Source organism: Parus major, chromosome 4 (genome assembly GCF_001522545.3).
Source record: "Parus major isolate Abel chromosome 4, Parus_major1.1, whole genome shotgun sequence".
Lineage (NCBI taxonomy): Eukaryota > Metazoa > Chordata > Aves > Passeriformes > Paridae > Parus > Parus major.
The window spans coordinates 21,452,897-21,597,075 of NC_031771.1; the positions used below are offsets into that span (position 1 = coordinate 21,452,897).

The following is a 144,179-nucleotide window of genomic DNA, read 5'->3' on the forward strand; positions in this document are numbered from 1 at the left end:
ACTAAGGTGCACCAACAGCAAACTGTGGTGCTCTTCCATGGAGAAAGGTCCAAGTTCTGGTCATCTTCCTAGCACTTTCTCCTCAGAGGAAAGGTGTAAGCAGAGAAACACATGTCTGAGAACTGCAAGTCTTCAGACAAGGGTTAGGATGAATTTCTGAATCAAACACACTTTTAGGATAAAATTGGATTTCCCACCAAGCAACTTTTTGCAAACCTTTGGCAAGCTTGCTTTTTTGGTAAGCCATCTAAAATCAAAATCCTTGGATGAGGAGGAGGGAGGAAGTGATAAATTTTGGTTATAAAGATATCTATTTTAAATCTTTCTCCCAGGAGTCCATCTCATGCTCCCTGGACAGATTTTCCATCAGAAACTGTCCCATGCATCCCACCCAGAGGCGGTGTACCTGCTTAGCAATGCAATGCTGCACTGCCTAAGCACAAGAGCCTGTGGAGAGAGAGAGGTGAACCCCACAGGGTGAACCCTTTAAGGAACCCCAAGTTTCCCAGGCTGCAGCCACCATCTCCTCCTGCCTCCAGCCTCAGCTGCTGAGGAGGAGCATTTCATCATGCACCATGGTCAGGGGGCTGACAGGGAAAAAACATATGGGAAGAAAACGTGAATCCTGATAGCTCTGGAGAGTTTCTAAACAAGTATTTTTGTATTTGTAAGGAAACCAGCTTCTTTCTGCAGCAGCTGTAATGGGTGTTTGGGCCAAGACGTGGCAGAGGTAAACATCTTCATCTTGCCTCTGCATTCTTCCATCCTATGGGCCCCAGCCACTCACCCCTCAGCCTTCTCACCTTGCTTTCTCCAGCCTCACTGCAGTTCCCTACAAAACAAAGCACTGCACTCTCTGAGACAAATAATCAAAATTTAGCTTTTTCTGTTTGGTATTTTTTTTAACAATGCTAAGTTGTATTGTAATTGTATTGTATGTAATTGTATGTAATTGTAATTGTATGGTGAGGGTGCAGTAGGCTGTGAGATGTCTGTGTTTTCCCTTTCAAAAGCAAGTGATACTGAAACTAGCCTCTTCTTAACTTCGTCTATTTTTTGCTAGCTTTGGGGTTTTCTTAATATGCAGTAGGGAGTTTTTTAGGAAATGTGTTCTCTTCATAGCTTTTTTTTTTTGTCCTACAGTAAACCTTTTTAAAATGCTGAGTATATGCTTGCTCAGATAAATGTGTATCTGAACACACAAGCAATTATCCTATTTTCATATAATTAATTTTTTTCAAGCTTCTATATGCATTTCCTGCTCATTTGACCATGCAATAATTAATTAGCATTAATTATCTTAGATTACACCTTCTCCATCTACACACAAATTCAATTAGAAAGGCAGGCTTTTTACAGCCCACTTCAGAGGGAGCACCACAAGGAGTAAAAACATTATCAGTGGTGAGGACATATTTCACACCTGCCAGAGTATTCTGAAAAACTATTACGATTTTTCAAGAAACACTAACATTAAAATCAAAGACAGAAAGCCATGTGGTCTTTGCTGCATCCATGCCAGGGACTGGACCTTCCCCCTTCACTGTCCCTCTTTTCCACATCCCTGGGGATATTTTCTTCCAGGAAGAAAGGGTATTTCCTTCCTCTGGATATATCTGTACTTTGGAAGTTCTCTCGCTGTCTGGACCACTCTCATGGCTCTTTGATGTCCTCTTGTCCATCTCCAGCTGATGCTTGGAAACACCCAATTTAAAGCCCTCATGTCCCCAGTGCTCATTACCTCCAGCAGCTCTTTCTCTCCACTTCAGGAGCCAGCAATTATAACTGAGGACCAATATCTAACATTGCTGGTAGATGAAAGGATTTCACCTCTGCTTTGTTAAAAGCTGAATATGTGTTTTTCCATGCTGGGTGAGCGTTTTGGTTTCCTTCAGGAGGGGCATGCCCACTCAATCCAGGGAGAGGCAGTTGGGGAGATTTTCTGGTAGTGTAAGACATTTTCAGCCAAACCATTTCACCACCTTTAGACCAAGGCCTGCAAGAGTGGGATTGGAGGATATCATGGTAATCACTGTCCTCCCAAACTATTAGGGATGAGGTGGCAGGGAAAATTATCACTCCTGGATAGCTAATGCTATCTGGATGCTACAAAAAGCCAACCATAAGTCAACATGAAAGGAAGGAGCAAAGTGCAAAAATCCAGACGACGCAGCTTAGCACAGAGGAAGGGAAGTGGTAGCAAAGTTTTCTTTAGAAGACCAACCACATAAGACAGTGCCCCAGGGACTGAAGCTTTTGAAGTACCAGCGCAAGGAGATTAATCATCTTGCCATTAAAAAAAAAGCAAAATATAGAAAAAAACACATCTAACCTGAGACTGTGCAGATGAGCATCATACTGATGTGGGAGATGAATCATCTGCCACCTGTGCTGACTCACAGCTGCTCCACGGGAAGCAGCTGGTGCCAAAGGCTGTGCTGCTGAGCCCCTGCACCCACACATGAGAGAAGACCCCCCCTTAAAACCCCCAAGGAGGGAGGGAGGGAGCCAGGGATGGGGGGGAACATGTGCCATGATGCGACATCTCTGTGCCACTGAGTCAGACCCTGTTCATTGATAAAAGCTTTGGGTGCACATGCCATACACATGCATATATGTGTACATATGAATCTTCATATATATGTACATATGCATGTGTCACTATGAATATGCAGTCATACTCACACCCCAAAACAATACACTTAATTTGGAAGCTGTTGGCATTGAGGGATGTTTGTGACTTCTGAGAAACTGAGCATCCTTCAGCCACATGTCATAAACCTGTCACCTGGAAAAGGGAAAGGAGTTTCCCCTCGGGGCATGTAAGCAGCTTCTTATCCTAGCCTTCCCAGCAGGGCTTGGTCCAGTCACCATCTCCTGCCCCGTCTCTGAGTAGGGGATTAGTTCCCTGGACGTGTTTAATGGTGCTCCTGAGATCTCTGCTTCCTTGAAGGGGAGCTGGCAGTGACATAACACCCCTTTGCCCCTTCCTTATGAAGCTCCTTTCTGTGGCAGGAGCCATTTCCTCCCCAACAGATGCTGCAAGGAACAAACTTGGCCTCTAGGTACAGTGGCAGGTGTGCAGTCCCCACACCTGCCCGGGCAGCTGGAGGCTCAGCTGTGGCAGGGAGAGCACCACCAGCACCCTCTTTCCCAACAAAGCCAAGAGGAGATGGGAAAGGAGGTGGGAGAGACGTGCAGTAGCCACCTTTCCAGTGTTTTGGTCTGGTCCCTTGTAGAGCAGGGTGAAGAAGCAAGAGATTTGTAGGCTGCCTAAAAGAGCATGTTGAGCCTATTTTGGAGTCATGAGCCTGCTGTTCAACTGGTAGTCCTAACTTTGTTACCAGAGCACTTCAGAGCATCAACCAAAACACCTTTTGGTTCTCCTAGGCTTCCTACATTTGCCTGAGGATTTTTAGCATGTGTCTCCTCAGCAGTGCAGCCATCAAGCAAGCCTGGTATTCCTTTGTCTCCTCACTTTCCCTTGAGACTGTTTCTGGCAGATGAGATTAAACCAAACTGCCCCAAACCACCCAGCAGTTCTCCCTCCCACCACGTACAAGGGGACCAGCCCCCAGGCCCAGCCTAGCCCTGGTGCAAAGAACTGAAGTAATGAGGGAGGATGGTTTTCACATGTTGATAGAAAGCAGGTCAAAGGATGTGCCATCAGCTGGGATGTAGCTGCACCTTGTGGCTTCCCAGGCCCCTCCAAAAAAGTGTCTTCCATGGAGGAAATATGCTCACCAAACATCCCTCAAGTCCTCAAGCATGGCTTAGGCACATGTGATGGTACTCCTTGACTGGGCACATGTGCAGCCCCCTCTCAGGAGGCAGTCAACAGGACAGCTGTGGTCCATTACAGGCAAAAATGAGGTTGTCAGGTTTTGTTTGCTTATAGAATTTGGTTGTGTAAAGCAGCACCAAGGAGTTAAACTTTGCTGGGCAAATTACTTTCTTCTCACTAGGTTAATGATTTGTATACAGATAGATATGCCAGAACATGGTTACAGTTCATTATCTCATGGAACCACGACCAAAAATCAGAAAATATTCCCTCAGGACAAAGCAGCTGAGCAGATATGTTTGTATGATGGTTGCCAACATCTAAAGATCATTCCCACACAGCAGACCTAAGGATGCAAAAGCTGCCCTCAGGGTTGGCATCCCAGCCAAATCCTACAGGAAACCTCTTGACACCTTCACTGTTGTGCAAATGAGAGACTTACACGTAAGGACTCAGGAGGAGGAATTCATGTCCCTGCACATTTTAAATCCTCTGGAAGTGCCTTGCCCGTAGTTAAATGGAGTAAATGAATTAGTGTTTAATGCCACCACAGGCTGTGTCAGTACCTGGCATCCCCGCTGGTGTCTCACGCCTGTGGATGCTGAAATCTCAGGAGTCAAGCAGTACCGCCGGCAGCAGCAGCTTCTCACCTCTGGCAGCCGGGAGAGTTTGCACAGGGAAATCTTCCACGAGACTGAAAGGCGACTGCAGGGGCCAGCGCTGCCAGGTGTCTCCAGCAAAGAGCCTTTCATCTGGGCAAGGCAGAGGTGATGGGGAGGAGGGTGGGAGGTTCGGGAGGAGCCCTGTTCACTCAGGTGGTGACTCCCGCAGCACTGGGATGTGGCCCCGAGGGCCAGGATTGCCCAAACGGCTGCAGAAGGGTGTGATGGGAAGAGGGGGCTCTCCCTGTTCCCTCGTGTTTTGTGTCAGGAGGAGAAGAAGTGCAATAGTTTGAGGAGGTAGAACCTCTCTGTTCATGTATGAACAACTTCTCTTTCCCTCAGTGTCCCAAGAAGATTTAAGTTTATCCTTGTGCCTAGCCCAAACCCCAGCTCCATGAGACCTAGCTCCCCCCACGTCCCTCATGCTGTCTCCTTGCACCACAAAATCCCGCAAAAATGCTTGTGCCTCTCTGGGCTGCAGGATGCTGGCATCTCATTCTCCTATGTCTCCTTGGAAAATAAATCCATTAAGGGAGAGAGGATGAGGATGGAGGTGGGAGCAGCACACTGATGTCTCCCACACCTAACAAGGCTCGCCCTTCCTCTCAGCTGCCCCTACTGTGGACTATACCAGCCCAAAAGCAAGCTGCTGCTCTTCAGCCCCAAGGGAGACCAAGCCCTTTCCCCATGCTGCCCTCTGGGAACCCATAACTTTTCATCAGAACAAGAAAAAAAAAGCCAGAGAAAAACCCCAAATGTCCCAAACCAAACAGTCTCAGATTTTTCTAAATGAGAATTTAAATGTCTGCCAGCCTATCTGCCGATAGCAGAAAGCAGATTGCATGTGTAACAGGATGCAATCGAGTCAGACAATTCCAGGGAGAGCTTAAAATTAGGACTATTGGCATTCACAGCCTTTGCTAATGCTTAACGATTGTTTGTGCTGATTTGGGTTGGCTTCACAGTGCAGAGAACAACACTTTCTGTTCAAAACTGAGAGAGACCATCAAGGCTTTTACTGGTTATCTTGGTGGTTGCCTTCTTGTAAATATATATTTTCCACACATTAATGTTAAATAAATACATTGACAAAATTAACAAAAAGAAGTCAACTCCCCAGACTCTACTCTCAGATGGACATCTTACAGGCAATTTTCCACCCAACAGCATTTCCTTGGGAGAAAAAGCACACCTGCAGGCCTCAGAGAGATTTAATGCCATTGAAAGCCTGTAAAAAGCACCAAAAGAAGACAAGAAGTTTCTGCTGCCAAGGGCTACCTCTCTCTTCAGGGAAATCCCTCTCTAAATTGCCCCTGTTGCAACTGAGAGCTGTGCTGCTCTCTTCAATTTGGTGTGTGAAAGCCCAGGCAGGCTGGGTCACACTGTCACTCTCTGAGATTGCTCCCCTGACTTTAAAGTGCCTGTGTATTTAAATTAAAAGCACTTCTCCATGCTTTGGAGGTGAGTTTGGCTGCTCACCGAGCTGCACCAGTTGGTGTCCATCCTTCCTCAGGATGCTCTGCAGTTCATCCTGTATCAGCACAGAGGCACTTTGGAAAGAGGTCCCAAGCCCTCACCTCTGGGGAAGGCACACCAAACAGAGCAGGCATTTGGGGATGGCCACCACACACAAGACTCCCAGCCACACATGTGAGACTGATCAGCACTTGCAAGGTAAGTACAGACAGCTCAGTGCCTATTGCTTAGCACCTAACAGAAGGAAGAGTGTCAGCTCCTTTTTGGTGGCTTGGAAATAGATGTTAATCATTAAATCTCATTTAGTGTTTCCCACGGGATGAGGCCTGGCATACTATGAGTGTTTTTTCTAAATCCACTGGAAGAAGGAAAGGCCAACAGTTAAGTGGGGAAAAGTGGGGGGGAAATAATTTTTTTAAACCTGAATAACCTTGAAAGCCACAGGACAACCAATGAATTTATTAGGAGGAACAGCCCCAGACCCTCAGCAGCTTGAAACATCCCACCCAGAGCAAACCAAGGTTTGTTTCTCCCTTCATTGGGCAGGAGCACTGACAGCATCCTGCTTTCCCCACACTCAGGCCAGCCAAAATTTGTGATACCTTAAAACAGGGCCAGTTTTACAGCATGAGGGAAAGGAGATGCATGCAGGCTCCCTGCTTTCTTAACTGCCCTGTGGAGAGGGAGGATGTACCTTGAAAAGAAGCTCTCCATGGCTGCATCCTGTGGATGCTGCTATAGCCGTGGTGACAGGGATGCCAATCAGTTCCCTGCAGAAAGGAAAGGCTGTTGCTTTCCTGTGGGACCACAGGGTGGACTGGAAAGGTGACTGGGAAAAGAGATGAGAAGGAGGAAGGATGAGAGGAAGATGAGCCCAGGACAAGGCCTTTACTTGCCAGGTTTCCTTACACATCACATTTCACACCCAGCTCAGTGCTCTGCTGCAGGGCAGCTCCCTGCCTTCACATACCATACCTAAAGACAGAAAACAAACAAGGAAAGCAAGAGGGGGGGCAGGTAATGAGGGCATTGTTAAAAAATGCAAACTCCCTGCAGCTGCTGGATCAACAGAATATGCACACAAGGTCTCTGCTCTCCCATGCTGCTCTTCTCCACTCTTCCCCACCCACAGATAGCACTGCAGGTGTGCGCGGGCCAAAAGGGCTTGAAGGCATCATTAAAACAGATTGTCACCTCCATGCACAGGTGACACACATCGGGTACAGCAATGCCATGAGGAGGCTTCAGATGAGGATTTTTACCTCCCCATTGCTGCTGATCTGCACATAGCAAAACCACGGAGTTGGGAGAAATGTATCTATAAGTTTAAATGGACTGAAATGCCAAAAACATAAATTCTAGGTGATATTCAGCTCCCAGACCAGATCTTGCCCACTTTGCCTGAGGAAAGTTTGTCCTTAGTGAGACTCAGACTCTGGCCTGCACTGAAGCCTCAATGACAAAATTCATTGTTCAAAAGCTTCACCAGAGAAGAATAGTCTGAATGAGACAGTGCATGGTAGGGGACAGAATAAATGTTATCTGCTGGGAAAATATCATGTTCAAAGTGCAAGAGGAGCAAATGAAAAATTAAGAGCTTGTTTTTCAACATGTAAAGTGTAGGTCTCACCTAGGTTTGGAGTGAAGGGGCATTATATTCATCAAACTTTTAAGCTGTCTTTCCTGAGAGCATTTATGCATACATATGTTTACATCCCTGTCACTAGTCTAGTGCAGACACGTGAACACACGTACAGGCAGTGTCTGCCTTCGCTTGGGATTGGCGTCTTTGCCCTCAGCACAGCTGACCTGGTGAAATCCCCCAGCAGATGTCCAGAGCTGTTACAAACATCAGCCTCAGCAAACATCAGCTCTGCTGCCTGTTCGTTCTCTCTAATGCAATTAGGACAGATTAACATGGGTGACTAGATGTGAAAGATGACTGCACCTCACCATCCCCATCCCACCCACATTTATTAATTTGAGTCCTGCCCTTTTCATAAACTTGTTGCTCTCTTGACCTCCCTCAGATGGAGATTTTTTTCTTGCTCAAAAATTAAGAAGAGTTCTGTCAGGGAAAGACAGCCAGCTGAAACAGTCAAAGCCACAGGAGCCCCACAGAAATAGCCCACTAAGTTTCTTTGAAAACCAGAACTCATGTGGGAGCTTCATGAGCTCCCTAGTGGCCTAGCAGCCATCTCTCTTGACTCCTCTGTCAATCCCTGGCTTCAAAAGCCCTGGAAGGACTGTGAAATTAACACCATTATAATTCTTTTTGCATGGGACATCTTGATTTTATCTGTTCACTTTGGGATGCCAGGCATCTGCTCTCTGCATAGACCTCCAGCAACAGGGCAGACATCTTCAGGTTTGTGTCATGCTTTAGTCACAGTAACAGCACAAATGGCTTAAAAGTGTGATCCACTGACTAAATTGGACCACACAACCATCTTTTCTTCCTTCTCACACAGCACAGCCTTTAGGCAACCAGCTAAAGCACTATGATGTGTCTTTTAGACAAACCCTTTTTGGAAAGGCTCTGGCACTTCCCCTGCTAAATTATTCCACAATTTAAGAAAAAAATGTCACTTGCTCTTAAAAAGGAGAACCTTTCAGGCTTCATCTACTTTAGCCTTCATCTACTGTGTTTCGTTTTGTCTTTGCCTGATTCCAGGTTCAGTCCACTCCCTGGCATCCTAGCAAAGAGCAATGTAAGGTGTGCCCCCTCCTTCACTTACAATGTGGTCTGTAACTCCCTAAGTGTGGACAGCCTAGCAAATGGCACATCTCCACTATTTATCTTACTCCTGTCTCTTATACACATCCTAAGTGTGGACAGCCTAGCAAATGGCACATCTCCACTATTTATCTTACTCCAAGCATACAGATTTTATTTTCTGCATGGTCTCCAAACTAGACACTATTGTTCTTCCTGAGACTCTTAAAAAAAGTCTGTTGTTTTCTTGGCAGGATAGAAACGTGTGTGTAAAGGACTGGAGGTGGTTTCTGGTCCATCTTTGGCCTGTGTGGATATTTCCTGACAGGCCTTACCCTGCTGAGCCTCTGGTATAATATCTTCTCCAGGCAACTTCTTTAAGTGCAGAACAATCTTTACAGTCAGAAATTATTGTCCTGGCAATAGATGTGCATTGCTGCCAATTAGCCCAGGTTTTTCTTGCTTTATTTCCAGAGGATGTGAAGGGCAGTTGATCCTCAGCATTTTAACAGAATTTAACATGGAGCAGATGACTTACCCTGTCCTCACAGCTGCCAAAATCCCAATTCAGCAAACCTTTCTGCTCGGGGGAGAGCTTTGCTGTATAAGCTGTCATTCCTGCAGACCACCTCTGAACTCCCTCATCTAATTTATTACTGGAAGCACAGATCTCCAGCTGGCTGCATTTCTCCATCCAAAGCTTCACCAAGCTGTGAACACCAGAGGATACCTCCCTGTGGAGCACACTTTGCCCTTGGACAGCACCATTGGGCTGCTGGCTCCAGAGCAGCCTGTTCTGCTGATGCCGAGCCTGTGCCCCCCTGCGGACCTGCGGGCAGGGGGCAGGTGCCCTTCACTGCCAGTGGGTGACTGCTCAGCAACTGCTTGTGCAGCACCTTCCTAAACATCTCCCTTCCCACCAAGGGGGATGTAACAATCCTCCTCTTGACACCCTCCTCTCTTTCCTCTTTATCTGTCTCCAAAGTAAAAAAATCCTCCTCTTGCTTCCTCATGAATGTCAGACAAAGAACAACCTTTCCTTGTATTTGTCACAAAATTTAACCCCCATTTTCTCTGCTCAGTTTTTCTAAATCAGCTGTGCCCTTCCATATGTGTCTTTCCAAGCTGTAATCTGTCCCCCAGAGTCTCTGTGGTGCCTGTTAAATCCTGCTCTGCTTCTGTGCTAAGTATCCAAATACTTCCTGTTTATTTTCTGTACTTCTGGCATGATTTCTGAAGGAATTAAAACCAAATCTGTTTATCTTTGCTAAATCCCTCTGCTGATAAGGGTATTAGTGTTTTTATTTACAAATGGAAGAGCAAGACAAAGTAGGACTGGAAGTAAAAATCTCATAAATTGAGTCCCTAATTTGAAATGTCCTGAAAACATTCAGCAGTTTAATTTTCTGAAAATGCCAGATAAATATCCTCTAAAATTCATGCCTCTTAAGGTGCTTCAGTTTAGGGACCTCCTACCAGTGGCATCTCCACTCCCTCGGTACTGAAGAAAATTGAGGATCCTGCCACAGAGGTGGAGAGCTCATCCACAGCTTTTTTGTGGAAGGAAATAAGGTAAGTGCATTGCAGGCTATGTGGTAGAGTCCTTGGTCACAGATAACCTTCTTTTATCAGAGCAATTACTTTTTAATGTGTCTCCTAATTTTTCAGAGATGGAATTAGCAAGGCAGACATCATCCCAACATCTATAATTTTATTTTTTTTTTAACTTTTTACCGACTTCATAAAGTCATTCTTTTTCTTGTCTCTCAACACCTTATCAAGGGAAGCAGAAGACAGGGCAGGTTGTCACCAATAAGGAGCACTACAGCTGTTCTTCATTTTGACAGTGGCATACTACACTGGAGGCAGTGGCTGCATGCAAAGGTGCATGTTGCCAGTTTAAGGCTGACCACTGAACATGAATATCCAGCCCTCAGTCCTGCCCAAAGTACCTGCTGATACTAGTGACCAAAAGCAAATTCCACCTGCATCACCTCGCTGCCATCCAGAAAGGGGCACACTTTGGCACACTTTGATGACAGAAGAAACCTTGTGATAGTGAAAGCTGCCCCAATAAGCCAGGAAGGCAGCTGCCTTTTCCTGAAAGAAGAGAGAATTTGAAGAGTTTTTAAGCTGCTCTGGGTGGCAAGAGCTTCTGCTGGTGCCTCATAGCTGCTGAGCCCTGAGCCTCTTCTCGCTCTTCAAATACTGAGATAAAAATGCACCTTTTAATATAATGCAGTGACAGTGACTCTGATGTATGTTTGCATCTTTCAGCAGAGCTTCTCAACAGCTTTTTGAAGAAGGGCAGAAGGTTAATTGTGTATAACATCCCCACATTCACCCAAAGAAAAATGGCTGAATGTAAAGCTCCTTCCTTGAGCTGCAAAACCCCAGGCTACTGCCAGTTCATGTCCAAATGGGAGATTCTTCAGGTGTCTTGCCCCTGAGGAGATATGTGCTGACTCCCTGCCTAAATCAGCAGCAGACGTGTAAGAAAAAAATCAAAGCAAACTGACAACTCAGCTAGGACCACAGACAAACTGCTCTGCCAGAGAAGGAAATCAAAAGAGACAAAGACAGCTACAACATTTATCTTCTTTATACATTGCTTCTAGATTAGAAAATCCACACTAAAGAGATCACCGGCATACATGCATTTACATTGCTTTTGAACACTATTTAGCGGCTTAAATGCATACTGAAAAGCAGTTATCTTTGAATATAGCTTTAATTTACAGGGTAAAATTGATTTAAGCAGAATTTAACTCAATATAATTGTGCCTGCACTAAGGGTATGAATAAACGTGACGCTTCTGCTCAAGGGCTGAGAATTTCTGAGTCACAGGGCAATGGCAACCCTGTTGTAAGGTTTGGGTTTCTCATCTGGATGCATTGGGAGAAAGGCAACCAACAAGTCCTCCTGAGCTTGTTAAAAAAGATTAATGATTAAAAACAAAAAAGTAAAGCTCTTTGAGTCACACAACCTTGCATTCCCTGCCTTTCCCAGCTCCTGCCCAGGCACACAGCTACGGCTCCTTCCAAAGACTGGCATTTGCTGAATCACATCCCAGGTGTCTATATCAGCCTGTTTAACTGTTTCATCAGTCTCTTCTAGTTTTCCCTTGGCACTTTTCCCTTTGCAAGACTTTCTTAGGAGCTAGCTTTCATTATACGCCAGGAAATCACAGGCTGCACTGCAAAAAGTGGCACATATCCTTGGCTTCTCTCAGTTAACAGCAAAACCTCTTCCTTCCTAATTGAGTGATGAACTGTAGAAAATGACCAAATTCCTGATACCTAAAGCTGCATGTTTAAATATATACATTGGAAAATATCTAACTGAAAGGGATCAGTACTGATTACTGAGACTGTCACTAGTGTCACCAGCAGACATCAAGCTCACCTGGAACAGAGACACCTTTCCTCAGTGCTACAGACATGAGGAACCTGTTTTCAGATACCTAATTTGAAGATGTGGTTTCAGGAGATCAGTGCTCAGTGACTCCTTCATCTTCTATCATGGTGTTCTGAGGAATGTGAAGTTGGTTTCCAGGGAAAAAAGACACTGAGCCCCTCTCAGGGCCCAGCAGCTGTAGGAATTTAGCCTTCCATCCATCCTGTTCAATTTGTAGTTGAGTAAAAGTCATGTTCAGGGACAGAGGAGAGAGAGGCCCTTGAAAACAAGTCACTGTTCAAACTGGGACACTTTTGGGTAAAGGTGAGAAGGCAGAGTGAACACTACTCACTTCCAGCAACAGAAGCACCAAACTACTACAAAAGCCTCCCACTCCCATCCCTGCTTCACACAGGTTCTGCCCACACTGCTACGGAGGGCTCATCATATGCAAGGGATCCATCCCTGTCACCAGCAGAGACCAGGAGGAGCACACAGGAGACTCCACAGCCTCAGCCACCTGCCTGCTCCCTTAGCGCTGCTGCGGAGCTGCAGGGGAAGAGCTGCCAGCAAATGAGGTGATGCCGAGCAGTGCAGCAGACCCCATGGGCTGCACTCAAGGATCCATGCCAGGATGCCACCCACAAGGCTGTGGAAGGCATTGAAGATAAAGAGAAAACCAAACATCAGTTGAGAAGGCAGAGGGGAAAAAAAAAATCAATAAAGGATTTGGCAGCTGTAGCCTGCCTTTCCACTGCCCAGTCCACCCGAGCCCTAAGCTATTCATGCAGCTGCAGGGTTATCAAAGGATTTTAATTACTCCAACAATCAGAGAATAGATGGATACAACTACCAAATGTTGCTCTAGCCCAGAAATTCAGTGAGAGACGCACACTGTCACATACAGAACCTGACACTAGTGCGGCAGTCCTGGTGGCACCTCATTGCTCAGTGATTCTGAGGAGAGTTAAAAGCAGTCTTCCTCCCCAGAGCTGGACTCACTGATGGTGCAGCTTCGAGCCACCTGATGGCTGCATAATGCACTCGACAGAAACACAGCACAGCTCACCACACTGCTGTGACAGGCATTTGCCTGTGGGAGAACATTCAGCCACAGCAAGCCTGACTGATGGAGTGAGACTGGTTTCCCTCTCTGCTCACAGGGAGGTGTTTTGGGGAAGGGCAACCATGCTGCTCCTGTCCCCCTGTGAATGTTGGTCTGTGGTACTGGGTTGATGCACTTGTTTTCCCAGCTTTGCTGCCTTTCCCAAAGGTGCTGCAGTCCAGGAATGAACACAAATGAGCAATGCTGTCAGGATGGGGAGTAGGATGAACAGAGCAGGAAGAATTGATTTTGATCCCAAATGTCACCAACTCAGTTTCATCTAGGATCTATACACACTGCTGAGTGCTCTGCCTTTGCAGGTCAGCTTCTGGCCCTTCCTTGGAAGGTTATTACCAGAAGTCAACAAAGTGCCACTCCTCAGGAGTCACCACAGATCGGGTGTCTATCCCTCATCCCAGATCTTCCCCTACATCCCATGAGTAGAGCTTCTGCTACTCTTGCATGGAGGATTCAAGATTTTACCTTTACAACCAAGAAAAAGCAAGCTTGGGATCCCAAAGAGACGATCTGTACCTTCAGAAAAGGTCCTCCTGCTTCACCTTTGCTTAAGCCTCCCTCACCCCTTCTCCTCTGCCAGGGGCTTCCTTGCTCCAGGGCATTCATCCCAACCATGATCCTGGGGGCAAGAATTGCCTAGCAGGGTGCCAAAATTCAGGTTTTCCAGCCATAAATGCCTGAGCAATCACGAGGCTACAGTCACCTTAGAGCCATAAACACTAAAGAGCAGCACAAAGATATCCACAGCCACTAGGAAAAGCCAAGGGCTTAAAAGTTGAGCCATCTACAGCTCTTAGGAAATACACATCTCCCAGACTGACAGCACTGGGCAGACAACACATCACAGCATTCCTGCAGGCATCCTCAGCCACTGGGCACCTCGCTCCCAAACAGACAAACAAAACTCCTATGTGTTTACTCTGCAACAACTCATTTGTGCAGTCCTGGAAAAGCCCCTTCCTGTCCAGGGTAGGAATGCAAAGACATGACAAATAGTGATCTTTGATGAATTCAGGGGGTAAAAAGTGAGGTGGCATCCTGTCATCAACACGAGTCTGACAGGGCCGCCTCCTGCTGCTTGCCCCAGAATCAGTGTGATCCCTCAGCTCTGAGGTTGGACTCTCAAGCTCATGGATGAGCAGATGTCTCAGGACCTGAAAAAGCCCTGCTGAAAGTATAAAGCAAAGCAAAACAACAGTTCACTGAACTGGTCCTGTTCCCTTTCTCTCACCTTGTCCCTCTAGGGCTTCTGGTGGATGCTGCTGTGATCCAGACATGGGCCCATGAGAAGTCAGGGCCCCTTGTGACAGAGACAAATGTCTTCTGGTTAGAGAAAGGACATGAGGGATTTTCTGCAGGCTCATCACATTGCAGCAGACAGTCCTATGGGCTCCAGAGGTTTGCACAAGAAGGTGAAATGGGGTATCTAACAAATTTCTTCCCTCTCTCCTCACATAGCTGTTCACACTTTATTATGGGGGCAAGACAATATGGATAAAAACAACATGAAAAGTTGAAGTCTCAATAGAAACAATTGAATTATGGCTCTGAACTGGTTATTGCAGAGAAATTCAAAATCAGAGTTCAATTTGTCCCTGCAACCTATGTGAAGTGGGTAGCTAATACAAATCCACCTATTCTGCAACATGGGGTACAGGATGAAATATTATCTGCACTGTACATCTCTCTGGATGTTTCATTTGGGGCTTTGAGGAGGCCAAGTACATTACATTCCTTCAGTAAGTCAGTCAGGTTTGCTCTCTGCAGCTTTAGGAGGAATCTGGCTGCAATCTGGCCACCCTGACATCCTTCACAGTGAGCGAGCTTTCCTCTAGCAGAGGGGGCAGGGTCCACGCTCTTTGAAAACGCTGGATTAATTGTGTGCAATTACACACTGTACACATAAATGCTCTAATTGTAGGATGCTTTTTACCTGATGTTTTGCCCATGAAAAATGGTGTTGCTGGGATAGCTTTAGAAAAAGCTCCAGAACATTGAGTGAAGTGTGTTTTAGCACATTTCCAAAGAAGCTGCATATATGTTTCTTACAGAATATACTTGCTTTGAGGAATGCATACAGCTGAAGTCAGGGAACAGCATATTTGAGAGGTAAACAACTTTTTGCCCCCAACTCTTTAAGGGTGAAAAAAGTGGGGGGGGGTTTTATGTCACTTCTCCCAGTTTGATAGATACAGCAAAGCAAAATGCGTCAAAATATCTCATTCAATAAATACATTGAAGCAAACAGAACTACTCCCAGGGAGAATTTATGTTCATGTCCCACCCATCAGGCTGCTAACAGATACCAAGTAACACACATTATAGAGCATGCTACACTTGACAGGGGTATGCCCAACGGAAAGCCATTGTCTTGGAAGCCAAAAGCTCCTGGTTTGTCAAGATGTTAACAGGATGGCACCGGGTCACTTAGGAGGTTTGTAAATCGAGATAGCTGACCACAAGCTGGTGGTGCAGGGGAGGCTCCAGTAAATGTGCCTTGTGCTCCGGGAGGCAAGATAGTACTGCTGGTTCAGCAGGACTGCCCTGAGTTTATTGAGCCTGGTAATTACAACATGCTGTCATTAGGGCAGTAAAGTTTAAAGAGAGAGAAAGTGAGAGAGAGCAAAGAATAGGGAAGGGAACCACACCTATGTCAGGAAGCATTTAAAAAATGCACGTGTTTCTCACATTCATATATGCAGGTAACACATGCATGAGTGGTCTTATATCTCCAGCACAGGAGCACAGTCAGAAAACAAAAGAATCCCAGCTCAGTTTCAAAGTCCTGCTTGTGGCTTTTGGGTTCGGTGATTGTTGGAGTTCTCTTTTTTTTTTTTTTTTTTTTCCACTTTACCCATCCCGTCTGTTACCCAGGTTTGCAGTTGCTTGCTCATGCAAAGAGAAGATAGGTCTTTGCTCCGATGCAGCAGCGTCCTGTCAAAGCCAGCCACCTGCCTTTTCCAGCCACAAAGGGCTCACGGGCATGGGAGGAATCTGAGCCATGCAAAGGAGGGTCACCTCACCCAGAGCAATGCAAATTGCTGGAGAAAAGCAGAGAGAGAGAGGCAGGCCCTGCCAAACCCTGCCAACGCTGAGCCCTGGTTGGGCAGAACGAGACGGTGCAGAGGATGGAGCTGTCTGCAGTGCCATAAGAGAAGACACAGCACTTTGAACCCAGTGAGAGACTGAGCAAGTTCTTTCCTTGTCATGTCAGCTCGATGTGCCACACCAGGGGATAAAGCAGCCCCAGACTTTAATAAAACAGGCAAACTTAAAGAAGTTTTAAATACTGATTAAAGCCTGCTGGAAATCAAGCAAGTGCTGTGAAAGCACAAAAAAGGGGCAAAAATGAGGCAGACCTTGACCATTTTTTGCATTATTTACTTTTCCAAGAAGAGAGAGACCTGAGTCTATTTGCATAGATTTAGGCTCCACGAAATGCTGCTGAAGTCAGCTCTGCAGAAGTAAACACAAAGGTCTTTGTCAGAAGCCCCATGTGTTTTCTTACAGGATAGGCTAGCCAGCCCAGCACCTTTCCAAGGGCTGGGAAGAATGAGCCGCCTCAAAAAGGTACAGAAGTGACATTCTGCCACCATCACAGAGCTATTTTAGCAAGTTGTAAAGGAAAACGTTTATCTCTAGTGTACTTCTGAAATGTTTCACAGAAATTAAAGTAAAACCAAAACTCAGATAGCAACCTGTGATATGAAAAACAAATTACTCAGTGATGACCTGAACTTCCTAGAAATCACCCTGATCTGCATCAAATGCACATGATTTGTCTTCTTGCTGAAGCCCTTTTTCACCAGCCTGCCTGTGACAGGCAGGGGACAGATGGAGATTGAGCATTTCTTGGGCAGCACCGATGAACGCAGCGCTTGTAAACCTTCTCCTGGCACCCCCTGGGGTGAAGGAGACACCGGAGAGGGAGAGGGGGTCTGGCCGGAAAGCTAAAGCTCTCCTAAAATCCTCCCGGGCTCGTCCCGGGACAGGCCGGAGGAAAGCAGCCTGGAGGCTGCTCAGCTCGGCTCAGCGGGAAGTAGAGGGACCCGCTGGAGGGGAGTCCCCGGGGTCTGTCCGTCGCTCGGGACTCCGGGCGGTGTTTCGCCTGTGTGAAAGCCCAGCGCCGGTTCCCGGAGAGGCGATTTTGCATGCTTTTACTGCTGCTCCCACCAGCTGCCCAGCCGAAAGGGCTCCAGCTCCGCCGGTGAAAGGCGGTGAGCGGCGCACGGAGGGGCGGTGAGCGGGGACCTGTCCCCCGCCAGCGGGGGCTGGCAGCCTCGGGGGCATCACCCACCGCTCCTGGGGCTGCGGGGCTGGCGACGGCAGCCAGACCTCCTTCTGCGGCTCCAGCTGTCGCGGGCACGACACCGTTTCGCCGGCGGCAAGCCACGAGCCGCGAGTTTGGGAACGGTGCCGCTGGCCCCGCTCGTCACGCACCGAGCCGCGGGCTGCGGGCGCTCCCGGGAATGAGTGTCCGGCTCACGCCGCGCTCAGCAATCCCCGCTGGCGGCCCGCTGTCTGCTGGCACAGGGCTTCATTTTGGGGAAGCCTGCGGAGATTTTGTCGATTTTTTTTCCCCCCCACACTTCTCTTTCTTGGCTTTTCATTTACGCTGTCAGCCGACCACCGAGCGCTACCAAGCTGCACCCCCAAGCCTCCCGCCACAGCCCCGGGAGAGCAGCCCGGGCACAGCAGACGGGCTCCCGGGGCCGTGGGAAAGCGCCGCCGGCCCCCGGGGACGGGAGGGATGCGGGACGGGGGTGTCCCAGGGGGGGTGGCGGGGGCTGGCGCTGGAGGGCGGTACCCTCCGCCCCGCCGTGTCCCGCGAACCCACCGGCGACAGCAGAAAAGTCGGGGGGAGGGGGGGCAGGCAAGAGGGCGGGGGTGGGAATCCCCAAAAGGCCGAAAGAGCGTCAGCGGCCGGGAAAAAAAGCCCCGCGCGGTCGGGACCGGGACGGCGCCGGTGACGGTGCTGGGGGCGCCCCCGCGCCGCGCGCTGAGGGGGGCGGGGGTGGGGGGGCCGGGGGGAGCCGCGCCGCGCGCGCGGGGCGGTGCGCGGGGCGGGCGCCGACGTCAGGGCGCCGCGCGCATATTGATGCGGGGGCCCGGCCGCGCTCGCCAAGGAGCAGAAGGAAGCAAGATGGCGGCGCTGTAGGAGCGGGGAGCGCGGCGCCCGGGCTGTGCGTGCTGGATGTCGGCGAGGCTGAGGGACGCGGCAGAGGTCAGAGCGGGATCCCCGCGCCGGCCGCCTTCTCCGCCCGGCACCGCCGGGAGGTGTCGCGGGGCAGCGCCGCGCCGCGCCGCCGGGGGTCGGCGAGGAGGGGGCGCCGCCGTGGGTCCCCCAACATGGCTGATTGACAGGGGCGGCGGGGGCGCCGGCGCCCCCTCCCCACGGGGCCGGACCCGGGCTTCGCCTCGCCGCCCCTCCCCGCGCCTTTGTCTGCGGCCGGGGGACGGCGGCCGGAGGCGCCCCGGCTTTGTGCCGCTCCCCGGCCCCGGGCGGACACAAAGGCGGGCGCAGCCCGGGGAGAGGGGAGAGAGGCGGGGGGCTTGTGGGGCATGGGGAGGGCGAGGGGGTGGCGAGCGGACCGCAGTGCCGGGGGGCTCGGGAGGGAGATGTGCGTGCGGGCGAGGCGGGGGCTCTGAGCGAGGCCTCCCTTTTTCCGTGCGGTGATCCACACGCGTGTTTTGCCCGCGTTGCTAAACCCCGCCGTCGGGGCACAATGTGGCCCCGGGATGAAAAGGAGATTCACTTTCCCGAGCGTGTTCCCCTAAAATAACGCTTTCGGCGAGGTCAGGCTCGTTCCCCGCCAGATGACAGACAAGAGCAACAACCTCACCACGCCTGAGTCGGACGCGCGGCAGTGCGCGCTCGCTCGCTCCGCGGCGTTTATCGGCGTTAAATCACCCCCGTAGACACCAGCACTCCTTCTCGTACCCAGAGTTAAAAGGGGGCTTTTCGGCTCGCTGTCTGAGTGCTGGAAATTCAGCAGCCTCTTTTCTGCTAAGTAATTTTCCTTTTCGGAGTGAGGTGAAGGGAAAAGTGATGTGGTCTAGCGTACTTTCATCGAAACGCTGCAGCCAAAGATCGCATCACAAGATTTGCTTTCCATGATGAGCGGCATGCGAATGTGCAAGCTTTGAGCAATGATCGGCAGCTCTGAATATACGTTCAGCATCATTTTCTTTTCTTCTTCTTCCTTTCAATGTGAAGTTTTAGAGTTTCAGAGATGAGGGGATAACACTGTCCCTAGTGAAAGCAGGTCAGTGGGTGTTGTTTGTCGGCTAATGAGGCCGTTCTATTCGCGTGTTAATGGCAGGTTGACTTACTGCAGCAGGGGGTGAGTGCAGTCGCACATTCACTTGTGTATCTGCATGTGTATTCCACTATGGCACTTTGGAGGTTGTGAAGTGCAAAACAGGACGTGGTTGCCGAAGATACTGAGCAGGGAGATGTAAATGGTCAATAGTCATGTCTAAACTCGATTTATAGGGGAATCTGACGGCTGCTGTTAACGCTCTGAAATAATGTACCCATCTTGGATTTTATCCCTCAGAAAACCACCATTTGGAACCAATGAAAAAAAAAACCTCTGCCGGGCAGTATTTTGTCTCACTCATGGAAAACTTAGTACGAACCCTGCCAATAAAGTCAGAAAACATTTAAATCTAGAAGCCAGGGTGAGGGGAGGAGGGGAAAAGGGGAAGGCAAAGATGTGGAAAACAACAGTGTTTTGGTGGTGGGACTAAACTGCTGTTAACGTGAGATGAAGAACTCAAAAGTCATCTATCAGTGGAAAGAGTTGTTACATTTTGGGAAGTGACATAAAAAACCCTTTGTGAATGCATCCAGGGGACATCAGAATGTGGTTTTGTATTGCCCATTTTGAACAAATCTTCAAAAGAAGACAAGGTTGAACAGGAGACACTGAGGCACCTGAATCTACCAAATTATCGCTGTTGGTAGTGAGGTTTTTAATGAGAACTTTGGCATTGTGGTGATTCACTGTGGTGGCTTTTAGCCAGGAAAACTGGTATTGTTTTGATACAGTGCACATGGTCTTAGACTTTGACATGTCAGCGTTGTTTAAAGAACAAGAAACGTGTGCTTGCTGTGGAGTTATTGAGTTATGATGGACAGATTTCCAAGGTCTCTTGTTGGTCCCAGTGGTGCACTGGGAAGCAGAAAGACGAGGTTGTAAATGTTTTGGCTTTTGCACACAGGATCGGGAGAACCTGTAGTTACTGCTGGAATGGACAGCTGCCAAAGTTGGATGGGACTGTTCTTTCTTGCCCAAGCACTTCAGATGCTGCTGGCCTGTGTCTTCCACAGTGTTATTTTAAATATTAACAACAGCCAGATAGCCCTAAAGAAAAGGGGGGGAAAAAACCTCATCATATTTTGGAAGAAATCTGCTGCAAAAAAAACATGAAGGTGAGGCTAGATTAATGTTACTGACCCTGGTAAGGTTTACAGGGAGTGCTTCACTCCTAAGTTACTTGCATGGACAGTAGTGTTTTTATCAGAGTGTGCCTAAGCAGTGACTTCAAAACCTTTATTCCCTTTTCTTCCAAGAGGAAGATCTATTTCATGTTTCTACAGAAGCCAAGTAAGGTCTTTTTAAAAAGCTCACAATTTGTCAAGGTGGAATTCCAGACGAGCTGTCAAATTTGGCTTGTCACAGCGAGTGACCCCTCTACCTCTCTCACTGGGCTGCTGCACAGTAGCTCTAGGCATGGTAGCAGCATCTGTAAACCAGCTTCACAACTGGAGCTTGGAAGTGGTAGAACAAAGTTGCCAAGTTTCAAGCAGAGTCAGTGGTTATCTTGGAAACTGTGCTGGAGAACACAACCACAAATTATTTTGGCAAATAATATAGAGTATTTATTTAGTCCAGCTCTCTGATTGCTGTTAAGGCAGTCAGCCAGCAGCATTAAGTGTTGTGACATCATTTTGAAAGGCAATGTGCTGGTTCTGAAATGGAGTGGGATGTACTATGATTCACTATTAAAAAAAAAAAAAAAAAAGCTGTAGTCAGAACAGAGATAAAGCATATGACTGCATCATGGCTGAAAGCCAAAAAGAGAATTGTATGAATCAATCACACTTGCAGCATTATTCCCATCCCTTACTTCATAAGGCTGTGAGTACCATCTTACTCATTTAGTGATATTTCTGCAGCAGAAATATGCTTTTGAACACTGAACAAGTAATGACTAACAAGTTGCCATAGTTCCGGTTGTTACTTTATCATCAATGCTTACATGTTCAATTTGCATACCTCGTCCCAATAATCCTAGATAATAAAACCTTACAAATGGAAAGTACTATGAGTAATCACCCTTGCAGTCACCCATTGAAAAGAAATCACTTCTGCTTTACCTTAGGGTAGATAAGTTTGCTTAAAAAACAAAATATATATGTGTGTGTGTATATATATATGTGGAGAATCACTCATTTTGCCAAGGAACTGCTCAGTGGATGGATGCAGAGATGGTTGAGGTTAAGGGATAAAATTCTGACCCTCCAGCATCAGCTGGACTAATCCCAAGGACATCTGATGACTGACCCAAAAAGGTTGTTTGGAATAAAATACTGGGAATGTGCCTTGCATTATGTAGCAGGGAGGAAGAAGGTAGAGAAAAACAAGGTCTGAGAAATAGAAAGAACAGCTAACTAATTTTACCTACATATCTCACACCGTTCTTGAAATGAAGAAAAGAAAAATGTCCTAACTTATAGGTGAATCAGAAAGAGTTTTCTACAGTAAAGAATTTTAAATCTGAGATCACTTAAGAGACAGTTGCTTTGAAAAACACTTTAACAAATAAAAGTCATAAAGATTTAGATTTCTGTCTTTTCAAGCAAGCTTGTTCATGTCTGTAAAACACCTTCTAGAATGCTGAATCATCTTAGTAACCTGAACAAAATTAAGGCTGTCTTTAAAAAGTGAAGTTTCCTGTGGAGGTGGGGATTCCAAGTTGGAGTGCTGTTGCCTTGTAGTATACATATGGCAAGAAATCCCAGAAGGATTATTCTTACAGATAAATAAAGGCTTGCAGTATTTGACCTAATTCCTCGTGTGTGTGTTTTTCCTCTTACGAAAACAAAAATAAAAAAATACAGGAGGCATTTCTCTTGCAGTGTGGAAAGAAATAGGCTTGTTCTATGCTCAAGTTCAGCAAGAAAGGATAATTCAGCATTTTAATCAAGTACAAAGTTTTGTTAAACCACAACAGACAGTTTCAAAGAGGTGAGCAGGTGAGTTTTTAGATAGCTAAGATAACCAGGAATAGCTCAATAACCAAATACCCCTTAGAAGTGTCTTCCCCAGGTACAGGGCAGTACCATCCGCATTATGATTAAATACTATGATGCAATTTAGACAACATAAAATAATCTTCACATGTTCCTACAGCGTTACCTCTAATCTGAAATATATTCCACATGTTTTCCCAGCATATGAATATTGGTTTTACCACATGTATGCACAAGGGAGGGGAAGTTTCCAGGTTTAAGTTGAATTTTTGCAGCTGTGTAAAGAACATCTTCTGGATTCTTTACTCTACATGAGCTACCCTGTCCTTAAACTCACATTTCAGTGACTAAAGTTTAAGCAACTCTTCTGCCTGATCTCCTTTCCAATAACGCATCAGCAGTCCAAGTTTGTGTTCCAGTGTCCTGGCGTGAGCTACTGTAAGTCACATTGCGTTGGGAAAGGATTTGGCTCCATTGCAGCGAAACCCCGGCTTACCAAGTGGGTAGGTTTAGGTCAGGACGATGACTCTCCATGTGGTTGCGTGCACGTGGTTTGAGTGTTTACAAACAGTGTCCCAGCATCCTCGGCAGCTGCCTTGACGCAGCCAGAGCGGACGGAGTTCTAGGAATGTCCCTAGTCCTCATGGACAGCGGAGGAGGGGTGAAGAAATAAAAAAATGCGGAGTTTTAAGAGCACATATCATAGTTTGGGTTTTGGCTGAGATTTCTGCATCCGTGCTGCATTCTAGACCGCTGGATCCTTTGTTGAACGCCGTTGTTTTTTTTCCTCTGTGCTTTAGCGCAGTCTGGGCTGTGTTGACGGGTTTGTCTGGAACAGACTGACCCGAAGTATGAGATGGGGGTTAAGGGAATTGTTGCAAACGTTTCAAATGATTTTTGTGCCCCTCCTCCCCTTTTAAAATATATATAATTAATTCAAGTCCCAAAAGCTTTTATGACAAAACAGCTCTTTACAATATAAGAATCCCACTGGAAATGGTTATATATTTTTTTCTTAATTAAGCATGATTCACTGCCTGTTAGGATACTAGAACAATTCTCTTTTTTAAAAAATTAAAGAATTTATGAATCCTACTAACTTTATGAGTAAAATCAAATAGCTGAAAGTCTTTATTACTTAATGAGACATGTTGACACAAAGAGGTGTTGCTGTTACAGAAGCTTTTACCACTGCAAGGCAAGTTTTGGATCTCCATTAGATGTAAGAAGCTTGGTGGAACTTTCTGCATTTACCCAATCAAGTAAATAATGTCACCAGTCTGTTGCTCAAAAAAAAAAAAAACCAACAAAAAACCAAAAACCAAACCCCCCAAAAAAGAGGGGGGAGAAATGGTGTTCATTATTGGGTTTGCCTTGCAGAGATGAAAATTCTGATTCTGTGGAAATGCACTGTAGCTGGTCACAAGCACCCAACTGACAATGTGTTTCATGCTCTCCCCTGTGGACTGAAACCAAACCTGTCAGGCCAGTTCTGGTCTTCAGAGATACCTGAAGCCTATGCCCTGCATGTGCTGTAGGACCTTATTATCAGAGGTTCTAATGCTCCTTATCCAGTCCCATGCACATTTTTCAGATTTTCTTGGGCAGTTTTGCAGGAAGCACTCAGAACATTGTGCAAAGCACAGTACTTGCTTTACAAAATGAATCCTAAGATCTGTTTTCTCCTCACAGGGAGGAAGCAGTTGGTACAAATACCTCTCCCATGTTCTGAATTTGTCTGGATGAGTCATGGTATTCACTGTCATGCAACAGTAGGAAGGCTGATCACAGAACTTGTTCTACACACAGCTTCTGCTAGTAGTTCTATGTTCACATTGGTTGCTCCCATTTCATGTTGATGTCTATTAAAACACTGTAATTTTGTAATTACACTGCAGTGGTGTCTTCTCATTTGCAGAACAAAATTATTTGTGTCATATCCATAATCTGCTTCTGTTTCAGTAAGCTCTTTAACATCTTTAATTTTCTTTTCTGGTCTTTTTTTTTGACCTACAGTTCCCATTACTCTTGCAGTAGTGGGTAGCAGAAGGTAGCAAGCAAGAGTAAAGCATGTGAAAGAATATGTGACAAAGGTATTCCCGAGTTTGTGCTGACTATTTGTTCCTTCTCTTGCCACTTCTAGCACTGTTAGAGAGACCAAAGGGTAAACATTAACCCTGGGCCTGATTCTGGCAGTAGAGTTTTGCCCTCATCTTCTTTGCCCTTTAGTATCTTTCCAGATTTGTCCCTTCAAATGAAAGACAACAACTGTTCATGCAACACTCACCCCCATTTCATGCCCCTGATGCTTTTTTTTCATCTTTGTTTAATCTGTTTGTTCTTTCAGTGCTACTTCACTTGTGTTTGAAGTCACATTCTTTGAAGTTATAAAATTTTTATACTTGCCAAAGGACACAAAACTCTTTCAGTTCTTATGTAAGCAAAAAGGAGAAAAGAATGATTGCATATTTTCTCTTGTGTGCAAGTAGCATTACTCTCCTGCTCACGGTAAAAATGAGGAAAAGGAATTGTTACAGTAAAACAAGAATTTCTACTGTCTTCCCAAAGTCAAAGACCATAGAAGTGAGGTATTTCCATGAAGCTTCAAGTGCATCTACAACTTAATAAAAGGAATCCCATTTATCCCTAAAAGAGAATATATGAAAGCTGGCAAATACATGGGACTCGCCTCTTCCTGGGATATGAAGCAGTGGTGGTATGTGTGTGCACATATTACAGACTTTAACATACTTTATTTTCAGAAAGTATGCTTCCTCTGCACTCTTTGCTTGCTTTTCTATTTCATTTCAAGTTTATAGGCCCAAAAAAGCTCTGAAGTATTACCTAAATGACAATACTAAAAATCAAAAACATGAAAGCTGAACAACTGGAAAGGGTCAGATTTAACACATTTAATTTTGTGTATCTAGTAGGTATTTTGTGGGAAGGAAAATGTATGCTAGCATGTTTCCCATTCCATGCAAAGGTAGTTGCAAATATACACATCACATACCTAGGAGCAAGTGAAAATACAGACCAAATGGGGAAAAACACTCTTGATATTCATAACGATGAAAACTGTACAAAGCGGAAAAATACAGCCTTTTCGTTTTCTATGGTGCTTTCCATAGTTTACATGGAACATTTGTTTTCCTTAAATAAGTTTAGGCCTGTACTTTTCTGCTTCCCTGTAATCCTTAATGCAGAGAAGCTTCTGTAGGTGTGAGAAAGCAGTAAGAAAACCAAGAACCATGCTGATCTCTTTTCTTTCTCTCTTTTACTGCATATAGTGTCTGGGAAGTGAGAAATCAGGCAGGAAAATACATATTTCTATCTCTTTTTTCCACTGTGTCTATGTTGTACAGTTGACAATACATTAAGTATAGGTGGCTTTTTTTTTTTCCCCAATGTCAGCTGACTTGTGATCCTGCAAACTGCCGTTTTCACAAAGCCCTATTCATTTTTCTTGGGCTCGCCAAGATATACCAGAAACACTTGGAGAAGTGAGGCACCTAGTCAGTCATATCGTTTGTATTACTGAAAAAAGAAAAAGAAAAGTAGTTTTGGGGCGCTTTTTTTTGTTGTTTTTTTGAGGGTACAGGGAGAAGAAATGAATGGAAAGACTACAGGTGTAGAAGCTAAAATAATTTTTAGTTAGAAATGCCAGCTTTTCAAAGCAGTTGCAAGTTAACGTGTATTTTTGCTATCGAATGTAGACTTTGGCTGATGAATAAGAAGTTATGCTTCTGGAAGAGTGGTTCTAACTACAAACAGAATAGCTGCTTTTTCTTGAAACAACAAGCTGGTTGGAGATACTTTGTTGGACAAGCTGGAGCGTGAGTCTAATTCAGGATGGCAACTCTGATGCTTCTAAATATAAGGAGAGTGGATAGAGTGAAATTAATTATTGCACATTAGGAGGCACCTCATATCCCAGCCACGAAACAGAATCCCACTGTGCTTGGGGCTGTACAAACGTAAGCCATTTTTGTTCTGTCTTACTATTTAATTCAGTAAAAGAGGCAGAGAAAAGGGGTCTGGCAGCACACAAGGGGCCAGAGTGTTAGTAACTCTTGTTTATAGCAGAGGCAGGCAGCTCCCTTTGAAAAAACCAAATATTTGCAGTAAATAAAGCAAAGCTGCTATTAGTGCCTGGTCTCTCTCTGTGTGTGTGTGTGTGTGTGTGTGTGTGTGTGTGTGTGTGTGTCAGAGGAGTTCCTAAGCAGCACTGCTGCAGCCTTTTCCCCAGGGTGCTGATGTTAATGAGCAGGCAAAACATGCAAAGAAGGAGAGAAAGGGTATAAAATTAATAAGCAACAACTGAGAGCCAAAGCACACAGTGGTACAAACCCTGCTGTAGTCATTCATTTCTGTGCCTTTTTTTCATAACCCTAGAAGACCTACAGGAAAGCTGTGGTATAGCTGGGAACTGAACCCGTATCTGCTAAACCCCAGTGCTTTACCCATGATACCCTCCTTCCTGCTCATTCAGAAGTTTACTGATCGTTTTCTCTGCTTACTAAGATAACAGAAGTATCAATTTTAAGAAACAGAAACTAGACACTTTTCACTTTTTTTTTAGAATTTGGTTTTCAGTAGCATTTTCTGTTGATTGACAACATGCTCTGTGTTTGCTGCACAAACGTTCGGACCTCTAAATCAGCAGCACTTACCCAAAACAACTCAGCAAATTAAAATTAAATAAATCTCCTTAGGGAATAGGATGACTTTTTGCTCACTGCCTTGTGGCACTCTTTAAACCATCCACTCCAAGTGAGAAAGGATGCAGGGAAGAATGTTATCTCCATTTTACTGGCACTGTAGGTGTCTCCATGTACCTCCAAACAAATAATTAAAATAATAATTAAAAGTAGTAGGTTGTGTCAGTTAATCACAGTGTGTGAAACAGTTATGACATTTCTATAAGTAGGTACTCCAGTTAACTCCCTTTAATACCCTTGATCCTCCTATTCATTCAGGCAAGATTTCCCACAGTCTGCAAGCCGTTCATGTACATCAGCTTCAATCTACCACATAATTCCCATTTGATCTGTTTTATCAGTTAAAGGTTTGTCAGGGACCATGAATCTTCATGCTGACATCACACTTGGTAGCAGAGCTTAAAGGAGGGGAAAATACCAAAGTAAAACCAATATTAATTTGTTGTCAGAAATCTCTCTGCTGAAGATGGGATGCAAAAACCTGCGTTAACCTGACATTAACCACAGCAGCATTCATAGCCTTCTGTTCAAGAGTCTGCCTTCATCTCCTAGATCTCAATTGGAGATGGTAAGCTTTAATGCCTCTGGCCTTTGAGAATTCCTTTGCTGTGGGTCATAGTCATAGCTCAGCCTGCCTGGTTACATAGTGCATTTAACCAAAATCCCACCCTATATAACTTCAGCACATTCATGGACTTGTGATACAACCCACGATGATCTGCATTTGGAAATAAAATCCAATAGGTAATTTAGCTTGTGCGGCATCTCTGGATGCTGGCAGATGCAGTTGACCGTGAAGGACAGATGGATTTTTCCCTGACATGTTTAGAGATACAATACCACTGCAAACTACTTTGGAAAAAGATGGAGCAGAGCATTCAGACTTGCCTCCCACAGATGCTCCTCTCCCCACAGCAGTTTGGAGGTTCAGCCAGCCGAGCCCCACGTGGCTCATGTGCACATGGCCATGCTGTTTACAAACACCCTCCTAGGCGTCACCAGGCACCACTGGGTGCCACAGGGCAACTTGTGAGAGCTCCTGTTTCTCACCACGGTCTGGTTGCTTGTAGCAGTTGTGGCTAAAGGCAGGGCTGTGATGGGCTCTGGAGCCTGCTAGCTTGTTCAGGTTTGCTCATTTTACAGTGAAGTAATATTCACGCCAGGGGTTTACGGCAAGGTTGTCTACAGTGAGTCAAAAATAGAAACTTCTTTGCTCGATAGCATAGTAGCATTGGAGAGCGCTAGCTGGATGTACACACAACAGTGAGGGTGCTTTTCTGCTTTCCAGAAACACCACTAAGGAATTGAGTAACACTTACAGTAGGGCAGGATTTCAAAAAGCCTATGGAAATGAATGGACACTTTCATTTTTTTCATTTCCCACTAACAAATCAGGGACCACTTCTTGTCCAGGTTTAAGAGATAGGGCTCAACAAAACAAAAGTAGTTCGGAGCAGCTAGTATTTAAAACCAGAGTTGCATTATCACTCAGAGAAGACTGCCTTAGTTCTGCTTTGTTTTAGCAGGCCACTGGCATACAGTGAGAAAGAGGTTTGAACAGCTGTGTCTTGCAGCGTTAAATGGCCTCCCATAGCTGAGGAACAAAAAGACAAAGCCCGTTTCTTTCCAGCTGCTCAGCTAAAATTGTATGCACTTACTTTTGCTACTCTCCTCACCAGTTCAGAGTTCAAGGACTCATATATCTACCATACCTTGAGTTCAGATAACAAGATATAACTACACGGAGGGAATCAAACAGAAAAGTTCCTGTTCTTCAAAGACGAGCGTTTTTTCTGTACTTGTTCCCCTGTTTTGTTTCGGGGTGTGCACAGTTTATTTTTCTCCCTTTGTTTTACTCTCCCTCCCCACTCCCCCTCCCGCTCCCCCTCTGCTGCGTGCACACCCTCTTCCAGCCGCCTCTCTGGCTTGCCGGGCCGAGAAGTGCAGACTCAGCAGTGACTGGTAACACTTTAACTCTTTGTCCTATTCTCAGCTCTCCCAGGAAAGGTCAAAGCAAATGACACTTACAGCTGCGCTTGAAACAGAGCCGCTATAATGGAGAGGGACATTGACCACAGACTGTTCCCCTGTCACATGTTTTAGGTTTTTTTTTCTTGAAGCATATGAAGTGTGTGGCCAGTGTGAGGTGAAACTTTGCATAGGTTTGGGTAGCTGTATCTACTTGTTTCTTGTTAAGAGGAAATGAAAGACTTGTGACTTTTATTTGTACTGGCCATATCATGCAACTTCTACTGATAAACAGAAATAATTTAGGAGCTACTTCCTCTAATGCCTGAAACGTGGTCTTAATTTCATCAGTGCAAAACTATCAGAAAGCTATTACAGACATGAGGTCTCTGTTACGAGTCTTTGAAGTCATTTTGAAAACTTTGGCAATGTGCCCTTAGACAGTTCTTTTCCCTAAGATCCACAGTTTTGCATTGTGTTCTGGTACCATGTGGGCTCCAATTTTAGTGACTTAGGACAGAAAGGAGTTCCATTTTTCTTAAGAATAATTCAGCGTTGCCATTTGCTTACACTGACAGACGAACCTGCGGGGCCACCATCAACACTAGCACACGTCCACGTGTGCCACATACAGGAAAAAGGTTCCCACCTGCCCTTCAAACACCCCGCCGCGGTGTCTCACAGGGCTGCGAGGGCTAAGCGCTGGTTGGCTTAGCGACATCACACTGGCGCCAAGCTTTACCTCTGGGCTTTGGCACTCCAGGTCATGCTGGTGTCTCGCCACGTGCTTACGCGCACATGGCAGCAGTGTTTATAAACATGACCCCAGAACTCTTACGGGTAGTTATGAAAGAGGCAGCGAATGCCATATCCCACGCACCAGGCTGACCTAGATCGCCAGTGCTGGGAACGAATAGCGAGGCGCTCGTACCAACACAGGCTCTGAGAGACGTTCAAAGCAGATGATTTTGCTCCCAAACTGTTTTGAAGTATCGTTGCCACCATGAGAGCGTTTTCCACCGTAAACTAAAAATAACTACTATTAACTAGCAGGAGCGGCGGGGAAGTGATTCAGCAGCTTAGGGATAGGAGTGACTGTATTCTTCATCACTCTAAGTCTGTTTCTGCATTGAACTAATTCAGCACATAGAATTTTCACAACGGGAAGAAAATGCAAAGATAGATTACCTTGCCTAAAAGAAAAGAACGCTGCATGATCTTGTTGCTCCTGATTGACAGTTCCTTTTTTATTGCTTTATTAACACTTGCACTCAGGCACTAATGAATGCTTTGTAGCCAGGCTATGACCATCCATTTAGGAAAAAGATGCCTTAGTAATTTCAAATGAAACACTTCCATCTACAAAACATGAATACCGCTATATGGCTGATTTGTTTTTTTGACATGGGCCTTAAGGAAAAAAGCATAGCTGAAATGCTGCTTCAGTGAACCAAGCACCGAATGCTCAACTATCAAATGTTCATGTTCTGTCTTCACATGTATATTTTTTACAGTACACATCTACTGAAAAATAGAAAGCATCACTTTGTCACCCTTGAAGCTCTTGAAAGAAGTTTGTATTGTATGCCAAAGTGCTCCAAAGCAGCTTGCTTTCTAGAAGTTAGCACTTTATAGTAAAGTGGAGTACATGATCCAACAATTAGTTTTTGACAGATTCTAGCATTCTTGAAGTTGTCTCAGAAATCCATGTATGTGGAGGAAGACAAGTAATATAACTGTGAGTGAATGCTTAAGACAGTCAGAGTTTTCTTGAAAAAGCTGCCAAATGAGCAAAAATAACCCATCCCTATTAAAAATCACCACTTTTCACTTTTGGAACTGAAGAATTTAATCTCAGCTTTACAAAAGCCTCCTAAATGATGAAAAATTCTTTTTCCCTTCCCAAATAGAAAGTTTGACTTTTCAGAAGCAGATGAGATGGTAGAAAGATGGAGGTTCTATTTTATATTAGTTATTGTAATACAACTTAGTGTTTGTAAATATCATAATGATAAAGCCTGTAGGAAAGACACACTATGAGCTTCTTCATGCCTCTTCTGCAATACAGTTCAATCTCACTACTGAATAAAATTTTTCTAAGTATAGATGTCATCTTTTCCAACTATACTCACAGCAGCTGTGCATTAGAGTTGTCAAAATTCCTGCGAAGTTTCTTTGCTATGTAAACAAAATGAAACAAGAGAGGGTGACACATGTTCGCTCTGGCTTGGTCACTAGCTCATTTCACATGGTCTCTGATAGTTCTAACCTGAGCTGGGGAACTGCTCTGCAGGTCAGCCCCTGACCCGCTGCCAGTTTTGTCCAGTCTCCTAACTATTTTTAATCTGGTATTTAGAATGTGAGCAAATGTACTTGGTCAGTTATTGATGTCTTTGCACTGCTTAATGTTCATTACAATGTTCATTACATTGTATATAATAGACTTAGAAATAAGAATGAAGTACTAAAAATAGGTCACTGCTCTGTTCCTATTTTAAGAGCTCTTTGTAGCATTTCTTCTGCCTGAGGAAAGCAAATCCACCTTACTGTGAAACTGTACAAGTATGGGCAGAGTGAGAGAATGGAGAATTAGAGCCTTAGTGTAAAATCATCCCTTAATGTATATAGCTTTCCTCTTGGGTACATCGTTGTGCATCCTCTGGAGTCTTTCTTCAGAAACCCTGAAGCACAGTTTAAATTGTTCTGAATCAGAAAGTATTGAGGTTTACAAGAACTGGATTATTAGTATTTATGATGTCTGTGGGCTTTACCAGTACATTTAACTTAACCAGTGTAATAACTTTACAGATACACAAATTCTGTCTGGTGAATCTTTGACTCAGAGAATGTTCTTATTGTTTATAATATTTTCTTACATATGAAGAGCTTCTTTTAGTCACTCAATGAAGAGAATATAAGGGAAGAATTTATTTTATTCAATGTTTTTAGTTGGGGGCAGGAGGTAAGGGAACAGTTTAAGATTACCTGCTACAGGGTGAATACCGCCATTGTGTCAGTTTAGATGAGTATCTCAAAATAAATACAGACTCTGTCATGGGTTTGTCCTCTAGGTAAAAAAGCAGTGGAAATCTTGTTTAACAAGTTCAGCAAAAGGCACACCTAAAGTTTAATTATGTCTTCAGATGCATGGGTGCAAGTCTTACTAAAGAGTTTTACTCAACTCCCAGAGAACAGACTTAGGACTTTTGATTTTTCTTATACTTAGATGGACTGATCTACAGTCATGACAGTGCAGTTTGGGGAAGAAAATCCCTTGGCATAATAAACAACTATTTCCAGCCACAGCTCTCTGCCATCTAGGTGTGGGGAGAGAGCAAGAGATTAGCAGCACCAGTTCATATTTTTCAGTCAATACTCCTCTTTCCCCACCACTCTGAAAAGCCAGTCTACCAAAACAGCAGGGGAAGATGAAGAGGTGAAACAGCACTTCTGGTATGTACCTGAGAGTTTTCTATTAATGTCCATTACAGCTGGGAATCTTGGATAGGATCTGAATTTCACATCAATTGTGCTCCAAAAGTTGAAGCACTCAATGAGGCAGTGAGAGGACTTCCTGACCTAGGACGTAGACAGACAGGGGTCAAATTGTTCCTCTGTCTCTCTTACTCATTGTTTTCTCAGCAGAAGACAGTTTCTTAACAGACCAACTGCTTATTGGTTTTGTGCACAGAGAATAAAATGTACAGAACACCTGCTGGACAGTACATTAAGTTACACTAACAACTGCCCTCAGCACTCAAAGTGGGAACATACTATGCGCCTCCAAAATACATGTTCAACATAAACCACTGGCAGAAAATATTTCTCCTCACCCTACTTAAAAACATAACAAATCCTGTAAATTCAAGAGTCACAAGAACTATAATATGTAAACAAGAAAACAAAAACAATGAAATGAACAAGGAGCATTTCAGATTTTTTACAGTACTGGAGAAAAATACCCAGAGATGTTCTTAGGAAAGCAAGAAAATCCCACCTTATAGAGTGAGTTTAACAAAACAAAAGATGGCTGAGCCATACCAGCAATGGCTCTTCTTCATATTCACAGGATTAAACCTGTGAGGTGCTGAGTTTCTTCCTACGTCTTTCAGTCCTACAAGAAACACTACTGTGCTTCGCCCACCATCCTGACTTTGGCCATGGCCAGCCTCCAAAGCTTCAAAATATGACAAAAGACCTATTTCTAGTAGTCCAGTTATATATCAATGAAAGAAAGCAGCTGCATATATTCAACAGCCAAGCTGCAGAAACCCTGATTCATGAATTCAACAGAGATACACCAAAAACAGCAAAATCAGACCTTCTCTTCTACTCATGTTTCACTATCCTGGCAGCCTTTTTTCTTTTTTTTCCCTGATTTTTAATCCTTGCTGTAGGTCCACAAATGTAAGCATGGTTGTCTCAAGAATGGCAATTTCCATGAAACTCCATGCAAAAGAATGTCATGCTTCAGTGTAAAGTTTTGATGTGGAAAATTTGGGTTAGTTTAATTTTGAGGGGAAGAGTGGCCGGCATCTTTCCTTTGTAAACTCCTTTGTGGCCTATTCAAACTTTCTTACACCCTTATCCAGGAAAATTCTCATCAGGATATACTAAACATCCTTTCCCTGTACCAGTGTGCAGCAGTGAGAAAGATGGACAACCTGTTCCTAAAAGTTTTATAAAATAGTCATGGAAGAGACCATTAGTTCCACCTCTTGTTCCATCCATTCTCCCAAGTCAGCCAAATCATAAAACTGGCACTTTTGATAAATAGGTGGATAATCTCCTCTAGAAGACCTCTGCTAATAGAGATTCTGTACTCTTCCAAGTCTTCTCATTTTGATGAACATTTCTGCCTTTTGGGCAGATAAAGCATTCCAGCTGAAGCTCTGCCATGGCTTAAGAAGAAAAGTAATTTAAAGCCTGACAAAACCACAAAAAGAGCCTGTGCAAAAATTGCCTTTTTTTTTCTCAAAAAGGTAGACATAACTGCTCAGCTTGATGTTCACTCTAATTCCAGGAACTCCTGTTTCTCATTCAGTGTTTTTGCTCATGATTGTTCCTGACTTGAGACACTGCCTTCAGGCTACCAACACAAGAAACCACCTAAGAACTTTAGGAAGAAAGCAGGTGTGTGAAACAGAGAAGTTGGTGTCATCAAGGAGGAGGAAGTGAATACTGGAGGGATCTTAACTAATTACACATTTTTGTGAGGGTCTGGTGATCCATTAGAATGTGTATTTCTTGGCCAAGCACAATGCCCATGTTATCTGGGCACACGGCTGCTTTTGCACTGCATAGTGCAGTTTTCTGCTGTGGATGAAGATCTGGACAATACAATGAACAACTTCAGTGTAGGCACTTGCTCAATGTGGCAGTAAAGAGAAGCAGGAAAACCAGATCCAACACAGTACTTAATCTTAGCAGTGTGTATGGCTTTGTTAAGCTGTAGTGAATGAAGACAGAAACATGTTTCAGAGAATGCAGAACACTAGAAAATATTTCTCTTGAGCTATAGTGCCAAAGGTGTATGGTTTGTCCATGGGAAGATCTAAACTCTCCTTCTCTTTCTTGTTCCTATTACATTTTCAGATGAAATTTGCAAATTATGAGTGTTTCCTTGTATTCTGACTCCAAATACAATAGGTTGTGCTGGATCAGGGCCTCAAAATGGGCAGCAAAGATTGAGGGAGCAGGAAGTAAAGCACAGTGAAAATATCTCTGGAGTGGGAGCTAGATAACATACACTGAAGACAGAGCAGGGCTCCGAGGAGCTACCTTTGGCTCTCTAGCACAATTTGAAGAAAGAGTAGTATTTAAAGAAGGTAGCAGCCAACATATTTCAAATTGCTGAAAGGAAACAAAGACAGCCGGGTGTGCTTATTCTAAAGACCTTGCCATCACAGCCTGTCACTACTTAAGCAGGTTCCTTTGTAAATAGCAGACATTTCTGTGAATTAGGACCATGTCTAGGCTCCTGCTCCTTAAGGATACAATCTATAGGGGTTTAAGTCTCATGATTTTGGCTATAAGCTGAAGGTTGGCTGAATATATTACTGAGTAATTATACATTTCTCTGAGGCATTTGCCCTTTAGCAGACCATGACAAAAACAGACCGTTTACTTCAGTGTGGCACTTCTCAGCTGCTGCTGGCTGTTTCCCTGTGTGCTCCTTCCTCTAAAGACTTCACCACAGTAGAGACTACTGCTGCTAAAACAGGGTCCAGAAAATCTCTTACCAGGAACATTTACAGACTGCCTGCCTACTCCAATACGCTATTTTCTTAATTTGTTCATTTTTACAACACCGCATAAAGTTGTAGTTTATGCCACCAGCAGCAAGTGTGGCCACTTCCACAGTTCTCTGTGAAGCAGTGGCACAAACTGTTAAATTATCTAAAAAGAACAAACAAGTGTTGGGGTTTTTTCAAAGATTAGATTGAAAGAACAGGGAAAAAGCTCTCTTAGTTCTTTCTTTTTGTTTCTAGTTTTAATATTTAATGAACATGTGATATTGTTTTAAGCTAGTCCTGATGGTCTTGTGAAGTTAGTATTTAAAGCAGATGGCTGCAGTGCTTTAATAAGGTGGTTACTATAGAAACACAGCACTGTGAAAGCAAGAGTTTCTGTAATGCATGGTTCCCTCACTAAACATTTTAAAGACTCCTGATCTACATGTAGCAGGCTCAACGAGTACTAACCAAGAAATGGAAAAGAGAGATAATATGCCTGGAGTATTTACTTCAGCTGGGGTCCACTTAAACCTAGCTGGATAGCTAACATTTTTGTGGCTTACTAAAGAGCTGCTTGAAACAACATGAAACATGAGAAGAGAGATAAGCAAAAATATTGATGGAGGAGATGACTGTAGGCAGGAGACAGATCATTTCAGTTATCTTTTTTTAGAAAGCAAGCTGGACTCAAACATTAACACAAACAAATTTAAAAATGCAAAACACCCCCAAACAGTTAGCTAATACACCCAAATATTTACTTCATAATCCTTGGGCTTTTTGTTTACTTCATCCTTGTATATTTAATGTTGCCTATCAACACACTTGTTGCAGCCTTATGCATGGGGAAGGACACATCATGTACTTTCAAGGATTTGGGCTTTTTATTACTGCCTCTGGTTTTCTTTATTTTGTCAAAACTGTTTTAACCTGAAAGTACCTAAATTCCTCTCCATGTGCCAAAGCATTTTACAGGCTATGACACAGACTTTAGATATCCTTTTAAAATGTTAATTATATATGTGAATTTCATTTGACCTAAATCAGGACATTCAAGGGAATAAATGACAGTCTTTTTTTAAGGGTTATGGGTTCTGTGTGCAGAACTGAGCAGGAAAGTTCTACCTCATCTGATTGTGTCCTTCCCTCCAGGGAATTTAGAAGTGGTTTTCAGCAGTCTCAGAGGGTGAGTACATGGAAATATTGGTTGTAGAACTGTAGAAACTATGGAGCAAAGAAGATTTCAAAGCAACGCTGGATGTAAAGATAGCACTTGTGAGAAATAAACTTCCTTTCATACAATCTGGGCATAATGCAGAAACTCCTGTCTTGCACTACAGTCAGCAACAGCGCTGACCTGGACTAGGTTCAGAGGGAGCAGGAGACAACCAAGGCCTTTTCTTTGTTTTATCCTTTCTTTTGTTTCTTTCTGTTTTCCTAAACTCAGCAGGTGTTTGTGATTGCTTGTCTTTTTCTTTCCTCTGTACCTTAAAACACCTAAACTGGGAAGGTTCAGTTGCAGGGTTTGCCTCTGTTAGGGAGCTGAACACATCATCATTTTAAAAGCAAGAAGGGAAAAAAAAACCTGTGAGAAACACTCAACTAACAGGGTTTTCCTCTACCTCAAGACTTAAATTCTTTCATCAGTTCCTGTTTCTGTATGGTCATATCTGATTCCTTTATGGGCTTTTTCTATGACTTAAAACTTTCAGAGAAGGAAAACCACATGTGATATAAAACACCTCCCACTTTTCTGCTTGTCACTATGACTCTCACCACTGACATCCTCTACACACCAGTCAAGGTACATCTTACCTACTTAGCTCTGTCCTTTCGTGAGGCTTAGCCTGCCTCATTGCTCTTTGTATTTCTCTCATGCCTGTAAAGTATTACTGTGAGCAGCACTGGCCTCAGCTTTGCAAGTTTAGCAAGTCTAGAAGAGGAATTCCCTACTCTGATTTACTTACTGTCTGCTTTGGTTTTGATGTATTTACAGTGCAGCAGTAGAGCTATGAACAGATACTCAGAAATAGGTATCAAACCTTTATCATGATGCTCACTGTTTTAAATAATTCTTCATTACAGCATTCACTCTCTGAGGATGACAGTGACCCTCAGACTATCTCCACATGCACTTACAGGTACATTAAATACACAGGCACAGCACACAGAAACAGACATCTCCATCTCTATTTTCTAAAGGGGAATATTTTTAGGCATGACAGATACTATGAAGGAACTCTGCCTGGCTGCACTCAGGATAGATGGGGCAGGCTATTTTAGGTTATTACATAGCAGTTCTTAAAAAAGAAAGCTTTGTAACTTGCAGGCAAAAGCTGAGGGAAATCTGTCCCTCAGACAGCAACAAAAGGAGCCCTAGGGGAATGGGTAGCCCTGTGGTCTGTATATAGATTTAACCCTGGACCCATTTGGTGGCCTCAGGAGGACCTGTGTGATCCATGAGCACCTCTTTCCAGTGCTGCTGGACTTTGACTGCTGCTCCATGTAGGATTGTAGTGCCTGTACTGAAAAGCTTTTTCCCCTTTTCCTTTCATTAAAAAGAACATGAACATGAGTGCTTTTCCACAGTGGTGATTAATTAATTTCACAAATAATGTCACTGACTGCAGTGAGATCACATGTGAGAATTTACATGCATCCATGGAAGAACTCAGTCTATAACCCTTTGGGAAGAAACATATAATAATGAGGGGAGTCAAAAGGACATTTTACATCCTTCCTGTGTCTAACAGGAGGGCCTCTAGCTCAGCAGATGCCTGAAATCATGCCTGTGGTACATAAATAGCACATAAATATTTTTTCTGTATAATCTGTTAATTACTTTTAAGTGCAAATACTGGGTAAAGATGCAAAGCTTGGAAGCTCATTGAGTGCGATGGTGTAGGGTTGGGAAAATCCTTGCACCCTAAACCTTAAAGTTCTGCTTTTGTGGTAGAATATAAGAGTCAGAAAGCCCTTTGTAGGAAGATAACAACAGAAAAAAAAACCCAAATACCCAAACCCATGCTCAGTATTGGAATAGGAACATTCTGTCACTTGCCTGTTGTGGCACTGGCTTATTCTCTACACAAGCAAAAGTAGAAAAAAAGTCTGGTGATCACAACCTCTGGGAGATTATCTCATAGCACTATCTAGGTTAGTCCTAAAGGGCTGGAAACCTTTCACATTGATGCAGTCATAATTAAATGTGATCCAGTTGCATTTGTGGAATTAACTAATCACTGGTATGAGTAAGGGGCTCACAAGTCAGCCAGAAGTTACTGTGGGAAAACCTCTGTGGGTTAAACTGAAAGCTGCTGAGAAATGTTGATATTTAAATGGCAAACACAGTAGCTCAAGAACACGGGGAATAAGCAACTCTGCTACTAACATTTCCTGGCATATGACAGTTTTGATAAGGGGATTACTCTAAACAAAATTCTCACTCTCACGTATGTTCATAGCTTTAATTAGACCAAGCGTAGATGGAAATTCACAGTCTGCTTAACCTATTTAAATCTCTCTGATAGGTTCCCTTTGCACACCTGTTTGAAATAAAGTGTGAGTGGAAAGAATAACCTCGTGGTGCTCTTTCAGACTTTTATTGTACAAGATAGGTGGCTTTGTCTGCCTTAGTTCCCCTATTCCTTAGCATTTAGAATATTTTTTAGTAACAACTGGGATCTGTGTGTGGAGAATGCTTGTTGGCGTGTGCAGCAGGAAACTGCAAGGAGCAGGCTACAAGAGGATACTGTAACCTAAGTAGCATGAAGAGTCCACTAGCTAAGTCTCATAAATGGCCATGATCGTGTGCAACTAATACATAATCCTGTCCCAGTTCTGCCTGTAACTTATATTTTCTTCCGTAAAACTATACTGTTCACTCTTTCAAAACCACAAATTCGAATGTTACAAGCTAGAGAGGGGGTTACTGCTGGTCAGCAGGAGCTACCCTCATAGGTTGAAGTATGAATACAGAGTCTCTAATATGTGATTTTACATTAGCTTTCCAAAATATTCTGTGTTTGCTATATTGGGTGTTAGGTGTTAGGTCTGTTTAATTTTGAAAATAAAACATATGCAAGAGGCTGAAGATCCTTGCTACAAAATAAAAAATCATTATTGTGTAATAAAATTAATGCAGCAGTTGACTGATGTCAGCATGACAAGGATTACACAGCTGTACCCACCACACCTATCAGCCTTACCTAGGAGACCACAACCCACAAGCTATGCTCTGAATTACAGGGGTTGCATATGTGCTGACACTCTTTTTAAACCAAAATTCTAAAAAGACCTTCTCACAAGAAGATGTAACCACATAAGAAGACTCTTGATTTATTAAGAAAGAAGTATGCTCTGTGAAAGTCCCTGCCACACCCCATTAAAATGATGCTTTTTTTTAACTTTTCTTAACTCACTGAAGTGAGTGAAACAAACCTAATTTCAGTGATCTTGGGATTATATATTTAAGTTTGATTAAGCAAATGCTGACCAAATACCCAGGTATAAGGCTATGAAAAATCACATCAGCTTTCATTAGAAAGCTTTCATTAAATTCCCACCTGGACTGTATTTCTAATGAGCCCACCAACCTTCGGGATCAAAGTTCCTGATGATTTATATTTTAGCAGCAAGCTTGCCTGAACACTTGAGTATTCTGGGTTTTTTGCCTCCTGACTTCTCCCTTTCTCTCTCCCCCTTATTTACTCTGTTCTTTCCCTATCAGTATGTGCCACTGTACTGTACACGGTGCAGTTACATTAGCATTTATCTGATGGAGCTGAAAGCCTAGATCTTTCTCTGTAACTTTTGTGAGCCAAACTTTAAAAGCTTCTCCTTCTCCTCCCCCTCCCAGATCCCTTCAGGGAAGAAGCAATATGAACAAGAGCACGCACAGATCTCTCAAGAATACAAATTATGTTCTGAACAGAAAGTTGGCTCATGCATGTCAATTACTTGTTATAAAGAATAAAACATTCACCTATAGTTAACCTTTAGAGGGAATGGAAAACACAAAAGTTATTGCTTGCTATATGCTTTTTACTGAAGTGGCAACTGGCAGGATGAACTGTGTAGGGGTAAAAAAAGTTGCTCTAAAGGATTCTAGGAGAGTAATTTTGAGCCAGCAGAGAGAAAGTCTTGAAGCAAAGGACAAAATTGATTTGTTGCCAGGGTGTGCAACATGGGAAGAAGAGACATGCTCAGCAGTGGTGCTTAATTGTCCTTTTTATACTCATTGCATACTACTGTGTGTAGTCAGAAAAAAAAAAGCAAAAAAAAAAGCCCAATCCTGAGTCAAATAATGGAAATACAAAGGAGTTTGGCCTGCCTGATTGAATAGTCCTGCTTAAGCTCCTTGCTTATGTGTATTACTAAAACACCTGTGGTTTTGGTCACTAGAAGATGTGCCATTAATTATTTATCATGATTGTTTCTGGTGTATCTATTAGTCAGTGCTTTTTCAAAATGCTTTTGCTTTTTCGTTTTTGTCCTCTATTGCACGCTCTCAAAGCAGTAGTGACTTTGGGAGAAGGCTGTATTGGCCTATAGCGGCACAGTTGTAAGCCTGTCACTCTCATTAGACAGGATCAGCATATTCCATGACTTACTAATGTAAATATATGGGAAAGTACAATTACAAGGGCAGGAAGAATAGAAATTGCTTGACCAGAGTGAAAGCATCAGAGCTGATAGACAAGGTAGTGAAACAACCGATTGAAATCAGATAAACATTTTTTATGAAGATGCAAAAACTCAATTAGAGTGTCTAACTCTTTTTTTGTCCTCCAATATTAATAATAAACTGGACCTCACTCACTTCTACCCTTGCCTCAAGTCCATGCTGCTTCACACTGTTAGGGAGAACAGACTCACACCCTTCACACTGAAGTGTTGTGCTATATAGACTTCTTCATACATTGCAAGGACCAAAATATCCACTACAGTTTAGTGGATAAAATAAACTTCTTAGGGCACTTTAGAAGCTACAGACTATTTTTTTTTTTTCTTCATAATAGAAATATTTCCTTGGTATCTCTCTGGTGCCTGTTTATGGGTATAAAGTCTGGTTTCATAACAGAATCCAAAGGCTTCTCTGTTCATAGTTCAGACGCAAGTGGGAAGTTGACGTGTGAGGTAATTTAGTAGTCTAGACCCTGACCTGATAATGTGTACCTCAAAAGCCACGAGGAGTAGTTCATCTCCTCACTTGCTCCAGACACTCACATTCCTGACAGAGAGAAGCTGGTGCATTACTGTAATACTATCCATGGTGACAGTCAGGTGATGAGGTTGTGGCTGGGGTTGCTCAGGTCTTTATATTACTCTTGACTTATGGTCACCTTCTGAAGGTGAAATCAGAGCACTTGAGCCAGGCAACTAGACCACTGGGACGTAAAGGGGTACAGGAACTACATTAAGTCATTCCTGGTTTGTTTGGGGTGGAAGGTCTTAAACAAGGGCATTTCCTTCTTAGGGAAAGGGGTACTTGCAATAGAAAGTTATTTTTAGTCACTGTGTGCTCCAGGAGTTGATACACAGAGCCTTGACCTGTCTGCTGATAACACATTACCTCATTTGCAGCTTCACTGTTGACATGTGCTCCACTATGTCCTTGCTTGAACCTGGCAGGCACCATGTGGTACAGTTGTCATGGCATTGTCTGAAGGATTAAGCTGCAGCAAGGAGGTTGCTACCTTTCAAACCGATGCAGAAGCCCCAAATAAATTCTCAGTAGCAACATATCTTAACAGGAACGCTTGAGGGACAGGCTGACATCTGTGTTATACCAGAAATATCTGGAATGGTACCATTTTACAGGAGTGTAGTAACAGCCTCACTGTGTAATGCCATTGCTCAGACCTTGAGCCAAAACTCAACCAATATGACTCTGATGAAATCAGGGGAGCTACCCTGACCCACAGCAGTGCAACACCTGCCCTTGTCTCTGCTCTTTCTTGCAAAATTACCAGATATTTTTTGGGCAAAGCTAACAGGGCATCCTGGGCAAGTGTTCAGTCTCCTTATAATGCTTGTCACAAACAGTGAATGGCTACCCAATGGACTCCCTTCCTCCTCTCTGCCAGGTTTTCACTGCTGCCAGCACAACGCCACATCCATCTGGACAGGCAGACAAGTCAGACTCCCTTTGGAGGCAGCCCGGCTGCCTTTCCACAGATTGGCGCAGGGTTGGCATGGCAGCGTGCCGATGGGCTGGAAGCCTTCCGCCGGGAGTACGCGCGTCACCTCTGTGGCACGCTCGACATCCCTTGGCCTGAGGCCCATGGCCTGCAATCCTGAGTCAATGCTCACACTGGGTTTGTCACCCAGCTGACAGTGTAGTGACCTTACTGCAGGACACAGATTTGGTTCCACGTGCCGTAGAAAAGATATCGTATAAGCCATTTGATCATTTCGAACGGGGCATTTTCACAGCACATCTTATGAACTAACTAGATCGGTAAATTCATCCTCCTGTATTTTTGCCACACCAGAGACCTTTTTCTCATCGTGTCCATCACTGTTACCACTTGGTCACACCACACTAGCTCTTAGAAGGAAAGAAAAACTACAACTGACATTCACAGAAACCTGAAGTTCATAATTTTGTTAGATTAGTTTTAAAAGGAAACAGAAAATCCTATTTCTTATCTCATTTCTTGCCTCTATAACCTCTTATTCACCTCTCATTTGCTCTGTTCACTTTCTGCAGGTTGAAAAATATCACTGCTTTATTTCAAAATATGTTTTTGTCAGCTTTTTCTTCCACTATCCAGAACCTCTTTTTTCATATTTAGCCTTCTCCATTTCACATTCTCACTCATGCCTTCTTGCCCTCCTTTAGGATCCTTTCTTTGATCTCACTGTTTTACCCAAAGAAAGCCAGACATCTGAATAATCTAACCAAGGTCTGCATCTGTATCTGGATATACACAGCACTCTCCTTACTCAATTTGGCAGCTGCTTGCTCCCAAGGCACCTACACATTTTCTGCCTGTGTGACTACCCTGCTTCCCTTCATATCCTTCAAACTTCTCTCTTCAGTTCCTGCAACCAAACCTTGCAACTATCTTCTACTGCTTCCAAAACAGTTCCTTCCCAAGAAGGGACTTCTTCTAGCACATTCCCAGCTTTCTGACCATTTTAGTTTGAGCCTCTCCAGCCTTTCACGTGTGCGTCACTTTACCGTGTGTGAAATGTTCTCTGGGAAAACTTGTTGACTGGCACAAAATTCCCACCCTGAAGTTGCATGACTTAGGATGCATTTAAGCAACACAGAACTTTTCTAAACTGTACCACCTGTCTGCCTATCCCCTTCTGAATTATTGCTCTGGGCTTTACTTCTGATTTACCTTCCCCAAAACATTACTTATCAAGCTTCTCTCCAGAGAAGACAAGAAAGCTGTAAATCCATTGTACTGTCCTCTAGATAGTCAAATTACAGTAAGTCTGTTGCTTCAGAAAGGCCTGCTCAGTTTTACTTCTTACCTTCTTACCTCTGTGATCCCAAACAGGGAGTGTCTTCCATGAACCTGCTCCACTTGCTTCCTGAGGAGCTCCTATCATAACCCTCACTGGGGATTGCAAGGTCCAGGACTTGACTACTGTCCAGACTTGTTTAAAATTACCCTTCTCTGTTGTCTCCTCTCTACTCCCAGTTCTTAAAGATAGTGTTCCCTAGTGTCTCTGACTTGTGGTTAAGGTTCTGACAGCTTTCTGCTTTTTGGCTTGAACATATTTCCTTTTTCCATGAATACTGGTGACTATTTTGCTCACTATCACAAACTATTGCAGTCATACACCCCTGCTGTGACTAGAAAAATATATATTAAGCTAGTTTCCCATCAAAAGGAATAATATGGGATGATACTGTGCATTTGTACATGTCCATCCCCCACAAAGGAAGTCTGATTCAACTGTTTGCTTTCAGCCATGTATGACAGATTTAGTGCTCCAACTGTTGTGAAGATCAGAAGCTGAGAAAAGGAAAAAGACCCTATAAACATCCCAGTGAGGGAACAACAAATGCATAACTTCACATGTTATTAAACACCAGAGAACCATCATGGGAGAGAACCCTTAAACATGTTCCAGCCACAGGAAAAGCATCCTGTAAAGCCTGAGAGTTTCACAGCTGAAACTCTCAGTCACCCAAGAAAAGCAAACCCAGCGTAATCTTAGTTTTCCTGAGGCTTGGTGCTCCTGAAATTACCTGCTTGGAAAGCATGCCATGGATCCCAAATCAGGAATAGCTCCCACTCCAGCCAGAATAATTTAGCATTTGCATTTCAGCTCACGAGTACCAAATATTAGTTCACAACATGTGTTCTTCATGCTCAGAATTCCAGTAACAGTACCAAAAAGATCTTACCTCTTAGGTTCACACTTGGTTCTAAAAAGCTCTGTAACTCAGGATAATAATAGGTATATACTGATTCTAGAAGAATTATCAGCCTGTTTGGGTTATTGGTCTACTAATCCTCCTGTTACAGCACTTTTACTTCCTCAACAATGACGTGTCTGTATAACCTGCTCATTGCAGAATGATCTACTTCGAAGGGATAGAGGTACAGCTTTACAGGATCCTATTAGAGGTGTTTATTCAGGGGAAACTTCAAGACAAACCAGGAGGTTTTGAGGAAGTCTCAGACTACATTGTATTTGTACTGAAATAACTACCATAAAAGGCAAGAAAAATTATTTTACATAGTGCTAAAGTGATTTAGAATAATCTATGCAAGGCCATAGGGAAGAAAGAAAGCATATGGCTGAAAACACTCAGCAGTATTCTGGCTTGCACAGTGTCATGCTCACTTATACAGTTATTCACATTTCTATATATAGCTCTGTGTATCCCCAAGATTGTCAAGGTGTTCTGGATAGTTTACATAAATAAAAACCCAACATGTAAAGATCACTCTTTTCAGTTCCTGCCCTTTCCTTACTTCGAACAAAAATGTAGTTAACTATTTCAGAGGAAGACAGATTTTTGTGCCTGTTAATAAGGCTACTTCATCTTTCTGTGCTGAGGATTTGTGGCTAACATAAAGGAAAGGTGGATTTACATGTGGAAATATTAATCCTACTTTCTGTAGCATTTGGCTTTTCCTTCTACCTAAGTTTATTTACCTGCTTAGCAAGGTAGTTCCAGCATCAAGGTGAAATTGCTACTGCACTTTTTTTCTGTTTGTTTGTTTTCATAACACTTTGACCTCACCTTCGTAAGACTGATTCAGGCAACTGTCCACATACTGGTAGGATCTAGTGGAGGTCAGCAGCAGTTCCACAAACTACATATAGCACTGCTAACTGAATGGCATAGGTTGGTGTTATGTAGAGTGGGCTACCAAAGCACCAGCAGTCCACAGCTGAACTCGGGTATCTTGGGGAACAGTTGTGTTCACGAGCATCTGACCTGTGCTCATTCTGTGGTCAGCAAACCTGCATACCTGACTTCTGGTCAATCAAGCCCTAAGGACCATCTCTCCAGCAGCATTCAGATGTTTGGAGAGTCAGACTGGTATTTCTATAATTCCATAGTTTCTATTTATGTTTGTAAACCCACATGACATATCCATCTGCAGGTCTATGAGCTTAAACACCACTGCACAATTTGGCCCATCTTTCATTAATTTCTTCAGTTTTGCACTCAAGTTCTGCTGAGTGCCACGCTGCTATCCCTTCATAGCCTCAGCAGGAATAACCACGGCTTCCCCTCCGTGTCCCTGTGCACTGCGGGCACTCACCCAGCAGTCTGGCTGTGCATGGAGAGCTGCTTCCTCAGCAGCTGGCTCATACCCAGCGAGGAGGCTGCCTCCAAAGCACGTGGATGCACATGCAGCTTTTTCCAGCACAGCAAAGTTGTCCCTTGCCAGGTCTTGAGATCAAGGTCCTCAGAAGGAGCCAACTTGCTTCTCCCTTAGGAGTTTGTCCATTCTGCCTACAGGAAAACTCTTATGTGCTTGAAAGTTTCACAGCAATTATTCCCAAGTTTAGACAACAATGAACACACATGCAGTGGAGTAGCAGTGAAAGCAGTTCTCAGCATTTCATGTACACACAGGGCTGATGTTAGTCACGCACAGCAGCCAGATAAAAATCCAGCCTGTTGCTTCATGATCTCTGATTACTGTGGAAATCATTCTGTTGCCCACTTTGCAGCAGTCACCTCACCACTGCATTCTCCTCCTGAATTTGCTGGTTTTCCCCATTACACAACCCACTTCGCTATTTTTTCCTGAATTAAAGTTATTCCCATTCCTTGCATGTTTCCATGATTACTCTATTATTATCTATGATGTAATTAAGAGCTCTGCCCATTTGGCATGGTGTATACTTTCTGGAGTAATGCAGCACTCTGCACGCCTACTGGTGCCTTCTGGTTTCCAAGCAAGGCCATGGGGGAACAGACGCTCAGCTGAGCAGCAGAACCCAAAGGGTTTCTCACTGAGACCTGACCTTCCTGGATTCATGGAAAATCTGTTTATTCTCCTCATAAATACCCAAAATACTTTTGGAATAACAGAAACAGAATTCTTCAGCTAAAGCATATTTTCTCCTTTTTCCCTATAATTAAGAATTGTCTGGAGTGACTCACCTTTCCCCATACATCCCCTCTTGATGACTTCCTCCTGGACTGTACCCTCCCAGCAAAGCTGGCAGCCATTGGGGTGTGAGAGAAGAAAAGGACAACCACCCTTGATATTTTCTTCAGACAAAACTGTTCCTGAATTGTTCTTTCTTTGGTGTGTTCATTATTGTTGTCCATAAAATAATGAAAGGAAAAACGTGTCTGTTAGCCTGTCAAGGGAAGGAAGCAGGGCAAGAGGCTTGTTTTTAATTAGTCATTTTGTGAACATTTGTGCAAGGACAGAGTCTGCTGCCAAACAGCATCTCAATTAGCATGTCCCTGTGGGCAGACCTTGCTTGGATTGATCTGTGACTTACAAAGGTGACAGAGAGAAGATGCAGAAAGGATTTGTTTGCTTTTTTATTACCTCCCTCTTTTTTGTGTTGCTAGGAGAGGAGACTGGTACAGTGGGTGGTGTATAACTGGGAACAGTGACCCAGTTCAATAAACCTGGCTTGGCTACTGTGGGATTGGAGTGAGACAGTGCAGAAGAGCTGGCTGGGACCACACCAGCCACAGAGCAAGAAGCTGTTTCTAGTGCTTTGTTAGGCAAGAGAGGTGAAACATGAAGCAGTAAGGCAAGGATGAGGAAAGATTTGAGAAAATAAAGACTGAGCAAAGACACAAACCCAGAGAGCAGGTTTTGTCACTGGCTGGAAGTTCTTTGAAAAGCATGTATCAAGTTCTCCAAACTTGGAGAGGATTTTGGGGAGGGCTGGAGAGGAACTGAAGGAAAGGAATACTTTTTTCTTCAGAAAAAGTTAATGAAAAATATTTTTTCCTGCTGAAAACAAGGTGTGCATCCAGGCTTAAAAAACACATGATATTTCACCAGAGATATTTTAAAGATTTTGGTGTTTTTGCCACACAGCAGAGCAGTGTTTTGCATCACTGAAACTCCCTGAGGAGTGCAGTAGCATTTCTCAGCATGTTAATTGTCACATAGTGCAGCGGGTAGCTTCTGCTCAGGAGAAGGGGGTGGCAGTGAAGAGATTAAAATGATGATTCAATCAGGAGACTCTCAGAAATCTGCCTAGTGACAATTTTTTTTTTAAAGACTCAAGCTCTGTGGCATAGTTACAAAGGAGAAGTCTTAATTAAAATTAACAGGCAGATGAAGCATTTGAATGGGCATCTTTCAATTCTTTTTCTCTTTCAGCTCTCAGTAAACCCTCTTCTTCTTTTCTGTCTTTTCTCACAACAGCTTAAGTTTGCTTGAACAGTTTTGCTTGTCCATTTTCTTTCCATCACAAAAAAAAAAACCCTTTAAATTGTACTCTCTCTAGAGTGCCATGCAAATAACTTGCATTTCTATTATTCCTTTCAGCAAGGAACAATTTAGAGGCAGTTCTGCTTATCAGCCTGTGAGTTAGTCGGTATATCACTCCCTATCCCATTGTAGTTTTTGAAACAGGCACACAAATTAACTTAGGGTCTGCATCATGATTAGCTTTTGCTGGGTGTCCATAACAGAAGTTACACATGGTTCATTTGAAAGTTTATCAGATCAGAACAGAAATGTTGTTCAACTCTGGCTCCAGCTGCATCTGTTTCTGACACCTGTTGATAGTTAGGGATAAAATTTTATGCACTAGGACAGACAAGTAGAAATTCCAGCTTTGGAGATCCTAAAGCTAACATGAGCCCTTGATCTTTTATATACATATACATACACATATACATACCATACAAAAATTCACTGCTACTAGCAAAAATCAAGTCATACTACATGAATTCAGATATTGGTGTTATAAATTATGGTAATCAAAAATTAAATTTGCACCTCCTGTTTCACTACCCTTTCATCATGCAGGAAAAGCAGGCAAAGCTCCATTGTGTGCTTTTACCAAAGAAATGAAAACCCAAACCCATTCATATCCTTAAGCCAAATTTTCCTGACTGAGCAGATAGGAAAGAAAGCATGTACTCTTGACTAAGTGACAACATTTAAAGGACGCACACATGAAATCTTTTTGATTATCATCATCATATGCTTAAACAGAGCACAAGGCCAGGTAATTTGGCTTTTAAGTTTGTTACATTCCTAGATTTTGGAAGCTTTCAGTTGAGCAACTTGCTATGTCTGTACTTTGCCACACAGAACAAGCCTGCTTGCTGTATTTCTTGCTAGGGTTTGGAATTAAAATGTAGATTCAAAGCAGATGGGGATGTTTCTGCAGCAGCTGAATAGAAATACACAGAAAATGAGAAAACTCATCCTTCCCCTCCCCCTCTCAAACAAAGTCAGCTATCATCTCCTTCTGACAAAGGCCTATTCTTTTGCAGACCACATAAAATTATCTATCTGGTGAAGATCTGAATTTATGTACTATCAGGGCCCTTTGTGAAGTGCTGGAGAGCCCTTGGGCCAGCAGAGCCTCATTGCTTGTAACGCTGCTCTTCAACAGGAGCAGAGCGACCTCTGTTCAGGAACTCCTTCAACGCTTGTTTTACATACAAAGGGAAGGGAAAACAAAACAACGAGAACCAAAATCAGTGAAACAGAAAATTATTTCCTAGATGGCTGGTACCTCACTGGCATACAGTCTAACCTGTTCTGTATTGGAGCAGCACAACAAAGCCATCCTCCTGGATTAGAGGTTAGTAAGCACAGACAGCTGGTCTCCCCCTGGATCTTTCCCCTACACTGACCTTGCACAGGGAATCCCTCCCTCCTTTATCCTTAGATAAACTCCCATCGTCCCTGAAACTGGAATAACTGTGCCATCTCACAGTCCCATTGCCTCTGCATCTGTCATGCATCATTGTGAATCACATTTGTTTTCAGCAGGGAGTTTCAAGTCATTACCTGCCTAAAATAGGTTTCAATCAATGGTTAGTGACTCTGAGAGTTTTCTTTACATAGGAAGATGTCTTGTACTTGGATTTTTCTTTTCTTGGCTATTAACTAAGCACTGCAGCAGATGATGACTTAAAAAAATTAAATAAGAACAAACCCAAAAAACCCATCCCCCCTCTTTCTTTCTCTAGAAAGTCAGAAAATCAGCTCAGTTTCAAATCTAAAAGCTAATCTCTGCCATTCTACCCTTGGTGGGTGCATTTTACTTCTACAAGCTTTGGATTCCCCTCTTCACTGTTGCGGTTTCTTTTTCTTAGTCTTTTCAGTGTAATTAGTCTCAGCTGTGATACTACGTATTTTCTTCTTCCCCTGGGCAAAATATCCCCTCTAAACAGTTTCTGCCTGTTCTTTCCCTCCCTCTTTAAATAGTAATTTACTATTTAAAAAAACACAACTGCCTCCCTCTGTGATACTGTCCTTATCTCTTCCATGCACAGCAAGAACAAGAATTTCTACTTCTTGAGAAAACACCAATAAGCTCAAACAGAGAAAAGGTCAACTGTGACAAGGATTATGCATTTCTGAAACTCCTTCTCATATCTAAAAAGATTCCTACTTTATGTCTGAACTACAGAGCTAGGGTTTACCCTTGCAAAACCAAAAATCTTGCTATACCACTTGCATCACCTGCTACAAGGTGATGATATTGTTCTTCATTATGATAAAAGCTTGTTTTTCTGAATTGCTAGAATGCCATTTAAAGCTAGGAAATAATAATCCCTTTCTTTCACCCCAAAAGATAGCCAACAAAGTTCTTAACTCTGTTTTACAATTGCAAGGAATAAAAGAAAAAGGAATATAGCACTTTTTATGTGACACAAGAAGTATCAGCACGAGATTTTCCTAGATTTTCTTTCTTCCTCGTCAGCTCTCAAATACAGCTAAAGTTGAAATGAAGACAATAAAAGCAACCAGCTGTGAGGACTGTAGAACTGAGGGAAAAAATATTTCTGCCCATCCAATATGGATTCAGTTTTCCTCTGTAAAGCATTTTTCAATTCTGCTTGGAAGACAGACACTGAACATGGACCCAAGTCAGATAGAGTATGAATAGCTCTCTGGGTACAGGGAATCTTTCAGGAATATCCCTCTTATCTAAGACTTTGTGCTGTCATTTTGACTTTCTGGGGCCCTGCCTCAAATGCTCAGATGCTAAATACGCATTCAGTATCAACATCATACAGGGCAGGAAACTAATGCGTCTACTTCGTGCATTTTAAAATGAACCAAAGATTTTAAGTGAAGAAGCATAGTTTCTCATTTTTCATCTGGGGTGACTTGACTTTAACTAAGCTTTGTGTTGTGAGTAGAGATAACAAGTGAGAGAACTGTGTAAATCTTCCCAGCAGATGATCTATTTGACAGCCTAACTTTGTCAAACGCACTGTCTAACTATAACATTGAAAGAGAAAGCTGATGATCTTTGCTCTTTTGAGGTGTCAGGTACTTAATATTATCTGTCTTCTTCATTCAGATATTCTAGATTCTTTTTTCCCCTTTGAAAAAAGAGAAGAATAGAATGAGATGAAAAGATGAGAAATACAGAAACTAGAGTTAAAAAATAAACTTAGAAGGCTTACAGAAGAGCTTCCCTTCAAGCAAAAAATAGAAAGAATCCAAATAAACATTGGATTAAACACGTGGTATTACAACAGAAGAGCACTGTGGGAGTTACAGGGGCATGACCAATATACAAAATGCCATCACTACTTTTCCTGTAATCTATGGTAGCACCTTTAAGTTACAAGAGTGTAATGTTTCTGTGTAAAAATCTGATCTCTGGCCTATTCAACATTAGTTTTTCCATCCATTGCAGTGGATGCATAAGTTTATGGTCCCTCTTTTCCATGTACAGTCCATGGAAATGAAAGTAATAAAGTAACAAATAATTTTGTAGTTATGTAAGTTGTTGTACCTAAAACTAAATCTAAATGATAATAAGGCCACAAATTAGAACAAAAGTTAAGAACAGTTGTTACAGCTGCTCTTCTTTTCAGTCGGCTTACTGAAAACCCACTAAGTCTCAAGTCAAGCAAGTTCATTTAAAACTTAAAAGGTTAGCTGTTAGTTTTACAATGTCTATGAATACTTCATCCCTTCATCCTTGAGTTTTTGGTTGGAACAAACCATCCTATATCCTGTTCTATGTGCTCAACATTTTGCCATGCCACTCTGTACACAGTTCACAGGCTGTGGCCATTGTTTTATAGTGTCTGGCCACCCTGAATCCTTCAGGGAGAGCTACTCAGTTATGCTTAACATAACATGCACTAGTTACTGTTCATGTCTTCATGCGTGAAGTGTAAATCTACTTCTGAAAGATAATATTGGGAGTATTTGCCTTAATTAACCTGATTCTGTTTATTATAAATACCTATTGGTAGCTTTAGCAGAAAGAGGTAACAATGATGCTTACAAAATGTGTTTCCTGCATTTTGTGCATTGTTATGTATTGGTTACTGCAGTTCCCTGTGAGTCTGTATCTGTGGTTGTGACCTATATGAACAAAATAACTGGCAAATGCTGCTGCCCTGTTCCAGCTGGAGCGTAAAGGAAGTGGTGTCACGTGCAAGCCCAGCATCGTTCAGTAACTCTCTGTGGGGAGTGAGAGGGCTCTCCAGAGACAGCCTCAAAGAAGTGGCTTCACAAATCCTACAGGCAGGATCTCAGGTCAAACAAGTGTGTGTGCTGGTGCCAGGCCAGATGGGAGGAGAGTACTCCAGTATAAGTCTGCAAAACTGGGAAGCCATTTGGAGCTGCTCTGCACTGGAAGGGGGTGAAAAGCTCATATGGACCAGTTCCTATAAAAACTGCTTTGAATCAAAGTTATTGCAGTTACATGGAAACGAGTGCCATAGTTGCAAAGCATGAGCTTAAGCTTTCAAGTAAGTCAGTGCAAATTCTGCAGTAGGTTCCTAGTGAGCCAAATCCAGAGGGACGCCTCCGTAATTAACACCCAACAAAGGTCACTGCCTGCCAATTCTGGGGTTCACAGGCCAATCCCCACAGGTGCTGCAGGGCCATCCCAGCAATGGAGACTTGAAGACTGTTGGTCGGCAGTCCTTGGTAATTTAATCTCTAAAAACTACTATCAGTGTTTTTAGTCATCAAAACTTTTAGCAACAGTCTCCAGCTGCTGCACTGCCTTCCTCCAGCTTCAGCTTCTTGCAGTTCTGTGGAGCACATTCCCTCATCCCCCATCCACTTCCTCTTATTAACCTTGTAATGGAAAATCTCTCTCAAAATCTCTCTCTCTCTCTCTTCCTTGTTGCTATCTGAAGTGCACCAATCTTTCCTCCAACACAATCTGACACAACAAACAGAGGGAGAGTTATTACTGCTGACCACATATTTAATCTTTTATAGCAATTTCTTTTGGAATCCTGATTGAGCTTTTCAGTATTCGGTAGACACAGGCCATTCCCAATGTGTCTCTTGTAAAGGGGACTGCAAATCCTTGAGCTCTGTATTTCCCTCCTTTAATTTAAAGTAACAGCAATGCTTACCAGCATCTAGTTATTTCCATGACAGTTCGCTTGACCAAGGACTTAAAACCAAACATCAAAGAAGCATCTTCCATATCATGCAGATTAGATTCATTTACAAGGCCGTGCACATTTTCACAAAGCAGTTCCTCAGCCATTAACCCACAGTACCAGACTGGTTTTATCACAATCTCAGGATCTTTTGTCTAATTCATTGGCAGCAGCACCACTAGAGTTAAAATATTTTGGTGTTCTGTTTTAGCTCGAACATCTTTTTGCTGATTTCCGAATATCTTGTTTTACAATAGCCTCCTTCAGGCAACAGAGTCCAGAGCAAAATTTAATCTTCAGCGAGCGTAACAAAAGGAATCAGTCTTAGTTACCAAAAGATCATTAAGTAGTACCAGCTGCTTTCAAGACATTGAATTTTTTCAATGAAGACAGAAAAACTGAAGCTCAGACTAAGACTTTTGTGGTGCCTGGTTATATTGCAGTGTATGGGAAAACATCTCCTAACTCTGAAAACATCTCTGCCTCCACAGCTCTAGGAACAAGGGCTGGAGCAGGGAGCTCAGGCAGGGGTAGGCTGGGAGTCCCTGGGATATCCATCAGTTTCCAGGATGGGACTGGGGTCCTGCTGGATGATGCTGACACATAGCCTGCATACACTGCATACTCAGGTAGCCTCTCTGCTTGAAGAGAGGAGCATGGTTTTGTTGGGACCTATCAGTGACAGGACTTTAAAAGTGCTAGAGGGAAAAGGTAGGAAACAGGATGGGCTTGGAGTCATCAGCACCCTGAACATAGAGTCCAAACAGCTTCATGACAAAATTTGTCTCTGTCATGCTACACGCTGGATGCACAGCAGTATGGGGACAGTATTCTGTCTCTAGCATTCACCTGATTTACTTTAGTCCTCCACATGCATTTTTAAAAGTTAACTGCAGATACTCTGGGATTTTTTTCTCCCCCCATCTTGTTTTCAGTTCTAACTTTAGATGCAACTAACTTTTCAGAACATTTGCTTAATCACCAATACCTATCAGACTTTTAAGACAATTTTGGTTTGGGAAGCTGGGGCACACATCTGATTTATTAAACACCATTTCTGCAGAAAGCTTTTGTGAGTTATATGAAACTGTTAGGAAGGTCTGTTTGCTGGGGAATTTAATAAGCAGATAAAACTTTGTCATTCATCCTTGTCCCCCACCCTTCCCATAGTAAAATTATTAGCTCATTTTCTCATAATCAACCTGGCTGACCCTCAAAGGTTGACAAACCAAAGATAAAGTGCCCTTTGCATTTGACAGTGACATGCATATTAGCTTAACTGACTGCATTAGACATTGAGTATCCTGATAGATGTCTGTTCTCTTCTCCCAACTCCCCCTGCATTTTTTGGGTTTTTTTTAAAAAAACTACTATTCATTGCCCCCAGAAACTGTATAGAAGTAACACTACCAATCACAGACTGTGCTGTATTTCTCCTGAGTAAAACCAGTTACATATATCAGAACTTAATGCCTGTCATCCTTGCTTTGCCTCCAAAACTCCCTGATGTGTTTGGAGGGGAGCAAGGGTGACATAGGGACCATAGGTTTGCATTGGCAAGAAAAGCAGGGACTGTGCTGTGCAATCCACTTGGCATACGAGGACACACACACACACTTACGGGAACTCAAGCACACAATGCAGGGTGTTCTTTCCTACACCTGCATTCCTGAGCTCAAGACCACCACAGCTATGAGGCTGCTGGCTGAAAGACCAGCCTGGCAAACACTCTGCATAACCTTGCCAGGTAGGAGCAGTTCTGCGGGGCTTGTGGGATCAAGTCCTCATTGCTGGAGGTGTGGATTTAAAGAATGGAAAGTCACCTGATCCTTTTGAGGAGAGCTCCCCTGCTTAGGTCCTCTTAGGAAGACTAAAGAGAGGCATTTAAAAGGCTTCCATTAACTTTCATCATCTGTAAAAGATGTTTACTTAAGCTGAAAAAAGTCTCAGCTATGATTTATGAGTTTCATTCAAAGTAATCTCATATCTTAGATTTGTCTGTAGTTCCCAGCTTTCTAAATCCAGTTGAGTGTGTACTTTACAATGGTGAGCTTTTCATCCACACTGCTTCTTTGTGCTCTAAGAGCATGGCTGTGTTGTGGACAGACAATAATCAATTAGTGAAATGGTATCTCGTGACTGAGAATATGAAGTGGGCTTTGCAGAGGCTGACAACAGCTCTTTTAACTCACCCGTTTCTGTATGTCTCTTAAATATCCCAAAATATCAAAGGTCTTTCATTAGAGCTTCAAACTCTCTCAAATCCATGCAGGCCACTAGATACCTCAGAAGACTATGAACTGATGTGAGCTGGCAGCAAGTGGCAAGTTGCCAGAACGAAGAACAACCGACTGTTTTCAAAGCTTTGAAAATATTTGAAAAGGAAGGACAGAGAGAGAAGTGTTGCACTTCCCTTCAGGACTGCTCAAATACCACTCTTACAAGTGTCAGCTGTGGGAGTCTAAAAGTCTTAGTGAGAGTTAAATCACAATCTGCCAGTTCCCCTGGCTCCTTTTAGCTTGGCAGCAGTGAATTTTCTGCCTCTTCATGTTGCATCCCGCCACAAAGGGAAAAATTTAAACAGGAGAAACAATGTTCCTTTGAATTACTGGAAATTAAAGGAAAGCAGGAATGCCAGCTCATTCTGGGGTCCCAACTGTCTCTCAGCACAGCAATTCCAAGTTTTTATCCAGTCTTTTAATTTGGTTAAAGGGAGAAACTTTCATGCTAGAGCTGTGTTTTTAAGCAATCATCCCATTCACAAAATCTAGACTTGTTACCAGTTTCCAGTTTCCCTGGAATATTGATATTCCACAGAAAGGAAAAAAGCCTGTATCCTTGTAATAATCTTTTTTCTCTAGTAGTTTTCTTACATGTTTCTTGTAACAAAATACATAGAACTCACCATATACTGCCCATTTATGCTTAAATACTAAGAAATTTTAAATGGCTATGCATAAAACCCACATCCTTTGCAAGTGGGGCTAGAACAAGATAAGAAACTGAGAAATGGCCTCACTTTTGTGGAAACATGAACAGGAGCCTATCACTTGACCCTCAGAACAAGATTAACAGCAGTCTTCTAAAGAAAAACCTAAAAACTCTCTTGGCAAGGGATATAAAACTAAAAAATTAGAAAGGGAAGAAAAATACTGTAGCCAAGATGGTGACTACCAAACAAATGTTTTTCAAGCCAGGCTTCAGAAACTAGGCTAACATGTCGATAAAAGCTGCCATGATGTGAAGCTGGTGTCTCTTGACGGACAATTTGCTTGGGTCCTGAGCCCTTTTTTCTAAGAAGATCAATGATCAAGTTCTTCCCAAGTTTGTATATTGAGTATTCAAAATGAAAATACAGTCCCACTTCTTCATCTCAAACCTGAAGCTGACGGGGATGGCAACAGTACCCATGCCGAGCTCTCTTGTGTTCTTGGAACTGTGGTACAGCAGCACAGACCTGGGCTGTTCTTAGGTCGTCAGCTGTCTCTGGTCATCAAAACCACCTTGTCTTTCATCTCTGGTATATCTGGAGAGGTAACTATAACTTTTCTCACATCTGGATTTCAGCCCAATAATCCATGCCATTGTTCTGTGTAGATTGCAATAACCCACATGAAAACTGCTCCTGAAGACCACACACAAACGCAGAAAAGCTGAATGGCAACCTTAGCTCCAGGGAGCACCTTCTCATAGACCTCTAAAAATGCATTAGATTCTTATCTTCTGTGGTGCCTCAGCAACAGTGAAAGTCAGAAGAGATGTTTGTGTGAGTAGTTTGAAGATTCAAACACAGAAAGGTTTTAAGGAAACAACTTTTTCTATAAAGCTCTGCTAGAAGTAACAAGCCTGCTCTGTTGAGTTCAGTGTGATTTATACAGCGAGGGAATAAAACTGCTTAGTTACTGAGGGGAAATTCAAGGTAATTCATACAGGTTTTTGGAAGATCATACAGATACATGTTATAGCTGCTTGTATATCAAGCATCTGAATTTGGAGAAAATCTAGCAGAGTGTAGCATGAGCATAGTGTCTCCAGAGAACAGACTGTGGGTTTGCCATGTGACCTCGATGCATTTGGTCAGGGAACAAATGGTATGGATATAGATCCACCTAGGGAGGAGACTGGATGTCATGAACTGGGTTGTTTAGTCTGTCTAAGGGGGGAGCATTAATGACAGTTTTCAGTTACATGGGGAGAAAGAAGCCATAGCACAGAAGGAAAAAAAAACCCAGCTCCACATCTGTGGCAGATGGGAAGAGCTGATCTAAGGTTATATTTTAAATGGTAGAAGCTTTCTAATAAGTTAGATTAATTAATTCATGTCACTGTGTGTTATTACGCAACCCTCATCATCAGAGACTTTTAAAAACAGGTTGGAGTGGACAGGTACAGGTCTGGCTGGTGTTGTCCTGAAGCCAAGGAACAGGGCACTGACAAACCCATTTTTCCTATGTGTTCATGAGCAATTGGTCTGTAAGTCACGAAAGGCACAAACTGGGAGAAACAAAACTAAATCACAAGTGGGAATGAAAACACATTTTTAAATTAAATCATGCAACAATTAAAACAGTGTAAGATCTTTCCAAAACAAGTACCTTTGTTTTGGCTCCTCCAGCTCCACTGTGTGGAAGTAAAGCCTCAGCAGGACATGCAGGGGCAGGCATCATCTCTCACAGGGACACAGGACATCTCGTGGCTCACTGCACCTGTCAGGGATCCCCAGAACCTGCCCCTTGGCTCTATCAGCACACACAGTGTACACTGTGTAGTGTGGGAGCTGTCTCTGGCTGCCTCTCATTTCCCAAAATACAGCAGCCAAAAGTTGAGTTCACTACAACATCCCAGCCTAGGTGTGGCAGAGCCATGAGAAAAACAGAGAAGGAATGTGTAGAGTATAAAGGCTACTGTAGTGAGGCCAGAGAAGGGGCTGAAAGCTCTGCTTTACCATCTGGACACGCAGGAGTACCAGAGTAGACCTTGGAGCCATCAACCTTCTCTTTGCATTCTCCCTGCTCTCCTCTCTGTATGATCATCAACTTTAAAAAAAATTTAAGAAAACTGCATTTTGTAAAAAATTCTGTTTTCAACAGAACTGTGAGACCAACAGGATTTCCTATTTAAAGTTCAAAAGATAATGGAAACCAGAGCTGTGTGAACAGGTTTTCTGAGGACGCTGCAGCCCACAAGGTTTTATTCTCTTCTATCAGTTCTTCCGCTCATACGTCTATTTTCTAATGTTTCTGTCCCAACACGATGAAACCTTGAAATTTTTAGCTTTGCCAGTGTTTTTTTTTCCTATCCAGTGGTTTTTCACTCTGCCAAAAGCTGTGATGAAATCATCATGGATAACTGACCTTTGACTAGTGCTAGGAAGTCATCAACCCAAGAAATCCGTGCTATATCCAGGTCTGAAGCCAAATGGACAAAGATCACAGAAACTGGAAGATAATGATGACAGTGACCTCTTGGTAACCCTCCCTAAACAGCAGATTGATAACATCAAGTGTACCTTGAGGAACGGTTCAGCCACCAACGCTTGCTTATCCTGGCGTGCTCACAAGAGGCTGCACTGCAGAGCTTGGCCAGAACGGCAAGAGCAGTCAGCTTTTGCTCTCGGGGAGCTGATTTTAATCAGCAGCCCGTATCACCACTGCCATTTGACACATGGAATAGCTGAATTACTGAGAGGAAAATCATCCCTCAAATCACATCCTTTCTGCAGAAATCAAGAATGGTTCAAAGCACCAGTTGTGCACCTGATTAACACTGCTCAACACACCTAGCCTAGCATATTAGACTGAGATAAGAAAAAGAGGGTTTGTTCTGTTTTCCAACCCAAACATCTTTGCCAGTGTTGAATTCACAGCACCGGGGAATTACTGAATTAGATCCTGTGTGGGTCACAATTTGAAACAATTTTGTTGGTCCAGACTTCACAGAGAAGTTTCTCATTATGTAAACTCATCTCACTCAACACACGCTTATTTGAGCACCACTGAGATTTAAGACTGTAACTCCCATTCCCGCAAGCTTCCTATTGTAATTATCTAAGATTCTCAAAAAACCAACAAAGATGAAAGGGTGTTTTAATTCAGCTTCCCTGTGTTTGTTAAAGACATCTAATAGTCAGGGTGGTGCTCAAGAAATTGAGAAATACTGGTCTTAGAGTATGTTGGCATCCCTGCACCCAAGGTAGTACTAAACAAGGTAACTTGGGGGGAAGTGCAGCTCTGTGGAATGGTGTGTCCATACAAACCAGCTGGATCCACCATACTCCAAACCTAAACTACGGAAAAGAGCTCACAACTGGCAAGAACAGACACAGATGCCAACGTCATCTTGAATGATCTGGTTATTGCAACAGGATGGTCCTTTTAATTCTTAAATTCAACCTGGTTCTGAAGTTTGACCTTTATGAGAAACATTTCAAATCTGGTTATACCATGGTGGCATTTAAAGCAACTACTTTTGGAGCTGAGTTTTGCTAGAAGTGCTACATAGTACAATTAGGTACAAAGTTTGTATGGAACACAAATCACAAAAAATGGGAACTGGAGAGCTGTGTGATGTGACATTATTATTTCTGTTTACTCACATTTTATAATCCTGAATTAATTTCCTTTGCATAATTGTTTTTTTCCACCTGTACTGTAGAGGCATTTAATTTTACTTCCCTTGATTTTATGCAATTGTTAAAATAGTACAGTTTTTCACATCTGGGTAGAAATTACGCAGTATCCAGTCTTGTTGATGAGTAATGTAGGAGGGGAAATCACTGTTTAGCTTTACTATCATGCCCTCTGTATTAAGGTAAAAAATCAAACTGATTCAAGTGCTTTTGCAATTAGACCATTGTATCACTGAAATGCAGGAACTGGTGTCAGTAAATTGAGGGGGGTTTAGCACTAGTTGATTTTAAAAATGCATGAATTTTGAAGCATCTGGCTTGGATAAGATTTAATGAATTATTAATCCTCATATGTCACAAATCCCATGCTCTTCATTCCTGTATGTCTGCTTATATCTATATTCACTAGTCACCATTTTCCCTGTAAATTAAGGATAAATTAGCTATAAATTAGGTAACAAATTTTATCAATCCCACATTTTCTTTTGTTTGACACAGATTATCATAGATCTAAATGCCAGAGAAGACAATTATATTCATGTAATATGACCTTCTGCAGAATGCAGTCACAGTGTCATTGAGGAGTTTCTAGATTAACCCCTTAACTGCTCTTTAAAGTGACAAGAAGAAAGCAATATGTATATTTTAAGAAGAAATATAGCTTTAACTAAAAAACTTCAAAGGACAAGCAAGGTATGATACCCTTATTCAAATTTTTTTCAAAGCATTGTTAATGGCCTAAATAAATAAGCTATCGAAATGAAGAGACAGTTGAATGTAGTGCAAAAGTACCCTATTGGAAGCCATAGAGCCCAGCCAACAACAGTGTCCTTGTCCTTCTGGAGCCTCCTTTCTATCTGCCTTGAAGTTTCACTGTGTTTTCCTCAGCCATCACATATTCAGCGGGGCAACAGTGATGCTGGTAAGGAGCAGAGGAAATCCTTAGGGGATGTTGTGGAGTTCTGAACCTCAGTTCACCTTGGGTATGAATGCAATCTCTCTTGAAGCTGTCCTGGTCTTGCCTCTCCTGTCCTCTAAGGTCATGTTGTTTCTCTGTGTATAAACTACAGTACTTTAAGTGCAAAACATATAGGAAATCCTTAAACTATACCACATGTGTTCAACTTTTTATCCCAGCAATAATGGAAATGTCTCACTAATAAGGAGCTTTGATGTGTTACATCACCCCTTAGCCATCGGAGTTCACTGCACATCTTTTCTCCTCTAGGGACTCTGGCAGTTGCTTACAGGTGTTAACCCAGGGCACAGCTGCAGCAACTGGTCTTCAGCTAGGCCAGGGAATCATATCCCATAATATCAAATCTTGGTGTTAAGTGTCATTGTAACTGCTTACATATCTTGTTCCAATGTTAAAGAAGTTTCTGAATGTTAATCAGAAACAATTTTGCATGTATGCAAGTCCAGAAGATTTAAGGTTTTAGAACAGAAATTGAGCTTTCTGACAATGTCATGCATGAGTGCCCTTACCTAAGTAATAACCACTTGTGCCTCTTCTCAAATTTTCATTCATTAGTGAAATAGGAAAAAACCCAAACCTCTATCTTCAGGAGTTTTTTCACATGTTGCAAGTTCACTATTTATAACTCTTCGCCAGAGGCATGATCTTCAGAGGAGAGATGCAACTACACAACAGCACATATGAATACATAGCTGCAAGTGAAGCCAGCTACTGTACACAGACACAACAGGAGCAGAAAGTACAACTTACCAAACTGGAGTTTGGCAAGACATATGGGCAAATTCACCTCCTGCTGAGAAAGTGCTGGAGGGGTTTCTTGTCTGGGAGCAATTTAGACCTCTGTGTCATCTGGCAGTGGCAGAAGGGTGCCAGCAGGATGGAGGCTGTGGCAACACTCTGGGAACAACCCAGTGAGCATCAAAAAGCTTCTGGGTATCTGACTTCTGCTTTCCTGAGTGTCATACTGATAATCAGTTGAGCACAAGTCAGCTGAGACTTTGATCTGAGGATGTGTATTTCTGCTGGGGAAAAAAACCTCTGAGGAGATAGTCTATCCCAGCTAACCCCAGAAGGGGAAACAACCCATCTGACATCCCACCTTTTGGTCCTTTTAGGTCCACGAGTGCTCTACCACAGCTCTTCCCCCACCTACATTTTCTCCTGGGAATCTTTCCCAGTTTTGCAGAAGATTGTACTCCCCTACAGTGGGTGTATTTATCCATTCATTCATCTGAGCTGCTTTGCATTCACAAACTCCCCAGACACAGGTGCTATAGAAAATAAGCTATGAACCTCCAGAACTGGCTAAAACTGAAGGAAGATTTTCTGTGGAACAAATATGACACAACTTCTGATGCTGCAAAAATGTCTTGTTGTACTTGTAACACCTTCCACAGTATACTGGTAAGAGGTGGCAGGAATATGCCAGACTAGTCCGTAAAACAAACAACAAAAACACTCAGGCTCTTATTCAGTGCCTAGTTTCCAGTTTGTGCCCTGTGTGCAACAAGAAATAAATGTACATACATCGATTGTGTCTGAAAGAGTCAAAGAGTGGCAGTCTGAAATATAACTTGAATGCATATTGATGGGATGAGATGCTGATCCATTTGCACAGTAATGTGCTATATTTAAGTCACGCATCGTGGCATCTTCAAAGAGGCCAGTCATAATTATGATGGATTAGACTGCAGAGTCAGTCCTAGATGCAGTAATTGTTTCACAGATGCTGCTGATGTGACTTGAATTTCTAATGAATTATAGCTGAAAAAAAATATGTGGAGCTTCTAAATGGTCTGGATAAAATACAGCTATGGGAAAGACTAAAAAGAATAACTGCTGCACTTGGGGGAAGGTAGATTTACTTTGAGAGGTAGAGAGTTCACCCCACAATGATTGTAAGGATGACCACAAAGACTTTTTAAGGTGCAAGCAAGTAAGAGTACTACTTCATGGTGTCCCAGTTAAAACCAGTAATAAAGATATTGTGGCCATTTATTTTTTGCCAGTCCTACACCACAAATTACATTATTTTACATTTGCTGTGATTTGTAGTTGCTTGAGGAAGATTTTTATTCAGGTGTGTCTTAAGGATAATGAATAACTTGAGTGTAGATAGAGAGAGAAAGAAGTATAATGCAAAGTCACCCCCATCCTAGATGCATTTCAAATAATGCAAATCTGGCACTTTTAATGCATGAATTAGCTTTGTATTCTGAAGAACCAAATGATTCCCATGTTCTTTGCAACATCTAACACCAGTGCCTTTTTAACTGAAAGTGGTCAAAATTTGAGGGTACATACCATGAGATCTTTAAGAATGCCATGAACAATAATTCATCTCACAAGTTAACTTTGTGGGTTTTGAGGACAGCATGAACCTAAGACTCTGTTCTGACCACTGATGTGCTCCTTTGAGGGGTTTTCAAGCTAAGTTTAGAGAAATCAGGGAGCCCCTACTTCTAAAGGAAATGGTGGGTTTATCTGATAGATAGTAAGGAGTTGAGTAAGAAAGATTGCCTGGGAATTCTCAGAAGGAATTTGGTTGCAACCCACAGGTCACACCAAAAAAAGCTGCAAGGCAGACTTTGAGGGCCAGACAAAGTTTCTCACAGCTTAGTCGCGCAGACTAAAACTTTTTAAATCTTTTAGAAGCAGCTTGACAGCACAGTGTTAATTACTATGGTGCCCTTTATTTCATTTCATACTTGCAAAATGCAGCAGCCTACACACTCATGTCTGTGGTTCACCTGCAGTTTTTAGGAATGAAAGGTGTGAAGGCAAAGAATGGCTTCCAAATTAGTCTGGCATTTTATTTTTGAGACACTCCAGGAGCATCTTCCTGCTGCCTGGCCTAGAATGATACATCAGAGGAATCCTATTCACACAGCTTTCTGCTCAGCATGGAACATTGTCTCCCTGGGAAAGCTACAAAGGCTCATGTCTTGTGATACTATAAAGCTAGGGTGGGAAAGACCTCTAGAAGGGAATAAGCCTACACTACCATGTAAAAAAAAACCCAGGCAAGACTGACAAACATATTTTTCCATCTCCCTGTTCCTAGCTTTCCCTGCAAAATTTCTTTTTTAAAGTACTGTTACTCTTGCAGCAAGAACTTCTCTACTTCTGTTATAAAAAAACATAAAAAATGAAAAACTGAGTAAAGAAAGAAAAAAATCCCAAACTTCAGGAGGTCAAAAGTAAATCTAAAAAAAAGTTTGGCAATCAAAGGAAATTAATACAAGTTATTGTATAGGTGCTTGCTGGTCAAAATGTGCATTTGAATTGTCCTGCTACTGAAATCAGAGGTGCAAGCAGAGAAAATTCTGCTGGATGCAATGTATTTAATGAATTAATATTAGTTATAAAAGCATTTTGGAATGATATTACTAAACTGAGTACAGCAATACTGCACTGAAAGCTATATAAATTACATTTAAATAACATCTAAATTTACATTTTAATAACATAAAAATATTAATGTAGGATAAATACATAAGCAGAGCAACCGTGATGTGAGAATTTTTTCAGTATAGTAGTTCTTCCTATGTAGTGGCAATATCAGCCACATGTAATGCTTCTCCTGACTGCAGTCTAAGCACAGCTTACCTGGTAATGGAAAGCCCTTCAGATTCTCCTTAATGCAAACCAAAAATAAAAGCTTCAGAACAGACATGCATATGTCCAAATTTTCTCTGTGCAACTTCATATCAGTAAGATCCACTGTCAGTCTGCTTTCTGTCATTTGTGACTGGTTGAGAACCATAAACCAACAAAAAATAAATAATGCAGAGTCAAACAAAGGCTTTATGTATGTTAACTGGGTCTGTGAATTCTGGGAAGATGCATATGAACAGGATTAGCTTGTCATTGTATGGAATTTGCTCACTGCACATTGTCAGTACTTTTATCTAGCTAAAAACTTCTCTTTGTAAATAAAGAGTATATGAGAAAATGGGATTTCCCATACCAAAAAAGAAGAAAAAAATCCTAGCTCCACAGCTGAAGAGCTCAATTCAAAACCCAATGCACAGTTTAAGCCATGCTTGATGCCTATATATAAATTTGAAAGGATATTGATACCTGAAAAAAAGCATTTCCATCAAACCTTTCATAAATCACTCTATTTCTGTCAACATTACCGATCTGTTGATGAACTGTATGAGTTCCTGAGGACAGCAGTCAAGCATGACTTTGTCCTGTGTATTGTGCCACTTGCGTGGTCTTTAGGAATTCCAGTTTAAAAAGACCCTGTCAGACAGCTGAGGGCAGAAAAAAAAGGTTTTCCCCTCTAATTGGAAACTTGGTGGCGATACTCCAAGTCAGACAAAAGAGGTTTGGCACACTAAATCAAATTACAGGATTAGGACCAAGTCTAGGAACCATAGTTTCAACATGACTTTCTGCCTTACCAAGAGAAAAATGTGATGACAGAGGAGTCTGTGCAAATCATTCAAAAGCAACGAATATTTTTGCACCACTACGAGAGATTTCTTCTGGTAAAATACCTTCTTGTGTGTCATATGGGGGTAAGGAAGTCACTTGGTATTTTCACTCTCTTTTCACCTTGAAGAACAAACCTTTAAGAAAAAGGGAGACCTGGGGGTGCAAGATGCACTAGGATAGTGAAACACCCCTTGGGTGTGCTTGCAGGTTCATATGTGTTTGGGAGCTGGTCAAGGCAAGGGGTTCTTGAGTGGTGGAGGAATTGTCAGTAACTGTCTGTCCTTCAATGGAAACTAAAACTGACTTAGATTCTTTCCTTGTTCCTTGTCTCTTTCAGATACGTTCAGAGGGTAGCCTTGTGGATGGCCCCGGAGCAGGCCAGATGGAACAGGACAGAACCAACCATGTTGACGGCAATAGATTGAGTCCATTTCTAATACCACAGTCTTCTCACGTTTGCCAGGCAGAGCCTTCTGCAGTGAAGCTACAGAATGGGAGTCCAGCAACAGAGAGGCCTGAAGTAGAAGTAAACGGAGAGCACAAGCCGCTATTCAATAAAAGCAACTTTGGAGTGCCCCACCCGAAGGGAAGTCCAAACAATTGTGTTAGCCCTGACCTTTTACAAGAAAAGAAAGTATATTCCAAATATATGCAAAATGGTGGGATCAAACGCACTTTTAGCGAGCCCTCTCTGTATGGACTTCATGAGAGCAAAAAAGTGAAACAAGACAAAGAGGTAAACAGAGAAAAACCTGAGCCAGAAGACAATTGTGAAAAACCAAGTGTCTCCAATTGTTACAGTGAGAAGAAATCTGAGAGTTTTACAAGACAAGAAAACAAAGCTTCAGATTTGATGCCGTCTACAAGATACAACAGCGTTGGTTCAGAAAACCCTCATGACCTTCCAATTCAGAAGGAGCAGGAGCGGGAAAATATTCATTGCCATAACAGGGACATTGTCTTACTACTTAAGAACAAGGCAGTGCCAATGCCTAATGGTGCTACAGTTTCTGCCTCTTCCATGGAAAGCATGCATGGTGAACTCCTGGAGAAAACACTGTCTCAATATTATCCAGAACATGTTTCCATAGCAATGCAGAAGAACACATCTCATATCGATGCCATTACCAGTCAGGCTACTAACGAGTTGTCCTACGAGACAACACATTCATCCCATACCTCAGGGCAGATCACTTCCCCACAGACCTCAAACTCTGAGCTGCCTCAAGTGCCAGCTGTAGTGGTTACTGAGGTCTACAACACAACAGACTCCAGTAAACCACCTGTATTGCCAGGTAGCTGTTCACTTCAGAAACCAGATCTACAGCTACAACAACAGATTCCAGGCTATGATCCTCACCAGTTACCTGTAGGAAACAGTAATATTCATGGAAGCATAGGGCAGGTTCCCAACCAAGACCTCTCTCTAAGTTCCAGCAGTAACCTGCAAGCTCAGAGCACTGCTCTGGAAAGGTACTCTGAGCAAGCAGAAAATAATGGTGCTTTCTTTACACAGAACTCAATGTTTCACAAAGATTCCTCCACCACTCCTGCTCCAGAAATGAATAGTGCACTGTCTGCCGCGGTGCAAGAAGGACACCATTCCTATGACAACAGATGTGATGAAACTCTTCCTGGGGAGATAAAAAATGAAGGGCAACAGGAGGGACCAATGTCAGAAAGTCCCAGCCTCAGCCAACAACAACTTCACCCTCAGCAGAACCTTCTGCAACAGGCACAAATGTCACAACAAGATGTCAGTGAAAGCAACCCGCAAGCTGCTGTGGCCGCCTCGATTTCGCAGCGCCCCAAAGAAGTGACGCTGGCGTCAGAATCTCCCCTCCAAAACCTGCACGCACACAAAAGTGAGGGTGAGTTGCAACAACACTATCAGCATTTCCCAGGACAGAGAGAACCTGAGACTCCTCCTGACAAAGAGAAGGACCAAGTGAAAGAGCCTGTACAACAAGCTCAACATTATTCAAAACCAGGCTGGATAGAACTGGTTTCCACCCAGTTCCGCCAGGGAGAGCCTCCCCAGAAGCCCAGTGAAGCATTATTGCGGTCAATTCTTCAGTACCAGGCAAGCACAGCCCAAGCAGTCTATACAAAACAGTATGCTGGAAGTCCTGATTCATTAAAGGGGCCTTCAGGACAGGCCCAGAGCCAGAAGATAATGCAACAGGAACAATTTCCTTCACTGTACAAAAGTGAGAGCTCCCAGCTGCAGCCGCATCCCCCAGCTGACCAGCAGCTGCCGTTCCAGAAACACTCACCGCAGCCACAGCTCACAAAAGTAGATTCCCTTCTCAAGTCCCAAGTGCAGCAACACCCTCCACAGCAGCTCCATTTCCAGCCAAGATCAGAACAACAAGCTGAACAGCCTTTAGGGGCCCCCTTGAAACAGCAGCACTTGAATCCCCAGCCAGGGGAAAATGGGCAATTCTTGCATTCACACATCTTGCAACAGATGCTGCAGAAACAGGTACATCCAGTGCAACTGCCATGCAGTCCACAACTAACCCCAAACCAGCAGCAGGCTCTGCAAATGAAAACTAAAGACCTGCCCCAAGCCATATCCCACCCCCAAAGCAATTCTGAGCAGCCTCTAGACAGGACCTCCTTCAATCAACTTAAAGTAGATGAATGTTTCCAAACTGGGAGTAAGTATGCTAAATCAGCTGCATTCCCACTGCCTAACACTCAGCTGGGCCTAGAGCAGGTACAGACCATGAACAATAAAGCTCCCCTTTACACTCAGAAGGCAAATGCCAGTCTCCAGCACCCTTGCCCAAACAACAGGCATCTGATTTCTGAGAAGAAAGGGAATGCCACAAATATGGAACGCTTTGGAGCCAACAAAATGCAGGAATTGCAGCATGTGCAGTATTTTTCAAATAACTTGACCGCAAAGCAAGATGTGAATCATTGTTTTCAAGAACAAGAGCAACAGACACAACAAGCCTCAATTCTGCAGTTGCCACCCCTCCAGCCCTCACAGGGCTATGGTGCTAGTCTGAACCAAGACCTCCCGAGCAAACAAGCTCCACAGATCCCTCAGCAGTACTTACCACACAGCCAAACTGCCCCACATGCCCAAGACCAGAGAGGCTGTCATTTGCAGTCCCAGAACCCTAAGGATTTTCAAAAGCATGCTGCTCTGCGGTGGCATCTTTTGCAAAAACAGGAGCAACAAGCATACCAGCAACCCAAAACTGAGATTGGTCCCAGTGCAGCACGCAAGCCTATAAAAATTGAGGCTGGTACAAAGTCTAATGTCTGCATGCGCCCATCAGCTGGACAGCTGGAAAACAAAATGTGGAAAAAACCAATTAAACAGGAGAATCAGCACTTTGTCTGCGAGAACATGCAACAAAAGAGCATCATTGAGACAATGGAGCAGCAGCTAAAACAGATACAGGTCAAATCACTGTTTGATCATAAGACATTTACTCTCAAATCACCCAAACATGTGAAGGTCGAAACAGCAGGCCCTATTACCATCCTATCACGAAATACCAGTGCTGCAGATTTTGACACTCAAACCCCAATCTTAGATCAGCAAGCAAACTTGTCTGCTGAGAAAACCCCGACCAAAAGAACAGCTGGAACTGTTCTCAATAATTTTTTAGACTCACCTTCCAAGTTATTGGATACTCCTGTAAAAAATTTATTGGACACACCTGCCAAAACCCAGTATGATTTCCCATCTTGCAGCTGTGTTGGTAAGTGCTGAGATGTACTAAAAACATAATAGCTCACAGGAAGGAAATGAGCCTTCAAGTTAGGATCACAGGGTTCGTTAGATGTTTTTGCTAGATTTTTTTGAGGGATTTTTAAGAACAGTTATTAGTGAAGACTTATAAAACTGTGATTTTACACACTTATGCCTACTCCACTTACCAACCCTAGATATGGGCCTTTTTCATTATTTCATAAATCAATTACCTATTTGATTTTTCAGTCAGAATGCTTATGGCCTCATATCCATTCTCCTTGAGCAGCAGACATGTAACAACAACATACTGATAAAAAGTAGATCATAACTTTATGACCTAATTTATTTGTCAAGGTTAGATACAGCTTTTAAAAAAACAATCCCGGTCCAAAACTTTAGAGCCTTATGGGCATTTTTTGCTCTAACAGTGAAATTGTTCCCTTAGTAAAGCCTAAGCGAAAACAGATGTCAGATTATTCCTCACTTATTGCAAGAGTTTATCCTCCTTTTCAGGCATGTGCAAGAGATCCACAGTTTCATAGAGAAGCTACACAAGCAGCACCAAAAAAAAAGTGGGGCGGCACTTCTTGTTGCTTGATGGCAAACCCTATCTCCAAGAGCTGGAAAAATAGAGCAGAGGGAAGCAGAGTTACAGGCATGGTCCCCCAGCCCAAGTTTTCATACAATACTGACATTGCATGTAGCCAAGTGTAACAGGCACTTTCAGACTCTACTGGATATCTACTGGATAAACTATTCAGGCTGAAACAAAAGGTTCACCAAAAGCGAGAAGAAAACAAAAATCCTTGTTACAGTTTCAGTTACTAGGATTTTGTATCAACTATAAAAGAGGAAAGCTGAATCAATGCTCCTCCAAGATACAAAACGGACCTTTTTGCCTTTTTGAATGTTGGGGCTATGTCTCAGAGAAGACATGTGGGAACAAAATCAGGAAGTAGTCTATTTCTAGAGCTCCCAGGAAGAATTCTGGAAGCCAGTTCCTTGCTGTTCCTTGTTTTACAAGAAACAACCTTCAAAATGTAAGGTTTTTTTGATCACATAGTTGTCATTTGTTGGAGTTTTTTAATATTATTTCTTCCATATAGTTAGCATGAGTTTTTCTGGCAGTTATTTCCTTATCCTCACTTATTTTTTATTTTTTTTCATATTGAAACCACTAAGCACACTTAAGAACTTATTCTCCATTTACATTTTAATTCTTCAGTCCTAGCAGACACAAGGAAATACAGGAGTGTGAAACTCTCTGAAGAACACAGTGCCACAGCATAATCTATAGGTTTATTGCTCTTTCTTATCAATATTGTCCTTAAGAAGATTAAATTAAGCCATTCCCCACTGACACGTTCAGATTTATACCATACCTTCATCATACTTCCAGAGGCTGTCTGTCAAGAGCAGCACCACCCATCCAGCCCTTGGAGTTAGCATGGCATCAAATTATGTTAGAAAGCATCAAGTCAGCATTCAGACATCAGCCAGCACAGCTCCACCATCTCCTGAACCCAAGCAGGGCCTGGCCACTTCTTTCACACAGCAGGAGCATGCTTCCTGGTACCAAACCAAACATACAGCATATTGTGACTGCTGATATGGTCCTACCTACACACAGAAAACTGAGGCCACATTCTTGGCATACAAGGGTTTTGACCAGGCCTTGTGCATTAATTTTTCCAGCAAACTTGGGGTTTTTTTTCATTTCACAGTTTTTCTGTGGGCGGCAGGAATCCTCTGTGTAACCTTAGTGGCCAGTTTTTCAAGCTGTAAGTTCCTGCACTGTAACATGTCTGCTGAAAAACAAGTACGGTACAGCTCCCTAATATCAATATTTACCACTGTTATCCCATTATCCTCCTTTCTATATTCTGGGAGAGGAGGAAGTGGGAGAAGGAGAAACAATTGTTTGCTGATAACAGGAAAACGCCAATGTGAACGTCAGCATGGAGCCTGAGATGTGGAATAAGTGTTTGTGCTAGGGAAGGGCACACAGTCCCTATCACGGCTGCCTGCAGGATTAGCCATTGCTTTGCATGTATTGTACAAACTGTGTAGGCAAATACCTTAGACTTAAGTGTTTGAAAACTGACCCCAGGCCCATACAGCAGCCTTCTAACAAGCTAGGTAAGCTTTGCAATGTGACATTTTACATGAAAGGATTAAGCCTCAAAGTAATAACCTTTATTTTTGTTTTAAACAGAGCAAATTATTGAAAAAGATGAAGGTCCCTTCTATACCCATCTAGGAGCCGGTCCTAATGTGGCAGCTATTAGAGAAATCATGGAAGAAAGGTAATTAGCACAAAGGCACAGAGCACATTAACGTTTATCCTTTTGTGGATGTCAGAATTTTTCCAGCTTTTGCACATAAAGAAATAAACAACTGCAAATCAAGTAATTACTTGTAGGCCTAGCTACTCCAGTGTTGCCAACATTACGCACCCTGCTATTCACCAGAGAGTCACAATATTTGACAGGGCTAATAGTCTGCTGGCTGGCACGGGCTGTGCCCTGGGAGACAGATGCCAGCAAACCCAAGCCGGAACAAGTTCTCACCAGCCTGCCAAGCAAGGCGGCTGGCAGTGGCTGCAAAGGCAGGCATGGAGCTGGTGTTCCCTCTAGCTAGGAAAATGCCAGCGGAGAAGGAGGATGAAGAGCATAATACCAAATTTCAACATTAGTTTCCCCTCACCAAGTTACTAAATGTCTAAATCTCATTCGTTCATGTCCAGAGGAGTGCCACAAAATTGCTGGATGGGATTTCAGCCCAAGAATTGATAAGTAGTCTTGTGAGAAAACATTCCCCTGCCTTGGAGTATTGCACAAACCCAGTCTTATCTTGATTATGGACAATCCCTGTTATCATGTTGCATCCTGTGGTGTATCTATTACATCAACACCAACCAAATCAGGAATTTTTAAAGGCACAGAAGAGATACATGATATGTGCTGTTTAAAAATATGTGTAAGCACAAACCCCACCAGCCTAAGATATACAAATTAAAAGCTGTCACAAAAGTGACTTCTGCACTGTGAATTCTGCATTAAATGACTAGATTTTTAGAGGTATCTGGGAATTTAGTTCCCCCCTGAACAAAGAAGCTAACAAAGAACTCTTCAGTTAAGTCAAAGACAGATGGGAATTTGTTAGTACCTTAAAAATCTGGACTCCAGAACAGCAGTGAAGCTCCAGCTAGCTGCAGAACCAAAAGCAAGTGGGCATTATTGCAGTGCTGGGTCTGAGCTAAGGAGCACTACTTCTTAACAAGGTCTATTAGTTTGTGCTCATCACTGCACAACCATGGGGCACTTGTAGCCTATTAAACCCTTCAAACTAAATCCTAAGGTCCTTTCTCTTTCTGAGCACCTCCTTCCCTGTGACTCTTGTGCACGGCTTGCCCCAGTAATTTGCAGCTTTGACAGCAGCTCAAGTGCATGTAAGCTACATAAATCAGCTTCCTTCTGGGAAGAGAGAGTGAACACTGATGCTCTGAAGAAATTCTTTACCATCTGTTATCTCTAGAGCTCTCATCAACTGGTTTTTTAGTATTTACAAATAATAAATATAAGAGGAAAGTCATTCATGATGTAATGTCAATTATAGAGATTATTTTTTTCAGTTTTTTTTAATTTGGAAAGTAATTTTTCATTAACATTGACCTCACCTTTTTTTTTTTTCTTTTTTGAATTTAATTTCATTTCATGTTGGCAGAAGGAAAGCATGAGATATCATAGATAACGTGCAACTAATCAGCCAGTTTCAGCAGAGTATAGCAGCAGCCACTTGAACAATGGCCAGTGTTCAACTGTATGGTATGAACTATGAAATTCTCTGACTAAAAAATTCCAGAACTCATTAGTTAATTTTGTATCCCTAAGTAAAAAAAATCCAAACCCTTTACTATAAAGATACTGTCAAGCATACATGTGCAGTTGGTGACATTAATCACAACTCAAGCACTTTTAACCTGGCTTCCCATCATATGGATTGACTGTTAAGGTATCAGCACTGCTAAAGAAGCCAGGATTTGGATTTAGACTTACAATTAATATTTTAGCTATAGCAGAACTAATTTCTTGCAGAATCCATAGCAGATACAGACATTTTACCTCTTCCTTCTCTCAATTCCTACTTCATGCTCAGGTAAATTAGCTCTAGTTTTTAAGCCAATCAGCTTTGGCCTGAAAGCAAGCATGACAAACATCAGGCACAAATTCCTTTCTGACAGTTGAAAAAATTTGGGATGAAGTCCATTTCATTTCCAGTGTATAATGCACAACATACTTCTACAGAGGCATCCACACAGTTGTCCAGCAATCCAGATTAGAAAACTGATAGAAAATGTTAAGATATGATTTTTTTAATGTGGTTAATTAAAGAAATAAATAAATACTAATATCCAAGCCTAAGCAGGAAAAAGTGACCTAACAGTTGCCTGCAGAACATGTGTAGTACAATTTGATTTTGATGTTGTAGTACAACTTGAATTTGTATGATTTTCTGTGACACTGGAACTTCACAATGAAATCACATCTAAAAATAAGCATTTTTCATTTCCTTTACAGGACAAAAGTTTAAATGCAGATACTGGCCCTTAAACATGTCACCAAGATTTTAGTGCAAAAACAAGAGGACAAAGGGCCAAAAGGTCATAAGGCATCACTAAATGGCTGCATAACAAGAACATACCTTGATTGCTGTGTAGGTAAAAGGCAAAGAACAAGGAGATTGATTCAGTTAGTCCCCACATTTGACTATTAAAAGTTAACACCAATGAGAGTGACAGCATTCCAGAAATGGAGATGGAAGTGCTGTTTGCCCAGCACCCAAGGAGAGCCGGGCAGCCAGGGTGGCTCAGCCTGTAATACTGTGGTTTCTGCCCTGGCAGATCCCTGGCACACCTGCCCTGGTGTGCTCCCAGGATCAGCAGGTGGCCAATCCCAGAGAAATGCCTGGTAACGGCTCAACACATCCAGCACTTCCTACTGAGTCAAGATATCCTTCACGTGGCATTTGCCACATATTTCCACCTGGAAAGTGGATCCTTTTTGCTCTGGCCACAGCACTGCTTGCACATGGAGCTAGAGCCTGCCTTGAGAGCATCATCCCCTTGTTTAAATCCTTCACCCATTGGGTGGGAGCTTGCCCACCTTGGCTGCAAATAGACACACAAATGGTGCTATTTGAGGGCACCTTGTGATCCTAGCTGAAGTACAGAAGTTGAGTATAAGTAAATAAGTAACAATTTATGATGGATGATAAAGTTAAAAAAATAGATATGATACAAATTAATTCTGACTTAACTGATTCACACTAAGACAGAAACAAGCACAGAAAATCAATAGAGTGACTATTACATGCCAGCTGTTCCATGACAACTTAATTATGTACATTTCACAAACAACTTCAACCCAGAAATTAAAAAAAAAATACAAAATTCTTCACCAAAATAAAGAGACTTCTTTCGATTTTTAAAAAAAGTCCACTTTCCAAAATGTCATCTATAACAAATACTCTAATGAAATAGTTAAAATATTTGGTAATATTAATGTGATAGTGATAATTTTTATCCATCCGGGATGTATTAAAGACATTTGCATCTCTTGATATATTATTCCACCACTGTCATAAAATCAAGAAGACAAACCACATTGCACATCTTTCCTTGTAATTCACAGTGTTTATTTTCTAAGATAAGACTGGCAAATATTCTCCATTTCTTCAGTGTTCACACTGAACCAAATGAATCTGCTTATTGTACATATTTTTGTTTTGTTTAAGATTTGGACAGAAGGGTAAAGCTATACGAATTGAGAGGGTTGTCTACACTGGGAAAGAAGGCAAAAGTTCTCAAGGATGTCCAATTGCTAAATGGGTAAGTGATGTAAACAAATTAATCTAGTCTAGTATGATGGTTCATGTAGCTGGCAGCAGTGAAGTGTCCTGTTAACTGACACTAGGAAACTTAAAATAGCTCAACAGCAGCAGAAATACGAGGTGCCTGTAGCCTGCTCCCACCTATCTCTCACTCCATTGACTTGTTACATGGAGAATAGCAAGAATAAAATTTAATTTAAAAGTATGAAAACCTAAGAAGAAGGGCATGTTTGCCTAGATTTAAGTTTTGCACCACCTGGCATTTTCATTGCTGTTTAATTTTAGGCTACAAATAAATCCAGTAAGTTCACTATTGTGATGTCTTTAAAATACCCTCCCAGGTTGAGAGAGGTGTTAGGACACTCTCTTAGCAAACACTGTTGTACTTTGGAACAAATTACTGAGTGATTTGGATTGCTGGGGAAAGACAGGATGAGGAACATTATAATTTAGTTTTCCTAAAAAACTACATTATAGTTTTTATGCATGCCAGACTGCACCCTTTTTAGGAAATGCTTCTCAGTGCTTATGCTACTGGAAGGATACTGTTTTAACTGAAAAACATCTACTGCTTCCAACACTGCAATGTTTGTATGTAGTAAGAGTGGGTCACAAAACTGTGAGGCTGGTTATATCTGCTGAAGTTTGGAAGGGAAGGGGAGAGAGCTCCTATGTCCAGTTATTTAGTCCCTTCCTTACTGCCTACTTTTCCCTGCATGCTTCCTGCCCTAGAAACCCAGCTCTGTTTAGAGAGACACCTCACTGCTCACTTCCTCTTCCTCACCAATCAATCTGGGCCACAACCATAACACAGATTCAGGAGAGGATTTCTGCTGAATCAGAGCATGAAGGATACTTTTACAAAGCTGGTTTCCACCACCATGGCCTTCCATGCCATCAGTCAACCCCTTAGAGTCAGATTCATTGAACACAAAGGGTAGCCCTGGCGTATCACCATGAGAAAAACAGACTGAACTTCCAGAAGCAAAGAGGAGGACACAGGTAGAAGTAATGTCCCCACACACACAGTAACACTGAGGTTTCCTATTCTCTCGCTCTTCACATTAAGAATGGCATCATTTGTGTTGGGGCTCTGGGGTGTGTGTTGCTGTACATGCAGGTAGTCCGCAGAAGCAGTCAGGAGGAGAAGCTGCTCTGCTTGGTGCGCGAGCGAGCAGGACACACATGTGAGACGGCCGTCATCGTGATCCTCATCCTGGTCTGGGAGGGAATCCCAACCAGCCTGGCTGATAAGCTCTACTCTGAACTCACCGACACTCTGAGGAAATACGGCACGCTCACGAACCGGCGCTGCGCCCTGAATGAAGAGTAAGTGGAGCAAAGGCTGTGCTCACCAAACCTGCAGGCCCACCTTCAGACCCAGCACCTCTACTCATGCTGTTACCCTGAAACATCTACAACATTCCCAGCTATTTCAGGTGGTTTGAAAACCCACAAACAAAGTAAACACTCTTATAAATAGGGACAAACATTTTATCAGAGCTGTGCAACATCTCAATATATTTAAAAGAAGAGAACTCAGCAGGGGCCAGGATAGCTGATACTTCAACCTTGAAATAAAAGCTGGGTGCACTAAATCATACTTGTGTAAGCTAACACAGACTAGCCTCAGTCTAAAGAAATTGCATCTTCATTCCATGTCTTTCTGAGAAACAAGAACATTTAGACCAAAATTACCACAGCTATTACTGTATGTTACTTTGACTTCATGGGTAGAGTCATATATCAGGAATTATTGCTTAGCCCCTGTCAGAGGGCTCCCCCATTCTTGCAGTGCTGTCAGCACAAGCCCCTGTGGCACCATGAATATCCATACCTAACAAGGCACCACACAAACATACCCTCACCCAGGCAAGCTGGATTTCTCACACAAGTGTAGAACCCCCAAAGAACCTGCGTTGTAACCATGAAATTATTCACTCTGGTAAATTCTTCTGTTATGATGTGTATGTCTCCCTCTTGCATTTCTTCATTATTTACTGCTGGAAGATGATCCACACCACTGGCTCCCTGGAGCACTGGCAGAATGCTGATAGCTACTGCCTGAGCACCACAGGGGGACCTGCCTGCTTCTAACAGCTGTGTTCTCTTATCTTTTAGACGAACTTGTGCATGCCAAGGGCTGGACCCTGAAACTTGTGGTGCTTCATTTTCCTTTGGTTGCTCCTGGAGCATGTACTACAATGGTTGTAAGTTTGCCAGAAGCAAGATTCCAAGAAAGTTTAAGCTGATGGGGGATGACCCAAAAGAGGTTAGTGTCCACTTCTGAAACAAGCTTCATTTGCAAAGAAATGTTTTCTGTCACTCTGTAAATAGAGATACAGTACAAGAGAGCAGGGCCCGAGGCCTCCCTGAGTGCTGGACAAGTAGTGTAATTAAATAACAGCCAGTCAAAAACAATTGATTCCAGTCACTGAGCCAGCTGAATTGACTGTCCAAATTCTGACAGCTGGTAAAAGCCCTGAGACTTGAAACCATGTTTGCAGGCTTTCACAATTAGAGGAGAGGGCATGGCCTGAATAATTCTGGCTGTATTAGGCCTGCAATTGAGCATTCCCCAGTGGCACAGTGGAAGGTTTACCAGCTAATGGCACATAACACTGCAACTGGGAACCAGAGCAGACTGGTTCAATGGAGGCAACCATGATGAAACTCTGAGATGACAATAGGAAGAAGAGGATAAGAAGACTCATTCTACATACAGTCCTGCCCCACTGAATGTTTCCAGACTGGGCTCTGTGTTACAACTGGCAAGTATTTAAAACAAGCCAGAGTAATAAAGATTGACCTTAGCCTGGACACAAGATATGCTGAAGTTATGACTGAAGTGACTCTTAGACACCTCCGGCAAGTCATGAAGCTCCAGTGGCCCAGTCTGCTTTCTGGCAAGGATGTGCAGATTGAGTCCCTTGCCTGTGTACTGACACATCAGTGCACAGTCTCACTGTATTTTGATGTGTTACACATATCCAAGCTCAAATTACTCTCTCATAATCAGAGAGACAGGTACTTCTGCATCCTACCACCTGTGCTGAAAAAAGTGCACTGTTCAGAATATCATCATAGCTAACATACAGGTTTTCCTGCCCACTGCTCTTCTACAGCACCAAGAACTACAGAATAGCTCTCCTCCAAACATGCTGTGGGAGAAAGCTTTCTTTATCACAGCCTGCAATCCTAAACTACCTACATTACTAAGATGGATACCTGGCCAGAGCACACCAGGGCACTCTTCCAGCCTTCATGCTTGGATTTACTTCATATGGAAGCCAGATTCAGGCAGGAAAGGTGGTTTTACCCTCCAGTCCTGGTCCCAAAGTTGGGGCAGCCAAAATATGCATCCAGACCAGGGACTGGGTTCCACAGACACAGTATACACAGCACAAACAGAATCCTCACCAATAAAAACCAGAAGTTATAGTAACAAATACTAACCTACAGGCCATACAAAAGCTCCACATTCTGACAGCAGGCACGAGGTCACAGCAAGATGTTTTTTGACAATTTCATGTCAAAACCAAACTAGGATATTGTCCTATAGTAGGGAATACAAACTTTCAACACACCAAATGCATTTCTCTCTGAAACCTGTTTTCTCACAGTGCTTCACATCTTCCTTAAATACAAAAGCTCCTAAAAACAAATATGCCACTCCAGTATGCCACCATTCTGTATGCATTTAAAATTAAAGCCTCATACAGCCTAGGTTTTGAATTTGGGATTCTCATCCTTAGATGTTGGGGAGTATGTTATTAGATTATTTTTTAAAACATTTTATTCTGACAGTGTTCAATTTAGAGGAAAAAGAAGGTGTGGTCATTCCCACTCCATATCACCAGGTACTAAATATATCCATGATTCTTCATTGCTTAAGAATTGGGAACTTTTTGAAGGCTGCATTATTTAAATATTTTTAAATTTCTACATGTAAAAATACTTCAGCATGTCAAAGTGTTGTCATTGCAATGTGCAAAACCCTTAAATTAGCCATATTTACTTGAACCATTCTGATGTTATTACTCTCAAGCTTTCTGAAGAGTATTATTTTCCCACAACTCCAGAAAAGGAAAATAATGAGGATTATCACACTTAAGTCTAAAACATACCCAAGTTGAAGAATGTGATTTTTCTCAATATAAAACAAAAGTATAGTATGTGATGTTCTATTGCATGTTTCCCACTACACTGCTGTAACTGCTTCATTCCTTTAAAGGCCTTGGAACAATAAAATTAAAAGGAGATTCATAACAGTCACTGTCTAAACACCAATGATATTGGTTTATGCCTTTACACAACCATCAGTGTAAACATGATGGTGTAAAGACCCTAACTTGCTGGATCTCAAATGTACAGTATGGAAATGTCATTGAACCCTGTTTCGTCTCTAACAGGAGGAAAAACTAGAATCTAATTTGCAGAATCTGTCAACCCTGATGGCACCTACCTACAAGAAGCTTGCACCTGATGCATATAATAACCAGGTATGATGGGGATAAAAAGGAATATGAGCAATCATGGAAATAACCTGATTTTTAACATACTTCCCAATGCTTCAGCCTTGCACCAAACCGTTATATCCATTTCGTGCCAACATTTCTTTGATGTCAGCATGAAGACAAGTAGAAATGAACAATTCCACTTAAAATGCTCTCACAAGTAAAACTAGCAGGATTTGGTCCACTAAATAGAATTAATCTTTTCACCTACATCAACACAATAAAATTATTTTGCTCTTCAGCTCCAAAATACAAATTTCTCAATTTAGCATGACTTACCATCCAAACCAGCAAAGCTGCTGTCATGAACACAGTTTGAGATTGGCAACGGTTTGCACTCAAGTCCTGAAGCCACAGTTTCAGTTCTGCTCTCTCATGAAGCAGATGAATTTAGTTTTTACCAAAACACCCTTTATAAACATGCTTTTAAAGTGAAGTTTATATTTGAGTACACTCAGCTCTGTGTACGTACACAAGTGCCTGCACCAGCCTTCTTGCATGAGGAGATCGTGTGCGCCTGTTTTCCGTGGATCCATGTTCTTGGACACCAGCACGTTCAGAGCTTTGATGCTGTTCTCCCTGTGGCTGTGTCTTGCCTACATTTCATTACAAAATGTTTTTTAGTGAGTTAGACCAAAATGTGACAGCTCACCACCTGCAAACAAGTAACTGTTAACCCTCATTTTTGTTGCTCAGGTATACTACTGTTAGGAATATTCACAGAATTTATAGTCCCCTAACTTTCAGCATCTACTACAAACTGTGACATTATCCTGTTCTCCTATTGACAGAACTGTACAACTAGCACAAGACATATTCTCAGAAACAGTAAACTAACACAAAACTGTCCATTATTATCTGCAGTAAAATTCACTCTTTTACTGCGTACTTAGTAGCAGCTAGACAGGGTGATCAGACTCAGTGCAGACTTACCCAGTTTCACTTACCTGATCAGATAACATTTGGAGACTCATTATGGAGAAAACTGTGGCTATGTGCCCACTAGCTGTGGTTATCTGTTCAAATATCTGAGAGGCATTCTGCAAGAGAAAATAGGAAGAGAAAGAAAACAACAACAAAAAAAAAGAGGTGATGACCAAGAAATCGTTTCTTTGCTTGGGCTGCTTTTCTTTTCCCACAAAAATTCACTAAAGAACTTTTCTCCAAGTAAGCTGTGGTGCTGAAACATTTGCTGAAAATACATGCTTTTACATGTTCCAATTTTTACCTTATGTAATAAGGCATGTGTATAGCTTGGCTTATTTCAGGAGCTTCTTGTAGACCTTATATTTGTAGGGAAACTGTACTCAAGCTACTGTCAGGAGCTTTAAAGAAAGATGATTGAGTTCTAATTTGTATGATATTGTAAAAGGTTCTAAAATCAAAAAAACACTAAAATCACATTTCAAATTCCCAGATTAATTCTAATCCAAAATTTGGACCACTTCTGGATTACAACCCAGAACTGGAAAGAGTCTGTTTCCCAACTGGACTGAACAGATAATTTCAGAGTGCAGCTGCACTGTATAGCTTGATCAGGCAATTATAGTCTGGCTAACATTTCAGATCACTCACATTTAATTCCAAAAAAGTTCACACAGTTTTCAAGTTTTGTTCTGCTTTTATTTTCAGATTCCAGTGAAGTAAATAATCCAGATTTGAAAAATCAATGAGCAATGTGAGCAAACTAGACATATTTTTAGTGATTTTGAATGAAGACTTGGCAAAGCTTCTAATTTGACCTTAACTTAAAAAGGCATCCATTAAATTCCAGTAAGTGTAGATGTTCTGTGCATTCACTTGAAAGGTTCAGTAATTTCAGCAAAGCATTTTATAACTGTGGTTTCATTTTTAATTTTCTAAATAAAATATGAAGCCATAATTTTTCCAAGGCTTTATCTTCCATTACAAAGTCCTTTCTTTTTGTTTAAGGTCTGTTGTTGCATTATGAGTTCTTTGTAAAGCTCCTTAATAATGACTGCATGGGTACAAAACACTGTCTTGACTGCATTCTCTCTTTTTAGACAGGGGTTAGATTTGTACTTAAGCTAATGAAATATATGTTTAGCATGCCAAAATATTACAAATCAAAAAGCAAATTATTATTTTTAATTAAGTCATTCTGAAGTCAATTTTCTAAAGGCATTTTCCCTTAATAGCTTGGTATACTTCCAGTCTACACAAACATATCACTCTCAGAGTGCCAGTCATGGAAATCATGCACTGCATTTGTCATGTAAAAACACAAACCCCTGGCAGAAAATCAGGAGTAATACACAAGGAAAAGTATTATTGACTAATTTCACAATCACACCAGAGACTGAAGGTACCAGGGAACCAAGCAGCAAGGAATGAAGCATGGATACAAATCGGCCATCGAATTTCTGTAGTTTATTTGCTTTCAAGATGTGCTGTCACCTCCAAGATGTGAGGGAGACCTGCCCTTTGTCACAGCAGAGCATTCCTTGTGCACTCAGTGTCCTGCAGCACCCAGTGAAACCTGTCCTGTCTCTCCAGATCGAGTATGAACACAGAGCCCCCGAGTGTCGCCTGGGTTTGAAGGAAGGTCGCCCATTCTCAGGGGTCACTGCCTGCCTCGACTTCTGTGCTCATGCTCACAGAGACTTGCACAATATGCAAAATGGGAGTACTCTGGTAAGTCTGGGATGTGTAACAGCCTCCTCACTCCAGCACTCAGCTCGTGGCTTTGATTCATTATCTCCTCTCTGTTTAAATTTATACTGCATAATGCAGATTAGTCAAAAAAAAAAAAAAAAAAAAAATTAGGCAGTAACTGAGCTAACTTATTACCCCCTACACACATTTTCCTTTCAAATGAATGAAACTTATGGTGTATTAAAGAAAGGTTTAACACAGACCTGGTAAAAGAGGAACAGTGGAGACAATGGAAAGAAGATCCCAGCAGAGCTGAAATGCCCATTTCAGTGTTCTTGGCACTAAACTGTTCATATTTATCCTCTTGAAACTCTTCTTCTTCTAACAACTTTGGATTATACTCCTGCTTTGGATGAGCAGAAAGTCTGCAAGTCCATGTACCCTTTACTCTCCTCAGTTCTGATTTCTGGCAGGTACAGCAGAAGTTCTAAAGAAGATATAAGAAAAGCAAGCTGGTTCTCAATGTATATTGGAATATTTCTGTGACAAAACAGTTGGGCCAAACATAGGAAAGAATACTCTTCAGTTCTGAATAATCATAAAGATTGTGGTTGGAAGCAGCTCCCTAGATTTACAGTGCAGCTCTTACTACAACCAAAGAGACTATCTGCCTTTTCAATTCAAACTGAATTTTTCTTGTTTCCAGAGTCTGACTAAATTCACAAGTTAATCACCACTAATACAATGTAGATTTCCAGCTGAGCTTTCTTCCCAAATCTGGGACAATGATTTTCCTGCAGAATATGTCCCTTTCAGTGTCTTTTTCCAGAGACCCTCCCAATACCTATTCTAGCTAGAACTAATACTACAGGCTTGCTGCATGACAACAGTAACTTCCCTAAATCTTGTTATTAACATTACAGTTACACTGTAAGGGGGTGTGAAGTGTAACACCAGTGTGTTACATTGCACACTCTCTCTAACCAGTAGCTGCCCTATGTATTGTAGTGAAAGAGTCTTCAGGTGAATACAAGGTCCCCAATTCCACTACTTTAGCTTTTCGGCCACAGTACAATGGATCACAGAGTTTATTTCACATGAGGGTAATCCCTAACTATACTGTTTATTTCAGCACAAGAAAAAGAAATAGATATCTGTACACCTTCTGTTTCTTTTAATACTGTCCAACAAAGTAATGGAGGAAATTATATTTGCAGGCTTGTTGTGATATGCAAAAACTGCACAGAAACTTACAGTTTGCAATGAGCTTGCGAGATGCCAGTGCTGACAGTGTCAGGGCAAGGCACAATGCAGAGGTAGAATTTCAGATCTCTAATACACTTTTCTAACAGGTTTGCACACTGACTAGAGAAGACAATCGTGAAATTGGCCAAACACCAGAAGATGAGCAGCTCCATGTGCTCCCATTATACAAAGTCTCTGATGTGGATGAGTTTGGAAGCACTGAGGGCCAGGAGGAGAAGAAGAGGAATGGCAGCATCCAGGTCCTTACTTCCTTTCGACGAAAAGTAAGGATGCTAGCAGAGCCCGTTAAGACCTGTCGGCAAAGGAAGCTAGAAGCAAAGAAAGCAGCTGCAGAAAAGCTTTCCTCCTTGGAGAATGGGTCTAGCAAAGCTGAGAGAGAGAAGTCTGCTGCAGCACGCAACAAGCAAGGCACCTCTGAAGCAGCAGGTCACGCAAAGCAGCTGGCAGGTAAACACAGGAATCTGAGCGGGGTCAGCAGTGGTAAGCATCCCACAAATCAGGGTCAATTATAATCAGCCTCAAGAAAACCATTATTTTCAGCCCAAGAACGTACTAAAATAAAAAGGCAAGAGATTTCTTGAAAGCAAATATCACTATTATATAAATACTAGAGTGCTGAATTTGGTACAACTCCAGAGAAGAAAAAATAAAGAAAAGTTGCAATGAAAAATCTTATACTGTTGGATAGTTAACACATGTAGAAATCTAGAAACAAACTCTGCTTGCCATCCAGTGTATTGTAAAGTATCTTTAAAGCACTGGTAGTGCTAGAAGCCATGAAGAGAAGTATGTAGTGCTACTGCCAAAGAATGACCTACTCGTCACTCAATGCCTGCCACTGTTACAGAGACCCTCCTAATTTCAGGAGATACAAGCACAACCTCTTTACCACTATTTATACTCTCTACCTCCAGACCAAAAGCAAAGCAGGTTTTGCATAGTGGAGTAAGAGTTTATGGCATTTCTCAGCAGCAGATTTGAGAGTCCTGAGCAAAGGAGTTACCAGAACTATTTCATTGTTGCAGCAGTTTTCCCAGAGAGGAAAAAAGCCATACATCCAGGGCCACCCAGAAGGTCACTGAAATACCTAATAAATGAATAGAAGTCAGCTGTCCCATGACCCAGGCAAGGGTTGTGGCCATTAAATTATGCCATTGCACTTTAATGAATGGTATTTTTGGTCTCATGTCTTCAGTTAATGTCACTTATTACTGCACTGTTCTATCAGTGAATGTTGTTTTTAACATACTGCTAGGAACACTTCTTGGAGTCAGTTCTATTCATGTAGATGAGACAAATTATTTATTCTTGGGGAAAAGAAAGTCACTTTGTGCACAGCTGTTTGGGAGCACTTTGATGCTCCATTTCATGGGGTACTTAAAAGATAATTCAACTCTTTGGATTTTGTGCATGTGACTCAGAACAGACTGCACTGTCCTCTTTTCCTCACTGCCACTAGCATCTGATCTTGTTGGATACAAGCCAAAGAGGAAGAGTAGCCTTAGTATTTACTCAGATTCTTAAAGGATGGTGTTTGAGATATGAGAAAGGGAGGGTCTTGTTAATGAATCTACTTATCTTAGAAATTTCATATAATGTATGCAGTTTGTTGGGTGGTTGGTCGGTTGGTTGCTTTGGGGCCTTTTTTTAAAAGCCTATTTGTTGTGTGGTTGTTTTTTTCCTTTTTACATCTACAGATCTTTTACGTCTTTCAGGACCAGCCACACAACAACAGCAGCAGCAGCAGCAGCAGCAGCAACAACATCCACAGCACTCTCTCCCTAACAACCCTCAGTCAAATCCCATTAACTCTTACTCGGGTTCAGGTTCTGCAAATCTCTATGGAAGGTTGCCTAATCCAGCCAGTGCTTATCCAAACTCTTTGTACACTTCAGATCCATATGGAGGGTCCAATCCCATGAACCTCTATACAACCTCATCACAGTCTGCGGGGTCTTATTTGAATTCTTCCAGTCCAATGAACCCTTATTCAGGATCTTTAAGTCAAAATAACCAATATCCCCCCTACCAATGCAATGGAAACATAGCTATGGACAACTGCCCCTCTTACTTGGGCTCCTACTCTTCCCAGCATCAGCACATGGACTTGTATAGTTGCCAGAGCCAAGACCATATGTCTAAACTAAGTCTACCACCCATTCAAACATTATACCAGCATAGGTTTGGGAATAACCAGAGTTTTGGTCCCAAGTACTTGAATTATGGAAACCAAAATATGCAGGTAGACTCCTTCAGTAATTGCACCATTAGACCAAATTTACACCACGTAGGGTCATTTTCCTCTTACTCAACCCATGAGGCCAATGGCCATTTTATGGAGGTTGCCTCAAGGTTAAAATCTAATCTGAGTAATCCAAGCATGGACTATGCCTCCATGAGTAAAACAGGTGAACATCAGCACATTCAACCCCCTCCACATTTATCACACAACTACCATTCTGCTCCAAGTATGTTTAGTGGTCCTCCTAATTCACTGCATCTCCAAAATAAGGATAATGAGATTATTTCACATGCAGTTAATGGTTTGTCTAACATGCTTCCAGGTCAAAATCATGACAGGACTACTCCCCAGGGTGGTTTAGATAAAACTGACGTGCTGAATCCAGAAAAAGCAGAGGATCCCGATGAAGTCTGGTCAGATAGTGAGCAGAACTTTCTGGATCCAGAAATTGGAGGAGTGGCAGTTGCTCCATCTCACGGGTCAATTCTCATAGAGTGTGCAAAACGTGAGCTCCACGCAACGACTCCCTTAAAAAATCCCAACAGGAACCATCCCACCAGAATATCCCTTGTATTTTACCAGCACAAGAGCATGAATGAGCCAAAACATGGTCTGGCTCTGTGGGAGGCAAAGATGGCTGAGAAGGCAAGAGAGAAAGAAGAGGAATGTGAGAAGTATGGCCCAGACTACGTGCCTCAGAAATCCTATGGCAAAAAAGCCAAGCGGGAGCCTGCGGAGTCCCACGAGCCCTCTGAGCCAACGTACCTGCGCTTCATCAAGTCCCTGGCACAAAGGACACTGTCGGTCACCACGGACTCCACCGTAACTACATCTCCATATGCCTTTACACGGGTTACAGGGCCTTACAACCGATATATCTGACTTCACACCTTGGTTGGTTACCTCATTTGAAAAAACACCTTGTCACTAGGGTAGTAGTGCTTTAGGTTTCGTGGACAGAACTCATCGGTTGAAAAAGCCTCGGCACACCAGCAAAAAGAGGTAAATCTCACTAGAGCACGTGTTTTCCACTGATTTTTAAGTGGTCACAGATGGCATGTAGGAAACAAGACCAAAGCATCCTATGCAAAAACAAACAACCAACAATAAAATAGAAGAAGAAAATAAAAGGAAAGAAAAAAGGAGAGAACACAACAAAAAGTATTTCACAAGTTACATTGGAAACACTGGCTCTATTACTGAAAGAGATAATCTGCAAATGGAATTTTTTTTTTTCCTTACAGTTTTGCACATCTGTGGCCACTTTTAATGTCATCAAGTTTGCATAGTCATGGAACAGGAGCAAAAAAAAAAACCCTAAAAAATAATACTGTAGTATTACAACTGCAGGATTCTTAAAATAACATCTGGTGCTGAATCTATGATGTACTGAAATACTGGAATTATGGCTTTTTAACATGCAGTTTTTACTGTAATCTTAATAGACTTTTGATTTTATTTAACAAAGTAGATAAGTATAAGACAAATAGACAGCAAAACACTGAATTTGTTTGAATATTCTAAAACCATGGTGCTATCTAAGAGAATGGTGTCTTTATTTTATCAGTCAAACAGTTAATGCCTTTATAACAAAATGTCAATGATATAGTCAAATGTTCTTCAGCAACTGGGAGGACCTTTTCATTCATGTATGTATTGAAGTTACCTGGTGTTAAAATAAGCTTACTTTTTAACATATGGGAATTACAAAGACCTCTGGATTTTGCTCATCCAGTCAAGTCCTAGAAAAGGACAATAAAAGAGAGAAATATTTTTTTTTAAATAGTGTTTCGAAAGCACTTTGTCTACCTAAGCTTGGCAACTTGAACAATGCTAAGGTACTAAGACATTAAAAAAAAAAAAAAAAAGAAGAAGAGTTTACTTTGATTTTAAAATGCAAAGATAATTTTTTTAAACTAAAAGAGCTTTTAAATACTTTTTGGTTTAGCCATGCATCAGCTAGTGGGCTACATATCCATTTTTAATACAGTCAGTTATGGTAAAAATGGGGCTTACTGGATATAAGGGAATACTTAAGTACACAAAACACATTTTTTCTGGTGCTCATCTCACACAGCTATACTGTAAACTGTTTTCTACAATTATTATGACAAGTTCATTGCTCAAATATGTACAGTTTTAAGGAAATAATTTTATATTAACCACAGGTAATAATTAGCAGCATGCAACAAACTACACCTAGTTAGCTTGGGCTTCTGCTGTTTCTAGAGATCTTTGCGCTCCCACTATGGAATGGCAGAACTGCTTCTGTATTGATAATTATGTACATTGTGGTGCAAGTCATTTCTTGGTGCAAGTGGCCTCTTTTCCAGAAAGACAGAGCAGACCGATGCCTACATAAGATGAATGAAACAGGGTTAGTTCTGTGCGATTCCGTTGATTAATAGAAAAAAAAAAATAGGCAGCTGGCTTGCTGTGGTGGTTTTAAATCAATAATTTCTATTAAAAATAAAAAAAAAAAAAGCAGGAGAGTTGTATAGTAAATTAAATTGTAAACAAAACTTTTTTTAACGCAATGCTTTAGTATTTTAGTACTGTAAAAATATTAAATCTATATATATTTGGGTTTTGAGCTGAATTCACATCATGGTGCTACTCAGCCTGCTACAAATATATCATAATGTGAGCTAAAAATACATTAAAAGGTTTGAGTGATGTTCCTACTTGTCATATACCTCAACACTAGTTTGGCAATAGGATATTGAACTGAGTGTGAAAGTTTATATATTGTATACCATCTTTTTCCCCCAATAGCCTTTGAAAAAAACAAACAAAAAACTAAACAAAAAAAAAAAAACCTCTCGATACTTGACATTTTAGCAAGTATAACTTGAACTTCAACTTTTTTTTTCTTTTTTTTTCCTTTTTTTCTTTTTGGTTCTAAAAATTCAGGGATATTTCAGCTCATGTTCTCCTATGCCAACGTGTCATCTGTGTGTATGTAAAGCTGTTGTAGGTTAAATATATTATTCTTGGGGTTTTTGGTTTTTTTTGTTTTTTCAGGGATTTAATGTTTTTCTTTTGAATCCCTTCTCTTATTTTTCTTGTACATGTATTGTGTAACTAAAACTAATTTTGTAAATTTGTTAGCTCTTTATTGTAACAGAAGTGTTTAAGAGATTTAGAATGTTTTGACTGTTTCAAATGATTAAACAAAAAGAAAGTAGAATGCACTGAGCTGATTAAAGGGAAAAATGTAAGTCAGGGGTTTGGCAAGTGACTGTTTGCTAGAGTTGTTCAAGTCACTCTCTAAACAAGGCTTCTTAAATACTGTAATGAATAAAATAAAATATAAAAAGGTACAGTCTGTACAAGGGCTTCCCTAAACATGCAAACCTCCATGTCCCAGCTATATCTTGTGCAATATACTGTAAGATTAAGTTTGGTCGAAATAAATTCTATCCAACAGAATCACAACCTAACTCAAGTAAATCAAAGGAGGCCTTTGGGTTTAATGGTCAAGTATTTATTACGGCAATTTTGTTTTTTCTCAGTCTGTGACTTTATCCACTCATTGAAACAAAAGTTTTGCCTTTTTGAAAAAAAAAAAAATGATGGTTATATGTCAGATTAAGTAAATCATTATATATCTTTATCTTTTGATGATTTTTTTTTTAATCCTATATAATTCACGTAATCCACAGTAGATGTTTGGTTAATATACCATGCACCGTCATTTGCCAAACTGCTGGCAGCAGGAGCAGGAAGCTTAGTTGGAGAATCAGTTTTGTATTGTAAATACCTGAGCTGTAATTTTTGGTGTACAGAACCCTGCCTCAGTTGGAATGAATGACAAAGCAGACAGAGTTGCTTGTATAGGATTATCAGGTTGACTATAGCCATACTTGAAGATGCTTCTGAGAGTTGTCAACTTTACTTGAATGAATTTTTCATCTTGATTGACGCACAGCAGTAAAAAGTTCACTTCTAAAGCTAGTGGTTAACTTGTGTAGGAAACTTTAGCAGTTTGACACTAAGGTAATGAACTTCTGTGTGCATTTTCTATGCTTATGTTCTACTTTTTTTTTACTTTAGTTTCATTCATTTTCATGAGATGTTTGGTATGTCTATAAAAAGAATCCGAGGATGGTTATAAATACTGTAAGTATTGTAATGTAATGCAGGTTATTTGAAAGCTGTTTATTATTATATCATTCCTGATAACGCTGAGATGTGGGTGTTTTTAATAAAATTTATATTTATTTAATGCACTCTAAGTCTGTCTTGCAGAAACTTGTCTTTCCTTGTCATTTCTACCAGCCAACAACAGAGCAGGCATCATGCTCAAACAAAGTGCATCACTAGGGACTCCAAAACAGGAAGCCTCAGTCTCATATTTATTCCTAATTCTGTTTTGACTCTTACCTCTAAGAGGTTGGGACACAGGCTGCTAAGCCCAGGCTACTGCTCCATAAAATCTGTGTTTACAGGAAAGGAGGGAGGCATTTTTATGGGCAGGAAGAGACAGTAGGTTAAAAATTCTTCTACTTTATTTCAAATCACTCCCAAATGGTGGGATGCTCCAAAAAATAGCATCGTGCCAGGGGAGGGTTAGATTGGATGTTAGGAAAAATTTCATCACCAAGAGGGTTGTAAGATTGGAAAAGGCTGTCCTGGGAAGTGGTTGAGTCACTATCCCTAGAGCTATTCAAAAGACCTGTACATGTGGCACCTGGGGACATGGTTTAGTGGTGGACTTGGCAGTATAGGTTTGCTGTTGGACTTAATGACCTTAAAGTCTCTTTTCCAACCTAAATTATTCTGTGACCAAGAAAAACCCCAAAACTATAAAAGCCAAAAACCACAGGTATAATCTAAATCACTCAGAAGCTAGAGAAAAGCAGAAGCAATAAAAAAGTGTCTGAATAAATACAAGGACATACATTCTTGGTGGCATCACACAAAAGCTTGTTCTGGTCCCTTTGTTTAACTTCAGGGGGGATACCAGGACTAAATTCTGAAACAGCCTATTCTGAGGGAAAAGGCAGAAATGGCTCTCTCCACAGTTGCAAAATGTTTCTGTGACAATTGCAAGAATTCTCAAGCTTCCTTTTTTAAGAGTCCGAGTTTGTGCCAGCACTGGTCACCCCATCCATCAACACTGCACACCTTGCTATGCACATTTAGATCACTCAGTGTCTTGGGAATGTGGCAAAAACTCAGCACTCGGTAATGTTCCTCCCAGCTCTCAGTGTACTCCCAGATGGGAATGTCTTGAGACAGGCTAGCACCCTGCAGCAGCCAAATGTTGCTCTTTTCTGTGCACAGGTGCACTTTCCTGCATCAGACAGCTGAACAGATGGATGCACTGGCTTTAACAGAGCTCTCACAGCCCTTTAGCCTTTCTTGGAAAAGAATCCTGCCATTAATGAACATCCCCACTGGATGCCTTTCAGCATAATTTCTTCAGTGCCTTTCCAGAGATCTCATTCCAGAGGTGCTAACATGGCACAATGTGCTCATAGCCAAGACCACAGAGAAGTCAAACCAGACATTCCCATGGCTCTTCCCGAGACTTGGGAAGTTTGCTCCCATGCCCCAGGGGGCCATGACAAGGCACCGCTCACCATCACCAGCCAAACCACTGGCAGTAGCCCCCATACAGTGGTTACAACAGGGAATGCCCAGCTGAGCACCCAAGTAGCTTCTGCCTCACCTTTTCTCTTCACTTCCCTGTCTGTTCTGTCATTTCCCACCTTCTGATATCTCACAGGACAGCATTTTAATGGGAATGACTGGAAAGCCTGTGGTGGCAAGCCACACCAGGGTGAACAAACGTCAAGCAAAAATTAAGAGCAACAGGCAATGATGCTCAACAGAAGCTATAGAAAAGCACATTCTCTTGCCCGTAGGCTGTTCCCTAGAGCAAGGCCCTGCCAGCAAAGCTCTCCACTACTTCTACACTTGTGTGACAAGTGCCACCCCTAACCTGCAAAGGCTTGCTGGTAATCCAGCAGCGCTGATACTAAAACTGGCACATGTCATCTCAGCAGCAAATTAATACTCTGCTATTTAATTGACACAGTAACATTTCTTTTTCTTTAAAAAGATGCATCTGTCAAGTTTCTGTTGTATTGCTTACCTAATGCAGACACAATTAATAATTTTGAGGCATGTTTTGTCTTAGAGGACTGATGGGTCCACCCCCACCAACCCATGAGCCGCAATGACCACTGTCCTTGCATCACTCTGAGACACTCTGCTTTCCAACTATGCTTATGCACTGTGAGTCCATTTACTATGACCTGTAAATGATACCCTAAATTAATTTAATTAGGGAAAATATTGTGCTAGGAGAAATTATTGCAGAACTTGGGAGATAAAACATAGAGCTGACTTATTTGTCTCAGCTCTAACCAGCAAAGGGAGTACCTGTCATTAGGAGAGAAAGTTCTGGTGATTTAAAGAAACAAAAAATGTTCATTTTTAGAGGGAAGAAAAATCTTGCACTGGGGGCAAGAACATGAGAAAGACAGAAGAGGTCAGTTCAAGATCTACTGTTGTCCTTTCCACTGGGAGAACACTGAAGCTGGAAGCTGCTTACTTGACTTGGATGTTGCAACATGGGGCACTTAAGCCTCAGACAAACACCACTGTCACTACAGCAGAGTGGGGACCAGGGGCCCCATCCATGCAAGGGAATATAAAAGAAGGATCCCCAGATACTAGGCCATGGGGAAGGGAATGGCATACTTCCTACAACATACTGTAAAAACATACCCAAAGATTTTCTATTTACAAATCTCTTTACTCAACTTAAAATCTCCTTCCTAGCAAGTTTGTGAGAATAAGGCACATTCTTTCTTCCTCAAAACCATTTTTGCCATTAGTTCAGGTGTTTGGAATACTCACAACCTTGGCACTCAGGTCCTCCATGTCTGAACAGATTCAGATCATCATCATTCTAAAAGGCTTGAAGTACTCAGGGTACACACAAACACATCCCATCAACCCCCTCCATCCCACATCACAATGAAATACTTCCCACCATTATATGAAGGAGTGAGGAAAGCCTGCTGTTCTGTGTCCTTTTAAGATGGGGTTTAATCCTCAGTGTTAAAACCAGTGCCACCCTCTTGTTTCATGGTCTCTGCAGAAGCAGAACATCACTGCTGGAGGCAGCCACAGTGGAGGGTTTGCAAGGATTTTTCTTTTTACAACCCATTTCTCCCACTCAAGACTTGCTTCAACTACCACATTAAATACTTCATCTTCATAGTATTTTACACAAGGAAAACCCTCCCATGGTAGGTACATTTCCTCCTAACATCATGGCAACACAGCTGTACACTCCTAAATCACAGCAGAAAAGCCCTCCTGGCAGAAACAGCTTGGAATTATGGTTCAGCTTCCTTTTAGTTTCCACTGCATTAGCAACTGGAACCTCATTGCACTTTCAGGCATAATCATCTTCCTCTTATTTTCTGCTCCTGTTGCGATTATTTGTAAAAATGACAGCACCATTATCTTCTTGTATCTAAGGCCTCATACAGACCACTTTGGTAAAGAGATTTAACTGGAGGGGATGGCTTAAAGTGCAGTCTGCTCTGAAAAGGGCTGGGTAAAGTGGCATCCTGGGGCTCCCAGTCTGCATTTCAATTATTGTTGTAGGCCAATGTGCCTGATTTGGATAGGGGGGGGTGGCATCTCCCCCCATCTATCCCTCCCCAAACAGATGTAACAGATCTCCTCTGACTGGCCCTTCTCCCCACCTGTGTAGTCCTGGCTCTGTTAACATTTGCACAGGCACAAAGCTGGTCAGATGGCAGCAATCCAGTTCTAATTAATGGGAGCAAATGGTTTGCTATAAACAGAGGAAGGGCTGGCATTGGGGAAGGTGACAGATGTCAAGCAAAGGGAAAACATCTATTAGCTGTTCAATCCTCCACTGCCACCCCAGTGCATTTGTTTTGCATGACAGCTCTTCAGTTCAGGCTCTGGTTTAATACATCCAGACTCCCATTATTTGATCTGTAGTAGAATATTTGTAGCATCCACACAGCCTTCCTAAGACAGGATACTGGAAGAGATTATATAATGTATAAGGCAGAATTTTAAAACCTCAGGGTTGCCTGCTCTTCAGGAATTTATAGTCTTATAATCAGTAACCCTGGAAAATCTGCACTCTCTTTGTCTCTTCTGTGAACACTCTCCATAACAGAAGCAATCAAGCATTTTTCAGAGGGCTGCAGTTCACAGGCATTTATTTTCCCAGTGCTTAAGATGAAAATAATTGCTCATTTGCATGAAAGAATTCCAGTACCTCTGGAAGGATTCAACCAAGAGCAGCCTGTTTGCCCCTTGCCCCAGCTCCTGCAGGAGCCTTTGGCAAGCTGCAGAAACTCCTCAGCTGAGCGGCTCCAGGGAAAACAGTGACCAAGTCATGGCACAGTGTTCGTGCATCACAGAGGACACTCTGGGCTCTTCTTGCCCACAGAGCCAGGCATTGTGAAGAAATGCTAGGACAGAGGAAAGTTACCTGTATTAAGACAATGCCGCTGTGAGGGGATGCCAGGTGATACCAGCCAAATCAAAGCAGTACAGGGAGGAGAAGGAAGGCTGACAGTTCCTGGAGCACTCAAATTGCCAGGCACAAAGCCCAGCCGTGTAAGGTGACAAGACAAAGGTGAGCCTCTCTCACAGGACTATCGAGACAACATTTAGATCTGTTCTCTTGGTAATTTTCCCAGTAGCAACACACTGGCATTTTACAGAAAGATTTGCATCTCGGGACTCCTAGCCCCAGCACAGGCAGAACATAGTTTCCAAGTTAAATCAAATTGAAAACCAGATGTGCTTTTGACAAGGAAACCAGGTCAAGTGTAGCAATGAAGTTTCAGATCTCCTGCAGCTGTGCCTGTTACATGAAGAAAGCAGTGCTGCCTCCTCCTCTACTACATTCTCTGTTGCTGCACAGCAGCAGCTGCTTCCTTGGGAAAGCCAGGCGAGCAGCTTAGTTACACATTCTCAAACTCTCCCCAGAAAAACACACTTGTTTTTCTGTGTGAGGGAAAGAAGAAAACTTCACAAAGTCTGAAGAGAACAAGTTTCCATGAATCCAGCAAGTATTTCTATGTGCTCTCTTCATGCATTTGCAGCTAGGCACTAAGGAGCTACCCAGATACACAGCTAAGTATACGTATTACAGAGTAACAGAGAATGGGTCAGGCTGGAAGGGACCACAGTGGCTCATCTGAGCCAACCTCCCTGCTCAAGCAGGGTCATCCTAGAGCACATGGCACAGGATTGCTTGAACCAGAGGGTTCTTGAGTATCTCCAGTGAGGGAGACTCCACAGCCTCTCTGGGCAATCTGTTCCAGAGCACAGTAAAGAAGTTCTTCCTCATGTTCAGGTGGAACTTGCTGTGCATCAGTTTCTCTTTTCTGCTGCCTCTTGCCCTATTGCTGGGCATCACTGAGCAGAGCCTGCCTCCATCCCCTTGACACCCTCCCTCCAGGTGTTTATAAACACTGAGTTCCCCTCTCTGGTGTCTCTTCTCGAGGCTGAACAGGCCCAGCTCCCTCAGCCTTTCCTCGTAAGAGATGCTCCAGTCCCCTCATCGCCCTTGTGTTCTCCACTGGACCTGCTCCAGGAGCTCCATGTCCCTCTTGTGCTGAGGAGCCCAGAACTGGGCTCAGCACTCCAGATGTGTCTCACTAGGGCTGAGCAGAGGGGCAGGATCACATCCTGACCTGTGGCACTGATCCTAATGCACCCCAGGATACCAATGGCCTTCTTGGCCACAAGGACACACTGCTGGCTCATGGACAATTTGTTCTCCACCAGGACACCCAGGTCTTTCTCTGCAGAGCTGCTTCCAGCAGGTCAGCCCCAGCCTGTGCTGGTGCCTGGGGTTATTCTTCCCTATGCATAAGGTCAGGTACAGATAACAATTAACTAGCTAGCTAATTAATTAGAAGCCACTTTCTTCCTCCTAAGACAGAAATTTGCTGTCAGTTGATAACCACAAGTTACACATGGCTGTTAAGTTACACTGTGAAGACCTTTCAACAGAGAAAGCTATGGGTTGTCACTCTAGGAAAGCCAGTGCCCTCTTTTAGGGGGTGTTATGTGCTACGCTTGTGCTGATAAACAAACCAAAGGTTTGCTGCATGTGATGCCTGCCTGCTTGCCTCTAAAGCACAGACCAAGCAGTGAGCAGTTTGATCCATGGAAGGCCCTGCTGCTAGCAAGTATTCCCAAACAACTCCTGTAAAAGAGCAAAAAAAAAAAAAAAAAAGAAGTGCTTGTCTGTTCAGTTAACACTGATCAATCAGCTACACTTAAGAAGACAGATTACACATTATACAACCTCTTGCCACAGAGGCTGGAAAGAGATCTCTTGCCTACCACACACACACAAAAATCTTCCAAAATGCAGCTGGGTTCCTGTTAGGAAGCCTGGTCATCATTTTTAAATGACTGCCAGAAGAGATTCAAGCCTTCAGTGCAGGGAAAGTGCATTAGTCCAAGACATGCCTCTCCTCCAGGAAAGGGATTCCTCCTGCCACTCAATCCAAATTATAATAATGCATGTGCTGGGCCAGAGGGAGAGAACTATGCCTAAAGGGAAGCATGACTCTGTAGTATGGGAATGAAGAGCTTTGCTGCCTGTTCTCATTTCTGCTTATGGATGTGATGTTAATATTAAACAGCACATTAAAAGATGGTGCTCAGAAATCGCACTTGACCCCTGCCTTCCTCTCTACAGGCAAGCACCTTCCCCTGTAGGCTCTCTCCTTTCCCAGCTACAATTTAAAAGCAGCCAGAACAGAGGTGTGATGCTTGTCAGGAGCTTGGTTCCCCCGAGCAATGAGTGTACTTTGATCACAACTTAGGCAAAGAAACTCTTCATTTTGGGGTCAGGCCACATTTCCCTATGAACTGTGCTGTGGGATTCCCATTCTAAGCAGTCCTGAGTAGGTACAAAAGAAAAATGCAGCTGGTCATGGATGTCAGGGCAGTTCCTCACCTCCAAGGGTAAGTTGTGACTGAACAGGGAATACACAGACTGCAGTCTGGATTTCGGCATCTAAACTCTGCTTAGAACCTACTTTAGGTATCCAAGCCCCTAAACTCAGTTTCTAGGTCATAGCTCCTTTCCAAAAGGTTCTGCTCCAAACCACGTGGGAATGCTACAGCAATAAACACATTATCAATTTAACTGTTCAGGTACTGTGGTACCAGCACCTGAATTTTGTATGCTTGAACTGAGCGAGCTCAACTGCTTTTTTTCTGTTTATATTAACTTTCTTTTTTCCTGCTTGAAACTTCCACTCTTATGAGGCAAGTCCTATTAAAACACTTACACTTGGTTTTTCCTCATCTTTGCTTTAAAAGTACCTCCTTTCAAGAACTGTTCCACTGTCAAGCAGTTTATTTAAAAAAAAAAAAAAGAAAAAGGGTGGGTGAGGGAGAAAAAAATGAAAAGATGGCCTTCTATAAAATCTTCCAGCTCATCTAGCCCACCTCAAAGCAGGTATAGACAAGAATAGCTGCTCAGTGTGCGGGTAAAATTGTTTTACTAAATGTGGAAGGAAAAGCATTGATTCAGTCTCATAGACATGAGAAGTCAGGATTGCACAGAGTTGCCATTAGTGCTCTTGCTGCTGTGAAATCTGAAAGGAGTGGAACAGCCACTCGCTCAGAGGCCAACATAAAGGCAATGAAGGAAGCCAAAATTACTCTTCTGAATTTCCTCTCACTGCTGCTATAATTGGGCACCCCAAGGTATTTTCTTCTTGTTCACAATGCTGAGCAGTCAAACCCATCACTGCATACATAGTAGGCAGCACAAAACTGACAGCTTTTTTGTTGATTTTTCATAATATGATCAATCAATTATTTCACTATGACCCAAAAAATCCTATGTGCATCATCAAAAGATTGGAAAGATGCTGAACAGAAAAAATCCCAACCCAAAACACTAAAAATCCCCAGAAACAGAGATGCAGATCTACTTACTGCTTTTTCTCCAGTAAAAGTCCATACAAAATGGTTTCCTTTCCAATTCTAATCACATCAAGTTCTGGCATGGAGAAAAAAACAAACCCCATTGGCCAGAATAAACTTTCAGCTGGAGAAGTGCCACACAATTCAATAACCATGCTTGTAGCTGCCTCAACAGCCAGAGCAGTGTAACAGGACTGGCTCTCAGCATTACAGGCACACTATATTCCCTTGCTTGCAAATAACAGCATGAAACAGCCCCCCATGCAAATTTTACCAGCTTGCAGTGAACTGCCCCAAATGTCAAGCTGAAAAGTGCATCTTGCCACTGGCTGACAGCTCTACAGGCAGAAAGGCCCCATCCCAATGCATCATCAGTGACCTCAAAGAGCTGATGGGGATTGCAAATGGCCCTGGGGCAAGAGGTGTTTTGTACTCAAATACATTTTTTGGCCCATTGGGGTAAGATAATTAGAGGTGAAGACACTGAAATTCTCTTCCTCCAGTGTAAATCCATATGTGCAGAAAGGAAACCCCTCCCATCACTGTGGCTGAAGGGCCCCCAACTTTAGAGCTGGACTTGATGATCACTGTGGGTCCCTTCCAATTCAGAACATTCTGCAAAAGAATGAAGTAAATCTTAAAGTCTATAGAAAATGCGTGGCCAAATACACTACAAACTCTTGGAACCTTAAAAGGTTTCAAGCTATGCATGCTGAAATCCTTGGAAAGCCACCTGATTACTGGAATATAAACAGGTACTTCAACTTCTTTTTAACAGCTCACATTAACTAGCCAACACTCAGCTGGCCACTTCGAGAAGTATTTGAGTGCAGACTAAGTGTGCATCAGACTACAGTAACATCCATTTCCATACTTATTGAAACATTTTGCTTTTTCCTCCCCCCTCCCCAATTACAGATTTACAAAGTAAACCTTTTTTTTTATACAATTTTTGATTGCTCACAAAACAGTTCAGCTACACTGCAAAACCTAAGTTTTGGGATGTAAGTAGTATAGATTCTGGGAACTGGTTATGAAACGCGGAGCTTTCTCAGAGCCTTGCTTTACAGGGCTGAGCTCAACCAGTGAGAGCCGTTTCAGACAGTGCTGCTCTGACCCTCTTGCCCTTTTAAGATCCAACAAACTCTCGCAACAGCCTAGTTCTCCAAAGGTCCTTCCCAAAAGGCAATTCATAAAGTTTGAAAGCACTAAGATGCCGGTGGATATAGGACTTGTGGGAAAGTTCAAGGCAAGACAATGCAGCCACTCTGCAGAGTGCTACAGAATGACTGCAGAAGGTGTAAGAACTGACACAGAAACGAGCAAACTGCCCTCACCCTTACCCATTAGTCAGCAGTATAACAACTGGGCAGTGTTTGCACAACACCAGCCAGGCTCACCAGCGTTTTTACTCCAAGATGCACACAAGCAACACTGAACAAGAACCACCATCTGGTAACTGCTACCAGTCACAGTAAGACATGGATTGGGGATTTCTGAGTGGATTGCATGTGACAGAGGAAAGGCTGGCTTGAAAGAGAAAAAAAAGGAAAATACTCCATCTCATTCCATATTCTCCTTAGAGAAAAAGAAAAAAAAAAAACTTGTAACAGAAATAGTGAAAAACAGCACAATTCTGGCATACCACAGAAAGGGGAAGGAGAGGGAGGACAGTCTGAGGGGAGAAACTCTGACTGTTTTTTGCTGTGGATGCGATTTCATCATTGCCTGTTAGAAGCCGCAGGAGTCAGGCTGAGACAAAGAGGATCATTTACACTGCAAAGGCAACCTCCCAAGTGTCCGGTTTCTCCATGGGCCTCATAAGCAGAGACCTGAACACAAACCATGACCAGACAGCACTACCTACAGAGCAACCCCTGGGAACTGAGCTCCATGTAAAGTGTATTCATGGGAATGGCAGAGAAATTGATCCTGGCAGCCAGAATTCAGTTTTCAGAGCTGCAGCATGGGACTACCAGGACATCAATAAAAACCACAAAAACCTCTCAATTCTATACAGGGCTCTGGGAGTTTCTGCAGCTTGCAAATTCCTCCAGGGATCTGAAGATTTCCTTCTTTGCATCCATTTTCAGGTGCTGAAGAGATCTATTTGAACAACAGGTTGGAAACAGATTCCTCCTAACAGAGAAGGAGGGTCATTAGTAAACACCATTTCCCAGGCTGTTACTTCTGCTTGGGACACTCAGACTTTTATGCATCAGTTACAAGACACCTTACATCTTCTAAGAAATCCTGCTTTCCTCATTTCAATAGTCTCAGACATCTAAACTTCACTGCACTGTAACTGCAGCTTCACAGGAGCCTTTCAGAGCTGTCCCCTCTTATGCCAGGCTCACCACTCTGACTCAACAGCATCAGCTGGCAAAGAAATTGAAAGAGCAAAAATAAACAGCCATTCCTAGAACTATTAGGCGAATTCTACTTATCATTGTGCTATTTCTGTTCACAGTGGCATATTTTAATAAATTGTATGCTTGTGCACTACCTTCCATCAGTCAAAAAAAACCCAAACCTGCTGATGCCTTCATGACATTTTCCTGCTGTGGATCTTTAATACTATGGCCATCGATACTAATCCCAGGAAATGAACAAAAGCCTTCAACCATCAACAGGAGCTCACGGAGGACTCTACAAGGGAACATCATACAGGCTTTTGCAGCCACCAAAGTGCTTGTCAGAGTTTCCAGAAGAATCATACCTATGAGCTCTCTTCATTCTCCTCCTCTCGTTTTGTTTAATCCCCTCTACCCCTCTTTACAGAAACTCAATAACCTGTTTACCATGCCTACAGAAAACAGTATTATAAAAAGAATACCTGTCAGAAAATTAATAAAAAAGCTTATCTCACAAACTGTCAAGGAATGGGATTTAAACCAAGATGCTACATAGGACTCAAAATTCATTGATATGCATTGTGACCCTTTCACATCTTCCCTTTTCACAGAAGCAAAAAATATGAAAAAGAGTCCCTCACTTCAGATACTTTGAAAGGAAAGTCAGTGAACAACAATCTCTTCAAGTACTCTCACATGGAAGCCACATCCAAAATTAAAATTTTTGATTTTAAGACATCTTGAAAATGAGAAAGTTAAAATGGACCTGGGGATGACTAATTCCCTTGGGCTGGAAGACGGCATGATGACTGGATAGTTAATAAAAATAAATTATATTCAGAAAGTCTAGGAAAAATATAATATACTCTAATGTAACTAGCAAACAGGAGGAAACCCAAGGAGAAAATTCCAGAACCTCCTCACACATTAGAAGCATGACAGCCCAACTCTTTTTCAATATCTTTCACAAGAAGAAAACACCTACACTTCTGTAGCCAAAACAGACCTCTTGTAAAACAGCCTGACTCATTCTGGATACAGTCAGCAGGCAAGTTTATTTATTTGGTCAACTAGCAGTAGGTTGTGTAAACAGTGTAAGATCAGCAGGTTCCTTCACCTGCTTCGTGCCAGCCTTGCTCACACTGGGCTTGTCCCCTTTGGAACGGGGACATACCATTGCTTATGAGCTCTCCCAAGTCTCCACCCTGCCCAACCAGGAGCTCACTTTGAATAGTTACACTTCTGACACAGAGTGCTCCTTATCAGCTGAAGGGAGAGGTTTCACCCTGCAAAGTAAATGCTTGCAAGCTCCACAGGAACAAGCTATGATTCCTTCTGTAAGGCACAGAGAGCATTAACAGGGTGAGTAAACAGAGAGAAAGGTCAGTAGCAGCCAGTTAATCAACTAATTCTTGCTTCTTAACTGGAACTCAGTCCCAAAGTTAGTAAAGATCTAGCTGAAACCTGAAATGTTTACTCATGCAGGCAGCATCTCAGATTTCTCTTTGGTAACCCAGGATTTAATGGCATCATTCCCCTTGACAGGAGGTTTTACCTGTTTTCTTGGGCCCCAAGACACTAACCTAATTTAAACACACGAGCTCTTGTGCTCAATCACATATTTACTTCCAAAATGTGTTATTACACTAACAAAACAGTCTTACCAATGCTGGATTAAGAAAAAAACCCAAAACAACCCAGACAAACCATTAGCTGTAAGAGCATTTAATCACAGCCCAAAAAAGGTTAAATGCAGGAGCACACTTGTCCTTACATCACAAAAGTCCTTTTCAATTTCCAGGGACAACACAGAGAAGCCTTTCACTTTCTCACAGCCCATCAGATGAGCCTTAATCACAGCCTCACACTCATTCCCTCCCCCATCAAACCAGAACAGATGCCACACCCCTCATCACGGCCCATCCTTGGGTTTGCTCACAGAACACCTCCAGGCAAGGAGCCTGGGAGGATATTATAGACCCTCTCCCAGGCTATTTTATCATATGTGGAGCACAGAAGGAACATGGATAGTTACACCACAGCACAACCCAGAGTTGTTTTATCATTTTCCAGCTGTGTTATGTTTTTATTTAATGGGGTTTTTCTAAATTTCTTTTTTTGGAAGTCATATTGTAAAAACAATCAACCAAAAAGATAAAATACAACTATCCCCTGTCAGTTACCAGGTGCTTTATTACACAAAGTATTTTCACATGTTTCAGCGATTTCTTTTCTTACAGTGCTAACAACAAGGAATTCAGCCACACTGAGACTCTAGCAGCTTCACAGGTAGCACTGCAGGGTCTAACCAAACACTAGGCCTTGAGTGGAATTTGGGACTGTGTCAACAGAATCACTGAGCTTACCCAAAATTCAAAGACAATCAGGTTCCTCAGGACATGCAGAAGTGGCAGAGCCCAGCCTCCCTGGGACCTTCAGGTCTTTATGTAGAAGCAGTATCACTGGCCTATGATGCACATCCTCTGACTAAAAGAAAACACCTCTAGCTCTACTCTAAAGCCAAGAATCATTGCTTTTAAACCATGACTAATTTGGCATTTAGCTGAGATGTGGTAGATTAGGCCTTAAACCCTCTCTAATCAGGAGGGGGATCCAATTTTATAATTCTTAGTTCCCAAGAAAGCATCCTAACACTCAAGCTAACAGTATTCCAGAGCCCGAGATTTCGCTTCTCTTCCAGTGGCTGCTAATACATTTCTCATTATATGGCAAAGAGCATGAAACACTACACCTCTGTTCAGAGAAAGCTTCACTTCACTTCAGATACAGGCACTCAGACTACAAATCTCTCAGGCTGCAAGATCAATAAAAAATTGGATGAAGGCTTCTTCCACTGAACAACCAATTGTTTCCACCTCACTGTAAAACTCCACTGTAAGGCATAAGGCAGAGACCCCAAGCCCTGAGACCAAGGAAGGAGTTAAATTGCTCCCTCCTCACAATTACCTACTACCACAATCTCCTTTCTCCTTCTCCTGAGCTTTGCATGTCAGGCATAGCTGCCAATTCATAATGGGAATTACACTTCCACAGCACCAGAGCAATGATACCCAAGGCCATAAAGAAAAGGTCCTGTTAAATCCTGTCAGAGCAGTCACACTACAAGGAAGAGTAACACATACTCTGAGGTGCAAACATGGTGGGATGGGGAAGAGGCAACAGAAAAGACAGTTGCTACTGCTCTCCAACACACTCTTAAAAACCTTCCAATTTTAAGCTTCAAGATTTCTTGCCAGTTACACTGCTCAATGCCTTCCACACACACCAGTGGTAGGTACTAAACTGAACTCACTTACTTGTTTTCCCCTAAAAGCTGCCATGACCTACCTTGGAAAGAGGCCACCCCTCATTTGCTCTTATTTTGTAACCTCACTTAAGAGGCAGCCCATACACCCTGGGAAGGAAAAACCCTCCCCTCACTGCTGGAGAGCAGCCCCCAGTTCAGTGCTGAACAAGTCCCAGTCACACCCACTCTGCCCAGCTGTAAACCCTCCTGTCAGCTAATGGAGAGCAGGTGAACGCGTTACTAAAAAGCTGTAGTACTGTGTCAAAACCAGAGCAGCTTCAGCTGGGTGCTCTCCTCCAACAATACCTGTCATTTTCACCTAGAAACTGAAATATTGTGCACTTGACTGATTCTGTCTCATAGGTGTGCCGGTTTACCTTTAAAAAAGTGGAAATGACAAAACTTGCTTTTTGCATTCCTCACAGTTAATTGCATTTAACTGGGTGGGGAGGAAGAGAAATCTCTCTACACTGGTTTGGTTACTTTGCATGTAATGGTGTAATTCAGCTTTTCCCTGACGCTACAGAACCCAGCTATGCCTTGCTGAAGAGCAAACTCCCATTCTGGGAGTCCAGACGGTTTCTGTGGCTCCACAGCAGACTGTCTGAGACTGCTGTCTCAGGCACAGAAGCATAATTATTCTAATTATGAGAGAGAAAAGATAATAGATGCAGAAGTTCTTTTCCCTAATCATCCCTAGGTCAAAGCTTTACCTACAGCTAACAAGGAAATAATCTATTAATGAGCCCACGTCAGGAATCGGCATAGTCACAGCACTGCAAACACAGAAAGTCATAATTTGCAACAAATGGGTTAGAGCTACATTTTTTAAAAATTGGAGTCTTGGGCTTATTACTAAAGACATTATTATCTTTTAAACTGCAACTGCCTTGGTGCTTGGTCTTAGCTTAGAAAGAAGGGATCCACATAAAGCAGTGAATACGATATACTGAAATTTCTGAGTTAGGGCTACCAGAACAAATGCTGAAAGTCCAAATCAACCTCTGAAAATGCCAATGCATTACACCAGGTATTTTGAAGACAGTTTTTCTTATTTCTCCTGCTAAGCATGTTGGTTATTCAAGAGAAAGATGCCATTTATTCTTGAATGATGCTAGTGCATGTATCACAGGATTCTGGGTGTTGGACCATCCCAGGTGGCTTAGAGCTTTCTAGAGAAAGAGGACTGTTTTTTTCTTGTATGACTATTTTATTGTGTGCTCTATATACAAATAGTAGACTAAGAAATTGATTGACAAAAACATCAGTGCAGCCTTTGGATATGCTACAGCTGGTATTATTTTTTGTAACAGCTGGTAGATGACCCACCAGCAGCTGAAGTGCAAGGAGATGCAAGGAACTGATTGTCAGTGCTGTGTGTCCTGTGCTTCTAAGAGCATGGTGATGCACACATTAGAAGCTACCCTGGCTATATCTCCTAGCTGTTGCTGTGACTGATAAGCTTTTCAGGGTAGCTGTCTGCAAGCAAGCCTGCTTTTTGTTTTTTCCTTTCAGGGAAGAAACAATTGCACAGATGCAAATCACAGCTGATGGCTGCTCTGCTGGCAGCCTGTGGTGAAGGTGGGACATGGGGTCTGGGCTTTATGGTAGCTCCTCTAATTCTATTTCAACTGTCATAACTGTGTAGTTATTGGGGGAGTTAATGTATATTTAATATGCAGCCTGCTGGGAGGAAGGTTTGGGAAGAAAGCAGTGCCAAATGCTGCTTTTCCTCTGTACAAGCACATATTTCCAGAGTATTGTGGTGTTAATGTCCCCTAAGGAACAAGCTGTTAATCTATTTGTGGACCTAGGTTTTTGGCACAGCAGGGCTGCACAAAAGGACATAAAAGTATTGCAGTCTTCAGATTTTGCAGGAGAAGCAACAGTTGTGATTTCAGCGAGTTCCCCATGCAATGTGCCAGAGAGAGCGCAATCCATGCAAACTGCTCTCTGCAGCACGAGCTGGTTCAGCACCAGGGAGCTCTGAGGAGGGAGATGCTCCTTAAACCTCCCCCTCGTCAGGGGGCTCAGGCTGCTCCTGCAGGGCATCAGGAGGCCCTGCTTTTCATCTGCAGTTCAGCATACTGAGCTCTGCCCTGCCTACCCCTTTGCTCTCATGAGGAAGGGCAACATCTCTACTACACAGCATGAGCAGAGGAAGCAGCAGTTTCCTTGCCCTTCCTTAGCGGTTACAGCACTCATTCAGGATGTGGGAATAAAACATAGTTCCGTGTCTACATGCTGGAACTCAGATCCATCTGTTCAGTTTTGCAAGGGCCGAATTTCCTCAGAAATTGGAGAACTGAACACTCTGAACCATTGTGTAAAATGACTTGTCTGGAAGCTGCTTAGATGGAGCACTGACTGCAGGGAGAGAAGCCTACTTATGGCTCAGGTGACACAGACGTGCCACGGCACTTAGCCATGAAGAAAAAAACAAAGGTATTTCTGACAATGGCAACAGCAGGAATGTCCAAGTCCAAGGATTTATGTATGAAAACCAAGGATCATAGAGTTTCCAAATTTAGATGGCCACAAGCAGCCTGCAATAGAAGCTGTATTAGTTCTTCCTGTGGACCAGTGCTTGTGACTTTCATGCTCCAGATCAGAGGCAGAACAGACAGCATCTCACGTCCATGATAATCAGGCTCACCAGAACAGAGCCCAAGCACAGTGCTTCCCAACAACCCAGACATAAACAAATCATAGGACTATCTCTTCGTTCAGAAAATTAAACAAACAATATCCAAGGCCTTGCTTGCTTCCCTGTTACTTATTAAAATTTCCCAAAAAGAAACAATGCTTAAACTGTGTATCTGCTAATAATTTGCCTGTAACTTCCCTTTTTTTTTGGCCAACCAGCAATCCAGGATTGCAGCCTGAGAACCACCCAAACAATGATGGTTCTTCAAATACTACCATCCTTTTCTAAAAAGATTTCAATTCTGACAATAATGGGGAACAACTATCCAAAGCCAGGCAAGGCAGTATCTCATCTTGCATAAAGGAAAGCCTGACAACCTTATGTCAAAGACAGATATCATACTTTGTTTGTGATCGCAGTTAAGAGTTCAGGGATAAATAAGGAAAGCACTCACTGTAATGGAATTGTTAGGTTCAGCTGGAAGAACTAGCTTACACTCTAAACAGGATAAACCAGCTCCTACCGGTTTACATAAAACACCCGAAATAACAATGCCAGCACCATGTGTCAAATCACTGAACCAACAGAGCACAAGATCAAATTGCTGTTGGATAATCAACAGGGCCTCTGAGCCAGATTGTGCTTATCTTCAAAGAACTGGTATTCACCTACTGATTCGTTAAGGCATCTCATGCTCTTACACCCTAATTCTGTTTATATCATAGAATGCCAAAAAGATGGTAAAGTACAAGCATAGTATGGAAGACATCTTATCTTCTCTGTTCAAATGCACCTTTTGTGGCTATCACAGGACCCTCAACATATACAGGATGGTGCTAAGCAATGCACTCCTCCCAAGTCTCCTCCTTGCAACCCTGTATTTCTCAAATTATCTTCTAGACCCTCATCCAGCTGAAGTGACTTTGGCTGGTGTGCAGAAATTACTTTATATTGCCACATACTTGAATTTGAACCTCTCTGCAGTGCACTGTTTCTGGTCTGTCTGGCTCAGGCAGCTCTGCCTCAGTGCAGTCCTATGCTTTTATTTCTGTAATGCAGCAACCATTCAATCACTGTACCATTCATAAATATGATTCTAGAAATGACATAGCAGAAGTCCATTTTTATTTGTAGCAGCAATTACTGATCACTGCCTGCTTCTCAGCTTTTGGGGTGGTTTGCTTGTTCCCAAGTTTTTGGTGCTTTTTAGAGAAAGGATTCTGTTTTGATTTAAAAACAGGAGAAAGAGAAGGGAAAGTAGTTAACCTTAAAAATCTGTGTACATGAAAGCTGTGTGTTCTTTTTCAAGTAATGCAAGTTATTTCCTGCCTTTTTATTTGTGATTGCAATTATTCTTACGTTGATAATGCAGAAGTCAGAAGCCAATCTGCTTGTTTTTAACTATGCTGACCATACAAAGAAGATTTTAATCTAAACAATGAGCAGATTGAAGCTAGAAATAAATGTTGGTCTCCAAGTAAAGGAAGCCTACAGGATATTCCCAAAATAATATTTTTCAGGATTGGATCAACTGATATTTGTTAAGTGAAATAAGTTGGCAACAGTTCCCTTATTGACAATAACAACAGAAACCACAGTAATTCCAATCATTATTTCCATTTCTTAACATTTATTGAGACCACAAGTTTTTTTTTGCTTTCTGGCTTTTGTTTTGTTTTATTTTTTCCCTAAGTGATTACACAGCATAGATGTAGTTAAACAGAGGATCCAAAATGCGTCTGCCCACCTTTGTCAGTGCTGCATTTAGCCTGACTTATTTAGTAAAAAACAAATTACACTCCAGATTTATGGGGTCTGAAAAAAATCCATTAGTGAGAATTTGATTTGCATAATTAAAGTATCACCATGGAAAGTAAATGTTATTTATTATCACAAAAAAAAAAACAAAATTGAAATTGAACTGGTGTTATTAGGTGTTCACTTGCACTGCAATGGGGAGAAAGGTCAGAAGCATTTAGCATTCCTAATAAAGCAAAAATATCTTCAAAGTTGCTCGCTTCCAAACACCTAATTCATTCCTAACAAATCCCTATAGCTCCCATAATTTATGAATCCCAAGGATGCACTTAAACATCTGCAATTTCATTATTTCATATTTTATACCATTGGCTTAAAATTTTGACAAGTCATTGTGCAGGTAACAAGTCGAGAAGTTGAATATTACTATTGCAGAAGAAGCAATGAACCCAGCTGTTCAGCATCATCTAGAAAGGATTATTTCCTGTGACAGGTCATAGCAGAGGATTTTCTTGCTGTTGTTTAATACCTGCAACAGCTGAAAAAACAGCTGCTTGGTTTGAACATATAAAATTCCCCAATGAGAAAATAACCTTTGTTTTTAATGTCTTTTGTGTTTTGAGGAGGATTGTTGGTGTATGTTTTTCATGAAAAAATGCAGAGCTCACAACCAACTTGTTTGAGATCTTTCAAATTCATAAAATCCTACTGCTCTTTTACCAAAGCATAGGAGTCTTTCACAAGAAACCAGCAGGGTAGATATATCATAATAGCCTCATGAAATAAACAAGGATGCTTTACATATACATTTAGAAAAAAGGTACTGGAAATTTGGAGCATTTCCAGAATGGCAGTGAAATATTATGCAGCCAGTAGTGAAGAGCCTCTCTCTCCTGCCCTTCCACAGAAGTGGCCACAGCCAACGGCAGGGCAATGCGCCTTGAGGATATCCTTTGCCTCACAGGACTTGCCTTTAGCCAGAGTCTAACCCCTTATTCCAGTTTTCTGTCCCCTTGTAATTACAGGAAGTGAAGCCAATGTCTCAACTACTCCATGGCTTTCAAATTCACACACTTTCTCCAGGAGTTGCTCCATCACAACAAGCCATACATGCCTCTCACATCCTTTTCTGAAGTGTTCCATGAAGCCAAAGAATTACAGCAGCAGAACTACATCAGCCACTACCCTGTCTGCTTCTACTGCTCTACCTAATTTCTGCATTTAGTGCTGGACTAAGTTTAGGGAACGCAAATGCTCTGATTCAGCAGATCTGCTAATGCTCACACAAGGAACACCACTACTGGCTTGCTGCACCTAAATGGTAACAACTCCTTTTAGAAGCAGCATTCACTTGTGGCACTGCAGTTTCAAACAGGTTGAGAGCAGTAATTCACTGGCTTGCCTTCATCTAGGTCAGAACTTCCCAAACTGTGGTTTCCACACCATGTGTGATGTGCAAAGCCAGTTGGAAGAGATACGAACTAAAAGCAGACACACCCAGAGTTGTTTCTGTGGAGGAAATAGGGACAGTAAATGCTGCCCATGCAGCTCAGTGCTTCCTCTTGTGCCTGCCAGGAGTCCCAGACCTGCCACCACGTCTCTTTGTGTGAAAAAAGTCAGTGTTGAAGATGGAAGTTAACAATTTTTGAGCGTTTACTCATTTGGACAAGACTTCTTCTGTGCTCTAGGCCTGGGTTTTCACAGAACCAGGCTTTATGCACAAAGGTATTTATTTCACTGTTCACTGCTTTCACTACCCATCATTAAGTATAGCACCAGAGATTCTCCTGTGCCACATGAAGTGGGTCCCAGCAGTCCCTCTGCTTTCCCCTTCCCTGACTTGTCCTTCTGAAGTAACCAGCAAATTACTTGGTAAGGATGTGAATAATGTGACCGTGCAGCCTTGCAGCCGTGCTCAGTCATCTGACTGCCACGTGGCATTATCTTGGAAACTAATCTGGATGAAGCTGTCATTCACTTTCCCTCGCCTCACCTTCCTTCTTTCCATACCTCATGAAAATCACTTATAGGTTCAAATGGCATTTTTCTGCGGCAATCGCAGCATTTGCCACAAACTCATTTCAGCATCAAGAAAACAAACTTCATCAACCGAGTCCTGCATGGGGGTGGGAGAAAGAAAAGGCAATGGCGGTAACTCCCATCTCCACGCACACCTCCATAGGCAGCAGCGTGCTCCCAGAAAAGCAGTCCTCTGAGCCACCAGCCTGCACCACTTCCCCTTTCCTGTCGCCGTCCCCGCGTAGGCAGCGAGGCGGAGAAGCTCTGTGGTTACTGCCTTGGCCCCTTGTGCCAGGGAAGCAGGAGCGAGGCGGGGAGGGCAGCGGGCTGCCCGGGGAGCAGCGGCTGAGCTACCCCTGCTGCTGGCGGGCAGAAGTGCGGGGCTCTGCCCTCGGCCCGGAGCAGCGCCTGCCGTTCCTCGCGGCTCCAGGCCACGCTCCGTGTGCGGGTGTTACACCGGCAGTCACACAAAGGTCACCGAGTGACTCCGTCTGCAATAAAACTTGAAAGTCCTGACGCTATAAATCTGCCACTTGCTGAAACCACTAAATCACGTATAGAAATCAACATCTGTAGTAAGTCTTCAGTTTCACAAAGCATGACCACACATAAATTTGAGATCTGGAACGCAAGAGACAATTTTCCAAGTACTTCAGGAGGGAAAATTACCCAGACTTGAGCCCCCCCCCCGTTTTTTTTTTTGATAGTTTAAAATTTGACTTAATACTTACACAGCTCCCTCCTCCACAACGTTTATTTTCATTTGCCTGCACTGCTGAAATATGCTCTCCGACCAGCTTCCCTAGGTGATCACTTTAATTAAATAAACCATTGTCTGTTCTAACTCGATAGAAGAGATTGGACTGGGTCACTGGACACAGGGCAGTAAAAAAAGGCCATTAGCAAAAATTTGAAAAAAAATGGTGAATGCATGATCTAGGGTTTTTGCACACATGGAAGTACTACTACTTTTGTTCAATCTGGCATTTCCAGCTACCATTTTCTTCCTGGGTCAGTGCCTGCATCCTACTGGATCATTTCTTAAGACACTGTAACAAGGAAAATAACACAAGATAGATGGAGAGCTTGACAGCTTTTAAGAAGTGAATGAATCAACTGTTCCACCCAAGATCATCCTCCTTTCAGAAGTGGTTGGGGCCTAAAATAACTGGGGATGTTGAGGCTACCACCTCTGTAAGCCCTCTCTAACCACAGTCTGACCACGTTCTCATAGTGAGAAACAAGCTGCTGTGGTCAGTGTGTGTCACGGGATTTTGTAAATGATACAGAAAAGATGATGGACTCTGAGACACACACCCAGGCAAAAGGGTCCTCTTTCATTCACTCCCAATCACAAGTACAAAATCAGAACAGTAATGCACAAGGTGGGAAAAAAGATCCTTCACAAAAATATATTTCTTTTAACTTCACAGTCTCTCATTTTCATATATATATCACCTTCTCTCACCTTCAGCACAGACAACTCCCGTTCCAACACTTCCTACAAGTCCATGTTCCCCAAAAAGGAGCACACAAGCTCTCAGCTTGCCTGCTGCACACTCACTATCCCCAGTCTCAGAAGCATCAGCTCAGCAAGGAGAAAACTCTCTAGAGTTCTACTGCTGCCTAATCCACATGGCAGATTGTAAATTCTCTGTGTAAATTCCTCAGCTTTTCATTCTCCACAGCTCCACAGCTGTACAGTTCTTCTGCTGCCTTCTTGTCTCAAAAACAGTCAGAATGCCTCTGAAGGCAGACATGTTTCACATGGGATGCCAAAGGTCCATCTTCTGCAGAAATCACTTGTGGCTGGATCATACTATGATGCTAAGTCCTTGTCAGCCCTCTCAATGAACATCTGAAATGGGCCCAACTAGAATTAACAACTTTGGAAGGGGAAAAGGGAGGGAGAAAAAAAGAAAGAAGAAAAATGGCATAGTATTTGCCAACAAACCATAAAAGTTCCGTTGAACTTCTCCTTTCTGCCTTCCTCAGATGGTTCTCTTTTTCAAATGGAAAGGGGAACTGTAAAAAGAAAGACTTTTCTGATCCTCTTTCCAAAGTGGCTTAATGATCATCCAGGGTTTGAAGCTGTTGTTAGGAGTCGGGTTTTGTTTTTTTTTTAAAGGCTGAGTACTTACTCAAATTCTGCACTTCACAGTCACATCATCCCACCACTAGCTGTGACACCACTAAGTAATGTCCTGTTCCTTACTGTTTAAAACGAAGTACAGAGATTTTATTCCTGCATTGCAGTTTCAGTTCTGACATAATCTATGAACAGACCATTTCCTCTGGCTGCAACAGAGATGTCCATCACTAACTGTTCATGCCATGCTTTGCTCAGTTACCAGTTCCTCAAATCTGCTGACTTTAGTTTGGTTATCCCTCTGACAGATATTTCTATCAAAATGCCCTTGCTTCAGTTATAGAATCTAAGCTATAAAACTTTGAAAGCCTGATCTGAGAGGTGGAAAGCTCATGAGGCATTTGCTACAGTTAGATATTGTGCATCAGCAGCCTTTTGGGGACAGTCTACTCAACTGCCTCAATCTCTCTTCCAGAACTACTGCTTAATTTAACATAGCTAAATTGTGCATTATCAAAAGAAAGACATGTAACATTTTCTAGCCTCCTAACAAGGAGGAGGGAGGATGTAATAAAATTCTGGATATAGTCACCTTCCTATCCCTCCCTCTCAGGAGCTTCAGGTTCAAGCAGAATACCTCTTGGCATTCGCCCTCTACACTGCTGCACAAGGAATTAAAGTAGTGATTAGAGAACAACTTCTAACAAGGATAGATCTGCCCCAGCCCATTAGAAAAATTAGAGAAGAGAAAAATCAAGATATGCTTAACTGATTATCACAGCTGTTTTTTGCTAGTAATATTGTAATTCCGTTAATAAAGTTGCGACTGAGTTTAACTTGGCTCCATATTCTTTAATGTAAATAATCTGCTGCTGGCATTAAACATGTTAACATTTGAGCATATGGTGGAAACACCACAATTCTACCGAAATAAACATCATCAGCTTGAATAAAAAGCCAAATACACAGACTCCTGCACCAGAACATCTTACTAATGGAAAACTATTAACAAATATATTTACTTATTGGGACTGTATGAATAGCTCAGTTTGGATGGCTACAGCCTCATCATACAAATATTTTCAGCCACTCTGCCAAAGGAACTGCCTCCATTTTAACATACAAGATTGGAAGTAAGAAGAAAGGACTACAGCAGATCTGTACTGCATGTAGAAGTTTCTTCACGTATTAGATTTTAACTTCTCACCCCTGCCACCATGTGTGATGTGAGAGTTCTCTGTCAGTGCTGTTGAAATATTTTACAGTAACACAGGTTAGGTAGGTCAGTAATCTCCACACCAGCTCAAAGGGTTTGCAAAAACAATTTAAATTATGCTAGCTTAATCCCTGTAAAGTGACTATTCACTCATGAACTCTTCAGTCTGGTTGCAAGTTAGAGAAATACATGTTGGCAGGTGTCCTTCCTGAAAGCTCCAGGATTCAGTTGATGAAAGGACACAAGAGATGGGGTTTAGTTCCAGAGAAAAGAACTTCCTAAACGTGAGTCACAATTTTACCTCCTCTGTGAGCACAAGGCTCCTTTTCTGGACCTCTGCAACATGTGGTATGTAGGTCAGCAAGATATTAAGATACAACAGCATGCATTTAAGGTCCCAATATCCTACATTTTTACTACTTAGGGTAAGCTAAATTTATGCTGCTTGCGTGCTGTTTTGTGTTACAAGCAGGCAGTGTCCTCCACGTAACACCTGTCAAACAATAGCACCATGACATTGCAGTGTGGAAGCTGAGGGGTCAGGGTCTGCATAGAGCTCACCTCTTCCACACACCAGCCACTGCCCCTCGGTGACCAACTGGTGCTCACTGCTCCTCAAGTTCTCCATGGCACAACAGCAACAGCATTTAATTCTTCTACCTTATCTTACCTTTTTTTTATGCTTATGACTGTTCGCTCTTTGAGGTGCTATGCATATTTTGATGTACCTACTACAATGCCCTCTGATCATGATTACAAGTTCTAATAGATGCAGAAAGTTGTTATGGCTGCAAAATTAGGTTCCTCCATTATTCATATTCTGGAAAATAGCATCTTTAAAATCAGAAAAAACAGCTTCCTAGATGTTATACTGAATGAGAATTTAATTTTTATGGATACTCTGTATTATTTGTAGGGTCAGAATACTTCAGAGCAACATGAAAAATTGAAATTAGTAATTTAAAAATAGGCATTTTTAAATAGGAAAATTTATGATTTAAAAGTCCAGAAAGCAAAACCCAAAGAGAACTGGGAATGAGTCAGCTACATACCCTATTCACTATGCAACTAATCATCATAAAGAAACCATTTCTGCAAAACTTATTTTAATAAACTTATATTTAGAAACAGATTAGGCTTTTAAGTTAAAAGGAAAAAATCCTAAAGTTTTAGGAGTTGCTGCGCAGATATTCAGTAATTGCAACAGCTTGCTTGGTCCCTTCTTGGAAAAGGACATATACCCCATCCCACCCCTCATCCCTATTTCTCCCCCTTCTCTGAAAAAATTTCTTTTACATGAGATCACCAGATCATACATTTAGTGACAAATATCACGTGCTGTGCAACTTGCATACACCACACTTTCGGGCAGACCATAAGGATATTGGTATGATTCAGATTAGCTATACTATGTATGCAACAAAGAACCCGTACGTCACAGAAATATCATTATGATATTTTCAAGAACTGTGTCACTTCTTCCAAGAAGTGTAAATTGAATAGAGACATCTAAGACTAATTTGCATTTCAGTTGGAGATATCTTGAACCATTCCAGCTCAAGATAAAGTGCTAAGTGAATCTGAGAGCAGACTTTACAAAGCAGATTAGTAATTGGGAAAGAACACCTTTACAGGGTCTGTAAAGAAGGGACAAAAATGTTCCAGTGACACTTAGGTCCACAGAAACACATGGCCAATCTCTTCTTTTATTGGGACAGGAGATGCCATTTCCTTTCCCACATCTGAGTCCCCTTGTTCTCTCCTCTCGTTCTCCCCGTTGCATGACTAGCTACAACTTTCTTTTCATACACACTTCACAATAGCACTTATCCTATTTTCTCTTGCAGGATTTCCCTTCTGTGTACACACAGCAATAGAAACTTTGACAGGATCCCAAAACTCTGAACACTTAGGAGCTTTGAGCTGCCAATCTACAGGGTCAGAGAGACATCTGTTAGTAATCAGACTCCTTTGATCTTTAAGGTTTTTAAGCCATAATGCCCACAACACTATTGTAACATAAACAGGTATTATTCCTATTTATAGACACAAAAAGTGAGGGAGAGGTTTGTGTGGTTTGTCAGCCAAAAAGCTCTTGATTCCTTGTATGTTATGAGTTGGAAATCTAGTTAAAGCAATGCAATATGAGGCAAAAGTGAATTTCAGTGAACAGCTGTCAGGGGAATTTTGTCCTCACCTCACTGTACCTTCTGTTTCCTCCCAGCTCTCCAAGGAAAGCAGGTTCCCACTCAGTTAGATGTGATTTTTTTACTACACTGTATATTTTTAAGTACCAGGATATTTTTACTTTGTCTCTTAAACCAGCTTTGTTCCCAGGTATCCTATGATTTAAAGTTAACATGCTCAAAACTCCCAGGTGGTCAGGAGTTATACTTTGAATTTGGCATTTCTGCACTCCAAAATAAACAATGACTAGGCCATTAGGCGACTTAAAGGCCTGCTTAAAAATTAATTCTAGTCTTCTGAAGAACTCACAAGAACAAGATGCTCATTTACACCTTGAACTTTCATCACCACTGATGCTCTTTTCACTCTTAAGACACTTATGCCATCAGACAACCCTTGGACAGATCAGTCTGACTGGCATCTTCAGTCAAATCCTGCAGAAAGCCTGTCAGTATAGCCCAGTACTCACTGTAAACAAAGCTGAATGAATCCTATGTTTTCCAAGACACTGGAAGGAGTTCCCCTCTCAATGCTGGGGCAAGTCTCTATTAAAAATTAGACTGCTCATGAAAGAAATTTTTCTATCCATTTTACAGATAGAATAAAGATGACTTGACCTGCCCAAGCCCACAAGGTATGTCCACGCCCACTATGGAAAAGCAGAATTTAAAGTTAATTCTTTGTACTCCAACATAAAGCTTTTGACTACAGGTACATGTTTATTCTTCAGCAAATTGAAAATGTGAAACACAAAATCCCCAAACTTGTAGCTGGTGTAACAGCAGCAGGCAGATTACATAGCAAACCAATCAGTGGCATAACACTCCAATATCCCTATCCTCATACACACACCAATAAATGAGCACAAGACTAATAATAGCTACAAAGTACAATCATTTCAGTGACTACACTTACTCTCTTCATCCCAAAAGAGAAGACTACAGGACCATCCAGTGTTGTATTAGAACTGGACACTGCACAGGAAACAGTTTTTCAGGTCTGAAAAAGCCCCCCTTAGTTTCCAGTTAATATTACTACATACACAGAAGCAAACCACTAGGTGTTCAACTCAACACACAAATTTTCATATGTGCTGTAACATCTGAGTAATGAAAGTATTTTTCTTCCGTAGATAATGAATGAGAAAGTTAGTATTAAACTTGGTGACATGTGTAAAGAATCTACAAAGTTTATGCAGATGTTCTAAGGGAAAAAGCTAAAGGGCAGCACTGCTCTGGCACATAAGAAATATTCTTCATGCACAGAATAGTGAAATTATTTTTGGCTTCTGCATTTTCCCTTACAAAGAGAAATCCTTTTTTGACCCTTGAAAGTAGAGCAAATCATAAACAAAAATCTTACATACTGGCTTAGCCTTTTGAATCACTGACAAGACTGACTCAGTTATAACTTAGCAGATCTAGAATGAAATTTTTAAAAAAACATACAGCACTACTTGAATTCTGCCTACAGCACCAGAACATTTTAAAACTTCTGCTACAAGAAGTAGTGAAGAACTAATTAGCCAAAGCTGACAAATAATTGCAAAGTGATAGTCTACTGCAGTGAACTTGGCTTTCTTTGGTCTACTCTCTAGACCCCATCTGTAGCTTCAGGAAGAAAACACAGCAGTAGCAGTGAGCTGAGAGAAATCAAAGGCTGTTTGGGTGACTCAGTGAACACTTCTGAGCACCCAGGTCATATCTGCATAACCCAAGAGACTCCCAGGAAGTTAACTCAACAATATATACAGTTGCTGCTTTCCATTATCTTTCCCCACGGGGATGGCCAAAGATTAAAGCACTATTTCTGAGCACTCAGGGGATGCAACTACAACTTTTGTGTGGTAGGTAAATATTCTTCTTCCTTGGCAAGTACATCCTATTGACCTCTCCATTCACATGAAGTCAGCATTGTTATGTATCACCCTTATTTTCAGGTGTGTTTTTAAGCATTTCAGTCACTCCTATTTAGAGTTCTATTCTTTATTTGCTTGAACCTCTTAGATTCTTTCTGTTCTCTGCAAGCAAGCTTTTTCCCTATTTGTTCTCTAAATCCCAGAACTCTTTTCCATCAGGAGTGGAACCTAGGTTGTCAAACCTGATAGGAAATCACCTTACACTTTTTACAGCAGGGGCAGAAAAAAACAACCCTTCGCACCCTACTGATGTGACACTGGGTCTGCCTTTTCACCAGAGAAACTGAACTACAAGGCATCAAAAAGATTCAGTCCCAGCAAAAGCAAAGGGAAGCATGGAATAGTTCAATCAGCTTAATACTGCTTTATGCTGTAGCTCACAAGCGTTAAACAAAGAAAAGTTATGGCAAAGTGTAGTATCTTCTTGCATAGCATCTATGAACTGTTCTCCCAAACATACCTCAGAATGATTTCCCATTCTTCCAGAGGTTTTCCAAGTATATCCATTATTACTAACAGCATGAAAATAAAATCCTAACAGGAACAATACCATCCTATTTTCACAGTCCTTTTATTTTCACACTTTAAAGAATAACGAACATTATTTTTACGTAAGTACAACTCAAACCCTACTTTTGACTGGGGGGATTGATGTGTGAACTCCATGCCAGTGAAAGGTACTACTCTGAGCAGCAGCTAATGATTTATGTAAGTAAAAAGAGCCCTCACTGTCACAAGAGCAAGGGACATAAAAAGGTAACCTCTCCTTTCTCTCCAAAAAGAGGAAATCATGATGAAAATTTATCTTGAGAGAAGTATATACATGTAAGTATTACAGAACAAAATACAGTTAAGATGGATTTATTTCCCGGAGAAAAAAAAAATATGTTTCTCTTCATGTCCTTATTTCCAGGAGGTATTAATATCAGATCTACAAAAGTTCCTTCCATAAAACAATTGAAAAGTGGACACTGCTACACTTACCTTCCTGCTAAAATGAAAACAATTTTAAATAGAACAATATATGCAAATAAACACAAACAGAAGACCTAGCCTGTGAAAAAAAACAAAAATAAAAAAATGCTTATTTCAGACTTCTTTTCCTGCAATCTGAAAAATATATTCTAGTTTCTCTGTCCTATCTCTCTACATCTCCTTCATTATGCTTAATTTCTGAAACATGCATCAGTGGCATTCGGTACATTCTCCCAGCAGGGCTATGTGTAACAGCACACCTTTATATCCCACCTGGGAAAAATCTTCAGAGAATCAGACAATGACCATGAACACTTTCCTTTCCTTCAAACTACTTTCACCATGACAGTCATCTATTTATATATTCAATGTGAAAGAAATACTTAAAGATTTTCAAATTTATGGTAGTATTAGGCATCTCTGATTATTTCAGTTTTCCCAAGTACTATTTGTTATTTCCCTGCACAAAGTCTTAACTGATTTAGAAATTTATTTTTGCTTCTGAGATTCATAACCACATTCCATAAATATACTTAGAAATTAAAGAACACTGACAAAATTTACTTGACATAAAAATGAAGTAACTTATGGTCTACCCTTGACAGTTCAGCACAGGTACAGTTGTAATCAATATTTGGTTTTCACATGGGTACAACTTTTCACTCAATGTCTAAAAAACAAAGGTAAGAAAAAGGACAGCAGTGACTACATAGAAGGAAAATAACTTAATTTCACTCAGTGCCCTTCATTGTTCAGCTGTCTTCAAGTACTTCACAAAACACTCCTAGGTGTACTACCATATGGACAAATACAGCAGCTGTTCTGTGAGCTACAAGAGCCCACGTCTAACCAGAGGAATCTCATCCTGAGAGGCTGCATGCAAACACAAGGCACTCGAGAAACATTTCCCCTGTTTAAGAAAACCTGGGGGTATAATGCTGCATGTACTTAGAATTCTAAAGTATAAAATAAAGCATGGGAAATCAGTGCTATAAGTGTATGTTGGATGCAATGTGTCTCTTGACTACAAAAAATAAAGTAGCCCCTAGTATCTGAAGTTTATGTTGCATTTCCCCTATCACACCTAAACCCTGTGTATGAAACAAAGCAAAACTCTAAACAGATGGAAGAACCCCAGCTCCTCCTAAGTGCTGAGGCCCAGCCTGAGATCTCCAAAGTGGCTGGTGCTTGTACACTAAACAATACACTAGAAGAGTCTGAAGAAGGGAAATTGTGTCTTAAAATCAAGGAGACATTCCCAAAGGTGAAATCTTCCTTACCAAAATCTTAACTCTTTGTAAGGAAAAGTTAATCCTCTGGCAAGCCACAGCCCAACTTTTGCACTTCTTTGTCTCCCATTTCCACCCATACTAACCTTCTGTTTCCGTCCTTGGACAAAGCAGACAATGCTCACCTTTGGTCTCAGTAACAAGCTGGATAAAGCTGTCTGTCTATATTATCATTTCCTCTCTTTCTACTTAATAGCTGCCTTTTTTGTCTTTAATGAATGCTGGGGTACATATAGGCCAGACATAATCCTGCAGTAGGAAAAAATGGCAAATATTTGTATTATGAAAGCACAAAGCTTAGTTCTGTACATTCTATTAAACTTGGCTCATTGAACAAATAATTATCAAAAGCATACACAGTTCTAAAAATGGAAGCTTTCCATAAGGAAAATCCTTCCTGTGTAATGAAACACACAAGTTATCAAAACAGGATGTAGAACAGAGAGCACATGTGCATCCTTACTTCAATTGTTACGACATTAGTCCTTGCTAGTTGAATTAATCTTTGGAGGAATGTTGTGTTTTTTTTTAAAGCAAGCATGCTCTGTTCCTAACTCTATGAAGCCTGCAGAGACAACTGGACATAAAAGTGAATGCAACTCGGGAAACAGCCACCTCTATCAAAGAACATGGTAAACTCCTAAGCCTCTTACATAAAGATTATTGTCGACTTCAAAAGGATTACAGTCAGGGTGGCCAGAAAAGCCCTATGACAGAAATTAACACCCAATGGCTCAATTGTTCCAAAATCTTGAGAACAGGGCTGAAGACAACTTATCTCATTTGGTACACTTCATGAGTGGGTAAGAGCAGTTCTGCGATTCAGAAACAAACAAGCAAGCAAGCCCCTCCTTTTCCCTCTGCTCCACCCTACACAGACACAGAAAGGAAACATTCATTTTATTATGGCAGTGTTTATTTACATTTTAGAGAAGGTTTACACAAGCTGAATAGTTGTTTCAACATGAATTCAGCAATCAGTGCTTTTGCTCATCTTCAAAGAAAGGGATGATTTTTAACATTTGATGATGCACCTTCATCACCTTGATCACTTGGGAAAAAAGTACCAGGAATCAACTAAAACAAACAAAAAAAAAAATACAAGAGTGACATTAGTTCTATACAACCAGTCATATACAATCACTTGAAAAAACAACATGCTGCCCTTTCAGCTACCTTCCCTCCCATGACAATACTGCTGTGTTAGCTCTATTCCCCACCCTGTAGGAAGCATGGCCTCAAAATAATATCTGTTCATTTTAACAGTTTTGTTGCAATCCTGCAACAAGTTACAACACTGCTGTGATCATCCCTGGAAATCATCACAGATCAGACAGATTATGTATAGTTGTCTGTCAGAGGTCTGAGATCTAATACTTTGGTAAATAAATGCTATTTATTGGCATGCCACATAAAGGCAAATGGAATGCAACTTGCTTTCCCATGACATGGGCTACACAGATGTTGCTTCTCAAACTATTTGGCACTCGGCTCATGACTAAGTTTAACTTAGTATTTCTGTAACTCCCTCCACCTCAAAAAGCACATATGTCTTCTCTATAGTTCCTTGCCAGTAAAAAAAACTTTTCTTAAAGGAATTAAAACTGAAAATGTAGGACACATTCTTATTTTTTAAAGAAAAACACATGTTCTGTTAACATGAAAAACAGTCATAACAGTGAAAGGATAAAATTTTGTCTTTAAAACTTAGAAAAGTAGGTATGATTATATCAATTTTAGGAAAAGGAGCTGTTTATTTGGTTAGCTACTGTGAGGAATGACAAAAACTACAGCAACGCAACCTATCTCTTTTAAAAGGACAAATAGTATGCATTTGCCTTGCATGATCAGTAAGAGAAAAATTTTGTCTTCCTATATTTTTATGTAGACTACACTTTCACTCAAAAGTAATCTTTTCCCACAAAGCATTCATGAATTTCTGATCATATTCTATTGAACAGGAGACAGGCAATACCATATGACAGGATATAACTATTATAATTTTCATATACACAAAACTGTCTTTTTGCAACAAAACAGTTTTCATGTCAATTTTTAAAGCCAGCAATTAAGAGAAGTCATATGATATCTGAGAAAAAAGGTACCTTCTGGGGAAACAGAATCTCCATTCATAAATGCAGGTGCCTAAAAAAGAGAAAAAAAAAGATAGGGAAAAATATCCCAAACCAACATCTCAGTATTTACTTAAAGTTTCACAGATAGCACCCAAATTCAAAGGTATTTTAATGCTGAAGTCAAGAGATACTAACAAAACCAGAATTTTCTGTTGCCCCCACAAGACAATATTCTACCTTACAGATTTCCCACCCCCATTGTACAAATTTATTTGTTGCTCATAAATGACAAAACAAACTCAAGAGCAATGAGTGATAGATTAACACCTTACCTAATGCAAAGGGGATTTTTGATGACTGTATCACCTTTGAGAATAACAGGATTTGTTGTTTACATCTAAAGAATAAAAACTCCTTTCTAGTTGCTATACATGTTTCACTGTCAGGTATGCATGTGAATATATACACACACATACAATTTACATTAAATACATGCAAACAATTGAAAATAAATGTGTGATGATACTCTTTTACAATTCCATTTTGACATAATAATTCAGTTCTGTAGAAACTGACTATTTGTTTTCAAATTCAGGTTTGGCATTTCAAACCTGGATATATCTATTCAATCACAGGAGTGCACAGCCTGTCTCATCCTTTACCTTAAAGGACAAAAATTAAAGACACTTTTAACACATCTGGAATCACCATGCCTCATGATGAGGACGTAACAATTTTCCAATGCCCTTCCTTAGCACAGCAGCACTGAGGCTGAGCTGCACTGGTGTGACACAGCCTTCCTGCACCTGAGCAGGCACAGGGCTCTAAACACTGAAGAGCAGAACAAAGCCCATGAGAAGGAAGAAGCAGGATTCTTCTTCCCACATTACCCAGGATAATTACCTGCACAGGGCTTATGTGACTGGTCTGAAAGGAGGTACCAGTATGACAAAGATAACCCAGGTCATATCACCAGAATATCCCCTCTCTTTCCAGCAAAACCCAAGCTTTATCTCGTAAGGCAGGGAGAACCAGAGGTCACCATTTATAAGCAGGTGCCTGCCACTTCTGGGATATCTGCTCAAAAAGCTTGAGATAAGGACTCAGTATTTTACCACCACAACCAGATCAAAATCTCATCCCACTGAACCAAGAATCTCTTCACTACACAACACTTTCATCTGGAACACCATTTAAAAGCCATATAAATAATTAATAAAAACAAACTCCAGACTAACAACCCCACCAACCAACCTTTTGTTTTCCAGCTGGCCACTACACAGAAAATTCTACCTTTACTAAATCCCAAATGGAAAAGTTCTCACAGAAAGCATGTAGGGAGAAAGGCAGTCAACAAACTTTCCTGCTTATATCGGAATTATTCAAAACACATCAATAAATATAGACTCAAATTTGGTTGGAGATCTTCTTAAATTATCAGGAAAATCAAAATACTTTTCCCTGTAAAGCACTGTTCTGCATTTTATCAAAAGAGACATAATCTAGCAAAGCTTTCCTCGTTCACTTTCCAGTATTATAAGGAAAGAATTATGTGATAAGTCTGAGAAACACTGTTCTACTACTATATATAGATTGTCTTGGAGATTTTCCAACGTGAAAAGTCCTCAGCAGCTTCTTCACAGATCAAGCAATTCTTAGGATTAATATTAAACAAAGGCTCAGCGGTTTTGGTCAGTTTTACAGATGGCAACACTTAAAAGCCTGAAATAAACAGTGTATCTTAGCACTAACACATTCATCCACAAACCCTATTCCTCTTGGGTTTAGTGTGCAACATATACTGACACAGTTGCTGAGACACAGATGAAACAACTTACAGAGGCTAGAGAACACTAGAAATTTTCACTATGTACTGTTAAAATTCATCTAGATTTGTAGTTGCAAGGCTGGTTAAAATATTCAGTATGTGCTCTTACATGCACGGATTATCTCCATCTCTTTGGAAATGACTGGTCATGGCAATTCACCTGCTATGGAAGCATTCTTAGCTTGCCCCCCATACAGATGACAGTACACATGCCAACCATCTAGAAACTCACTCAGTGGAGTGGAAATTCCCCAACCCAGACAAGCCACTCTATTTCCTCATCTGTAAACTAACAAAAGGTCAAATAATTTTGAAAACGACTGGACTACCTTGGGAACCACCCAAAAAAAAAAATCTATAGGAAATTCTGATTAGTGCATACTTGATAAGAATTTGAATGTTTTCCATTTGGTTCTGTTATAGTTCTCTTGCTCACCATGAAAACTGTTCCACAGCAATAGTGAGTATTGTCTTTTGGTGTCTTCTTTGGGGTATTTTTGTTTTGTTCTGGGTTTTTTTGAGAAATCAATAGATCTGATTTAAGGCAATAATCACTTGCTTAAAAATGCTGCACCTGAAATCTGATGCTGGAAAAAGAACTGTAGGGAACCAGCTCTCACTGCAAAAAAAGCTCCAAAATTTTGCAGTAGCTGAAATATGTCTCTCACTGTACTTGCATACAAGATCTCTGCTTCAGCTTTCGTTATTTTGTTTTTATCCAGGAGCTAATAGATGGATAAAAATTAGAAGAAAATGTATCTGTTTTTAGTTTAAATTAAAAAAAAATCAAAACCCTCTGCAAACACAGGCAGCTTTCATTTGAAATCACCACAGCCATTAAAATTCTGCAGCCAACACTCACGTACTTTCACTTCAGTGTGAGATGAATGTCTGACAGCCAAAGCATGCAGTGTAGTGTACTAGACAAAAACATACCTGCTTAAAATGTGCAAAGTCAGCCTCCCTGCTTATATTTAGTGTTCAACTATCCTCAATTCCTATTTCAAGGCCATTTTACTTTTTTTAGTTATTGCAGATCGACAAGTGCATGGAGCATGAACAATATTTATAATAGGCTATTGTATACTTTCCCTGTCTGGAAAGTACCAAGAGGCAGCACCCTACAAAGACACAATTTAAATACTTAGACTGAACTGAAACAGAATGATGGAAAGGAGTATGTGGAAACAACTTCATAAAAACACTATCACTTAAAAGAATGTGAGGCACAAAAAAAAAAAAAACACAGTAAGTGATACTGTTTGATAAGAAGGGAAGCTTTCATATAAAAAGGCATTAGTTTGATACAAGGTATCTATCTCATTGAACTCATTTTACTAACTTCCTCCCCTCCCCCAAAACCATGGGAAAAAAAAGGTTTTGTAATTGAAAAACAAAATAAGACAAACTGCTGATTTATTAATTACTTATCCTGCATGCCTCAAAGTACAAAGAGCAGAGAATGCAAAAGGAAATATTCCTTTGCACATTTGTCACCATTCAAATACATTTGGACTTGAAGTTCTAGCTGAATTTAAAGACTCATAAAGTTATTGTAAAATAGAAAGTACAGAGAAGGTAAACACTTGCATATAGCTGTGACTGACATGTCTAAAACATATTTGAATTCCAAAATGAGCTTTTTCTTTCATTTACAGTCCCATTAACACTCACAAATGTAACACTGAGATACTTTAAAAGAAGGGCTGAAAGCAAGGTATCTGAAGAGGAAAAAGTTTGGTTTGACACATCTTTGTGACTTAAACCAACACTTCTTTGCAGTTGAGAGTCTTACTTGCTTGTGACAAAACAGCATCCAGGACAACAAATTCTTACTAGAAATGCTGTGGGAATGTTAAGTGCACAGACAGTAAACTGTGTGTCCTTTGACACCTGGAGTTGCATAATTGCTGTGACTGTTGAGGCAAAACACTGGGTGCCCTGGCAGCCATGCACAGATGCAAAATACCTCATGTGGTCATGAGCACAGGCTCAATCACAGCCTGTGTTAGAAAAGAAAAAGTAATACTTGGGGGCACATTTCTCCATGTAATTTCTGGTAACCTTGCTTAATTTCTGGCATCCAAACTAGAATATTTTAAAATGGAAAAAATTCTCCTCCACTAACATTTGCACATGAAAGCATCAAACCTGCAGGACATTTTTCTTGCCTGAACAGGAAACTTGCATGTTTTAATTTTATGTTAATTTTCAGAATGTGACAGGTATTCTTTAAGAAACATTCAAATAAGCATCCCCTCTCTCAAAGCATTGCATTTAATTATGCAAGTAGACAAACAAAGGATCTGTTTAGTGATTAGGGAATACAGTCAGCTAGTCAATGAGTTCTAACACTGGGTGGTAACTCATGGCAACAGGGGAGACAGAGAAGACAGCAGGCTAGATACAAATAGCAGTCCATCTTGCTATTCAGGATCAGAAGAGACAGCACTGCAGAAGGAGAAAAAACAAAACAGAAAAACTCCACCAGAGCAGTAATGAACCTTCCAGAAAACACAACTGGACCACAGCAATGAAAGGATTATATTACAATGCTTACATTTCCCCAACCTTTCTGCTCCTCCTTTTACTTGAATTTTTGCTTAATGAAAGACCACTTCAATTTAGCCTCTTTATTTCAGTTTTGGGGCTCTGAACAGTCTTTCCAATTGATCATTAAAAGAAAAAAAGGGGTGGAAAAAAAGTAAGTATCCTTACTGACTGCACAATCGATCGGGCATCCTCCTCACTGCAACAAAATGGGCTGCCACTCACCAGAACATTTGTGCTGAAAAATAAAATTAAAAACATGCTTTATCCACCAGTGGAAAAGAGCTACACACAATTAAGTAATTACAGAAAAAAAAAACCACCAAAAAACTGTCACATACAGAGCTCAGAAATGTGTATTTGCAAGAAATAAGGAAGCCAAAACCACAAAATAATGTTGGAAGGAATAGATGTGTGGAAGAGTGTTCTTTGTTTCTTTGAGCTTGAGGAGATGTGTAGGCTGTGTATTCTGTATTAATGCAAGCAGTGCTCACACTCAGTGCTTCTGAGCTGCTGCTTGGGTACAGTGTAGAGGACTACTGTCAAGAAGCTAAATCCTCCCAAGAAGTCAATAGAATTAAACTGGCACTTCCTGGGGGAGCTGAGGAACACTTAGATGGCTAGCAGAGATGATGTTAGTATATCCCATCTCTTGTGCCTTGCAGGACGGCCAGATTCTGTGGCAGATCATGGAAATAACAGCAGGTTACTTCAACAACCTACCTGCACCATGGAAAAAGAAGGAAAAGCAGGCCAAAATTCTGCTCCTACATAAAGCAGCAGAAACCTGTAGTACCCAGACAAACTCTGGGACCACATCCTTGGCAGAAATGTTTCCCTATGAATCTATATCCTTTCACACTGGAAGTTTGATCAGGAGATTTTAAGGTCCTACAGAATAAACTGCATGAACTTCCAATTCTCCAAAGCAAGAGAAGGAAAAATTACAAGAGGACCAAGATTCTCCCAAAACAATTCTGAACAAACACTCTGGGGCCATTTCTCAAAAGCTGAAGTAGTGAATGTGACATCTATGTAATCAATATATTTCTGGAACCACTTACCAGTAAATCACCATCATCCTTATACAAGGAGCAATTAGTCAATCATTCTTTATTATCGATTAATTATCAAATCCATGAATATTCCTGTAATCTCAAATTTAAAAAAATCTAAGCAGTTCATGGACAGCTGCAACTTGTTGAATAGCACCAGTATAGCACAATATGAAGAGCAAGAGATTGGACTGGATACATACCACTTTATAGTACTTCCATTAACTTTTTTATGAAGCAAAGCTTTCCAGTGTTCATGGGTAGATTTAATAATTTCAACAGCAAAATCCTAGTTTACAACAAGGAAAGTTTTGTAAATTAAAATGTTACTAAACAGAAAAAAGCCACAGAACTAGTTTATTAAAACATACTATTTCATGTGTTATTTTAAGGCACCTCCTTTGAGGCCTCATTAAATTTCTGGAGAATGTAACACCCTTTTTATGTAAAGAAACAAACTTCAGTGTATTTGTCAAATACACTGGCAACATATTCAGGACTTTCCCTCAGTCTTCAGCCACTAAAAAATGAATGCTACATGAAAGAAATGAAATCAGCTCTGGAAGCTAAGGAGATTCCTACTGCTGTAGAGAATTGTATCAGGCTGTAAATGGGATCAAGTGTGTGAGCTATGACTCGACCCTTACAAATAAAAGTCAGAGTTTGAGTTTCCCCTCCAGAGGCATAATATGAATTTACTTCATTAATGCCCAATCATATACTTAAGCATTTGCAAGAACATAACATGTCAGCTGCTTAACAGTTTCTGCTTGTTTGAAACAAAAATAATATTGAGGGTGGGGCTGGAATGAAAAAGCTTCGAAAAATTAAAGTAAAATAAGCCCTCAGTGTCCAGATGATGACTGCTAGACTTGCAAAAAGCTGCCAACTGAACATTCACATTTGTTAACAAGGAGTGACTTGGAAAAGTGCCACTGGAACATTGTGAACTTCACCAGAGCTGCTGGAGCACAGCCACAGCTGCCTCGCCACATCCTGGGTCTCCAGAACTGCCTGAGAATTATTCAAGTGCTCCAAGCCAGCTATCTCAGGGCATTTAGTGCCTCCAGGCCAAACTCCAATGGCCTGACCAGAATACACTGTTCTACTGTCACTCTACAGCACAGGAAAAACTCTAAGGGCAGTTCCTGGGAACACAGGAGAGAGATCAGGTTACCAAGCCTTACAACTCCACAACTGATTGATTTAGAAGTACAGAGTGGAGTCAGGGCATTTCTTTAACCAGACGAAGTATGTGAAGTTGCCTGTGCTGGTCAGAAGGTGCTGTGCTGGTTATGTAACTTTGATAGTACACTGTAAGACTGAACTGGCTGGCACATGGACATCATTCATGAGAAATCTCTGATTCTTTGCCAAAATAATCTACACAGAGCATGCAATATACAAGTTGCAAAGCAATTTTACTCAAAACATATCCAATTTCCCTGGAAAAATCCAGGTATTTCCTTCAACAAGGTCTACTCCCTGGTCTGATCTCCTTTCAAACACTGGCCATTTTTACTGTAAGTAGTTTAAAAAGCCATTAATTCTTTTCTAAAAAAAAAAAAAAAAAGGAAAACAATTTTTCAGCCTTCAAGCCAAACACTTCAAATGTTTTTACAGAGATTTAGCAGAAATAAGTATGTCTTAAGCAAATACCAAATATGAAAAAATCTGTAACCCATTGTCTTAAACTGCATACCCTTAAAAAAAGTCAGAAAAATTTACCAACAGGACTAAAATAACACTTGAAAAGACAATTGATTCATAACTCTGACACAGATGTACATGTAAATCTCATCAGGATTGGGACTAAATTTTTTTTTCGGACTTTTTTAATGACCTATGCATTTTTCCCTGACCAAAATGGAAGGCAGTAAACATTACTTAATCCTAGCCTAATAAATTGTACGTGAAAGTCCCTCCCATCAAAACTCTTTTCATTCAAAGCCTGCTCCTTTACAAGTCCAAAAATTCTAGCATGTATTATTATAGAGTCCACATGACAGAATGATTCATTTTTAATTTTGCATTATCTTCACCTTGTTTTTAAATTCTCCATTAAAAGCAAAGTGATTTTCTGGTTTACCATCAGGGACTTTGTATAATTGGAACCAGTCAATTGTAGCCTCAAGATAACCTGGTTTGTGCTTCTTGACATCATCGATATCTGTAGGTTAAAAAGATTTAAAAATAAATAAATAAATAAGGACTGATCACAGGTTTCAGAACATTAATTTTTAAAGTTTTCCTAAAGAATATGCAGCAATTTGATTTCACTGAGTACTTTCAGCGTCATTGATAAACTTCACGTTATTACATTAGCTGCCCATAATTGCTACCTTATGATTTCACAACTACACTAAGCAGGTAAACCAGTCATCTCCTGTCCTTCATTAATTAAGACCCAAAGGTACAATGAATAAAAGGACCATATTTGTGACAGGAAAAGAAAATTCCATATTTATCTCAGTAGGTAGCTCTTGCAATACTTAGGATTACTTACTGAGGTAATTTTTTCCTCCAGCAACTGTAGGTGCTACAAGCATTTTTTTGTTAGTGAAAGAATAGCTATAAAAACAATTTCAACACATGGATCTTTAAACCAGCACCTCTAAACAAAATACAGACTAGATTTATCAACATATTAAAAGGCACTCCTTTGATCACATTAGTTCCAAATTCATCCCCTTCAAGACACGATAGAGACGTGCCAGGAGCTCTGAACACTAACTTTACTGATAACCTTGTGGTATCTGCATATTCACACTGATAAACAATTCTACCTCTACAATCCTGACGGACATGAGAGACACAAAGAGGAATGTACTTCATTTGTGGGACACCCTCATGAGGCAGAGGTTAACACTGCCATGGTGTGTAAAGAGATGAAACATCATTGTTAGATGTTTCTAACATCTAACATAAACATCACAGTAAGATTACTGAGTAATTCTGCTTGAAGACTACACTGCCATATAAACATTGCAGTTCTTGATCTTACACCCCTTACCTGCTGTGCATATCAAATTTTAACACACTGTTCTTTGAGACTACCACCACTTCTGTCACTTGCAATGGCGTAGTCCTATCAACCCCGTAACAAATTAACTCCCTGGCAACATGTTTATATGGAAAAGCTTTCAACTAATTTCTAAACTGATTATTTTAATGTGATAAAGGATTTTGTCCATCCCAGAAGTGAAATACTTTGCAACTGGTGTAATCTTTTATTTCCTTTCCCAGTCACTTCTGAGGGAAATGAGAACTTATTTTTTACTGCTGTAGTCTACCAACTATTTCATAACCTCACTGTGCTCACACCACTTTCCATGGTGTTACTCTCCTCCAGTGTCTTGCAAGTCACTCACTCATGTCTCCATTCCTTATTCCTTCCTGCTCTCTCTCAATACTGCCTGGTTACTTCATTATCTTCTCCCACAGATATGCCTCACTTGATGACATCTGGTTTGCAGTGATTTGCAGTGACTCTTCTGTCTATCCAGTCCTATAAAATCAGAGTTGCTTAGTCCATGGAATTCATACCTAGTCATGTGCTTTCCATCTTTAAGTGCCTAAATGTCTTGTAAAATTTCACTGCGACCCTGAACAAAAACATTAAAATATTTCTAAAGAGAACAATAAGAGAAGAGAAAAGGTCTTGTGCTACAGACCATTCAATTCTCAGTAGACCACCAAGAGAGATGACATGTAGACTGAACTGGGAGGCCAGACCTATGTGAGAAGACATTCTGAGTGTTACTAGACATGTCATAGATGCCACTCCCAAATTCCACTGCATTACCACTACACAAAGAATAAAACATAAAACCTTGAAGAGCCCATGTAAATTTTTGCTTTGCACACACTTAACACAGCTACGTGTTTATAGGCTCGGAGTAAAATGTATTTTGAACTTGGCTGCTGGCCATCTGTCTGCAGGAGATCAGGGAATTTCACTGGCAGAATCCCAGAAAAAAGCAAGGGTACATAAGGCTGTACTAGAGGCAGGTCTTCTAGCTGAAATATGTGCTTAAGAGCACAAGAAGATTTCCACTAGGGTGGGTGGGCTAGACCAACCAAGTAGGAATGATTTAGAAAAGGGTGGGATCTTGGTTGGAGGCAGAATGCTTCATCAGGGCACTAATAAAACTGCAGCCCCAATTCAAATCAGTTTCAGGACTCCAATGTATCATCCTGTTCTCTCCAAGCAAGAGAACATCCCTCCTCCAACTTGAACTGTTGTCATCTCCTCCTCTTGTGAGATTTGAATTCACAATATCTAACACTTGTTGGAGAGACTGTATCTCCTCAAGTCTGTAAAGCAAACCAGACTGCTGCAGCAATTTCCTTGGGTCCCAGCAGTGGACAAACTCCAGACCTCCATCTCCAGATACTACTTAAATTCAAGCATTTTTTCTCACACTTCTCCTCCTTTTTTCTGATCCTGTTCCAGCACATGTCTCTCCTAACTCTGCTTCTCTACTCCCCCTGTTTGGTTATTTGCCTCCTACTCCCATAAAAACTGTTCATCAAAAGTGCTTTACAGTCTACTAACTGGCACTTGGCACTTTTCTCCACCTGTTCTTCCTTATTTATAGGTTTTACTTATACTTTTTTGAAGGACTCAAATATTAGGATAGGCTTTGAGACAGACTTTCATTATCTCCTTTTGTTAGACATCCTATCTTCATGGATTCATGAATTTCACATTCACTCTACTGGAAAATACCTTGCCTAAGTAAAATGACTAAACACAATCATACTACAGCATTATATGGATGCTGCATATTCTCATTTTGAAGACTTAAGAAAGGTGGCATTGGTTGCTTTTGTTTCCTGGGTTCTTTGCAAGTTTTTCTGCTTCATCCCTATGCTTCACTTCATTGTTCTTTACTATAAAGGACCTCTACTGAACATCAAATGAAATTTGCAGGCTTGATTTTAAAAAGAAGACTCCAGAACATCTGTATTATAATGGAAGTTGGTGTCAAGCAGAAGAAAAAAGTGCAACAATGCAACAAAACAAACCCCAAGAAAGCATCAATGCTGTTGCTGTCAAGTCAGCATGTAATGCAAAATACAAGGAAAACAGCAGCTCTTGCATCACTCATTCAATAGCCACCTCTTCAGTTCATTAAAAGTCACCATGGAAAAAAAACAACTAACAAAAGACAGTTTGTCTTCCACTGAAATCTAAACAGCCTCTTTGGGATATCAGGGGGAAAGGAGAAAAACCACACTCGGAAAACAGAAAAGTAAGCATAGAAAGGTAAAAAAGAAGATCACAATAAGCAGTACAATCACTTACTACACTAATATCCACAGAAGATAGCTTCAAATTATCATGATTTTTGAAAAAGAAAACAACTTAGATGTCTTTTCTGCAGTAAGCATTGTTAAGACACTCTTTTGACCATGACTGCTTATCCTCCCTTAGAGCTATGTACTCACACTGATGTTAAAAGGGGCAGGTTTGGGAGCAGCAAGTGTGTACATGGCCCAAATCAGTTTCATCTCTGCCAGCAAGCCCTGCTCAAACTGGCAGAGCAGGTCAGGCTCCTGCAGGTACATTATCAGCACGTCCCCACGGGGCTCTAAGTGGGAATTTCACTGTACTGCCTGCATACAACCATAGGTCTCATTTTTCTGGGCCCCAAAGTTAAGCACCAAGGGTTAAAAAGAGACAGAGGATGATATTAAGGCTTGCAGTTCAGTGTTCATAAGGAAAATCTCTAGAGGCTGGCACCAAGAGCTGCTGCTTGCTAGCTCTCTGTCAAGGGAGTGAGCCAACGTGACTGCATATCCTAAATCTAGTTGGCTTTACAGAAGAGAGCAACAAAAGCATTTGTACAAAACTACTGTTTTTAGTACAACAGATGCTGCTTCTTGCAAGCAAAGCTAAAACAACATGTTTGCAGCAAGCTTTCTAAACAAGGTCTGTGGGAAGAGAGGACATATGTTTTCAATAACATCTTCTAAACATTTACAGGAAGCAGCAGCAACATTCCATATAAAGGCATTTGGTGTATTTTGTGCAGGGGGTAGGAGGGGAGCCTTGGTACAGCTAATTAATTTCTTTATATTGAGTGCTTACACAAATCCACAACATAAGTATTCTGACTTGAATATGAATCTCTATGAATAAATACACTCACATGCTAAGGTCTGTAACAATATATGGTACAAAATATACAATAAGCCTTAGTTTTGCCATTTAGGGCTTGATCACTAAACCCTATCTTGAGATGCATGTTGTAAAAGCCGCATGGCAACACAACACAGTTAACTACACCAGTGCCAGCAAATAGCACAAAAAAGCCAGCAGACATCACCAACTGCTGTTGAATAGATCCTGGCATCCTTCCAGTAAGTAATGGCAGCAAAAAATGCTGCTAAGATCCCAGGCCAGTAAATCACCTCCAAAATGCCACCCAGCATACATGATTAGTCCAATTTGCTGAAGGAGGGCAAGATGACCTTCTGAAAGTCAGACCTCATACTCTGCTTCAAACACAATTCCTGCATCCACTGCCAGTGATTTTTAAAACCTCTTGTCCAACATGAAGATGCCACATACATTTAGACCAAATCACAGCACAAAAGTATCACTCATCCTTTCTGAATCCAAACTAGTGAAGCACATCAGATATACAAGTGAATTCTAATAAATTAAATTCAATCCAAACTATGAGATAAGCAGACAAGCAACCTTTCTACTCCAATAATTTAGTTCTCCTCCTGCTTATTTTACAAAAAAAAAAAAAAGCCACAAAAAGCAACAACAAAATAAAGAAAGCAGCCAGACCCATTACACCACCAAGATTTAGTGATTCAGTCTGGAAGGAGCTTTTAGGTCCTTTCTCCAAGTTGCTTGATCTAAAATTGCACCACTGGCCCACTAATGGCCATCTGCCTAGCAACTGCCTGAGCAGAAATGCCAATAGCCACAAAGACAGATTTTACTGAAATAGATAAATCTGAAGATCTCTAGTTGCAGTATAAAATAAACTCACACAGATATCTACATGTGACACAAAGCTTGTATTTGGTGTTAGATTGCACCCATACTAACCAGAATTAAGTGCTATTATTTCAAACAGATTCCCTTACAAAGTCAGTCCAAAAAGACACTAAGACCTTGCTGTTCCTACTGATGACACAGTCCCGCATTAAACAGGTGCTAAACATTGCCTATAATTCCTGGGTACTGTCACAGTAAACAAGAGTTTCTCCTTGCTCTGCATGAAACAGAGAGTTCTAGGCAGGGTGTCCAATTTAAACCAGTATTTATCTATAAATCCACTAAAAAGTGGAGTGCTATGAATAAACAATGAGAAGCACTCAGAAGTTGTGACTTCTCAGTTCTGACTTCTCTGAAGTCTCAGGAAAATCAATGGCACTTATGAGAACGATCACAATCCCAGAAGGAGAATATCCCAGGTACCTGGGGTGTGCTTGAAGAGGCAAGAGGAGTCAACACACGGTGTGAGCTCAGGATAGGGTTTGCAAGTAATCACCACTCTGGTGTCTTGAAATTATCTTTTCCAAATGTTCACTGGGGGCTCTGCACATACTGAGCTGAAAGCAAATGCGATGATTCTCAGTGCAGTTGGAAATGTTTAACAAATGACACAGAAGTGACTGGACAGGATTAGAAGGCAACACTTAGCCTCATCTTCCCCAGGAGGCCACCTCCGTAACACAGCAGCACATCAATTACAGAGGGAGAGACCGGTTTTATCCATAGCCGCCATCCCTTTATGCTGAAATAATTAACAACTTTGGGAAAGGGGAAAAACAAGTATAAAAGGACATATTGTACTGCCTGCTCTGACAGATTTGTTTGTTTTCAGACTGAAGAATGATTGCTGTTAAACACTGCAAGCCAGTCATGTTGTCTGAAAGCAGATGGGGGCTTTTTTCTCCCCCTTTTCTTTCTTTTGTTAATCTTGGGCTGCAACTCCAATCCCAAAGGGAAATCATATTAAACTGGATAAATATTTCTACACTTCTCTGAATCTTAGAACAGTTCTCTTCTTGAAGTTTTGCACATATTCCCTGATAAGAAAGGATGCACACAGGAATCAACCACAGGCAATGGTTTGCTCATTCCTCCCACTCCTTTTTCTTCTTAAGGCTAAAGCTCTTACTCCTCCACTCTCAAATAAACTAAAGCTGTAATAGAGCTAATACAAATCAGTCATTACCTGGGAGAAAAAAAACAAACAAACTCAACCAAAAAAACAGAGAGAGTTTTCAAATACAGATGGCTAACACCAATTAATAAATAATATTGGAATAAACTGCCACAGTTTTGCCCCTGCTTAGTGGACTCCTGAATTCTCTCATCCACTTTTCTGACCAGATTCTCTCAGAAACTGCTAGGGAGAAAAGGTAAGTCTTTAAGCAGAACAGTGTCTAGAAATGAAGTGCTATTCACTTTTCTTTTAACTACTGACACTTATATTGCATTTTACTGCAAATTACAAAGTGGTTTAAATTGATACTGACATTAACAGCAAACTATTACTTACTCTTTCCTTAAGCTGAACTTCTTAATCTCTAACTGTCAAAGTAGTTAAAGAGCCATAAACACTATGCAGTAATTCATCTGCCCAATGACTTTAATCAGCATCAACCCAAGAGTTTCCTTTTCCTCATCTCCTCTTCTCCCCTTCTTTCCCCACAAGTCAAGTATTCTCCATGTGAAAGTAACCTGCAAGAAAACTGAGAATGAAGGGCTAGTCCAGTGACATACTTTACATTCAGAAACCATCAATGAACTCAGTGGCTGAGAAACATACTTCCTTAAAAAGCTACTGGATTTGCTCTCTTCCTACAGAAAGGCCACTGTGCACTTGGTGCTGCCTTACCAATGAAGAGCAGGCTCTTACTGTACATACATGATGGCATATATGGCTTTTGGTCTCCTAACAATCACTTTTAGACAAACCTCCTCACTTAAGTCTCGTGATTCCCAGTAATAGTCCATTTGAGGAAGCAGACCTTCATTTCTCCAGAGAAAAACTGCACTTTACTTACACCTCATGTGCTATTCACATGGACACACTTCAGTACTCAAGTTTCATTTGGATAGCAGGATGATCACAGGGAGGACAAGTCTGAGCAGGATATTTACCCCTGCACAGCTAGTCATCATCAAGGCTGATTAGGGTGAGCTGCATTAGCAGTTTACTTCACAAAATTTCATGATAAAATTAGGCGAAACCTAATTTTTAGTACTAAGCAACAAACTCTGGAAGAAATTCTCTTAAAAGCAGCAAGACATTGGAAATGTACTGCCTTTTCAGAATGCAATACAACACCTGCAAATATAAAAGGAACAAACAGTTTCAAAAAGGAAAACAGTAGTGTGCTACATAATTTAAGTGGGTAAATATGCACTATTACACAGGAAATAAGCCTGTAATTATTGGGAGGTCACTTTCTAAGGCAGCTGTGTTTCAGAAGTCGTAAGACTTTCTGCATGATATGTCCTCTTGAAAATCCAAGCAAACCATTTTAGAAGTTTAGTGTGAAAGTGCACATGCCTTCCTTGAAGAAAGCACCTGACCTAAAGAAAAACATTGCCTTTCCACTCTCTGCCTCTTCTTAGGTGGTCTAAACTCAGGTACCATTCTGCTGTGAAAGTTTCTGACATAACTGCATTAAGAAAGACAAAAATACTTGCCATGGATTTTCTGAGCTTCTGGGTCATCAGCACTGATGGCAATTATCTTCCAATCTGTCTCTCCTTCATCAACAAGAGCTAAAACACCCAAGACCTTCACCTGAACAATCTCACCAGAAGAACGAATCTGAAACAGAACAAAATGCCACAAAGTTTGGAAAACAACACACAGAATTTCTTTTACTTTAAAAAAAAAAACAGTTTTTTGACCAGCAGGCTGCAACAGAATTTCAAGATAGATCTGCAAACCCAGTATACATATCTTCAGTATTTCTAGCCTTTCCCCCACCATTACTATTCTCCAATACTCAATTCTCCAAACAGCATTTATTTAAGTAAAGAAGTAGCTAATTTTTTTCCCTTCCCTTCTACCCTAGGTCCCCCACACTTTCGTGGTCTTCCCTCCAAACTGCAAGTCAGAAATGTTTCATACTAATTTTTTAACTTTTCTGTCTCTTGACCCTCTACTTTCTGAACTCAGGGTCCTAATTTCTATCTTTCTAATCCTTCCTCTGAACTCCAATATACCCATATAAACTACATAGCAGTCCCCTAGAAATACCAACACAGCAATTTTTGCATTTTCTTTGGAACCTTCTCCCTACCAGCTAATATTTCCTCTTTAACTCTTTCTGGATCCTTTGAAATAAATCTTTAGGTTTCTTACCCTAAGTAAAGCCACTTTCACTGAGGTCACCAATTAAATTTCCCCTAACCTAAATATCCTGAGATCCCTCTTTCAAACTCATCCATTTCATAACCCCATTTTTGATACACAGCATTGCTCCATTCTTTGCTGCCTCTAGATATGTAGAATTTTAGATACTTAGAATTTTATTTCGGTGAGCTAAACCTTTCCCTTATACCTACTAATGGTGTTTGCTGCACCTCTTTTTCATCCATCCACTCCATGACTCAGAACTCTGCAAGACTGTAGCAGGTTCCTCCAGTCTTCTCTAAAAGAGGGGATCTACTTCTGTTTTGCACCCATGAGTAAAATCAAACCTACTTCCTTTGTGGGTCTGACTTTGTAATTCTAATGTGCATGATGCTGTCTTATTTCCTCATCTTTCAGCAGCCTATTCCCAGCCCAATACTGCTAACAGGGAAAAAAGAAGTAAATCTTCTCCCTCCCCAAAAATCTTAACCCTCACTTCCTTCACCCAAAACTTACTGTCCAGCTACATAACTTCAGGATGTTGTTCTTTTATTTTCCCTTCTAACTAGTACAAAGACTTTATCAAATCCTACTTTCCTCCCTCCTTTGCAAAAATCCATTTCCTTACCTGTTCTCTCCTTAAATCCTCTATTGATAATGTTAGGGACTGACAAAAGTAACATATTTTTTTCCTGTTTTCTGTCTGACCTTGTCTTTCAAAAGTTGCTACCAAATTATTAAGTTAACCTTGATAAATTAAATTAATTGTGATAAATACAAACCTTTGAACCTATTTCACAAACGTCAATAGGATCATTATCCCCACAACATCCTGTAATGTTATCCGTATGGTTTGGATCTTCCCAGGTCTGCCAGGGGAAAGAGAACTATCAGTTACCAGCTGAACTGCAACTCATCCTACCACTAAATTACAAAGATTAGCAAAAGCAACAATAAAAACATCAGCTTTCTGAGAACAGGTTTGCTCAATGGAAGGAGAAAAAATAAACAGCCAGTGGACTGACACTGAGTATCTCATACTCAGGACAAGTGACATGAGGATTACTGAGGACATACTTTGCCTGTGTCAATGACTCAACAGATACACTTTACCCAATTGCAGTGATTAAGGCATCAGAGGACCCTGAATATGGATTTTTCTAGTTACTAGTGACAGTGGGATCAAGCTAGGACATCTCACAATTTTTATTACACTTGTTAAATACCATGATATTAACATAAGTTGTTTTGTAAAACATCTAAGCTTCAAGCTAACCACACTCCTACACATAAATTTGTCAGCAGCCAATAAGCTTTTTAAAGATTTTAGATTTAGGTATGAAGTACTTCTGAGTATTTTGAAACATGTACATTTTAAAGGAGAGTTAAGAGTTTAACACCAAAGAGGCAATTTTAAACCCCTGCTCTGAGCACTGCACAAGCAAGGAACCCTAGCCAAGTCACTATAACTTAATTACTACACAAGTACTTGTTTTTACTTTTGCTGGTGATGAACAACTAACTCATTCTACAGTTGAGAAGCTTTTCTGTTAAGAATTTTGAGTCCAATTAAGTGTTGTTGAAAAGATTATAGAATTTTTTTTTTCCAAGTAGCTATACTGCTAGCTCAGGCCATCCATGATCATAATTCCACCTCAAACTTGTTCTTGAGAACTTGACTAATATGGGAAGGCAAAATCACGAAAAGATTATGCTTAGGTGTTTAGGTAGCAGAATCATTACCAAAAAACTGCTGAAGTGGAATCAAAAGAGAATTTAAACTTGAAGTCCAACCTATGAGTGAAGACCACCTCATCAACTAAACCATGGCACTGAGTGCCACATCCAGTCTTTTTTTAAACACTTCCAGGGACAGTAACTCTGCCACCTCCCTGGGCAGCACATTCCAATGTCCAATTAGTCTCTCTGCAAAAATTGTTTTAATATCTAGCCTGAACTTCTCCTGGTATGGCTTAAGACTGTGTCCTCTCATCCTACCAAAGTGCTTTTTATTTAGGGCTGGATTATACCAGTACTTCTCTTCTGCCCAGTCACACCTCTTCACCTCTAGGCTAGAAGGAAGGAATAGTATTGCTCTCTGAACAGCACAGCAACTTCTGCTATGATAGCAAATAGTCTAATATAGTAAAAAATAAAAATTACAATTATGTTCAGCCCTGTTCAGCCCTCCCCACCTCACCAGGTAACAAGAGATGCCAAACATTTCTCCTGAGGAAAGTATTCTAAGTCCAAAATAATGCACTTCATACAGGAAAATATTCACATTTTCAAGAAATTCAGCCTTTACACTAAGGAACATAGGAATTTCAAAACATTAAATGGAATTGCTGGTTTCCAACTATATCTACTTGAAAACTTTGTCTATTGACACTGCTGACTGGACAAGATCTTCACTGCGGTATTTGAGCACCTGCCTAGAACGTCTTCTCCAGGGATCAAACATGTAACCAGATTTTTGGGACTCAACTTTCATTGCTTATACAGTTAAGTGCAAGGAAAATAAATTACTCTTTTCAAGTTCCATCATGTTTTTCAGTACTAATTGAAGTCTAATGTGTTATCCACAGAAATGAAAAAAGTTCAAAACTTTTATTTATGCTCAAAATTTCAGCCATTAGTTGAGCTTTTTCAAGGCTCAACGTCTTGAATGTGTCATGATCAGTAGAGTCTCACAGTTCAGAGAAAAGTTAAGGAAGGCCGTTGAAGTTTAGTCTAAAAACGAACAGCCCTTGTGTTCCTCTTTGTTAAAGCTATTAAGAAATCCCAATTAAAATTTAAGCTGCAGTACATGAAAATCCTTAATGAGTTTTTAAATAAATGCCTTGTTTAAGAAAGGTCTACCTGACAAAGTATTCTTGATCGGCAGGCCATGACAATTCTGTCACTACAATACAGAGATACAGACTAAAGATTTGAAATTTCTTGATCATTCAACTCCTTCCTGAAAACATAGCTCATATTTACTCCCACACCCAAATTCTGATCAAAATTTATGGACACAATCAAGTTCAACATAAAAAAACCCCTGATTTACAAATGTATCAAAGAGAATCACCCCTCTTGCAGCTGATTTGCATTCAGGCATTATCCAAGATTTACAAGGCAATTTACACAGAAGACAAAAAACTTTCACCATTATAACAAAAATGTTACCTGTGGGAGGGCACCATAATTCCATATATAACCCTTGTGAGGAAAGATATTTGCCACATATCGAAGCTTGCCTTTCTTTGTATCATGTTTAATGGGATTCAATGGCTCCTCAGTGGCAATCTAAGTAGATAGTGAAAAGGGGGGGGAAGAATGTTAAAATGGAAAGTAATTCATTCCATACCCAACCAGTAAGAAAGATCTATCTGGAAGCACATGCTTGTGGTTTGAGGATTATTAGAAGTATGACAACCTCACTCTGAATCTCAAGGGCCATATTCAAAAACCAGCTTATTAAGGTATTAAATAATGCTGTAAAGTATGCAAGAAAAAAATGAATCTAGAAGAGAAAGTAATAAATTTCTAAGGAGACTGTCATGGTCAAACATAAAAACTGAAAGGAACTTAAGTCAGAAGCTCTTGCACTTTATAGTACAAGTTCAACAGACACGCAAATGGTGGCACAACATATTCCAACAACAGGGGCTATGACACCCACAGAGGAAATGTTTCATGTCATTGCCCTCTGCTCCTTGTTCTCCAATTGCAAACACCCCTTCCCTCCATCACCTCTCAGCATACAAATGCTTTTCACAAGCACAAGTTCCTCATAGTCACCAAATGCCAACTTAATGCAGATTTGGAACAAGCTACCATTTGAAGAGGACATTCTTATTCCTAAAGAAGCACTGACAGAAGAGCTGAACTACAGCTGAACAGTAACATCCTCCCCCAAAGCCCATACACAAGCCACACACATATTGCCACTGCCTGAGTTACCCACCACAGCTAATTCACACTCTAACCACCCTTTGACACTCCACACCACAGTCCAGCCCATGCTAGCTTGGCTCTTGCTTACAAACACTCCTCTGAGTGGCAAAACATTTGTTACAGGCTGAAGTGATTACACTCAAGTGGCGCATAGCTTCCCAGCATAAGCACACAGCCCTCAGTCCATACTCATTTTCTATCCCTGTCCTTTACCTGAAGCACTGTAACTGAAGCCATCCCAAAGGAATGTCACCGTTTTTGAACCACATCAACCTGTCAATAGTATGTACTCACTCCAAAAGTAAACCCTCCCCAAGAGCCAAGATGAAAGTTCACATATTTCTGGCTTCACACTGGATTCCACCTGCTTCTGGTCATAACCTAACAGTAAAGGGCTCAAATATGCCAGCTGGGACACTGGCAGAAGTGGAGCTCTACAATGCTTTTTGTTCACAGAAACTGAGCCAGAGGAGTAAATGAGAGCAACAAGGGAAGAAGAACAGAAATATAACAAGGTGATGAGCAGAGTATCTGTTGCAGGAAAGGTAACAGTGGGTAATATTCATCCTAATGCAAGGCTTAATGTCCTACAGTCGCCATTGCATGTGAGGAGAGATTAGCAGACAAGATCTGGTAATAGCAGGTAATAGCAGCTTACCATGATCTAAACTGAAGGACTGCCAGGACACAATGGCAAGCCTTAATGACTGATGCAGTAAATTTTAAGGATATTAAAAGTTAAATATTAGGGAACTACATCTAGTCTCCTCATCAAACCCAGAAAAATCAATGATTTCTAAACCTAACAAGACAAACTTTTATACACTTGACATAATGTGCTGAAAGAAGCAGAGGGAGAGCAATCTGAGGTTAAGACAGAGTTCAAGTAGCATTGTCAAAGGGATCCTCTGCAAAAGAGAACTCAGCTGCTACAATAAATCATGAGCTTAAAATAAAGGGTAAATATCTGAGGTAACCCTGCTTGAAGAGTAACAGCTGTGATGGCAAAAAGTTCTATCATCAGGGAAAAGAGAAAAAAAATCTCAAGTAACAGGCTAAGAAGGTTCTTTGGTATTATTTTCAATAACTAAGAGTTAGCAGCTCAACCACAAACTTCCTTAAAAGCATCTGGGAAGCACCCCTAAAATTAATACAAAGGTTCAGGAAGACAGGACATATCCTGGTGAGATCTGTTGTTTCACAAACACTACAGATGCTTTTACTACTTGTAAAATATCTCCCTGCAGGAGTTCATACTTTCAATCAGTGAAGTCCCCAAATGTTGTTTTATTTGATCATAAGGAAATGCTCTTTTAGTTGCAACTCCATTTGTCAGGATTTGGTCTAGCACACCATACAGTAGAAATGATGAATTAAATCATCTGAGTGGAATGGTCCATAAGCAAGCAAGAGTTAGTCCAAATGCTGGAAAGCATCCTAAAAGCCAGTACTCCAGGACTCTGCTACAGATATGCTATGCTTTGCAGAGGACTGTCAAGAAGCAGTGCCCACTTCTTTTTCCTGTTTCCACCAAGAAAATTAGAAGCTCAGCACTTTTAATACCTGCAAGAAAAGCGCATGCACCACTACAAACCAATGTTTTAACAGAGAGCATTTTAATGTGCAAAGAGCAATCCAAACTGTGATTAAATTCTGCCTACTGGAAGCCACTGCATTGTTGTAACTTCTACAAATACCTATATAATCAAGGTATTTTCCTTAATTACCTCCATTTTTGCATTAGTCCACCGAGGCACTTCTACAACCATATTAAACAGGACCTAAAACAAAAAAATAGTGACAGAACTGAAAATAAATTCCATTTGCCAATTAGTATTTTACAGTAACACAAATTCTCTCCTGTGCATTCAGCAGAAACATACATCACATTCCTCTGTTACAGCTGCTTTTATTTGTATGGTTCCTTTAGTTCAACCTCCATGGTTCATCCTCTCCCCACCTCACCCCTTTAAGAATATGGACAACAACAAGCAATGGAAATACACCTGATGTTTTTTGTACCCATGTCAATATTACCTTTCACAAAATGTTCAAATGTCCATGGAATGGTTTGCCATGAGGCAGTAGTTCAATCTACTAGTCAAAGAGGATTAAATGTTTCTATAGGACAGAGTTAGCTTCCCTTAGGCAACTGAAAGGAGCATGTTTTGGGCTTTTCCCCCCAAGGATTTATTCTTTCAGGTCCTCCTCTTTTGCCTTACTAATTTTTTAAAATCTCATACAAATGACACTTCTGACTCTCAGTCAAGTCTGGTTCAAGTGAGCTAATAGTACTCCAAAAGTGATGGTAGAGGCAGGACATGGACACAGACACCTTACATTTGTGTTAGCCCTCTTCCTAACAGAAACAAAGTGAAAGTTTTTTAAGAAAGCAGTGTGAGAGGGGGAAAAAAAACAATCAACATGTAAACTTCCATGTTTTTAAAAGAAAAACAAGCAGTCTACGCCTTCTTACCAACGAAGTTAAAGCAACGTTTTTCCAAAGATAAAAATGCTATGTAACTTCCATAAGATCTCTTCTTATGAAGCTGAGTTAAGCACTACCAAGGAGTAGACTGTTATTGAATTGGCTAACTAGAACAAACCATCAAGCAAGGTCTACAACCTGTTTCAAACCACTAAAATAGCCCCAAAATATCACATTGACTGGGACATCTCTTCACAAGATGATGAAGGAAATCTCACATTGGTATTAGCAATCCCTACAGGTCAGGAAAGACAAAATATATTTTTGAAGAAATTAGCAAGAAAGAAATATAAAATTGAACCAAGTGAAGATTTGCACTGACTCTTTAACTACACCACAATTAAGGCTCCAGTGACCCCTTAAATATTTGTATTTCTGCTCATTGTACCCTGAAGGTGAACAAATACCATTACAAGGGTCAATGTCACAGTCCCATTAAGGTAATTCAAATGGTTCTATGACCATCTCCTCCCAAAC

At 41.4% G+C, this 144,179-nt stretch overlaps 2 protein-coding genes and 1 long non-coding RNA gene across 6 annotated transcripts in view; 1 reads left to right on the forward strand and 2 right to left on the reverse strand.

Moving 5' to 3' along the window:
• The first annotated feature begins 18,261 nt into the window (after window positions 1-18,261).
• On the forward strand, window positions 18,262-89,909 carry TET2 (tet methylcytosine dioxygenase 2). 2 transcript variants are annotated; one of them, XM_015624131.2, is made up of 10 exons: window positions 18,262-18,382; window positions 65,764-69,151; window positions 71,360-71,450; window positions 74,941-75,034; window positions 76,157-76,365; window positions 77,158-77,308; window positions 79,449-79,538; window positions 82,071-82,208; window positions 83,522-83,882; window positions 85,133-89,909. In XM_015624131.2, the coding sequence occupies exons 1-10, from the start codon at window positions 18,353-18,355 to the stop codon at window positions 86,557-86,559; spliced, it is 5,979 nt and encodes a 1,992-aa protein (XP_015479617.1). In that variant the 5' UTR covers window positions 18,262-18,352; the 3' UTR covers window positions 86,560-89,909. The 2 variants fall into 2 exon arrangements, with proteins under 2 accessions (XP_015479617.1, XP_015479618.1); XM_015624132.2 differs by having other exon boundaries at window positions 85,151-89,909.
• On the reverse strand, window positions 79,532-83,512 carry LOC117244229. The gene is made up of 3 exons (XR_004496900.1): window positions 82,433-83,512; window positions 80,501-80,593; window positions 79,532-80,149 (listed from the first exon to the last, which is right to left on the reverse strand). It is a non-coding gene; the product is annotated as an uncharacterized LOC117244229 (long non-coding RNA).
• A 30,394-nt stretch (window positions 89,910-120,303) lies between the features above and the next one.
• The window catches only part of PPA2 (inorganic pyrophosphatase 2), a 35,071-nt gene continuing 11,195 nt past the window's right edge, over window positions 120,304-144,179 (reverse strand). For 2 of the 3 annotated variants that reach the window (XM_015624133.2, XM_015624134.3), the window contains 9 exons: window positions 142,942-142,995; window positions 140,444-140,563; window positions 138,052-138,138; window positions 136,612-136,738; window positions 128,960-129,087; window positions 127,121-127,206; window positions 126,031-126,100; window positions 121,515-121,554; window positions 120,304-120,486 (listed from right to left, as the gene is read on the reverse strand). In XM_015624133.2, coding sequence (XP_015479619.1) covers window positions 120,458-120,486; window positions 121,515-121,554; window positions 126,031-126,100; window positions 127,121-127,206; window positions 128,960-129,087; window positions 136,612-136,738; window positions 138,052-138,138; window positions 140,444-140,563; window positions 142,942-142,995 — 741 coding nt within the window. In that variant the 3' untranslated portion in view covers window positions 120,304-120,457. The remainder of the gene's footprint in view (window positions 120,487-121,514; window positions 121,555-126,030; window positions 126,101-127,120; window positions 127,207-128,959; window positions 129,088-136,611; window positions 136,739-138,051; window positions 138,139-140,443; window positions 140,564-142,941; window positions 142,996-144,179) is intronic. The other variant, XM_033513486.1, reaches the window with a different exon arrangement.

What these genes read in the sequence shown, in the direction of transcription:
- TET2 (XM_015624131.2), top strand. Translation starts at nt 18,353, where the DNA reads ATGTCGGCGAGGCTGAGGGACGCGGCAGAG. An exon ending in GATGTCCAATTGCTAAATGG is followed by an intron (nt 75,035 to 76,156) that starts GTAAGTGATGTA and finishes CTGTACATGCAG; the next exon opens with GTAGTCCGCAGAAGCAGTCA. An exon ending in TGGGGGATGACCCAAAAGAG is followed by an intron (nt 77,309 to 79,448) that starts GTTAGTGTCCAC and finishes CGTCTCTAACAG; the next exon opens with GAGGAAAAACTAGAATCTAA.